Source organism: Haliotis rubra, unplaced genomic scaffold (assembly GCF_003918875.1).
Source record: "Haliotis rubra isolate DU_JTF1 unplaced genomic scaffold, ASM391887v1 Scf775, whole genome shotgun sequence".
NCBI classification, from domain to species: domain Eukaryota; kingdom Metazoa; phylum Mollusca; class Gastropoda; order Lepetellida; family Haliotidae; genus Haliotis; species Haliotis rubra.
The window spans coordinates 282,251-426,429 of NW_025767496.1; the positions used below are offsets into that span (position 1 = coordinate 282,251).

Genomic DNA, 144,179 nt, shown 5'->3' on the forward strand with positions numbered 1-144,179 from the left:
CTCGGCATTCTCCGGCTCCCGTCCGGCTCCATTACAAAATGGCTGCACCGGATGTAAACAAACCTAGGGTCCGTCGTCTGCTTCATGGTTATCTTAACATAGCATTGACTACCAGTACCATGCAACTATATCAATCATATTTTAGTATGTTTCCCCACTTGATGTGAAAGTGAAGTCACAATTTATTCAATAATAATATAATGTATTATATTATATGGCCAATAATATACCTGCAAATTGTAGTAATATAAATCATGTAATATCCGTTATTACATATTATCAATTTATTTACTACAATTAGGTGTTTATTCTGGGTAGCCCCAAGTGGTGTACCTACTGGGTGTATTGACGTTCTGTTGGAGCTAGCCTCATATTGACTAGTATGATCATCCAACAGGCAGTCATACCCCATTTCCCTTAGCCACATGTGTCGTACAGGCCAGGTGTCCTGTCGTGGCTATTGTGTATATCAATCAACCGGTTTTCTGTATCATATATTCCAAATGTGTTGGGTATAAATATTGCCCCACTTTGTGTATATATATGTATTTTATACTTCCCATTGGCCCTTAAAGTTAATGTGACTTTCACCTCACCTCAGGTGGGGTCCCTATGTAAATCCTCTGATAGGAGGGTGTGACGATTCTTTGGGTTATGTAATTAAAGGTATTTATGTAAATACTCTTTGGGATTGTGTGCGCATATATGCACATATACTTTTGTACCAATATTGTATTTATTTGTCCTTTAATAATATTGTTGCCCCTATTAAGTATTGTCGTCACATCCTACATATCAGTCGGATTATTATTTATTTTCATTATTGTATCTGTACAATGGCTCTTTCTGCCTGCACTGTCGAGGTGACAACAAGCCAGCTTGTTTTTTAGGTTTCACCTGGACTGTGCAGTCGGAACTTGCACCTCTGTAAACCAAGACCCTTTTATTTCAATACATATTATTACTGTCTTTTTGTGTTGTGTCATCTTTGACTGGAGCACTTCGCGCAATAGACACACTTGCCCATCCCTTTTACCGTGAGACGTAATTGTTACGCAACCACCGCAATTACCCAAGTCTTACATATCCATCTGAGAAAGGTTGTCGCTGCAATGTCGCCTGAGCCGAGAACAGGGGGACCAGATGGCGAGAGGTCTCCCTTAGAATGACAGCTGCCATGGAGATATGGCAGCCCAGTAGGTTGTTTCTTCAGAAACGTTTATTTACCGGACACTTTCATAAATATCAACAATTCTGAATTACAGGATGTTTGTTTATTATGTTCGAACAGTTACACATTTATGTACATTAAATGTTACGCTTGTAAAAACATAATTCATTTTACATTCTAATTCTCTCTAAATCTTAGTTCTGACTTCTAAAATCATGACGATTTCTAAAACTACCCATATACACACTTGCAGCATTCGGTCATGGGAATGTCTTTTCATGGAAGTGAAATTCCTTAATCCATCAACCTTTTCTAACCACTCTTGACTAGAAATTCATGACAATTTCTAGCCCAATCCCCAGCTATATACACATATATCATATATCGCTTGAGAATGTCTTTCCAAGGAAGTTATTTCCCTTGAACCGTCAGCCTGTTCGAACGGATACTCTGGGAGACCATGGCCCCACCCCCGCCCTAGTCCTGGCAGCGATCTGGAATACGTATTCTGTTCTGGGCTCCACGTTCTGTAGGACCAAGCCTGGGTTGCCTACCCGGAAGGTCTGGTCCGAGGAGGGGCTGTCGGCCAGGTACACCGTCACCACGTACTCAGCCAGCCGGCCGTTGAGGAGAGCGCGGCTGGGGGGGTCCCAGGACAGCTTTATGGCAGTAGCGTTAGCCGAACCCTCCACGTTCTGGGGGGCGCCCACCGGAACTGAAACATTCATGATTGTATGTACATACATACTATTGTATATATCAGAGGTTGTGGAGGGCATGGGAGGCACTGTGGTTATGAGACTGAAAATATGAGTGGTGTCCCCTCCCCGAGCATGGATCCGCTGGTCATTGTTTCTACATACCGGCAGTGTTTCTTCGTATTTTCAAACCATACGTGAGTTTGCTGTTTTCAGATCAACGAAAGTTTTCTGTATGGAAATGTCATCCTAGGCTAGAAATGAAGTTGGTAAAATATTAAAGTTATATCATTCATAAGGCCTCAGTTTTGTACCGGTGGGTCTCACTTCAGATCACACCTAGAAGACTCACCCTAAGATCCAAGCTTGTGGGCTGCCTGTGATGTTTCACAATAGGTCTAACCTGAAAATCTCACCTTGGGGTCTCACTTGAGATCTAACGTTAAGGGTATACTTGGAGTGAGGTCTTTACTTTAATATCCAATTTGATGTTCTCTCTTAAGATCTCACCATGTTTTTGGATCCTTTAAGGTTTCACTGTGACCTTACTTTGAGGTCTTCTAAAAGGTATTGATTTAAGTTCTCGCCTTTAGATTCACTTACGGTATCGATTTTACGGTATCGATTTTGAGATATTGCACCAGACGTCGTGCACCGTCGAGGACCTAACATAGAAATATAATCACGTGATATTACCTCCTTCAGGAATGTCAAGCGCTGCTCTGATTGGCTCGCTCATTCCAGCAGGGTTAATAGCTCTGACTTCAAACTCGTAGCGCAAGCCTCGATCTGAAAGAGACCACATAGAGTTCACTCGACTTGTATAGGTGCCCTGATTGTCATTCTTGCATCGAAATTTACAAAGGCCAAATTGTTGTCTGCAGTTACGTGTAATGATAGCTCGTCCTGTATCAGTTTGTTAAGCAGGTGCTTCCCATGGCAGGCGAGGCCTAGAAAAGAGAGCTATATAGAGAAAGGTCCGCTGATGATTGGTATATCCGGACTATAATCCCTGATCTGCAAAGGTCTGAGCGAAGACACAAATCTCGTCACTTATACACATGTACATGTTATCTTAATGAATTCTGGTCACTGTGCCATGGTTCCATGTACACGTTTGGATGCGTTTATTTAACGTAACAACGATCAAAATAATTGTATTTTGATATTATAATTTGGAGAATGCACCTCTATCCTTTTGTTTGTTTGCTAGTTATTTCTGCACTACTCTGCTACAGCTGAGTAGATGGTTCACACTCACACAAGGCCTCGGTCTCGAACACAAGCTGGTTTGCTGACAGTAGCCTCTTATATGTGTCCCCTGCGTCAGTGGACCACGCAACCTCGTAGCCGGTGATGTCGCCGTTAGGCTGTTGGGGTGCCATCCAGACGAGGCGGACGCGGTAGGGGGAGCGGGATACTGGGTTCACCGCCAGACGCTGGGGGCTGGACGGAACTGCTGCGAAAAAACATCAACAGATATGTCAATCTGGAAACTGCATACAAAGTTTAATGTGTATTGTATTCATGCAAACGTGTTGGACGTACTAGACTAGAGGACACATCTTTGTATGAAGATCTGAAACACGCCATGCCACGTATCGGCATCACACGTCATATAAAAACGATCTTAACCTAACAGGCTTCTTAACTCTTTGTTCACTAGCATTAAGAGCAAAATAATAAATTTCTTTATCTCAAATTTGAATACAAAAAGCGTTGCCAAATAATATATATGACTAGTCGAATGTGGGTGATATGTCAACTTGGAAGAGCGACCTGTTTGAAATGTGTATCCGACGTATAATGTACACGAGTTGAGGAAGTTGGATACCGATGTACCATGCCCAGGTTTCTGTGTATAATGTATACGCAACCCGTGAAGGTCCGGGTTAGAATATTGATCTTCAGTAACCCATGCTTGTCGTAAGAGGTGACTAACGGGATCGGGTGGTCAGGCTTGCTGACTCACATGTCATCGGTTCCCAAACAGATTGGTTGATCACTGGACATGATCATCGGTTCCCAATTGCGCAGATCGATGCTCATACTGTTGATCAGTGGATTGTGAGTATAGTTTAACGGTCCAGACACGGCGATTATTGTGAGACAGACCGCCTGAGATGTTGTGAGATATAGCTGGACTATTGCTGAGATTGCGGCGTTGAATGATATGCAAATAAAGTAAAACAACTGTTGCTTTGCACTGCCATTTAACTCACTATTTAATGTATACGAGTGTAATAGACAGAAATGTATACAACATGTACAATGCATACGAGTTGAGCTGGGTGTAATGCAATCAGGTATTGTTAAAGGAGATGGATACCGATTCACCATACCCAGGTTTCTTGTGTATTAACGGGATGTACACTGACGTGCATAATGCATTGTGCAATGCATACGAGTTAAAGAAGTTGGATACTTATTTACCATACCTACGTTTCTGGAATCTCCCCCTCTGGCTCCGATGCCAGGGGCTAGTCCTGTGATGACCCGCACACAGGTGCCCCCTGAGGAGACACTGCTTGTCCTGAGAGAACTGCACGGAGGGACCAGCTGCTCACCTGGGGGTAAACAACATAACGTACAACCCTGCACCTCTGCGTTGTACAGTTCACGCCATTGATTATTCGCTGATTCTTCCACTGCCCATGGGGATACAAGTTGTGGCTGAAAGATTCATAGCCCCATTATGAATGAATCCCATACCACAGAAATCGTTCGTTCTGACGCCTACTAACAAATGGGTTACCCCTGACAACATTTATCCTAATACACTCCAAAGAATATGTTGGTTCTGATGAGATAGTTCCTGATGCCTACACACAAGTTGGTTGGCTCTGATGAGATGGTCCGATACCTACCAACCAGTGAATTGGTTCTGACCAGATGGTCCAAATACCTACCAACGAGCGGATTGGCTCAACGAGATGTTTCCCGAACCCCACCAACCATCGGATTGGCTCTGAGGAGACGTCCCAATACCTACCAAAGAATGTTTTGGCTCTGACAAGATAGGTCCCGATACCTACCAACAAGTGGGTTGGCTCTGATAAGAGCCATCTCATCCCTGCACTGTGAGTCCATGGAGTAGCAGTCCTCCCTGCAGACATCCCGAGGGGTGGGGACGTTGCCGACCGCTGTACATGGGGGGAAGGCTGTGTAGCACACCGTCTGCAAGGCCAGGTTGGCACATCTTTGGCTCAGACGGTTACCAATGTATGTCACTGCAGCTGGAACCAAAAGTACACATAGGGCTAATGATACAACTAATTAACTATCGCTAAATACCTCCAGGAGGGTTATCTGGAAATAGTGTCTGACGTTAAACCTACTTCTGGCGATACACCCTACGGACAGCTTAGGTGGAATATGCTACAGGTTGTAGGGAATACAACTGGAATGCTGATCGACTGACTGAGGTTATAACATCAAGCGCTTTGAACAAACATCGTATGTAATGTTATGTGCTTGGAACATAGAGATGTTGCCAGGCGCTTGGAGCAAAAGTATTGTCAGGCGCTTCGAACGGACAAATACATTATAACACATGTCATATTTGTGATTACACATTCTCAGTACAAATTCAGATTCGAGTACTTTTGTCGGTTGGGTCCCACCCGGGATTTGAACCTAAACCCTAAAGGTCACGCAGCTAATCGCCAGTACACACAGTAAGCGATCTAACCCACTCAGCCACCGCGGCTTCCGTAAAGTGGTTTCCGGGCAACTCGGTTCCCACCGCCGAAGCTATGAATACAAACCGTTAACCTTTTAGAAAGTGGTCACATGTAACAAAAGTTTTATCTGGCATAAAACTTCACAGAATGGTCTTCAGTAACCCATGTTCGAGGCGACTAGCAGGGTCGGGTTGTCAGTCTTGCTGACTTGGTTAACACATGTCATCGTATAACAATCGATCGATGCTCATGATGTTCTTCACTGGATTGTCCAGTCCGGACTCGATCATTTACAGGCCGCCGCCATATAGCTGGAATATTGCTGAGTGCATAGGTAAACAACAAACAAACAAACAGATTCTAGAATCGTAGTTGGCCTTACAAGTTTAAAGACATCCATAATTCTCGCCTTTACGTCTATCACTTTTAAATGCCACTTTATGTTTATAATTTAGGAACCGTGCTTTCTGAAAAATAGGTGTATGTCAGAGACCAAGATCCAAATCTGCTGGAACCCATGCCATATCTGACCTTTGACCCTGTCTTCCTTCGTTGACTGCTCGAACCTGGATTTGACGAAGACGCTCTTATTACGCAAAAACCGTGAGCAGATGGTACCCAGATATATTTGGCAGAAGCCCGTGGACTGTGGCTGTTCTCTGAAAGAAGAAGAACACGGGACATAACTACGTATGTTCTTGTTCACTCGGTTTGACTGGTGTCGGCACGGTTTGACTGGTCTCGGCACGGCACGCCTGTGCGTTCTCAGACAACATTTGTTCGAACGAAGTCATAGTTGTTGGGCTAAATATTCAGTATAAAGGTTTTTGTTTTGTTATTTCTCCACATAAATAACATAAATAATCTAATCATGTGTTTATCCGAACAAGTTCTGGGATCAACAGACTTCCGAAACATGTCTTACAAAGTGAGGGGGGAAATTGATATACTCATTCTACTTTTTATGTGATTGAAACTGAAACAACTGCTGGCAAATTTGATTATGTCTATTTAACCATCAATCACACCTTTAGCAATCTGTGAGTCTTATATCTGTTGTGCCTACCCTAATATTGTTGGAATATTGCTAAAATGGAATGAAAATCAAACATAATACAAAATCAACTGAGATGCATAGATTCCTATCTGTTTATGTCAATGTTTCCTATCTGTTTATGTCAATGTTTCCTATCTGTTTATGTCGATGTTTCCTGCCTGTTTATGTCAATGTTTCCTGTCTGTTTATGTCAATGTTTATCTGTATATGTCAATGTTTCCTATCTGTGTATGTCAATGTTTGACACGTTTACATCGACGTCATGATCAATTTGGGAAACATTTACCTTTCTTCTGTCCTGCCACGAACTACATCTGGAAAAAGATGGTAGAACATATATTAGGAAATGACTTGAAGAGAGAGCAAGTACCCTAGATATAATATAATAAGTACAATAAAGAGTAATCATACTGTATTGGGTAAACATACCTGGTACAATTACACCTCGTGCGAATAGGATACACAAATTACCATATCACGAGGATCATGTGTTTGTGCATTAACCTGAAAATATGAAATACAATAAACTAACTATAAACAAACTTCCCTATGTCTAAGACACAAATTTAAACTCACTCTCTGTTGTCTCCGTTGTCATAGCTTCGCTTTGAAGTCCTTCGCCAGCTGGACCAAATCCTGACACCCTGATACGGTACTTCCGGTTCCTTTCCAAACCATTTATTGTCAACTGTTGACCTGATGGAAGGGCGTTGGTCTCAAATTTAAACTCCGACTTCCACTTTCCTTTATTTAACACTTCCACATACAGGTAGTAGCCGTGAATGTTGCCGGCGTTAGACCCAATGTCCGCTCGGGAAGGTCGCCACTTGACCGAAACGGAAGTGACGTTGATGGCGCTGACTTCATCCAATGCTGGAGGACTTGGAAGAGACACTGATCCCGATTGTTTCTGATTGACCATGTTCTCGTCGATCCTCGGTGTCTCCACCACTAACTGATCGCTCTTTAACCCTTCACCATTCTCAGAATATGCGCTGACAGTAACTCGATACCTGGACTTTGGTTTTAGAGAACTTATTATAAACAGCTGTCCCTCTGGAGGTATGTTGGTTTGGTAACGGGACTCTGGCACCCAGCTTGAGCCAGTCGAGCGCTCAATGTACACGTAATACCCTTTGATCTCCCCTTCTGGCATCACCTCATCTGGGGGCCACCATGTGACCAGGATAGACGTGGCATTCATAGCCGTCACGTCTTCTAGGTATGGAGCCCGGGAAGGAAGTCAGGGATGGGCGTGGTCACTACCTCCCCTGTAGTGGACCCTGTCATCGGTTCACTCTTAGGTCCCTCCCCTTCGTTGTTGTACCAAGCCACCTCGACACTGTACTTCGTTCCCGGGAGAGTTGTCCCATGACAATCTCATGGTTGGTGCCGGGTCGGACGTCCATGATGTAGCGTACAGTGGAGTCCCAGGGACCGGCTTTGACCTTCTCGATGTACACGAAGTAACCTGTAGGGTTCACATTACCGGCGAAGGGCGAAGGTCTCCATCGGATGAAGAGGGATGTTCCGTTGACGCCGGCGACTTCCACCAGAATAGGGGCCTGAGAGTCTGAAAAGGGACTCTAAATAATTCTCCAGAATTTTCATATAGCTAGAAGGATAGCCGCATTCTTAAGTGCATAGCTCGATTTGCAACGTATGTACAAGTCACTGAATTATGAGACTGGTTAATGGATCAGAGAAGATGTTCTTATTCTCACCTCCGTGGGTAGTATACAATCTACAATGCGCCGCATTGGCCCAACATTGGCTCAACTGTACCACTAGGTATGTATTTTCTTTTGTCGTGTCATATTCACAAATATAAAAGATACCCTGAAAAACATTCTGAGAGGATGTTGTGTTCGTAGTAAAACAGAAAAGGTTATCATGTGCTTACAATGTGGGATCTGGGTCACTGTGTAACATCGTCCGCGTGGCAAATGCTCATATTAGGAACCATAGTTCCCCTGCTCCTGACTTAATTCGTTACATGTCCCCGTGATGTTCGTTCAATATTTCCTGAACGGCGTAAAGTTACACTCTGTCACTCACCTCTGGACTTGGTGGAAATAAAGAGCGGGTCGGAGCTGGGCCCGTCCCCCTGATCGGTGATGCCAGACACCCTGACGCTGTACCGGGTGTCTGGTGTCAGCCCCTCCACCACCGCCTGACGGTCGTCGCGTTCCACACTCACTCGCCGACTTTCACGACGGCGCTGGTTGTCCACGGACACAACAAACCCCTGAATCAACTCCAGCAGAAGAGATTCTGAAGAAGGACTTTCCCACGTGACCTTGATTGCAGTCGAGTTCAAGGGAGACAAATCAGTTATAACAGGTGCCTCCAAAACTGCAAGAGTGTTCATTGTCGTGTGTCAATACTAACAGTTAAGTCGGACGTAAATGTTAAGACATTACCGGAAGAGGCTAATATCGTGTCATAACGGCGAACGGTTCAGAGGTAAGAAAGGTACTATCTTAATTCTTCTAGAAGACCACTGGCAGTGGGTAATTGATAATGCCATCCTATGCTTCATGAATGAAATCTATGGGCTCCTATGTTAACCAACTCGATCCCTTGTTGGAAATGGATAAACCATTTTTAACAAAGTCATAAAAGAACTAGGACCATTTTCTTTGTCTTTGTAAAATGTAACATCATTCGTAGGACTACGTCGTTTTTCCGAAATAGGTAATCGAGTGCACTAAGATCAACAGTCTAACTAGTAACAAGGCTTTAATATCGAATTATCCAAGTAATGTGTCAATGCTTACTGAAGCTAGGGAGTCTGACGCTCAGAGGATCGGTTAGCGGTCCTACACCGTATTTGGACCTCCGAGCGATCCTGACGATATAACCTCCCCCTGGAGTCAGCCCGCTAAGGACGTAGGAGTTAGCTGCCCCTGTAATGCGGATCTGCTCCTGGTAACCCTTGCCGTCGTCGATGGCCAACTCGTACCCTTCCGTCGGCTCGACGCTCACTGGGTTCTTCCAGTAGATCTTGACGCTAGACGGGCTGAGGATCTCACCCTCCAGGTTGCTCACACGGAGTTGGATCTCTGTAACAACCAACATAGATCTCAATAGAGGCCCAGTGCCCACACTGTTCACACCATTACGGTGAAGAAAGACGACTTACCAGTTGTGTTGACACTTGGGGCGATGTTCTAGCTTTACCCTAACGACCTTTAAATGAACTTCTATGACTTCCACATAAATATAATAAATAACTGAGCGCTCTCTATCAGGTTGCATCTGGAGAAAAAGCGCAAGAAATCTCTGTATCTCTGTTCTATATTCAGGTTTTATCAGCGTTGGTATGAGTAACTCCTCTCTTCTTGGGTGGCGCAGACAACCTGTTTACGCACTAAATGTAAAACCTGAAGGGTAAAGCTTGATTCTGACAGGAACTTCTACGACACAGCATGGAATGAAATAGTTCCATAGAAGGTAGAGATTAATATTTCATTAACAGATTTCATCAGATCTTTGTGCTCGCTACTGCAGCAGAGAGATCTTGGGATATCCCATAACAGAACGATCTTTCGCGGACATAGGCTGACCAATGAAATAATACACAAGTGGTCGAAACAGTCAGAAACCAGTGGTCGAAGCAAATCAGAAACCAGCTCTTGAGCTTTACGGCACCAATTTCAAGACTTTCGTTCCAGACTAGGCTTTGAAAACAAACTTTTGACAACTGAACAAAAGAAAATCTTATAGTCCTATAGACGGACAAAGTTGAATGACAAGACTCCCTGCGGGCGATGGAAGGTCTCTTCCGTTTCCAATGTTTATGCTGTTTGATGGACGATCGATTTGAGAGAAAGAATCGTACAGCCCGTAAGTGTCGTTGGGAATACCCCCTTGTTTATGTTCGCATCGTTAGAAAACATACACCGACAGCTACTTTCTCGATCTGTCGCTCCTTTCACGAAGCAATCTTTACTAAGTTTAACCTTTAACTCCCATTCTTTAATATCGCATTAAGGTTACCTCGGTGACTTACGATCACCTTAGTGCTTTGTTAACGGAGACCCTGGAAGGCGACTCTGTTTGGTCGGACAAAAGGTCCTGCCGTGACCCGTGATACAATGTTCTAAAATCTTTGTTGATTGGTAAGGAGAACGTAGATATGACTTCACTGAGATCGGGAGACATTAACAGAATATTAGTGTGATTAACTGCCTTCCCACCATCAGCTGAAGAGTCCTTGATGAACAACTCGATGTCGCTGGAGTCAATTCTCTGACCGTCGTTGTAAGCTGCCTGTATCCTAATGGTGTATGTAGCGAACTGACTCAGACCCCGGATGATAGCTGACGTCTGGTCACGTGGTACAGACATGTTGTTCCAGTACTGGACAGGTGCGGAAGGGTTGATGGTATAGAGGACCCGGTATTCCTTGAACAAAGGAGAATTACTGAGTGATTCCACAATGGGAACTTACGACAACGGCTGGAGGTTTGCGTACTGCGGTGAGTTACAAAACATTTGCCAACATCGGAAAGTTTACCTTTTGTGCGTCCAAGTAAGGTTTTGTGGCAGGTTCGAGGTGCCTGTAGTGCCTCTACACCATCGTCACAAGCTGGTTACAGTTTACCTGTGGTGTTTCAACCTCATCGACTACAACAGGTTCCAGCTTACGTCCAGTGTTTCTTGATCGTCGACTACAACAGGTTCCAGCTTACCTGCAGAGCTTCTAGATCGTCGACTATGGCAGGTTCCAGCTTACCTGCAGTGCTTCTAGATCGTCGACTATGGCAGGTTCCAGCTTACCTGTAGTGCTTTTAGATCGTCGACTACAACAGGTTGCAGCTTACCTGCAGTGCTTCTAGATCGTCGACTACAACAGGTTCCAGCCTACCTGTAGTGCTTCTAGATCGTCGACTACAACAGGTTCCAGCTCACCTGCAGAGCTTTTGGATCGTCGACTACAACAGGTTGCAGCTTACCTGTAGTGCTTCTAGATCGTCGACTATGGCAGGTTCCAGCTCACCTGCAGTGCTTTTGGATCGTCGACTACAACAGGTTGCAGCTTACCTGAAGTGCTTCTAAATAGTCGACCACAATGGGTTCCAGCTTACCTGCAGTACATCTAGATCGTCGACTATGGCAGGTTCCAGCTTACCTGTAGTGCTTCTAGATCGTCGACTATGGCAGGTTCCAGCTCACCTGCAGAGCTTCTGGATCGTCGACTACAACAGGTTGCAGCTTACCAGTGCTTCTAAACCTTGCAGAGCTTCAGACTGTGGCTGGGCCACAACAGGTTTCCAGCTTCGACTACAACAGGTTGCAATACTCCTGGATCGTTGACTACAACATGTTCCAGCTTACCTGCAGTGCTTCTAGATCGCCGACTATGGCAGGTTGGGTCCAGCTAACCAGACCTCCATCGCGCCTCACCAGCCTCGCCTTAACGTTCTGAGGAGCAGCACGTGAAACTAGAAATAGGAAATTGAACTGTCCCCGGTCCCCTATTTCATTCACTTAGAATGAATTTGGCAACCAAAAATACTTATGTAGAAAAACATGACGTCCGCCCGGAGAGCGGAAGGTCGCGGGTTCGATCCCCGACCGCGTCTTACCAAAAGACGTCATCCACTTGGTCCCTGCCTGGCGCTCTCGACATTTTGTCAACCAAGGACTGGTCGGTACGGAGTTATGTAGAAGGTTTACATGTTGTCACTGCGGCATGGTATCAAATCTTAAAACCATTCAGTTCTAGTCGACTACACATACATACTCTGCACGTCGTCATATCCGAACCTATTCTTACACGACGTTAAAGAACTCACCTCACCTCACTCGGTTCCCCTTCAGGTCCAAATCTTAAAAATCTTCAGTTTCGACTTAATACTCTTCACTTATCCTTACCTTTCTTCCGGGTGTAGAACTTCTCACTCTGAGGTCCTGCTCCTTGAAGTTTTAGCAGTCAGTCTGACCTGGAAGCAGGTTCCGGGCTTGAGGCCGCTGACCACAACCTCCTGAATATTGCCAGTTACGATGAAGTCACGAGCTGTGTTCTCGTGCCAGTCCCTGTTGCACTTCCTGAGAACAGGTCAGATATAACAGTGAGTAGTTCAGGGGTATAGGCATCGTGAAATCAATCTGTAGCTTTATAGGTATGTTGTATTAATTTCTATCCCTATGAATATCAGCGAGTAGTCAAAGAATTGACAGAATATAGCTCTTCTCTTTTCTTAGGAATATCAGTATCCAGAATACTAAACGGCAACGTACATATCTGTACAGTGAGTGAGTGAGTTTAGTTTTACGCCGCACTCAGCAATATTCCAGCTATATGGCAGCTGTCTTTTAATAATCGAGTCTGGACCAGACAATCCAGTGATCAACAGCCGGAGCATCGATCTGCGCAAATGGGAACCAATGACATGTGTCAACCAAGTCAGCGAGCCTGACCACCCAATACAGTTAGTCGCCTCTTACGACAAGCATGGATTACTGAAGGTTCTAACCCGGACCTTCACGGGTCGCATCATGTAAGTATATGCATTTCTGGTATATAAGCATGTCGTACGACAATACCTGACGTGAACGATGTAGACGGTGATTGGGGGGATACCCTCCTTGTTGGCGTCCACCCAGCTCAACGTCGCCTGATCCTGACCGACGTTGGTGACGTTAGGCTGTCCCGGTGCCGCGGGTACCGCTAGTAAACGGAAACCAGGAATAATCTGAAACTTTCTGTCTAGTTAGCACAACATATTTTCTTCATCACATCTAAATAGGGATTCTGCTCAGTCAGGTTAAATGGCAGTCAAAGCAAAGCAACATTTGTTTTACTTTATTATGCATATCAGTCCAACAGTTTACTCCAACAACACTAATCTCACAATACCTCACAATATCTCACAACAACTCACAATACCTCACCATGTCTCACAACATCTTATCCCCCGTCGTGATATTGCTGGAATATTGCTAAAAGCGGCGTTAAACTATACTCACTAACTCACTCACTCACTCACAACATCTCAATATAGTATCTCTATACCACAGAACCTCAACATGTACAGGTGTTTCTCATTCAATTCAATCTTTATTCCGGTACTCAAAAGGTCTCAGGCCTAGAGTACTCAATATATACTGGACAAAATAAGTTAGGGATATTGGTATTTTCATGATTGATATTTTATCGGTGTGTCAATGAATAAATAGATCATTATTCATTATTTCAAAATTTACATATATCCCTACCTATTTTTGTCCAGTATACATGTTCTTCATACACGTTCAAGGAACAATAGTATTTACGCTTTCTATGTACAAATGCACAGAAAATGTACATGGACTGGTTTTCAATTTCTTTCGTATTTGAACAGTTTTGAAAACAAAGCCTGTTTGGGTGGACATAATTATTTTCTCTTGCATATTTGCTTCGAAAATTACTGTAGTTAGGGTATAAACGAAGAAAATAATTATACTCATCTTCATTTGCACTTGAATTACATAACTGACAAGTTCTATGTTCTCTATTCATATTTACATAAGTACCTTTCTCAATTAAAGTTCATGCGGAATCGTGTTAAACTTACTCTTTACCTTTTTACATTTAAGCATGATAGATAGATTTCAGAATGGATATTATTTTTAAACATTAGGTAAGTGTCACATTTGCTTGAAATAGATGATGTTTCTTGCTAGTTTGTAAAATACATATCTTTTAGTCTTTGAGTAATGATTTGATGAATTCCGGATATATTCCAAATTCTGGGTTGTGCCAAATATCTCCAAATACAGTAGAAACAAATAGTTGTTTTATATCAGTCGCCCAGTTTTTTATGTCCATTTCTATCATATAATAGCATCACATTATAACATTTCTTTGTAATCGATAGGTTGGCACGTGTAATAACGTTATCCAATACCGAATTACCTTACAGTAAGAGTATGCATATATAGGAAACTAACCACATTCTCCACAGATCATGATATTTGGAGTGTTTTGTTTAACATCCAAAAAACCTTTTACAGGCATTCAAATGTACCATTTCTAATTTTCCAAGTTCCATATTTTTAATCACCAAATATCTGCGCGATATAAAATAATAGGATATATTTTTCCATCAAATATTTTTGAAAAATGAATTCATACTGAGATCACACAAAAGTATGTAGGAACTTGATAAGAAAACAATGTTATCAGCAAAAGAAATAGTTGGAAGATATCCGGATGTAATTGTACGCCGTGTGTATAATTATTCTCGATCTACGTGACCAATTCATTTATGAAAAAAGAAAATATAACGGGGCTCAATGCACAGCCTTGTCTGACTCCATCTTGTATCTCAAAAATTCCTGATACTATATCATTATTTCTGACACAAGCTTTAGATGTTTCCGATAATATCTCAAACGATATTAATTTCACAATATCTCACTATAAACTCATTATCTCGCTAAATGTTTCCACGACATCTCACAATATGTAACTATGCCTCACTATATAACAATATTGTGCAATATCTCAACTTATCTCACAAGGTTTTACAATGGTTCTCAATATCTCATACCGTCTTACTTTTACACACACACACACATAAGCAATATCAGTTTGACTCAACACGAAAGAGCAGAGTCCTCATCTTCATCATCTCACCCTCAGGGTCCTCCACAATCACCCGGGCTGTATATTCGATGTTGCCTAGCAGATTCTCTGCTGTACACACTATATTAGTGGACTCCTGAACGTTTGTCAACCGTATGACGTCACGCCCGTTGGCTGGACCCGCCCCGTTAATAGGACGGCCATTATTAATCCATCGTACCAGTGGTACAGGTGCACCACCCGCTGTGCACACCATAGTGACGTCATCACCAATGCGCACGCGTTTATTCTCTGCGGACTTCGTAAAGTGTGGTGGATACTGTCGTCCTGTGAAAGTATAAAACAAACTATCACTCATCTGTAAATAAATCATCCATTTAATAGCTATATACCTTCCATATTACAGTGTAAGCAGGTTGTTACGTCATGGAAATGGGATGTAACAAAATGGTTGATTGGTTACGATGGTTTTAGTAAATTTAAGATTATTTCAAGTACTTCAAAACTAGACTTCACAGAAGAAGCCAGCGTCAGTGCTATCAGTGCTGATAGACCAATGAATTGTTACAGGATTCGAACACATGAAAGCGAACCCTGGCACGGTTAAAGGAAGTTACTCTGGTAGGCTCGAGGGTCCGTGTATTTTGGTACACGAAACATAATGATTGTCCTTGGCAGCAGATGATGAAGCGCTGATAAAATGAATTGCCGTTGCAAGAAGCTAAGCGGCGACCAAAGGTCCTGAACGAGTTGATCAGAGTTACTGGTTGTTCTTCACCTTTCGAGAGGTCCAATGATCGGACAGTCTCTGGAAGCTGATTTTCTCGATATAAGAGACAGACACGGCCGATCCGAAGGTACGTTATGGCTTGTTTCTTATCCAACTGACAAGCTTGGAATACTTATCCGAAATCAACGAACCATGCCATTTTCAACAATAATACCACATGAAAAAAGATGAAACAGGTGACCTTACCCCTGACATAGAGACTGGCTTCTTGGGAATATGTGATGCCTGCCTGGTTCTCCACGGAGCACTGGTACACCCCCTCGTCCTCCATCTCTACTCCGGACACGTTCAGGGTGCTCCTCTGATCTGTAGACAGAACCTACCGTAGTGCATTTGGTACATTAAACAGCAACGTTCACCAATATGATCACAAGTGAAAAGTATCTTAGTATATCCATGCATACCATCCAAACCCTTTAAGTCCGAACGGTACTGCACCCAGCACATCTTTCAGATAACTATAATATATAGAACTTGTATTCGTACGTGTCTGTAGCATCCGGGTCTGGACTTGATGTCCATGTGCTAGTTACTGTGTTCAAAATATGACTCTTCATTGGATGTTCAAACAAAACTACGTGTACACATATTGGACAAGACCTTTATGTTGCAATAGCGACAGAGCCCATGACTGATGACGCGTTCACCGAAAAAGATAATCTGCCCTAACAATTCCCGACATTAATACTTCTTATCAAAAACACATTTTCTTCTGGAACAGAACAAATGGACCAGAAGCTCTGGGATGAACAGACTGTGAAGGGTGAGAGTTGATGGCATCTGAAAGTAACATATCAACAACGTGATTGGGGACAATACGTACACCCAATACCGCCATCCCATCTTCGACTACAAGATAACTGATGACCCATTTTGTTACATTACACCTACACACACCTCCAGGTAATACCGTGTACCGCCCGCCGGTGGAGATGGGGAATTTGTCCTTGTACCAGTGTATGGTGGCGTTTTTCGTTCCTAAAGCCTCACAATGGAACACAGTTGTCCGTCCTCGCTCTACCGCCCGCAGTCGAGGTTGCTCCGTGATGGCGGGTAAGTCGAACGGGACAGCTGTTGAAAGGTTAGAAAGTGAGATCAAGTTTTATGCAGCTTTCTAAAGTATTTCCCTTTCGAATAAACGTTTAATACACACGTTTGTAATAAATTAAAAGAAAAACAGAAAAACGTATCATTTCTGCAACACTTAAGACCTCTCCCGTGATATAGTGGATAGAGCGTTTGCCTGGAGAACGTAAGGTAGGTGGCTCGATACCTGTACCAGGTCATAGGAAAAGACTAAAAGGATGGACTTATAAAATAGAGGTTAAACATAGGACTGATCGGTTTGAGCTTTACTATACTCTACAGAATTTTGTGTCTGAAACGGTATTCATGTTCAAACGGCTGAATGGTAAACTATCTTAATGGGCTTAGACCATAGGTCAGAAATAGTATCGGCTCGATCAGAATCGGGAATACGTGAAAAGATTTTTGTTTGAAATAGAAAAAGGAATTTATAAGACTAAAGGAATGCTTAACCTATTTTTACAGGGGCCTAATTCGCTTTGTCGATTCCAACTCACTGGTATGATCGTAGACGGTGAGCCTGGCGAAATGGGACTGCGTTGGCCCGTCGACGTCATCCGCTATACAAGCAAATTGCCCGTCGTCCTCGCCTAGTATCACAGGGTCGATCTCCAGGACTGACTCATCCTTGTCTCCAGCCACGGTGAAGCGACGCCTACTGTATATCCTCCGTCCCTGCGTCTCCCAGTGTACAGACAGTGCAATAGAGCCCGTGGCGCTGTAGATTATGTTTTACAGGCATATTAGAATGTTCACTTTCATCAAATTTTGAATCTATAATGTACTTTCATAGACTGAAAAGCATACTGTGACTTCCTCGAAAGAACCCATCGCCTCTTCAAGTTATTCATTAAACGAAACACTAATACCTTAAGCTATCTATGCAAGATCGCTTGTACGTCTGATTAACGCTACAATCAACATGCGTTCAATCCACACGACAGTGTAGTGTAAATATCGAATCCGGACTGGACAACCCCCGGGATTGACATCACGAGCATTGGTCTTCTCAAGTGGATCATAATGACCAATTAAGCTTACAGTGCGATCCCGTTAATCGCCTACGTACGTTTCTTTGAGGGGTTCTCGCCTGGATCTTCACGTGGACAAGCAAAATTTAGGTGTATTGTATTTTACTTTAGTTCATGATGAATTGAACACAGCTGTACTATGTAGGTAGGATAACGCATCACGGATAGTTACGTCATGACGTACGTAACGTACGTACGTATGGATGAGATACACATTCAGCTTAATCGTGGCATTTTTTTACTCAAAAAATAAATGAAAACAAGGCATCGTCTTTAAATTCGAGTTCGACATAACGGCGTTCATCTGAACCTCTGAGTTGCCAATACACTAGTGTATTCTTGGCCTACTTTAACACTGTGCACTCACCCGCAGTAGAATCTAGCAACGGCTCCATCTTCAACGCTCTTGTCCTTCGGCGGTACCGTTATCCTCGTACCGGGCCGGCCTTTCGCTTTAGGCACTGTATAAGAGCAGTCATCTTTACATGCCTTTCTATAATTATTTAAATCTTAATCATTGTATGCATTTTCAATGCTTCGGGTGAATATATCGTTGGCAAAATCGGGTGAAAGTATGTTCATAGAGCCTCTATAAGAAATAGATTCCACATTTCGTGACCATTAAGTTGAACAGAACCCTACCTGACACAAAACAGTGACGTCATGATTGGTGAAGTACGTCGGTATAAAGATGTCAGAATAGCACGGAAATGTTGCCGAGGCTGGGGAGTGACGTGAAACGCAAATTTGAATCTACTTATCCAGGTAAGTGCCTAGGTATTTGATGACCACTTCAAGTGAGTGAGAACAGTTTTACGCCGCGTTTAGCTGTATTCCAGCAACAATACGGCGAGTACACCAGGAATGGGCTTCACGCCTCACATATTGCAGAAGAGTGGGGAATCGAACTTTTCGCCATTTCAGCAAATAGGCACTTCATCTTCCGGTCGTTGACAGAAGGTAAATGGTAGTCATAAATATCATACTTAAGAATAGAATGTACAGACAATTAGCTGATACTTAAAAAAACAACGGGTTTTAAAATCTACATGGTTGTATTTTGGTGAGCCTCCACAATGAATCACCTTCTCTGACCTTGACCTGAAAGGTGGATGAATCCCCAAGCGTGCTCTGACAGATGTATGTTCCGCTGTCTGTTGTGCGGCTGTTGATCACTTCTAGGAATGCATATAGTGTCAGGTGATCTGGGCCGCTTAGCCTGCCCTTGATGACGGTCTCCGACTCGTGGAGCTCCTCTCCATCTTTGAGCCACACGACGTCACTGGGCGCAGACGTTCTGCCTGTAGCGTTGCAGATGAGTCTGACGGCAGCACCCACAACGACAGACTGAGGCCCGCTTATTGTCACGCCTGCACACAAACAGACATTATTCGTAACAAGCCTCAATGTTGTATGTTTTTATTTTATTTGAAACCACAAAGAATACATTTACCCAGTGAACATAACCCGAAACGTCTACGCCGCAGTTAACGTGTACACACACGTCCTTTCATTTTGGTCAAACATCATGGTTTGGTTTTCTACATCAGCCTTTTGTTTGTTTATTTTTTTCTAAACACAATTGCAATTGTGTATTCTTTCAATGATAACTAAGACATATGTTAACACCCTAGTTTAGAGCTTACGGCATGAGGATGTCGTGATACACACATTGTTTGGTGCGTGTGTGTGATACACACATTGTTTGGTTCGTGTGTGTATTAGTGAGAGTACTTACCTGCCCTACCTTCCACGATGACTTTGAACGTTGCCTTGGATGCACCTGCCGTTCCTTGGGAGATGCAAGTGTAATTAGCAGACTTCTGAATCTTGTTCAGAGAAAAGTATGACTCTGTTTGACCTTTGATGTAAACGCCATCTTTCTGCCACACGTACATACTCGTCCTTGAACCCGGAGTCACACAGGTCAAGTTTACGTAGTCTCCCTTGACAACACGCACTTCTTTCACGTGGGGTGTGACATCATCTGATACATAAAGAAAGTTTGAAAACTCTGGAAGTATCTATGTTTATAGTAAACACATCTCTCTTATAATTATCAGTCTACGTATTTAACTGCTTCCATTCTGAATTAAAGAAAGCAAAATGATTTCGTGGCGCTTTAGGGAAGATCAGGTGTAAAATCGAACTATGTCATAAAATCATAAAATTAAATGTTTAATGATGTAAAGAGATAAACCATCAATGCATATTCTTTATACGCTTTACCTGTATGGGAGTTATTGCGCTCGCGATGTTAAATGTGGAATATTGATGAAGCCGAATCTTTGTTAAAAATGGCTCATCCAAATATTATTTCAGTTGTGGCTTACTGACAACAAATTCTCAGCACGTGAAACAACAGCACAGATTACGAACATACGACTCTGAACAAGGACAGATGACAAATACATGACACTCATGTATGCATGTTGCTTCCTTTCAACTTGTAAATGCCTTTCAAGGACTTCATGGACAGGTGACACACAGCGACTTTGGCTGGTATCCTACAGATGTTTGTTTGTTTGTTACACTCAGCAATATTCCAGTTGTATAGCTGCGGTCTGTGAATAATCGTGTCTGCACAAGACACTCCAGTGAACAACATCATTAGCATCGACCTACGTAATTGTTATACAATGACACATGTCAACCAAGTCAGCGAGCCATACCACCCAATCCAGTGAGTCACCTCTTACAAAAAGCATGAGTTGCTGGCTCGCTGACTTTATAGACATGTGTCATCGTTCAGGCATCAAGTGCCCCCCAGTTTCGCATCATCATACTATTTTGTATCATTTGTATACAATTACGTTGCAGAAAGAACACTACAATATGTGCAAGAGTTCCGGGTACCTCTGAAAACAAACACGTCCATACTCCGCAGCATGCCGCCGTTCGGAGTTCGACAGGCGTACACCCCCGTGTCCTTCTTCCGACTACGAATAATGGTAAGTCGGCTGGTCAGGAGATCGTGATCGCGGAGTCGAACTTTGTAGATGTGGATCTCAGGGTCAGATTCGGCATCTATTCGGGACCCGTCCTTAAACCACTCCAGATTGCTGACGTCAGCATATTCCCCAGTGGCATTACAGGTGAGTGACATCGTGTCCCCCTCTTCAACATATTCCGTCCCCCCGATAACAAGAGCTGCAATCAGAGGACGTACATTTAAACATATATCCCCATGTCTTCCATGACATCATTAAAAGCAAAGTCTTAAGCCGTCCATATATTTGTAAGCAAGAAAAATGTCACTCACCATGTTCCGCCTCCATGATAACCATAAAGGTCGCTTCCGACCTCCTGTTTGGGCTCTCCGCCCTGCACGTGTAGTTGACCGATTTCTGTACATTGGGTAGCGTGAGAATAGCTCCGAACACGGGAATGTCCTCGCCATCGGTTGACCATGAAAATATGGTGTTGTGTGGATCTTCTGTCACGCAGGTCAGATTTACGAACGACCCAGGAACAACTCTGATCGCCTTAACCTTTGCTTTCTTACTCGGCTCTGAAAAGTTTGCAGAAATGAATGAACAGGTACCGACAGGCGAGGACGATTATTGTTTGAATCTTTGAAAAATATGAGTGTAACTGAAACCTTATCTCATGTATCATGTTATGATGAAGATCGCGTGATGCTACTTCTGAAGATGATAGTCACATTGATAAAGGAAAAGCAAAATGGTCAACTTTTTTATGAGCTGGAACGGGATCTGCAATGAATTTCCACATTGAAAGTAACCATTTACACATGTGTAGATCCCGCAAGATATTCAAACAATCTTCCGATGGCGACCACTGTATCGAATCTCAATAAGCGACACCGGCATTTCGCGCGTTAGATACGTTTTGGAACCACTCGTTAAATGATTTCTGACACACTCGTGGAGTAATCTCTATAACCCAGGCTTGCACAATGACAGCGCCATCGATTATAAACGAGCGATAGCTGTGCAGCGCTGGTAGAGGAAAAGTGCTCGATGCCAACATAATGTGGACTGTTTCTCTTGAAACAGATAAGGGGAGACTGTACGTCAGTGTTTCAGTGACGTACGTGCACACATGTCGGCGTCTTTTTGGTTGTTGTTTTGTTTTGTTAGCTGTTTAGCGCCGCAATATTATTCCAGTAATATAAAGCCGATTTTATGACGTTTTGAATATTGTTGGTATTAATTTAAATGCACTTATTTCCAAGTATACAAAATCATTTGGTTATATTTACAGGTATGTCTAGTTTTGGAAGTTTTACAAATGAACAATATATTATATATATGTCAGCATGAATCAGGATTAAAGTCCGGAGAGACGTTTTCCATCACGTTGAAACACATCAGCATGAGCATCACGCTGACAAAATAAGTATCATATTCAAGACACAGTAGAAATCGGGTCATTTGGCGGATCCTCACATAGCTAATTTGGCACATTTTAAATAAAGGAAAGCATCTAGTCCTCTTGGTCTACTCCACAAAATGAACGTGGACATCTTTCAAACTGTTTTCGTTACGAATGATTGTTAAAGCAGGGAGATATTCCAATCCTACCTTTTCGAAAGCATCTAGACACACACAACACAACACAACACACACACAAACACACACACACACATCTACGCATGCGTGGGTGCACTTTGATGCACATAGACAATAATCCTGCACACGACCTTGACACCACATTTCACCTTTCCTCACCTCAGATCATGGGCCTATGGACAAGTACAGTGCATTCTGCCAGTTAGAACATATGAAACAAATAGAGACTGAGTGCATTAGTCTATTTTTGATAAATACGTAGCCAAGGTTATTTACCTTCGTAGCCTCCAACCCACACCGGAAACACTGCCTGTGTTCTGCCTACTGTATTATGGGCCACGCAAGTGTAGTTGGCAGACCTCTGCACTTTGCGCAGAATCAGTACGTTACTTCCGGCCTTTGAAGCGGCACCCCGCAAGGCCTTGTTGTTTAAGCGCCATGTTATCAGCGGCTGAGGTGGCCCCTCTCCCGTGCACGTCAAGTTCACACTCCCCCCTCGCCTGATCTTCACTGGCTTTGGTTGGGTGGTGATTCGTGGTACAGCTGAAACAAACGATCCAAGAGAAATATAATCCCGGTATTCTGACGTCTAGTCGAGTTGTAACCACTAGTGTTGGGAATTGGTTAAAATCTCATAATTGATGATTGGTTCATTACTACCGATCAATCATCGAAAATAATTGGTTAGCATCATTAAAAAAATTGTTAATGCACATAAAAATAAGGTAAAAAACAAGTAGTTCTTTGGGGTTTTTTGGCAAAATTTCACATCTTTAAAGGATTCCAAGAAATTTATGTTCCTAACATACTAGTCGTATGTTAGGAACATAAATTTCTTGGAATCTTTATGATAAATTCATGACTTGAAACGAGCTTGTAGTGCTTACGAAATGTAACAGACAAAACCAACCAAGTGAAAAATATTGTTAATGAAAACAAGTGTTCCGGAATTGTTTGTGTTCGATTATGAGAAATTGTGATCGATTGCTTGGTCGTTTTGTCACTACAACCAATCTTCGATTATTTCAATTAATCGGACCACCACTAGTAACCACGACATTCACATCTTGTTAGTGAATGAATGTTATTAAAAACCGCTGTCACCAGTCATGTCAATGGGTCCTGGGTACTTAGTCTGCCAGTATATCACATCAATCACATCAGGGGACACCAGAAATGAGCTTCAAACCATTTACACTGCGTGGAACAGAACCTGGGTTCCATGAAGAAGTATATATTTAAAAAACAAATTTGTCCAAGAATTTACAATCGTTATTTAATCGTAAATAATCTTAAAACAGTCGCCGAAAGAGTCGTAATGTCCAAAACACCTGTATCAAATGCATCACAATCGCATGAATATTTTTTGTTTGAGCCATTAGCAAACGTGCGTATGAAAGAAATACAGGGCATCTGGTAATATTCAAAGCACATACCGGCTATCTGTAAGGTGGCGTATTTGCTGATAGTGCTGCCGAAGGCGTTGGTGGCATTGCAGTAGTAGACGCCAGCGTCAGACACCTTTTCATTATGGAAGACACGAAGGAAGAAGAGTTTTCCTCCCAGGAGAACGACCTTGGTGGAGAGGGGATCTTCCCTAGTCGTCTGGACTTTCTTCCCGTCCTTGTACCACGTGATGATAGGGGCAGGATCGCCTTCAGCGTGACAGTCAAGTGTCGCTGGCTGCTTCGCGAAGGCGTAGACGTCCGTGGGGTGTGTGACAATTATGGGCTTGTTGGGATTACTTTCTCCTGCAGAAGAGTCCACCAGTCAAAACGTAACCACCACTACAAAGGGATCTTTAGTACAGGATTATCGTGGGATAGAAGGGAAGCACTATAACAATAACCTGACTACTCTCAGGGTTATGTTATGCTCATATGTCACCATTATGAAAGTTGAGGAATTGTAAGTGTTGTTTCTTTAGCAATGAACGGTTCTGGACAAAACAAGGCTATCAGTTGCGGATTCACCAGGGATATTTTAAATACATTCAGATTATATGCGGCATCACCACCATCCATCCCTAACTTTCACTCCATCCATTTGGTCAGGTTATTATCGATCTGCTGTCACGTGGGATTTTATCGAAAGAAAGAAATTGTTCCCGATAAAGCTTGAAGAAAATAACAATATTTCAGACTGTTGAAAAACTCCAATACCGAATATACAGTCTCTGCCTGTCTGTCGATCTGGCCGTTACATGTAATTATCAATCTACCGCTGTCACGTTTAATCATGAATATACCACTGATGTCTCGTATTATTATCTGTTTGCCAGAGATCCGGTGCATAATTATCAAGCTGTCATCTATACGTACCTCCAACGACGACCACCTGGAAGGCTACCTCGGCGTTTTCCCTCGCACCTACAGCGACACACGTGTAGTTCTTGTCGTGCCGGATGTTGGTCAGATAGAGAACACTGCTGTTGATATTCACCCCGCGATTGTCTTGGAAGATGACTTCTCCATCCACCAGCCACTTGAAGTAGAGCACCGGCACCCCACCAGTGCCACATGTAAGATTCAAACCCAGACCCGACCTCACCTCCACAAGGTTCGTGTCCGTCACAATGACCGGCTTGCCCTGAGCAACTGGACAACACACATAGTACACTTAGCCAAAGTATGTCGTGTTGTAATTGAACGTACTTTTTCAAGACACGGTAGGGTTGTAATGTTCTTAAATAGCGACATTTCTTGTTTGAATGTATTTTCTCGTGACATTTGGACACGTTCCTGACATATATGTTGGCGTATGTACCTGACATATGTGTTGGCGTATGTACCTGACATATGTGCAGGCGTATGTACCTGACATATGTGTTGGCGTATGTACCTGACATATGTGTCGGCGTATGTACCTGACACATGTGTTGGCGTATGTACCTGACATATGTGTTGCCGTATGTACCTGACATATGTGTTGGCGTATGTACCTGACATATGTGTTGGCGTATGTACCTGACATATGTGTCGCCGTATGTACCTGACATATGTGTTGCCGTATGTACCTGACATATGTGTTGCCGTATGTACCTGACATCTGGTTGCCGTATGTACCTGACATATGTGTTGCCGTATGTACCTGACATATGTGTTGCAGTATGTACCTGACATATGTGTCGCCGTATGTACCTGACATATGTGTCGCCGTATGTACCTGACATATGTGTTGCCGTATGTACCTGACATCTGGTTGCCGTATGTACCTGACATATGTGTTGCCGTATGTACCTGACATATGTGTTGCCGTATGTACCTGACATATGTGTTGCCGTATGTACCTGACATATGTGTTGCAGTATGTACCTGACATCTGGTTGCCGTGTGTACCTGACATATGTGTTGCCGTATGTACCTGACATATGTGTCGCCATTTGTACCTGACATATGTGTCGCCGTATGTACCTGACATATGTGTCGCCGTATGTACCTGACATATGTGTCGCCGTATGTACCTGACATATGTGTTGCCGTATGTACATACAGTTTACCACATTGCTATTGCATTTCACCGGACATTTACAGCCTAGCTGCAAATCCAACTAGGACCACACAATGGGATTACTGCCAGGTGTCCACGCCGCACTGTTATTATTTCAGTTGTCTGGCGTAGTCAGGTGAATACAGGAGGCAAGTCTCCCTGGTTGTCCATGTTGGTGACACTCACGAGGGTGTGCTGACACCGCACAATAGTCTTAATCAGGACAGATCTGGAATTACGACCAACGATCAGCAACTCCTTGCACGGCTCTTTGGACACAACCTGCTACTCTGCTACTTGTAACCTGAATTGCGGCGCCTTATATAGGCTGGCTTCCTGTGCACCCAACAGGGAAACAGCGACCATGTCATGACGCTAATATATACTCAAAGGCAAAAGTCACTGTGACTTGGATTGTTTTCATGTACAAACCGACGTGTACGTGTATGGATTCTAACGATGGTACCGCGAAGCGTGAAGTGGCACATCAATTTATCTTGACCAGGAATGACAAATAACGGAGACCTTACGAACATAACAACCCCGTTAGCGACCGTCCCCGTTGTAGCGCCTACCCTAGTTCTCCCCTCGCAAAAACATATGATTTCGAACAGCGCATCACACTGGACCAACAGAGCAAATATCACATGTCATCTCTGGCAACAGAGGTGTATCTGTGAGGACGTGTACAGACCAACGATGCCAACATAGCTGTTGCCACTGCACCAGGAGCCAAGCCACAGGGCCAGTCTTTTCAGAAGGGCTGCATTGAAGGTCTGTAGTGAAGAGTCAAGTTTCCGTTTTAACTGATGATTGCAGTCATGTGCGAGAAGTTCCATTATGTTGCTTTGGTCTGACCTCGGTCGAACTCCAAATCCTCCAATAACGTTGTAATCCAACTTATCTTCCTCAGATATGGTATACCACTCTCAGTGCATTTCCACAATATGTAGTGAGATGAAGGTGGCAGTCCTTCAGGCATCAATGAGCGCGGGAAACACACTCGATGCTGACTGGCAATTTCTCTGAGCCCCTCTGTTACATGACTCATATAACGTCCCTGCAGATCATACTTTTAGGGATCATTTCTATAGTATGCATCGCCATGACTTCAGGTAAAACTGACAGTCTACCAAACCACCCTGTTCTTTCCCCGTAAAGTTATTCCAGCCACGTGAGTGAGGATGGTGTTGCGCCGCTCTCAGCAATATTCCAGCAATATCACGGCGGGTGACACCAGAAACGGACTTCATACATTGTACCCATGTTGGGAATCGAACCCGGGTCTTCTACCCTTTTAAAAACAAGACTAACCCACCGCCCCTTCCAGCTACGACAACTGAATCGCTTTGTTTTTGTTATGCCAATATATATTTGCCTTTGATTATATATTTTTGCATTATCGCGCGTTCATCTTACCCCGACTCTTCCCTTCCATTATGAGGACAAATGTCGCGAGACTCTCCTCTTCTTCGGTGCGAGCCACACATGTGTAGTTGCGAGATTCTCGGATCTCCATCACCTGTAGAACGTGACTGCCACCATTGTCGATCTCCTCCCCGTCAGACATCCACGAGACCTGGGGCGACCCTACCCCTGCACACGTCAGATTCACATTGGAACCCGGGTTCAGACGCACATACTTCACTGACGGGCGGTTGATCTGTCTCCCAGGAGCTGGAGAAAAAATATAAAGGGGTCCAACTCAAATATAACTGGGCAAGTCAAGACTGCCTCAGCTATAAGTCTGAAATTAATTGTCCATCCTACCATCCAATCCAATCCATCCCATCCATCCACACACTGGGTCAGACGCTTGCCTCATCTCACAGCTGATATATGTGTAACCTCGTTCGCACGGACACTCAATATTCCAGAAGCACCGTCTTACCAACAATTACGTTAGCATATAGATATTAAGGGGGAATACAAATAGCAGACATTCTTTGCCCTTTTAAAGCTTTTATCCGAATGGCAACGACACCATTCGGATTAACAGGGCTTCTCTGATCTTTTGATACGATAAGGGAATGTGGAAAGGGAGGTAAATATGGAGATAAGCTCACCCCTTTTTGTGACTGCCAGGTTTGGGGAGAAAACATCGCCATGTTGGTTTGAACCGCGACACTGGTATTCGCCTTCATCGACCAGAGACAATTCATTGAAGTAGAGTCGTCCTGTAAACAGACATGTATCACAGATGTTTGACATTCCATTGGGGAAACAACAATCAGCTAGCACGGAAAGCACAGTCAACTTTTACCTTCAAATTGCCACATACCGTGAGTGAGTTGAACTGAGTTAAAGGCATCTTTGAATAGTGACCCAGTCATGTCACAGCGGATCAGTCTCATGTTGGCGTCCAGCAAGTCCTGGCGTCCAGGACGCCGACATCTACCACTTTGGTTGGATAAGTGAATGAGTTGGGTTTTAGCAATATTCCAGCAATAGCACAGCGTTGGACATCAGGAATGGGCTTAACACATTGTACCTATTAAATCGAAAATGGGCCTTCGGCGTGACGAGCAAACCTTTAACAACTGGGCTACCCCACCGCGCCACCACCCCACGAGCTCGTGTATGGCGCCAGCTAAATTAGCAACATGACTGGGGCGAACTGGGATTCGAAACAACAATCACAGGTTTCTGGCTAACAGAGGGATTCAACAGTGTTTAGCGAATAGCGGTGCCATAGATGACGGAGCCAACAGTGTCATCCCTTAGACTCTCTAGAAATCTATAATCGATGGTTCAAGTCCCGGTTCGTCCTGATTATAGTTCCTGGTTTGGCAACACCATTCCGTAGTCATTAGTTTCACCTAATTGCGAAGGCATACGAACTGCGTCAATTTATGTCTTTTCTTCTCATCTCGATAGACCCTGATGTATCAGTTTGCAAACTCACTCGCTCATTCACTTAAATCGCTTGAAGTGTGTACGATAACTTGATACACCCATATTGCCTGAGCCTAATGTATACAGTATATATATATATGTACAGACCTTGTTCTTGCAGTATCCTGGCGGAGTCCAGCACTGGATACGAGTCCTTGTACCACGTGATGTTCACATCCGGGTTTCCCTCAACAACACACTCCAGGAACTGTTGACCGCTGACGTTCATCTGGCGAGGACCATCCAAGATCTCGGGGAACCCTTCAGGTACGTCTACATGTGAAGAAAAATATATGAAACCTTCTCCCGTTTTGACTTCAGTATTGTTAGTATTGACGACAGCCTATGACTGCCACTATGCCACTATTCACATTGGTTCGATTATTTTGTCGGTGCCTGGGGGTATTTTCTTGCTAATGTCTCCTATATATTTCACTCATTCTATCGTTACTTCAAATAGTTTATCCTTGCTACAAATATTTTCCAGTTACTTCAAGTTTCTTTAAAAAAACTCGAAATTTAAGTTTTTTAATTAAACTTGAAACAACGAGAAAATACAACTGACTTACACCCAACAATCTACTTCGTGATATATATAAAACCATTAGTGATACCTTCTCTTGGAAGTACTTCCAAGGTAGCTTCCTGCGACACGCTCAGTCCCAGAATGTTGTTGGCGGCGATGCAAGTATATGTGCCGGAGTCTGCAGGTACCGCGCCGTCAACCCGTAGCATACTGTAACCGTCCTTCACCTTCATTTTAAAGCGGAAATCATCATAGTCAATACGGTTGCCTCCCTTTGTCCAGTACAGGAGCGGAATTGGTTTTCCATAGGCTTTACAGTGGAAAATGGCAATGCTTCCATTGGAGATGGTAAGAGGCTGAGGTGAAATGACAATCTCGGGCTGACCTGAAAGAAGGAGAGGATATTCGCATAGTTATTACGCTGACGGTAATGACATAATCAAAACGTACAGTACATATGAATCTTTCATACAGTCTATACAACGGCGACTCGAGCTGACTAAGGTAGTATTATCACTACATTCTTCGAGGCGTGTTGACGTAATATTTGACGTAACAAACATCAGTGTTACAGACACTTTCCAGACGACTGATGCTCTCCAGGCGATCCAGGCGACAATGATGTTACATGTTACGTCGCCTAATAGAGCAAGAACAATGTCCACATGCAATTTAGGTTACGGTATCAGAAATGGAATTTTGGCATTGCCCTCTTTTAAAATGGTCCAACCTCCCCTACCCCGCGTTTTAACATTGACGATTATTTTGACACACTGTTACAAATAATTTATTTCTCAAATTCACAAAGTTTCCCATCATTGAAATTTGAACATGTACCCTAGCGCTTATGTTAATCGACCAAGCAGATGATCAGAAAAAGTAACTTCAACGGAGATATGACCTGATCTCACTGTTCGATATCTCCAGTGGGAGTGTGCTGGTTTATTAACGCATCTCACGGTCTGTGTAATGCTTACGAATATGTTGCTGGGAAATGGCGTAGGCTCTCACCGACTGCTGGTATATAGGCTGGCTCACTGGACGGCCCTGACCCCTCCTGACCTTCAGCCTGAACCACGACCTTGTACCGATATCCCCCTTGTAACCATGGCATCAGATCTTTCCTGTCTGAGGCATTATGGGATACTGAATGTTTCGGGGCATCGATGGCCCTGTCTGAGGCATCAACGGGGGAGTATGTGACGGTGAAACCCGTGACTCCGGGGTAGGTGTCCTGTTCTTCCTCGGCTGCTTGCCATCGGATGAAGCCTGCTCCCCCATCCAGCCTCTGTGACGTAGTGATGACAGGCCGCGGCAGGGCTGGGAGATCGCAATAAAACATCCAGAATGGAGATCACAGTAAAACATCCAGAATGGAGATCACAATAAAACAACCAGAATAGAGATCACACAATTTGATATCATATTTAGATAATTAACAAGGTCACGCATTCTGATATCAAGATCACACTTTCAGATTTGATCATGCATTAGGACATAATGATCGTATCTTAATTCTACATTACGATATAACCAACAGACATTAAGACATCAAGATCACATTTTATGATCAATAGAGATTATTCTATAATTGTTAATCATACGAAATGCATTCAGCTAATCTCTTTAGGTCTGTATTTAACACATTTGTGCCATGAGACCTTCGTTTGGTTGGCAAAAACAATAATTATGACAGTGGTTTAACTGTTTTGATAGCATTTGACGGATGAAACCTAGGTGGAACAAATATTTTGGGTTTTTTCAGATGATGTCAAAGGCCTCTGGATCTTTCGACATCGGCTTCGAAATATAAGGATAGCGGATCCGTTAAGCAATTAATCAGATACCAAACGGTCTACTTCAGACGTTGAAGTTCTCATTTGATATTTTTTCAGAAGTATTGCTGCCGCGCCATTGCAGAGATTCGTTTTGGTTGTTAAATGCCACAATCAGCAATATTCCAGCCATATGGCGGTTATCTGCAATTCTATCGACCCTGTACCAGATATTCCAGTGATTTACTGCCTGAGCTTCTGAACCTCCGTGACAAATGTTTCTATAAACAATGAGTCTGAGAACTAACAGGTGAGGCATAACTGATGTCGCACGAAATATATAAATTGTACATACCAGGAAGGTCAACAATGACTTCATAGCTCTGTGTGATGGTTTGTTCTCCACTGGTGGCAACGCATTGGTAACTTCCAGAAGAGTGGACATTAGTTAATGCCAGAACGAACCGACCTTGGCGTTCCGTTGTTGTCGTCTTTTCATTCACCAGAATCCACTTGACAAAGGGCACCGGATCTCCGTTTGCCTCGCACGTGATGTTCACAGCGCCACTATACGGTACACGTGCAACTAACTCAGCGGGCTTGAAAGACGCCGGCTCGATTATCGAACGATCTGTCAGGAAAAATATTGAACGATAATCTGCCCACAGGAAATTGGGACTCTCAATAACCATTAATCTGCATGTGTTTGTGTTTATTTGTTTGTTTTGTAACGCCGCACTCCAGCTACATGGCGGTGGTTTGAAAATAATCGAGTCTGAACCAAAAAAAACCCACAAAAACTGCAAATTTCCTATAAACATCTTTAATCCAATATGGCCGCCGCATCACGTGACTTTTGACATATGACCAAGAACAGAAATTGTTCAGCAACCGTGGTCAACAACATGAACATCGATCTTCGCAATTGGGATACGATGACATGTGCCAACCAAGTCAGTGAGTCTAACCACGCATGTATTTGTGACAACAATCTCAAGAACGACATACCATTTGGAAGACGCCTTCAATCAGGCATTGAGTTTTACAGCGTTCCGTCATGCATATTACGAACCTGTACGAACACCGCCTTACCTATTACCTCGAGATTCGCGTCCACTGAGTACACAGAACCCATGTTATTGGACACCTCACAGATGTAGTCTCCACTGTCGTTCTTCGTTAATCTGTATATGGTTAGATATCCTGGAACAAAACGTTGTCAATTGACCCTATGTATACTCATGCTGGCTACTTTCCAATGTAATTACATAAAACATGTAATAGAACAAGAGGGCTGTGTAACCTGGTCGTGTCGGGAGTGCTGCATGGAGGTGCATCTATGAGGAATGTTTACGGTAGTGGGTTCAAATCCCAGATTTCACTGATCCTTGGTTTGTCCACTCCATTGACATGGATTTCGGAAATTGGTACATGCCAATCTCGGGCTGTGATATACTCTTCAAAGCTGCGTTTACACTTACCCAATCACTCAGCCAATTACTCACTCACTCACTCACCTGATGGGTCAATGACGTATCGAGGCATTTCGGATACTGGTAATCCATCTCTGTACCATGCGTATCTCATCTTCCCGCGACCTTGACCCCTGCAGTTAAAGGTCATGTTCTCGCCTTCCTCAAACTGTGATGACTCAGGCTGCAAGGCTATCTGCGGGTACCCTTTCTTTTTCGCTGACAGAAAAATTAAACGATAATTAATATACAAAACCAGACGTGTTTTAACGTAGTGCTGATCAAATTATTACACACCGATGGACATTTCCTGCTCGCCACTTTGTGTCTTCAATATGAATACAAAGTGAAAGAAACTGTAAACGAATGCAGAGGGAATCCACCAGGGGTTGGGCCCCGACGATGGAAAGACGTAGCCATGTTTAGAAGGTATTATTTCATTATTTGGTAACCTTACAAATTAAAGTGCCTTAATCATGTATAAATCCAAACCCTGTGTCGCATGCTCAGCTATCCTAGCGCTAGCAGTGGTAGGTTTGTTTCAGTTAGGGAAACAGTTTCATGTACGCGTAATAACGTATAGTTTTGTCCTGAACTTTTAGAGGTAAAGCAGGAGGACCCTTCTGTTTCCACAATCTTACGTAACGCCCCAAGGGGTAAAGCACTGCATTCAGAGCAGGTATTCTCTTGGGCCCAATTATTGAGTTTTGGACACCAATTCTGCAATTTGGGATCAATACCAATGAACGCTTTGAGTCCCTGCATGAAGCACCATGGACGACACTACGGTGATAAGGAGATATCTCAATAATAATGTCCCGTTGATACTTACCAGGATGGACTTTGAGGACAGCCCTTGCCTTAATGGATCTGCCGACTTTGTTGTTGACGAGACAGACATAGGGGCCTTTGTCTTCAGGGAGGACGCTGTGTATTCGCAGAGTTGACGACCCAGGGGACTCCGCAACCGAGAAACGCTTCTTCGCGAAATTCACCAAGCGCCCCGATCTTCGCCACGTGATCATGGGGGTAGGGTCAGCGATGGCCGCACATGTGATGAACACCGTACTGCCCGCGACTACCTTCTTGGTGCCTGGTTTACCTTTCATCTTTGGGTTAACTTTAATTAAAAAACAATAAATATCTGAAGCATCACCTGTGTATGATAAGTGAGTGAGAGAGTTTAGTTTTACGCCACACTCAGCTATATTCCAGCTATATGGCGGTGGTCTGTAAATAATCGAGTCTGGACCAGACAATCCAGTGATCAACAGCATGAGCATAAATCTGCGCAATTGGGAATCGATGACATGTGTCAATCGAGTCAGCGAGCCTGAACACCCGATCCCGTTAGTTGCCTCTTACGACAAGCATGGGTTACTGAAGATCAATATTCTAACCCGTACCGTCACGGGTCGTGTATGATAAGGGGTCAGATGTTTTAGAGTGATGATGACGAGGAACAAAACCTTATTATTATGCATTTGATAATATTCACTCGAGGAGTGGTGAGCAATCCATCTGGTCAGTCTCTACAGGTTAATTCCTTACTGAAATATTCAGAATGCTTTGCATGTTGATTGGTTAAGGTCGCACTAAGCAATCATCCAGCTATATGACGGCAGTCTAAAATAGTGAGTGAGTGAGTTTGGTTTTACGCCACTTTCAGCAATATTCCAGCAATATCACGGTGGGGGACACCAGAAATGGGTTTCACATATTGTACCCATGTGGGGAATCGAACCCGGGTCTTCGGCGTGACGGGCGAACGTTTTAACCACTAGGCTACCCCACCGCCCCAGTCTAAAATAAGGATGGACCAAATGATTGACATCATGAGCATCGACAGTATCAATATGAATACGATGAAATGGATTCAGCGAGCCTGACCACCGACACCGCATGGGGTGCGTCACTTGGGAGAAGAATGTGAAGCAGGACATACATTATAAACAGGTTGTCTGCTGCAAATCAGTTTCGGTGTACCTACCTGGAAGTTTTTCCCCGATGAAGATGGGAAGGCTGAAGTCTCCCACGCCGTAACGGGTGCGAAATTGTACCTGCACCTTGTAGCGTGCTCCATTCTCGAAGTCCAGCACCACTTCTGGATTTCCAAATACTGATTTACTTGCCATGGGCTCGACGGCTACGTTGTTGCTGTCGACTTGCACGTAAGACACGACGTAGCCAAGTACAGACTTGGTATCTGCTGCTAGCCAACGTACCTTGACTCCCCCTGTCACCTTGTTGACAGTCACATTGGCTGGCCTGCTGGAATTTGCTAAAATAATCAGAAAATTTCAAAGTTGTTTAATATATATAATAGTAGTGGAAGAGAAGTTTTGAAGTATACATTTCCTTAATGCAAGAGCTGTGCCTGGTTCACAGCAAATATTTATTGTCATCCATACACAGTATTCCATCTCAGGTAATAACATTTGTCAGTTTAAGGGTTAAGATTAGTTTGAACTATACCATAAGGAGGAGTCTTGACATGTGTGACGGCCGTGGCCTTTTCATTTCCCAGTTGACCTTGTGCCCGGAAGTAATAGAGCTCTCCAGGGTCAAGGTCCATGACCCGGAAGCCTCTGATCCCAGGGAATACGCTAAGCAGTAGCCATGGGTCGCTCTGGCTGGTTGTGAAGGACAGTCGGAAGTCCTGCAGTTCCTGATCCCCTAGAGTGTCCCATGAGACGTACACCTCAGTCTCGGAGATGGCGTCGGCGCTGATACTGAGCTGACCTGAACATAGAATGAGGGAGGAATTTAGAACAACTTTGAATATTGTTAAGCTAACATCGTGAACTCATACTCAAGACCTTTTTATCGTCGTGATCAGGATTTCTAACTGTGATATAGATATGCCTCTGTCACAGACAATACTCAATGTCTGTTTTTTTATTGACACCTATGTGTCTGCCTGCCTGTCTGCTAATGACAATATTCAATAGACAACTTCGATCACTGACCACATGCAATTTGAACTTAACACCTATCAGGCTATACACCATAAACAAAACGCATTGATTTATGGCCCGAGTTCGGTCTCTGTCACATTATGTAATTACACAGACAGGCAGGTGTCATACTTGTAGACATGACATGTTATGATGTCTGTTGATTGCAAAATGTTATACACAAAAAATGAGCATGTATTTACAAAACCCAACATCTCTATACATATACACACACAATGAGCCGTGAGGGCATCTGCAAATGAACCAGCCGTTACACTTGAGTGCACACCCAACCGCTCTGACTGGGTTCGGTATCCGGCTGCTTCGTTTCTAGGGAAGTGAACCCAAGTACAAAATAATGCACTTGATTTGCGATTGTACGCTTATAATTTTGTTTATATGTTTTTTCATAATCAGCAATGTATATTATATGTCATGAATAAGTGATGATTGTGTTTTGATTATGTTTGATTTTTTTGTTGCATGTGATCTTTAATCTTTATGAAGAATATAGTATTTTGTTACAAGGCATGAACACATTCTTAGGGAGGTTCCTGTGTTTTAAGTTTAGAATGAAATTTATTTCACTGGTGCAAGGTTGAGACGTGGTCGAAATCTATAATATGCAAGTGGAATACTTCATGGAGTATTGAAGTCAGAAAAGAGTGTGGAAGTCCAGCCGTGTGTTTCGTATCTCTAGGCGTCGTTTCCAATAACATATAGACGTTCGTCCTAAACCACTGACAAAATGTGAGTGAATTATCAATACTTGTCACATAAACGTACAACCCAATCTAGGGGTACATCTGCATAATCGGTACATATTATCACCACAATGATTCGAGGTTTACTGCCAGTACAAGCGAAACGTTTTCAATAGAAAGACATTGCTATACTGTCATAGCTTAGCTTTCAGAGCAAAGATATACAAATGCGACATATTTAGATCAAAATATTGCATACGCCCCTCGTAAATATAGCCTGTAAAATGGCACTGGAATAATATTTGCCAGAAACGACCGTTTCACTAGTTCTGTGGTAGCAGCCAGTAATCCAAACCCGTCCCAGTACGCAATGCCGAAGTCACATACACACAGACAATATCATCTTGATGCATACATGTGATGCGCACAGTAACATTCAAACCCACTGGATGCGTGCAGGTCAAACTACCCCCAGATGTAACACAACTGTGACGAGCACACGTTTTTTTTTAATGTCAGTGTGTACAAAACATGTGTATATTGACGGTGAAAGAGGAGACTGCCAAATGCGATTATGTTCTGGCTGTACTGGAAAATATGGTTACAAAATGACTGACATGTCGGAAACTCGGAAACCTGTGCGTGTGATTGCAAATACCGCTACGACGATGTCCAGAGTCAATAATTGAGCCCGATACCCATTATACATATAATTATCGACATGACGCGAACCGGAAACACGACAGTTGACAACCCGGAAGTGACGTTTGACAGCTATGTCCCGCGACGCCATTTTGGCGTATTTGAAGTTCAGAGGAAGACTGAACGTTCTTGGCAGTAAATCGGTATATATATCTAGCTGTAAAAACGATTAACAAGCAATTAATTGTACTTGTTTTGTTTTCTCTGCTTCCCAGCAGGAATAACTATGGCATGCTCAGAACTACAACGTGACTGTTTCAAATTGTGCCGTACCCTTGACATTCTGACCAGCCTTAATCAGAGGTCCCACATCTGGCAAAGTTAAACACATTTCCAAAGGTTATTATGCAATATACTATTCATTTATATCCTAGCTTTTGTATGCATTGTATGAAACGACATTGTGGATTTTGGTATTCACGTTACGCTCGGAATGTAAAATGTTTACTGTAATGCTGCATGGGTCTTACCTTGACAAGATCCTAATGAACAGCTTACAGCAATAAGTACCAGCCACACTGGCCACTGCATAATGAAGGTGAAGCCTCTGGTGTATTAGAAACAAATGCACTGAAACATCCAATCCTCGAAATGACGTCAGTTAGAATTCGACATCTTGCAGAGTATTTTGTCAGTATTGTGCACTGATGGAGACTTGACTAGATGTCATGCGAAATACCTCATCACCACCAGCCGTTCAGGGAAATAGAACTGACCAGTGTCAAACACTTCTGCAAAGACATACGTCCTACGCTTGACAATGTCAGGGTCAACTCTGTCTTTCTGCGGCAACCGTCAAGAGGTCTCGTTCGAGATTTCCTGTGCGCTCTCTCGGTAACTCGAGCATCGCCACTTGAACTAAGAGAGCAACACTGGGAAACGTGACCCTTCCGTCCGGTGCACCTACCGACAGAATGCCTGTCGTGGTCGTTATAAGATATATTTCTCTAAAATAACTTCACGATCGTCATAAGCATAGTTACAAACGGATTAAAAACAGTTGGCTGTAACCGTGAAATCATTACACTATATGTATGTCCTCACACAGTTGGGTATTCGGGGTTTGAGCTGGTCGTAATAGGAGGCTTAATGGATCGTGTGGTCAGACTTGGTGATTGGTTGGATGTCATCGTGACCCAGTGAGTCGGTGCTCACCATATCAATCACTGTATTGTCTCGACGATGTACAGGCTCTTTTCATGTAGTTGGAATACCATTAAGTGAGGGTATAAACAAAAGCGGACAACCAAAGTCTTGATGTAAAGAGGAAACTTGTGAGGAATATCAAACGACATAGAGACAGAATACGAAGACGGGTCCAGTGGTTCACACACAAGGTCTATAGTGATTTCTGCAGTGTGTCCTACATGAAATATCAGTAAGGTGATGTGTGTAATATCTTGAGTGTTCCGCGCACTTCGTCCTACATGAAATAGCGGAATAGTTAGTGAGTGTGAGTCAAGTGCTTAGGATTCCGAAGTGTGTGTCCCCCATAAGACAGCTGTATAGTGAGTGGGTGTCATGTGCTGAGATCTCAATGCAGTGTGCCCCACATAACATGTCGGTATTGTGAGTGTGCATCATGTGCTGAGAGCTCAATGCAGTGTGCCCCACATAACATGTCGGTATTGTGAGTGTGCATCATGTGCTGAGAGCTCAATGCAGTGTGCCCCACATAACATTGCGGTATAGTGAGTAGGTGTCCTGTGCTGAGAGCTCAATGCAGAGTGTCCCACATGACATAGCGGTATAGTGAGTGGGTGTCATGTGCTGAGAGCTTAATGCATTGTGCTACACATTACGTAACGGTAAAGTGAGTGGTTGTCATGTGCTGAGACCTCAATGCAGTGTGTCCCACATAACATAGAGGTATTGTGAGTGGGTGTCATGTGCTGAGAGCTCAAGGCAATGTGCCCCACATAACATAGCGGTATTGTGAGTGGGTGTCATGTGCTGAGAGCTCAATGCAGTGTGCCCCACATAACATTGCAGTTTTTTAAGTGGGTGTCATGTATTAAAAGTTTCGGGATATAAGTGTCAATTAAAGGCCCCCCGCCAACTGCGTCACGGCCACCCCAAGATCAGTCTACGACCTTGATACTGTCCAAATGCACGACGATCCCGATCTATCCATTCTTAGCCCAAAGTGACTGGTAATGAAACCAAATAATATAGACTTTGTTTCCGTTTGTTTCTATTTCATTAATTTCATTATTCTTTATTTCTTCCGTGAACATGCTCGGTAAAACATATTGAACACATTATGAGTAAACACTTTTCAGTTATCTCAGATGACCGGTGAGTGACGAAAATGACCCAGCCCACGCCTCGTTAATTCAGCGGCACGTCGGACCATGGCTCCTCTCATTATTTGTCTTGTGAAACACGTGACATAATCCACACATCATTCAAAATTGGATATTGGCCGTCTCTGCGAATTTGTTTATTCATTACATGTCTTTGTGAGAGCAGACATGATTTTAGATAAAGTTACCTGGAAGTGATTGACTGTTGAACAAATCACCCTCACACAACCCTGCGGATGCGCAGTCGAAACCCACGACCCCCCATCAGTAAAATTATTATAGCCTCATACCCCAAGCATCCCAGGATGACCTGATTGCAATGTTTTAAAGAATGAGGTTGTTTGCCATTATTCTGTCTAACTTACTCTCATTGTATGGAACACGATATCAAAACTTTACATGACATTTTTGTATGATGATTAACGGAGGGTCTGCTTTTCTTTGGTTTATTTGGACACATATCTGTGTGCTCGCAGTCACAATTTACAAAATGTATCATGAACGGCATCAGTGCGACATAAATGGCATCCGGTTGCAGCATCCCCGGCCGCAGGAGCATCCCTCCAGTCACACAGTGCTCCCCACGTTATCTATATGATTGGTCAGGAATGTAGGGGCTCGAATTACGCTTACAAAATGATCATGTGGTAATAGTCGTTAAGGATAATATACATGTTGCAAATATGCTTCCAGACATGCTGGACAGGCGTTGCAAGTTTAATGATGTAGAATATTGTGATGTGATTGTTGACAACTGTGTGGAGGAGATTCGATGAGGTGAAATGAGGTCGGTAATGTATGTGGTGGAAATAGTTATCTTAAGGTGGATGTAAATATTTCGTTTAGGGGGTTCGCATGTTCAGCCTATGTTAGTCCCATCTGTTCCACTTGATTTGGGAAGCCAGTGTTGGTAACTGGGTGTGAGAAGCCAGTGTGGATCAAGGGGTGTGAGAAGTCAGTGTGGATCAAGGGGTGTGAGAAGCCAGTGTTGATCACTGGGTGTGAGAAGCCAGTGTGGATCAAGGGGTGTGAGAAGCCAGTGTTGGTCACTGGGTGTGAGAAGCCAGTGTGGATCAAGGGGTGTGAGAAGTCAGTGTGGATCAAGGGGTGTGAGAAGCCAGTGTTTGTCACTAGGTGTGAGAAGCCAGTGTGGACCAAGGGGTGTGGGAAGCCAGTGTTGGTCACTGGATGTGAGAAGCTAGTGTGGATCAAGGGGTGTGAGAAGCCAGTGTGGATCAGTGGGTGTGAGAAGCCAGTGTGGATAAAATTATGTGAGAAGCCAGTGATGAGCAATTGGTGTGAGAAACCAGTGTGGAGCAATAAGTGTGAGAAGCTAGTGTGAATCACTGGGTGTGAGAAGCCAGTGTGGATCAATGGGTATGGGAAATCAGTGTGGATAAAAGGATGTGAGAAGCCAGTTTGGATCAATGGGTGTGAGAAGCCTTTGTGGATCAGTGGTCATTGGATATGGCAAGCTTGTGTCGGTCACTGGATATGGGAAGTCACTGTGGATCATTAAGTATAGAAAGTCGGCCTTTAGATCTGACAAGTCGACTATCGAGGATTCGAAAGTCACGTTTCAGTGAGTTTCAGGCTTACTAGTATGTATGTGGAGTCCATGGTGAATATTGGGGTTCTGAATTTTGGATGGATGCAAGATGAGGGGCAGGGAGAGTCAGATTTACCCATTTGGGGGTAGACAGACTTGAACCGCTGAGGAGCTTTTGGAAGTCGAATGACCCTACTGGCAAGTCGAAATGCCACTGTGTCTGTACTCCAGAACCTTGTACCTTGTTTACCACCATGAGGACCTCCAACAACAAAAGGTCATGTGAACACAACTGAACATTGTCAAGAAGTAAATCAAACACTTCAACACGTCAGAGTGAATTCCATTGACTCTAAATCATCACGAAATACGGTATGACACCGTAACAAGGTTTAAAATAAAGGTGAAAATATTTAATGCAACATACGCATTCAGATATTTTTTTTCAAATCGTTTTTATTCCACAATAGTGTTATGTTATCAAAGTTCCTAAATAATGAGGCTTGTTGTTCAGAGCGTTGCATGGTGACTGCGCTGACCTTTCAGGTTCTCAGGTTCTCAACACACCCTAATGGCCGCTGTCAGTCATTATCCTTTATTTAATGTAAATTACACTGATTTCCTACATTTTGATAGGAAGTTGCAAATTATGATTGACGTTGTTTGAAACACAAGCTATTCTATGTAGGCGGAGGTTTATTAGTTCTGTCTGACCGGTGTTGACGAGAGCCGGTGTTTCAGAGTTACATTTGCTGTGGAGAGATAACGTCTGGCAGAGCTGGAGAATATAACTAAAACAATGTTGAAAGTAGCTGTGTTCATTGGTTGTGTTGCCATGGTTCTCTCTGACAGCCAACAGGTAGGTGCTAGTTTAATGGATGATGCTTTACCTGAACGATCGTGGTTTAAACATATTTTATCCTATTCAAGAAGAAAGAAAAGGATTGGCAAACAAGCCTAAATGGCTTATATTAATGCCGCTCCATAATACACGTGAAGGTTCACATTTGTGCATAATACATATTTATAGTGGTTATAACAAGTTATCTCTGAATAATAACAATCATGGATATCAACAATTTATCTTGGTTTTGTTTCGTGGCCAGCTGATACAAATAAAAAAATAAGAAAGGCTACCAAACTTTATGAATCAAAACGTTTTGATGTAATAATGAATTGATAGACTGAACGTAGAATATCCATATTCGTCTGATGAGGCACTGAGTTATTGCTATTTAGCACATCCCGCAGGGTGAAACCTTTCACATAGAAATACGATTCGTATCGAATGGTATTATATTTAGGACACATGAAAAAATAGTGGAATACATCCTCATAATCTTGTGAGCAGGAACAAGAAGCATTATCAGAAATGAAACGATTATACTTATCACTGTTTAAGTCACTGCATCCCAATCTAAGGCGGCAGTGTATTATTTGACAAAATCGACTACCAAAATTTAGATCGAACATTGTGTTGGTATTAACTTGTGGTGTGATTGAATTCTTAAACTGTCCAACAGAGGAAGCGTTTGTAGCATTTGTAGGTAGGTCATTCCACAGTTTAATTGTATCGGGTAAAAACGATTTGGCATAATTAGTAGATTTGCATCTTATAATCTGATAATTTTCATTATTCATAAGATTGTAGTTACTGTTATCAGAAACATTCCCTGGAGCAAGATCACAAAGATAGTCAGGAACCATGTGGTTTACCATTTTGTAAAATAATGTTAATTTAGAAGTTTCTCTCCGTTTCGATAAGGAAGTCAGGTTTGTTTCATGATATAGTTTCGCATGGCTTGTACCTCTAACTGCACCGCATATTGTGCGTTAGGCATCCAAGTGAAGGTTTTCTAGTGACAAGGACTGTTCGTTTGTACAATTGTGTCAGAGATGACAGCAATAGTCAAATAGAGGTAAGATAAAGGATTTATACATTGTTTCGAGAGTTTTGCGTGATAGTCTATATTTAAAACTACGAAGGCAATTAATCATAGGGCTAATTTTTCTTATCATGTCATTAATGTGGGAATGCCAGAGGAGGTTTTCCTGAAAAATAATGCCTAGGTGTTTATGAGTCTGCACTTCATTTATAGGTGTACCATTCATCGAGAGGGGAGGTTTCGTAGAAGGTTTCGTTTTGTGTGAAAACTGGATAGTTTCAGTTTTGTTAGGATCAAATTTTAATTGCCAGGTTTCCGCCCATTTAGATATTCTGTCTAAATCTGAGTTAAGAATGAATGCACTCGTATGGGGATCGTCGATTATTACATAGAGGTGGTGGTAATGTCTGCAAAAGGCGTATATTACTTTCGATTCCATCAACTATGTCGTTTGTGTATATCAAGAATAAAGAGGTCAGGACTGATCCTTGGGGGCACTCGGCTATTATCGGTTTTAATTCTGATTTGTAACCTTGGATAACTACTCTTTGCATTCTATTTTGCAAATTACTTCCAAACCATTTCAGTAACTTCCCATCTATCCCACATGATTTTAGTTTATGGATAATCCCTTTGTGCCAAACTTTATCAAATGACTTGCTTATATCGCAGAATACAGCTCTTACTTCTTTTCCGTTGTCTATAGCTTTAGCAATAAAATTATACAAATGCGTGAGTTGGTAAGCTGTTGAATCTCCTGGCATGAATCCAGATTGTAAATTTGAGAGGCAATTGTTATCTCTCATGAAGTTAAAGACATATTTAAATATACATTTTCAAAGACCTTGGATAAACAAGATTTTTAAGGCAACAGGTCTATAGTTCGAACAGTCGTTTATATTACCTTTCTCTTGTGGATTGGTATAACTGATGATTCTTTCCATATGTCTGGGAAAACTGATGTTTGAAGTGACTTGTTAAAGAGTTTAGTTAATGCTAGTGACAAGGAAGGGGATACCAAACGTAGGAAGCGGTTTCCAATACCATCTGGTCCACTCGCTTCGGTAATGTTTAGCGATGATAGAACATCTTCAACATCCTGCTTTGTAAGATATAACTTCCTCATATATTTACTATTATTGTTTAAGGTCATATTTGGAAGATCCTTATTAGGGTCGGCGATTGTTGCCTAGTCCAATACAGTAATTATTTAAAACGTTTGCTAATGATTCTGGTTTCTTGATAGACTTCGTTATTGTGGGTAATAGGAGGAAAAGGAGGTACTTTCAGATTTTCTGTTCATATAGTTTTTTAACTAAACGCCACCATGGTTTAGTGCTATGATCATTGTTTGTTTGAGTGTCTAATTTTGTTGTAAAATCTTTCTTGGCTTTTCTAACTGCAGAAGTCACTTGATTTCTTGTGTGATCTAAAGTAGCCCAGTCATTTTCACCATTTTTGTGTTTCGCTATTTTATGTTGTCGATTTCGTTTCCGCATGAGTTTGCGAATGTTATTATTCATCCAGGAGTATCTTTACATCTTATTGCTTAACAATTTTTGTTTGGTATATTGGAATCGCAGATATGAGATAAGGTTTTAAATACACCACCAATGCTCACATTTATGTCAGGTGATGACAGTACGTTTTCCCAATCAGTATTATCAACGTGGAAGCAGAATATCGCCTTTGTTTACCAATGTGTAATCGTAAACTTTTCTCAGATATATTTTCGTTGACTTCATACATTCTTTTACTGTTACGGATACTGGACAATGATCGCTACAAAAAGGTTCTAAAACATTTGACTCTTTTACCATATCGAGACGAGAAACAAATATCAAATCAATAAGGGTTCTACTGTTTTGGGTGACTCTGGTTGGTGAGTTTATATGTTGATGCAAACCGTAAGCCACCATAAGATTGTTTATTTTAGCGTCTCATTTGTTGTAAATATCAATGTTAAAATCTCCAACAATGATTGTATCTAAATCCATATCCATTGCATCTCCAATCGATTGATCTAACAGGTTCCAATACTGCTCACTTTTGTCTGCTCGATAGAATACACCCACTAGATATTTCCTGCTATTGTAGCGGAGATCTATCTATAATGCTTCCAGACCAATCGTATCTAAGATTTCTACTCGTTTGGCGATGAATGTGTTCTTAACGTAGACAGCGACCCCACCACCCCATGTAAGTCTAATCTTTTCTAAAGGGACACTGAAAGCCTGGAATAAAAATATTACTATCTAAAATACCTTCATTGAGCCAGGTTTCTGTCAAACAGATAACGTCATATTCGTTTAGTTCTAGACCTATGAGTTCAATTTTATCTTTAACACTACATGCATTTAAATGGATAATTTTAAGATCAGTATAACACGTTGGTCCTGGGTTGGGATGGATATCACCACAAAGTAATAGCAATAAGGTTAGGAGTAGAGATATTCCAGCATCGTAAAGGCACGTCATCATTACTACAAACTTTCGAAAGTTTAATAAATTTGTTTTTTCAAAAGAACAAACCCACCTATTGCCTGCGTTGAGAAATGTTAACTGGCATTATCGGTCGTTATGAGATCAAATGAATGGCGACAATGGTGGGGATACAAACTAGAACTGGTATAAACTGACCACGAAACATGAATTAAGTCACGTCTGCAAAAATGGTAACGATCGTATACTTTCTACACGGCCGGTTGTCGTTAACCACGCATTTCACGTAGAAGGTATTTAGGGTTCCTTCTACCCTTCTACCATTTATCCAGCGTCTTCGTCAACTCACCACAAGAAATAAATGTTATTTGTTTTAAGAAAGGAAGCCAGCATGTACAAGTAACCTCAAAGTAGAAATCGGTAAATCGTTAAACAAGTAGCAGCCAAATTTCAAATAAAAAAAACCCTCAAAGCTGCCACAAACTTCTCACTATCTTATTTTCTTCTTACTATTATCAGGTTTTACTTCCGTCATACGTTTTGGGTAGATGATGAAAGACACTAAAATCCTTAACTTCTCAAAATAACGAGTATATAAACACAAACTGGATCGTTATATCATCGAAAGGGTGAAAGAATCACGAGCGGTCTTGTTAAGGTCTTGTTAAGATGGTTGTCTAGAATAGTTTGCATGAAAGTATACATCTTTGTTTAAAATATAATTTCTATAGGGTTTGCAAATGATATCATTTGTTACACTTGACAGGTGTGGGCGTAGCTTAACTGGCGATTTGCTAACTTGAAAAACAACACGAAGAACAATTATGTATATATGATGAGACGCAAAATCAAAACCTTTTTTTTTAATTCTTTCTAAACGATTTAATAAGGCAAAATAGTGCAGATTATTAAAACATCAAAATTGTTTCAATTCTACCTATCATTACTGAAACCGAAAACACGAAACGCATCTTATACACATTGAAGCAAAACATGCTAAAAGTCATGAACTAGCCTCGAGAATATTTCAAAATACATTCAAATCAAATAGGAATTAGACAAATTCAATAAATATAACATTTAGTGTTGTATCGTCTTCGCGTGCTCACAATTATCGGCCTTGGTAGAAGACGGGGTGGCTTGCAATCCAGTAATGTATGTTTTCGTTGCTTGCTGTCGAGGCGTGGAGTCAAACTGTCAGACTGAAATCAAAATTAAGATTCCATGAATTTCGAAAGATTTTCTGTCTGAGGGAAGCGGTATTACATATTGACATTGCATACTGATACTGATGCAATATTGTTATTGATCTATTATTTGCAAAAGGGACAATTTAGAATATTAAGGTGTCGATAGAAACTTATTATAACCCCTGAATATGTGAAACTAAAACTTTTTCGAATTGACCTTGCGTTCTTCAGATCTACCCTACACGATCTCTTAATCGAGACGAGAAGATTCATAGGAATATTAAACAGCGCACAAATATGAACTAGTGCTCGAAAGAAAGTATACAGTGTGTTTGACAAACTTGAAAACTAAACAAAAGCATATATAAATGAACATCTGTTTTAATTTCAATCGATTTTTTCAATTTTCAATGTAAACAATTTCATTTCATACAGGGTCGAAAGTACCGTTGAGTGATACTGAAAGACATCTGTTATCAAAGTCAGAACTTTTGCACAAATCAACAAGGCGGTATTGTTTTCAGCAAAATGTCATCAAATATGAATCAATAGTAAGTGCGACCACAACACGTCGACGCATTGATGACGTAAAACGACGAAGCACGTTAGGCGTGATCCGTTGCCATTCCTGGCATTGCTCCAGTTGTTGAGAGGTGGCAGGTGGCGCTGGTAGTCTTCTGGCTTGTCGATCCAGGTAGTCCCATAAGTGTTCTATCGGATTCTTGTTGGGAGAACATGTTGACCACGGCAAAACAACGATGCTAGAGTTGTGCAGAAATTCGTTAGTCACTATTGCTGTGTGAGGCCTTTCGTTATCGTGCTGGTAAGCAATGCCACCTGGTTGTTGCTGGATAAATGTCAGTATTGCTGTGTGAGGCCTTGCGTTATCGTGCTGGTAAGCAATGCCACCTGGTTGTTGCTGGATAAATGTCAGTATTGCTGTGTGAGGCCTTGCGTTATCGTGCTGGTAAGCAATGCCACCTGGTTGTTGCTGGATAAATGTCAGTATTGCTGTGTGAGGCCTTGCGTTATCGTGCTACTGGTAAGCAATGCCACCTGGTTGTTGCTGGATAAATGTCAGTATTGCTGTGTGAGGCCTTGCGTTATCGTGCTGGTAAGCAATGCCACCTGGTTGTTGCTGGATAAATGTCAGTATTGCTGTGTGAGGCCTTGCGTTATCGTGCTGGTAAGCAATGCCACCTGGTTGTTGCTGGATAAATGTCACTATTGCTGTGTGAGGCCTTGCGTTATCGTGCTGGTGGCAATCACCACCGTTGCTGGATAAGCAATGCCTTGGTAACCTGGTTGTTGCTGGATAAATGTCAGTATTGCTGTGTGATAGCCTTGCGTTATCGTGCTGGTAAGCAATGCCACCTGGTTGTTGCTGGATAAATGTCAGCATTGCTGTTGAGGCCTGGCGTTAGGCGATGCCACCTGGTTGTTGCTGAATAAATGTCACTGTTGTTAGACCTTGCGTTATCGTGCTGGTAAGCAATGCCACCTGGTTGTGCTGGATAAATGTCAGTATTGCTGGTAGTGAGAGGCCTTGCGTTATCGTGCCGGTAAGCAATGCCACCTGGTTGTTGCTGGATAAATGTCAGTATTGCTGTGCGGAGGCCTTGCGTTATCGTTGCTGGTAAGCAATGCCACCTGGTTGTTGCTGGATAAATATCGGTATTGCTGTGCGAAGGCCTTGCGTTATCGTGCTGGTAAGCAATGCCACCTGGTTGTTGCTGGATAAATGTCAGTATTGCTGTGTGAGGCCTTGCGTTATCGTGCTGGTAAGCAATGCCACCTGGTTGTTGCTGGATAAATGTCAGTATTGCTGTGTGAGGCCTTGCGTTATCGTGCTGGTAAGCAATGCCACCTGGTTGTTGCTGGATAAATGTCAGTATTGCTGTGTGAGGCCTTGCGTTATCGTGCTGGTAAGCAATGCCACCTGGTTGTTGCTGGATAAATGTCACTATTGCTGTGTGAGGCCTTGCGTTATCGTGCTGGTAAGCAATGCCACCTGGTTGTTGCTGGATAAATGTCAGTATTGCTGTGTGAGGCCTTGCGTTATCGTGCTGGTAAGCAATGACACCTGGTTTGCTGGATAAAATGTCAGTATTGCTGTGTGAGGCCTTGCGTTATCGTGCTGGTACTTTCAATGCCACCTGGTTGTTGCTGGATAAATGTCGAGTATTGCTGTGTGAGGCCTTGCGTTATCGTGCTGGTAAGCAATGCCACCTGGTTGTTGCTGGATAAATGTCAGTATTGCTGTGTGAGGCCTTGCGTTATCGTGCTGGTAAGCAATGCCACCTGGTTGTTGCTGGATAAATGTCAGTATTGCTGTGTAGAGGCCTTGCGCGTTATCGTGCTGGTAAGCAATGCCACCTGGTTGTTGCTGGATAAATGTCCACTATTAACGTGTGAGGCCTTGCGTTATCGTGCTGGTAAAGCAACGCCACCTGGTTGCTTGCTGGATAAAATCGTCAGTATTTGCTGTGGCGGAGGCCGCCGTTATCGTGCTGGTAAAGCATTACCACCTGGTTGCTGGCTGGATAAATGTATTATTGCTGTGGTGAGGCCTTGCGTTATCGTGCTGGTAAGCAATGCCACCTGGTTGTTGCTGTTCGGATAAATGTCAGTATTGCTTGTTAGGAGGCCTTGCGTTATCGTGCTGGTAAGCAATGCCACCTGGTTGTTGCTGGATAAATGTCAGTATTGCTGTGTGAGGCCTTGCGTTATCGTGCTGGTAAGCAATGCCCACCTGGTTGTTGCCTGGATAAATGTCACTATTGCTGTGTGAGGCCTTGCGTTATCGTGCTGGTAAGCAAATGCCACCTGGTTGTTGCTGGACGTATCGAGTATTGCATTGTGAGGCCTTGCGTTATCGTGCGCTGGTAAGCAATGCCACCTGGTTGTTGCTGGATAAATGTCAGTATTGCTGTGTGAGGGCCTTGCGTTATCGTGCGCTGGTAAGCAATGACACCTGGTTGTTGCTGGATAAATGTCAGTATTGCTGTGTGAGGCCTTGCGTTATCGTGCTGGTAAGCAATGCCACCTGGTTTGTTGCTGGATAAATGTCAGTATTGCTGTGTGAGGCCTTGCGTTATCGTGCTGGTAAGCAATGCCACCTGGTTGTTAACTGGATAAATGTCAGTATTGCTGTTATTGTGAGGCCTTGCGTTATCGTGCTGGTAAGCAATGCCACCTGGTTGTTGCTGGATAAATGTGCTATTGCTGTGTGAGGCCTTGCGTTATCGTGCGCTGGTAAGCAATGCCACCTGGTTGTTGCTGGATAAATGTCGTCAGTATTGCTGTGAGGCCTTGCGTTATCGTGCTGGTAAGCAATGCCACCTGGTTTGTTGCTGGATAAATGTCGAGTATTATTGCTGTGTGGAGGCCTTGCGTTATCGTGCTGTGGTAAGCAATGCCACCTGGTTGTTGCTGGATAAATGTCAGTATTGCTGTGTGAGGCCGTTATCATTATCGTGCTGGTAACAATGCCACTGGTTGCTGCTGGATAAATGTCACTATTGGTGTGTGAGGCCTTGCGTTATCGTGCTGGTAAGCAATGCCACCTGGTTGTTGCTGGATAAATGTCAGTATTGCTGTGTGAGGCCTTGCGTTATCGATGGTGGTAAAAGCAATGCCACCTGGTTGTTGCTGATAAATGTCAACATTGCTTATTATTCGCGCTGTGTGAGGCCTTGCGTTATCGTGCCGGGTAAGCAATGCCACCTGGTTGTTGCTGGATAAATGTCAGTATTGCTGTGTGAGGCCTTGCGTTATCGTGCTGGTAAGCAATGCCACCTGGTTGTTGCTGGATAAATGTCAGTATTGCTGTGTGAGGCCTTGCGTTATCGTGCTGGTAAGCAATGCCACCTGGTTGTTGCTGGATAAATGTCAGTATTGCTGTGTGAGGCCTTGCGTTATCGTGCTGGTAAGCAATGCCACCTGGTTGTTTGCTGGATAAATGTCAGTACTGTGCTGTGTGAGGCCTTGCGTTATCGTGCTGGTAAGCAATGTCACTGGTTGTTGCTGGATAAATGTCAGTATTGCTGTGTGAGGGCCTTGCGTTTATCGTGCTGGTAAGCAATGATAACCTGGTTGTTGCTGGATAAATGTCACTCGTTAACGTAGCGTGAGGCCTTGCGTTATCGTGCTGGTAAGCAATGCCACCTGGTTGTTGCTGGATAAATGTCAGTATTGCTGTGTGAGGCCTTGCGTTATCGTGCTGGTGCTACAATGCCACCTGGTTGTTGCTGGATAAATGTCACTATTGCTGTGTGAGGCCTTGCGTTATCGTGCTGGTAAGCAATGCCACCTGGTTGTTGCTGGATAAATGTCAGTATTGCTGTGTGAGGCCTTGCGTTATCGTGCTGGTAAGCAATGCCACCTGGTTGTTGCTGGATAAATGTCAGTATTGCTGTGTGAGGCCTTGCGTTATCGTGCTGGTAAGCAATGCCACCTGGTTGTTGCTGGATAAATGTCAGTATTGCTGTGTGAGGTCCCCGCGTTATCGTGCTGGTAAGCAATGCCACCTGGTTGTTGCTGGATAAATGTCAGTATTGCTGTGTGAGGCCTTGCGTTATCGTGCTGGTAAGCAATGACACCTGGTTGTTGCTGGATAAATGTCAGTATTGCTGTGTGAGGCCTTGCGTTATCGTGCTGGTAAGCAATGCCACCTGGTTGTTGCTGGATAAATGTCACACTATTGCTGTGTGTGTGAGGCCTTGCGTTATCGTGCTGGTAAGCAATGCCACCTGGTTGTTGCTGGATAAATGTCGAGTATTGCTGTGTGAGGCCTTGCGTTATCGTGCTGGTAAGCAATGCCACCTGGTTGTTGCTGGATAAATGTCACTATTTGTGCTGTGTGAGGCCTTGCGTTATCGTGCTGGTAAGCAATGCCACCTGGTTGTTGCTGGATAAATGTCAGTATGCTGTGTGAGGCCTTGCGTTATCGATGCTGGTAGGCGTACCACCTGGTTGTTGCTGGATAAATGTCGAGTATTGCTGTGTGAGGCCTTGCGTTATCGTGCTGGTAAGCAATGCCACCTGGTTGTTGCTGGATAAATGTCGAAGTATTGCTGTGTGGCGAGGCCTTGCGTTATCGTGCTGGTAAGCAATGCCACCTGGTTGTTGCTGGATAAATGTCAGTATTGCTGTGTGAGGCCTTGCGTTATCGTGCTGGTAAGCAATGACACCTGGTTGTTGCTGGATAAATGTCAGTATTGCTGTGTGAGGCCTTGCGTTATCGTGGTAAGCAATGACACCCTGGTTGTTGCTGGATAAATGTCACTATTGCTGTGTGAGCCTTACGCGTTATCACTGCTGGTAAGCAATGTCACCTGGTTGTTGCTGGATAAATGTCACTATTGCTGTGTGAGGCCTTGCGTTATCGTGCACAGTAAGCAATGCCACCTGGTTGTTGCTGGATAAATGTCACTATTGCTGTGTGAGGCCTTGCGTTATCGTGCTGGTAAACAATGCCACCTGGTTGTTGCTGGATAAATGTCACTATTGCTGTGTTGAGGCCTTGCGTTATCGTGCTGGTAAGCAATGCCACCTGGTTGTTGCTGGATAAATGTCGGTCAGTATTGCTGTGTGAGGCCTTGCGTTATCGTGCTGGTAAGCAATGCCACCTGGTTGTTGCTGGATAAATGTCAGTATTGCTGTGTGAGGCCTTGCGTTATCGTGCTGGTAAGCAATGCCACCTGGTTGTTGCTGGATAAATGTCACTATTGCTGTTGTAAACGAGGCCTTGCGTTATCGTTAACGGTAAGCAATGCCACCTGGTTGTTGCTGGATAAATGTCAGTATTGCTGTGTGAGGCCTTGCGTTATCGTGCTGGCACGGTAAGCAATGCCACCTGGTTGTTGCTGGATAAATGTCAGTATTGCTGTGTGAGGCCTTGCGTTATCGTGCGCTGGTAAGCAATGCCACCTGGTTGTTGCTGGATAAATGTCAGTATTGCTGTGTGAGGCCTTGCGTTATCGTGCTGGTAACGCAATGCCACCTGGTTGTTGCTGGATAAATATGCACTATTGCTGTGTGAGGCCTTGCGTTATCGTGCTGGTAAGCAATGCCACCTGGTTGTTGCTGGATAAATGTCACTATTGCTTAGCCGAGGCCTTGCGTTATCGTGCTGGTAAGCAATGCCACCTGGTTGTTGCTGGATAAATGTCTGAGTATTGCTGTGTGAGGCCTTGCGTTATCGTGCTGGTAAGCAATGCCACCTGGTTGTTGCTGGATAAATGTCACTATTGCTGTGTGAGGGCCTTGCGTTATCGTGCTGGTAAGCAATGCCACCTGGTTGTTGCTGGATAAATGTCAGTATTGCTGTGTGAGGCCTTGCGTTATCGTGCTGGTAAGCAATGCCACCTGAATTTGTTGCTGGATAAATATCAGTATTGCTGTGTGAAGAGGCCTTGCGTTATCATTGCTGGTAAGCAATGCCACCTGGTTGTTGCTGGATAAATGTCACTATTGCTGTGTGAGGGTAACGCGTTATCGTGCTGGTAAGCAATGCCACCTGGTTGTTTGCTGGATAAATGTCACTATTGCTGTGTGAAGAGGCCTTGCGTTATCGTGCTGGTAAGCAATGCCACCTGGTTGTTGCTGGATAAATGTCACTATTGCTGTAGTGTGAGGCCTTGCGTTATCGTGCTGGTAAGCAATGCCACCTGGTTGTTGCTGGATAAATGTCAGTATTGCTGTGTGAGGCCTTGCGTTATCGTGCTGGTAGCAATGCCACCTGGTTGTTGCTGGATAAATGTCAGTATTGCTGTGTGAGGCCTTGCGTTATCGTGCTGGTAAGCGAAAATGCCACCTGGTTGTTGCTGGATAAATGTCAGTATTGCTGTGTGAGGCCTTGCGTTATCGTGCTGGTAAAGCAATGCCACCTGGTTGTTGCTGGATAAATCATCGAGTATTGCTGTGTGAGGGCCTTGCGTTATCGTGCTGGTAAGCAATGCCACCTGGTTGTTGCTGGATAAATGTCAGTATTATGTGTGAGGCCTTGCGTTATCGTGCTGGTAAGCAATGCCACCTGGTTGTTGCTGGATAAATGTCAGTATTGCTGTGTGAGGCCTTGCGTTATCGTGCTGGTAAGCAAATGCCACCTGGTTGTTGCTGGATAAATATCCGGTATTGCTGTGTGCGAGGCCTTGCGTTATCGTGCCGAGTAAGCAATGCCACCTGGTTGTTGCTGGATAAAATGTCAGTATTGCTGTGTGAGGCCTTGCGTTATCGTGCTGTGTAAGCAATGCCACCTGGTTGTTGCTGGATAAATGTCAGTATTGCTGTGTGAGGCCTTGCGTTATCGTGCTGGTAAGCAATGCCACTGGTTGTTGCTGGATAAATGTCGAGGTATTGCTGTGTGAGGCCTTGCGTTATCGTTGGCACGGTAAGCAATGCCACCTGGTTGTTGCTGGATAAAATGTCAGTATTGCTGTGTGAGGCCTTGCGTTATCATTAGGCGCTGGTAAGCAATGACACCTGGTTGTTGCTGGATAAATGTCAGTATTAAGGTGAGGCCTTGCGTGCTGAGGCCTTGCGTTATCGATGCTGGTAAACGGCAACTTGCTGTGTGAGGCCTTGCGTTGTTGCTGGATAAATGTCTGCTGTATTGCTGTGTGAGGCCTTGCGTTATCGTGCTGGCCAAACCATGACCCTGGTTGTTGCTGGATAAATGTCAGTATTGCTGTGTGAGGCCTTGCGTTATCGTGCTGGTAAGCAATGACACCTGGTTGTTGCTGGATAAATGTCAGTATTGCTGTGTGAGGCCTTGCGTTATCGTGCTGGTAAGCAATGACACCTGGTTGTTGCTGGATAAATGTCAGTATTGTTGTGTGAGGCCTTGCGTTATAATAATAATAATAATAATAATAATAATGGATATTTTTAGCGCGCCATTTTCCACCCACTGATACATGCTCAAGGCGCTACATAAAAGCATACATACAATGCATACAGAGGATAAAATAGCAAAATAAGTATACATTGAAATTGATGACAGAAAGATTGATTTTAGGGATAGGTTTTGGAAAAAAAGAAAGTCTTCAACTTAATTTTGAAAGTTTCCAATGTGCATGACTGCTTTATGTGGAGGGAGAATTCCACAGAGTAGGACCAATACTGGAAAGATCTCTTGCCAAACGAAAAGAAAGGAGAACTTTCGGAGGGAGAGAAGACATTGGTCTTGAGATCTGAAGAGTTCTGGTAGAGAATTACACAGTGAGAAGTTCAGAGAGATATGAAAGAGCTTGATTATTATCATTTATACACAATGCAAAGAAGTTTGAAGTCAATCCGGAACTTGATTGGAAGCCAGTGTAATGATGAGGAGTACAGGGGTGATATGGTCTCGTTTGAGTGGTAAAGGATATAATACGTGCTGCTGTATTTTGGACTTTTGTAGTTTATTAGAGATGTCCGTTGGTGAGTCCGTATAGAAGGCTATTACAGTAGAATCCAATCTGGATGTTACAAGGCATCTCACAAGAGTGTGGGCACTTTCCATTTGTGATGCGCTTCCTAATCGTCCCAATGAGTCTGAGGTGGTAATAGCAGGTGCTGACACAACTTATCCACATGCGAATCTAGAGACAGGCCCGAATCAATATAAGCGCAAGATCTTTTATCAAAGCTGACGGTGTGATGTTAGCTGAACCAATCTTCACACTATCGATGTTCCAGGAATTTCCCCAAAGCTCTTTGGTTTCCCAACAAGGAGAACCTCATTTTGAGTGTCATTCAGTTTTAGTTTTCTGCTTGCGTCATCCCATGTCTTGAAGTTTCCAGAGTACAATTCTCAATCTCTTTCCAACGCTGATTGGGCATTATTTGAGTTCTGAACTTTGTCAGGAGTTGGTTGTCATCTGCATAGGGGAAAGAGTGTGTAAATTCAAAAAATTTGTCACTGATCAGAGAGAGTTGGTTGATGTAAATCAGGAAGAGCACTGGGCCTAGAACAGATCCCTGTGGAACTCCACGCTGACAGAGTAATCTTCTGTGAATGCTGCCCGACACTGTTGACTGACTGGTGTCTTAGCAGACAGGTATGAAGAGAACCAGGCCAGTGCTTGTCCGCCGATTCAGAGTGATGTTCAAGAGTTTGGAGAAGAATTTTGTGGTTCACAGTGTCAAATGCAGCACTCCAGATCTAAGAAGTGTCAGAATTGCCACGTCACCTCTATCAACTTAGGCATCTTAGGTCATTTACCACTCTTAGAAGGAGAGTTTCGGTAGAGAGTGGTGTGGACGGTAAATAGATTGGTACTAAATCTAAGATGCTGTTGCTTGACAAGTGAATCCATCAACCTCTTGTTGTAGGCTGCATCTCTCGATAAGTTTGGGTAGAAAAGTCAGATTAGAAACAGGGCGGTAGTTTTAAGGTCATTTTTGTCCAAGTTTTGCATTTTAACTAGTGTGGCATGATAACAGCATCTTTTAGCATGTGTGGAAAGATCCCAGATGACAGACTCTTGTTGATGATTTCCGTTAATGTCGGCAGAAACAGATTTAGGTGCTCAATCAGAAGATAAGTTGGTATAGAGCGTTGAGACAGGTGGTCTTGTTGGACGACATGACGAGAGATCTTACTTCCTGCTGGTAAGGCTTGGAACTGGAGGAGATAGTTTCCTGGAAATCAGGTATGGTAAAGAATGTCCTTTCAGTAAAATTCTGAAGCAACTTCCTGATGTCTTCATTCTTGTTCTTGGAAAATGAGTTAAAGAGATGAGCCAACTCAGATAGATTCTTTCCTTGAGGAAGTACAACAGTCTCCTTTTTGCCCATTAGCGAGCCCAGGAACTTGTGCAAGGTTTTTGGTTTGCAGGTAGAGTCTAAAATCTATTTGTTTGCAATAAAGACGTTTGGATTCCCGAATAACTTTACAGACCATATTCCTCGCAGCTTTATAAATTTGACGATCTACTTCTAAACGAGATTTCCGCCATTTTCTCTCAGCACGTCTTCGTACACACTTGGTGTGATGAACAGAGTCGTTGTACCAAGGACAATCGGAACGCTGAATGAAAGTTCTTTCCTTAATAGGAGCATGTTTGTCGAGTAAATCCCGAAGAACAGTGTTATACTGATGAGTCAAGCTTTCAACATTTGACTCAGGGTGTGCTATGAGGTCAGATATTAACAAGTCACCACAGAATTCGATCTTATCTATCTTTTTGAGATTGCGACAGGTCTTCGTGATCTTATTATTCCCAGATCTCTGCACATTGAGTGACATATTGATCATTGAGTGATCTGACACCAGTTTATCTTAAGCACTGCCACCTGGTTGTTGCTGGATAAATGTCAGTATTGTTGTGTGAGGCCTTGCGTTATCGTGTTGGTAAGCAATGCCACCTGGTTGTTGCTGGATAAATGTCAGTATTGCTGTGTGAGGCCTTGCGTTATCGTGTTGGTAAGCAATGCCACCTGGTTGTTGCTGGATAAATGTCAGTATTGCTGTGTGAGGCCTTGCGTTATCGTGCTGGTAAGCAATGCCACCTGGTTGTTGCTGGATAAATGTCAGTATTGCTGTGTGAGGCCTTGCGTTATCGTGTTGGTAAGCAATGCCACCTGGTTGTTGCTGGATAAATGTCAGTATTGCTGTGTGAGGCCTTGCGTTATCGTGTTGGTAAGCAATGCCACCTGGTTGTTGCTGGATAAATGGCATCGCAAATGGCAGCAAAACTTCATCCCTGTATCTTCGAGCATTCAGGTCGCCATGAATAATCAAAGGTCTTGTACTGAAAAACCGCACACCATCACGCTACCGGCTCCAGACGTATTGCACGTTTGTCTTACTCGTTGCATCAGTCTGATGACCGTTGCTCGGGTGCAGCCGAAGGTTCTGGCAATGAACGTGTGGTTAGCTCCTTGTTGGGCCATTCCGACAGCTCTCTCTTTCGATTTGCCTCAAACGTGGCATATCTTTTTATGTTCATTTTACAACTGTGTTGTTCAAGTGTCGCGTAGACTGTTTTATACCGTCCGTATGGCGTGTTACATCAGAATTTTGGCAACGTTCAGGCGATTCGTTAACTTGTTTCGCCGTTTGTTCTCGGAACGGATGGGTCTGTACGTGTGTGTCTGTGTGTGTCTGTGTGTGTCTGTGCTGAGTATGGTTTTATCACTTCATTTTTATTTTTGTGAATCTTTATGTAATATTTGGGGGTGTAGTTTCGTTTGAGCACTAGTCTATTTGAAAGATTAGGGGTGTGTGTGTGTGTGTGTTTAATGAACAATGAATGCTATTTGAGTATTATTGCTTTATAAGCATTCTGATGACAACTTCAACGGATTATAATCAATGCTTAAAAATTCTTTAATATCTTCATGGTAAGTGCGAAGTGGTGAACAACGGAAAGACTCTTACATGTGTACTCACAATATGAATCATACGTTGACGTGCTATGGTAGACTGTAGACAAGGTGTCCACTCAGCCAATCGTGTATTCTGTTCACAGCCGCTGTCTGGCGACGCCAGCATCAACGTACTGAGGACCATCAGACGTCTCAAGACAATACAGAGAAGAAGCATGGACCACCCGTCTCAAACACTCAAACAGAGGAAGGCCACGGACGGTGGGTGTAGGTGTAAGAGCGGGCTTGAGTATGGGTGTGGGTGTAAGAGCGGGCGTGAGTATGGGTGAAGGTGTGGGTGTAAGAGCGGGCGTGAGTATGGGTGTGGGTGTGGGTGTAAGAGCGGGCGTGAGTATGGGTATGGGTGTAGGTGTAAGAGCGGGCGTGAGTATGGGTATGGGTGTGGGTGTAAGAGTGGGCGTGAGTATGGGTGTGGGTGTGGGTGTAAGAGCGGGCGTGAGTATGGGTGTGGGTGTGGGTGTAAGAGCGGGCGTGAGTATGGGTATGGGTGTGGGTGTAACAGCGGGCGTGAGTATGGGTATGGGTATGGGTGTGGGTGCAAGATCGGGCGTGAGTATGGGTATGGGTATGGGTGTGGGTGTAAGAGCGGGCGTGAGTATGGGCATGGGTATGGGTGTGAGTGTAAGAGCGGGCGTGAGTATGGGTATGGGTATGGGTGTGGGTGTAAGAACGGGCGTGAGTATGGGTATGGGTGTGGGTGTAAGAGCGGGCGTGAGTATGGGTATGGGTGTGGGTGTAAGATCTGGCGTGAGTATGGGTATGGGTATGGGTATGGGTGTGGGTGTAAGAGCGGGCGTGTGTATGGTTATGGGTGTGGGTGTGGGTGTAAGAGCGGGCGTGAGTATGGGTGTGGGTGTGGGTGTAAGAGCGGGCGTGAGTATGGGTATGGGTGTGGGTGTAGAGCGGGCGTGAGTAAGGGTATGGGTGTAGGTGAGAGCCGGGGGTGGTATGGTTATGGGTGTGGGTGTGGGTGTAAGAGCGGGCGTGAGTATGGATGTGGGTGTAAGAGCGGGCGTGAGTATGGGTATGGGTATTGGTGTGGGTGTAAGAGCGGGCGTGAGTATGGGTATGGGTGTGGGTGTGGGTGTAAGAGCGGGCGTGAGTATGGATGTGGGTGTAAGAACGGGCGTGAGTATGGGTATGGGTGTTGGTGTAAGAGCGGGCGTGAGTGTGGGCGTTAGTATGAGTGTGAGCGTGAGAGTGAGAGTGTGTGTGAGTCTAATTGTGGGCGTGGGCGTGCGCGTGAGTGTAGGTGGGTGTAGGTGCGCTGGTGGGTGTTAGAGTGGGTGTGAGCCTAAATGTCAGTGTGTCGTGGGTGTTCGTGTGGGCTTGGGTGGTGTGAGTGTGGGTAGTGTTCTGGGTGGTGGTGGGTTGGAGAACAAAAATGGCAGTAATGTTCTAAACAAACCATGATAGTGTTGATAGTAGATTGACCTAAACTATAACACTGATCAGTCCAATACCATTAGTCCCCTACCACCAATCCCCTACCATCAGTCCCCCACCACCCGTCCCCTTTCAACTATCCCCCAACCATCAGTCCCCTACCATCAGTCCCCTACCACCAGTCCCCAACCATCAGTCCCCTTCAACTGTCCCCGACCATCAGACCCCTACCATCAGTCCCCCACCATCAGTCCGCTACCATCAGTCCCCCACCATCAGTCCGCTACCATCAGTCCTCCACCATCAGTCCCCTACCATCCGTCCCCTATCAAATGTCCCCCAGCATCTGTCCCCTACCATCATTCCCCTGCCATCGGTTCTCTATCACCAGTCCCCTACCATCAGTCCCCTACATCCGTCCCCTATCAACTGTCCCTTACCATCAGTCCGCTACCATCGGTACCTTACAATCAGTCCCCTACTATCAGTCCCCTACCATCTGTCCCCGTCAGTCCCCCACTGTCAGTCCCCACCACCAGTCCCCTACCACCAGTCCCTACCATCAGTCCTCTATCATCAGTCCCCCCTACCACCAGTCCCCTACCATCAGTCCTCTATCATCAGTCCCCTACATCCGTCCCCTATCAACTGTCCCCAACCATCAGTCCCCAACCATCAGTCCCCTACCATTTGTCCCCTACCACCAGTCCCCTACCATCAGTCCCCTACAACCAGTCCCCTACCACCAGTCCCCTGCCATCAGTCCCCTACCATCAGTCCCTCTAATCATCAGTCCCCTACCATCAGCCCCTACAATCAGTCCGCTACCATCGGTACCCTACCAACTGTCCCTACCAGCTGTCCCCTACCATCCGTCACATCAACTGTCCCCCACCATCAGGTCCCCACCATCTGTCACCTACCATCAGTCCCCACCATCAGTCCCTACCATCAGTCCGCTACCATCAGTCCCCCCACCATCAGTCCCCCACCATCAGTCCGCTACCATCTGTCACCTATAAGTTGTCCCCTCCTGTCAGCTGACGTATCTAAGACTGGTGTTTCGGGCCTCTTGACGTGCAACTCCTGTTCCTTCTCTACCATCCGTCCCCCACCATCAGTCCTCTATCATCAGTCCCCTACCATCAGCCCCCTACAATCAGTCCGCTACCATTGGTACCCTACCAACTGTCCCCTACCATCCGTCCCCATCAACTGTCCCCCACCATCAGTCCCCCACCATCTGTCACCTACCATCAGTCCCCACCATCAGTCCCTACCATCAGTCCCCTACCATCAGTCCCCACCATCAGTCCCCACCATCAGTCCCTACCATCAGTCCCCTACATCCGTCCCTATCAACTGTCCCTTACCATCAGTCCGCTACCATCGGTACCTCACAATCAGTCCCCTACTATCAGTCCCCTACCATCTGTCCCCCACCATCAGTCCCCCACCATCAGTCCCCTACCATCTGTCACCTATAAGTTGTCCCCTCCTGTCAGCTGACGTGTCTAAGACTGGTGTTTCGGGCCTCTTGACGTGCAACTCCTGTTCCTTCTCTACCATCCGTCCCCCACCATCAGTCCCCTACATCTGTCACCTATAAGTTGTCCCCTCCTGTCAGCTGACGTGTCTAAGACTGGTGTTTCAGGCCTCTTGACGTGCAACTCCTGTTCCTTCTCTACCATCCGTCCCCCACCATCAGTCCGCTACCATCTGTCCCCCCACCATCAGTCCCCTACCATCAGACCCCCACCATCTGTCCCCACCATCAGACCCCCCTACCATCAGTCCCCACCATCAGTCCGCTACAATCAGTCCGCTACCATCTGTCCCCCACCATCAGTCCGCTGCCATCTGTCCCCCACCATCCGTCCCCCCACCATCAGACCCCACCATCAGTCGCTACCATCTGTCCCCCACCATCAGACCCCCACCATCAGTCCCCCACCATCAGTCCGCTACCATCTGTCCCCACCATCAGACCCCCACCATCCGTCCCCCACCATCAGACCCCCACCATCAGTCCGCTACCATCTGTCCCCACCATCAGACCCCCACCATCAGTCCGCTACCATCTGTCCCCCACCATCAGGACCCCACCATCAGTCCCCACCATCAGTCCGCTACCATCAGTCCCCCACCATCAGTCCCCCACCATCAGTCAGCTACCATCTGTCCCCCACCATCAGTCCCTACCATCAGACCCCCACCATCTGTCTCCCTACATCAGTCCCCACCATCAGTCCCCTACCATCTGTCACCTATAATTTGTCCCTTCCTGTCAGCTGACGTGTCTAAGACTGGTGTTACAGGCATCTTGACGTGCAACTCCTGTTCCTTCTCCAGCGAAACCAACAACTGTGTGTACGTGGATGAAGTGTGTGCCCCCGGGGTGAGTACAAGGGGTGCGATATGCCACACCCTACTACCACGTTTAGGAACGGAGTAGTTGCTGTATTAACGCCGACCAGTACTTGTATTGTCAGGTCAACCTGCAGCCACCTCATTAGTCGCTGTACCTACCCTATGTTTTTCCGTGTAAACTGCTTAACTGAAAGTATACACCAGTGTCCGATGGTGACTCGAAATGGAAGAAACAAGGAGCACATACGAGTTGGTGATGTAATGATAAGATATCCTAGTTTGCGACTTAACCTTGCAGTGTTACTGTTTTCTGTCAAGTAACCCAGACCAAAAAACGGGGCGGTGGGGTACCCAAGTGGTTAAAGCTTTCGTTCGTCACACCGAAGAACCGGGTTCGCTTTCCCACATGGTGTGTGAGGCCCATATCTGGTGTCCACCGTCGTGATATTGCTGGAATATTGCTAAAAGCGGCGTAAAACCACACTCTTTCACGCAGACCAAAATCAAGTGCATGTGTTCTTCTACCCACTAACGCGAATTCTTTTCCCCACAGCAAATCTGCGCAGACATCTGGCGCATTGAGGGCAGAAACAGGAACTATAATGGTTGCATCAACCCTAAACTGTGTGCCATGATCAAAGAGGCCAAGGACACCTCGTACGTGATGGTGTCTTGCTGCCTTACCGATCTCTGTAACTGGTAAAGAAGACTGCCACACACTCCCTTGCACAGTAGAGTAATGGTCGGTGGTGTAGGCGAAATGTTTTACAGCACTGTCGATTATAGACGGTGTCTTCGATCCTTTTAAATGTTTTATGCGTCATGTGATGGTGAGCATTATACAAATACCAGTGTAGCTATAGACATACGTCAAGTAAACTTGGGATACCTGGCCATTTATGACGTTACTATTGGGATACCTGGTCACGTTGGGCGTTCCTATTGGGATACTTGGCCATGTATGATGTCACTATTGGGATACCTGATCACGATGGGCGTTCCTATTGGGTTACTAGTGTATGATGTCACTATTGGGTTACTTGGCCATGTATGATGTCACTATTGGGATACCTGGCCATGTATGATGTCACTATTGGGTTACCTAGCAACATATGACGTGACTATTGGGGTACCTGGTCATGTTTGACGTTGATGTTTCCAGTTATACATATTGCCCATATAACTATATATTTAATCTGCTACCAATATGTAATGATATTTTATCTCAGTCAACTGGTTAATCTAGAACAGCGCTGGCTGAAAAATATAACTGGAAGTATAAAGACGATTCATGTATTTCGTCACATTGAAATGTACATCCAGATGATCATATTCTAGCGAGATTATTGTTTTCTTGTTGAAATATTAAATTACTTCTCTTAATACGTGTTCTGTTGTGTCAACATCACTAGACAGACCGGTTCCCCTTTATGTATACACGAGATATCAACAGCCGCTATCTCTCTTCATTACATATGGAAACAAGGTAGATCGGAAACATTTTTCATGTTTCACATACAACTTTGTCAGTGTTGACAGACATTCAATTATCAACTGTCCCCCTGCTACCTTCATTCATGAAATTAAATAATTACAATAAAACAGACATCTACAATCGATACACCCACCTGTAGCCCTCGTGGAGTACACGATACCCTGACTTTCATACATCCACCTGTAGGCCTCGTGACATACACCCTACCCTGACTTGCATACATCCACATGTTCGCCACGTGGCATACACCCTACCCTGACTTGCATACACTCACCTGTTGACCTTGTGGCACACACCCTACCCTGACTTGCATACATCAACCTGTAGCCCTCGTGGTATACACGATACCCTGACTTGCATACACTCACCTGTTGACCTTGTGGCACACACCCTACCCTGACTTGCATACATCCACCTGTAGTCCTCGTGGTATACACGATACCCTGACTTGCATACACCCACCAGTAGACCTTGTGGCACACACCCTACCCCGACTTGCATACACCTACATTTTGTCCTATACTCCCAGTAGTGATCCGAAGCAGCCCTGTCGGTCAGGGCCACATCTAAGGGGGAAATGTAAATATCTACCAAAAGTTCTAAGGGTGTGTTTGCTGGTTAGATGACACTGTGTATTCAACTCAATGTAGAGTTGCCCTCATAGAACACATCTTAAAAGAACTTACATATACCTCACGACACTTCTGACGGTCTATACGCTGGTTAAAGACTACATATCCAGGTTATCCTGGTGAATACACCCTATCAGAAAATACCTTCAACAAGCCAAATGCCGGATAAACATACATGCGGCCTACTTATAGCTAGGTTTGGGAAAAACAAGCACTTACAAATCTATTCATATCTGAATTTGCATCACGATTAAGTATAATCATGAACAAGAATGGTATGTGCAAATTGTAATAGTGCTGAAATCTGTACCCATGCTTTATTCAGATCGAATGCCTGTTTGGAACCATATCTTCTAAATTTGATATTGATAAATGTCGTACTGTACGTTCCCGTTACCACTGTAGTCATACACAACTGAAGTTGGCAGATGTACTAAACCAGGAGATCTAAGACGCTTTCACCTGTGTAACCCAGGTTCTACTGCCAACCAATATCATTGTCTGTTAATCTGTAAATTGTAAAATAATCTTAGGCATGAATACATACAAAGAAAATATTAAACAAATCCTACATTAAATATCACGGCATTCCATTTACATCACGGAATTCCAGTTATATCACGGCATTCTGTAACAAAGTAAGAGACAACACCAGAAGTACAAGGAGATGGATGTTTTATTCAGAGGAGGACGTCAGTCGCATCATAAGCCCAGAGTGGCTATCAGGACCAGGTCTGCTCCACTGGGGAAGAATGTTCCTGCGTCCAAGCTGGCGGAGGTGTGCACTCGACAGCTGCTGAGACTGTGTCTGTCTGTCTGGGGTCTGTGCTGAGACTGTGTCTGAGGGGGAATGACCCTGCCTCCAAGCTGGAGGAGGAGTACACTCGTCTGTTCCTGAGACTGTCTCTCTCTGCGTCCCTGCTGAGACTGTGTCTGAGGGGGGGAATGTCCCTGCCTCCAAACTGGAGGAGGAGTACACTCGGCTGTTACTGTGACTGTCTCTCCCTGCGTCCCTGCTGAGACTGTGTCTGAGGGGGGAATGTCCCTGCCTCCAAACAGGAAGAGGAGTACACTCGGCTGTTGCTGAGACTGTCTCGGAGGCTGTGTCTGTCTATCTGGGGTCTGCTTAAAGTTCGGAGTCCTGGGTTTAGATATGCTTCATGTGCCCTTGACTGGTCAACAAGGGGTCAGGCATAAGTCATCGTTTCTCCCCAGTTATCTTGTGGTCACTCGGTGGGTACACAACTTGATTGTCGCCCTATCTCTGACCGCTGTTATCACTGCGTTCAAAGGGGGTCTTCTGCTTGTTCTGTGTTTTAAGAGGATACTCAAGAACCCTTTCAAGAGCCCATCCCCGGTCATGATGTGGTCACTCGGTGGGTAAACAACTTGTTTGCTTTCCTGTCCCTGACCGCTGCTATCACTGACCACATGGTCCGCTGAGCTGACTTTGTTACATTCGTTATATCACGGCATTCCAGTTATATCACAACATTCCAGTTATATATCACGGCATTCCAGTTATATATCACGGCATTCCAGTTATATATCACGGCATTCCAGTTATATCACAACATTCCAGTTATGTCACAACATTCCAGTTACTAGTATATATCACGACATTCCAGTTATATCACGGCATGTCAGTTATATATCACGGCATTCCAGTTATATACCACGACATTCCAGTTATATCACAACATTCCAGTTATATCACAACATTCCAGTTATATACCACGGCATTCCAGTTATATACCACGACATTCCAGTTATATCACAACATTCCAGTTATATCACAACATTCCAGTTATATATCACGGCATTCCAGTTATATATCACGACATTCCAGTTATACCACAACATTCCAGTTATGTCACAACATTCCAGTTACTAGTATATCACAACATTCCAGTTATGTCACAACATTCCAGTTACATCACGGCATTCCAGTTATATACCACGGCATTCCAGTTATATCACGGCATGTCAGTTATATATCACGGCATTCCAGTTATATCACGGCATGTCAGTTATATATCACGGCATTCCAGTTACATCACGGCATGTCAGTTATATATCACGGCATTCCAGTTATATCACGGCATGTCAGTTATATAACCGGGATTCCAGTTATTTCACGGCATGTCAGTTATATATCACGGCATTCCAGTTATATCACAACATTCCAGTTATGTCACAACTTTCCAGTTACTAGTATATCACGACATTCCAGTTATATCACGACATGTCCGTTATATATCACGGCATTCAAGTTATGTCACAACATTCAAGTTACATCACGGCATTCCAGTTATATCACAACATTCCCGTTACATCACGGCATTCCAGTTATATCACGGCATACCAGTTATATATCACGGCATTCCAGTTATATCACGGCATGTCAGTTATATATCACAACATTCCAGTTATATCACGGCATGTCAGTTATATATCACGGCATTCCAGTTATATATCACGGCATTCCAGTTATATCACGGCATGTCAACTATATATCACGGCATTCCAGTTATATCACGGCATACCAGTTTTATCACGGCACTCTAGATATATCACGGCATGTCAGTTATATATCACGGCATTCCAGTTATATCACAGCAATCGAGTTATACCACGGCATTCCAGTTATATCACGATATTTCAGTTATATATCACGGCATTCCAGTTATATCACGGCATACCAGTTATATATCACGGCATTCCAGCTATATCACGGCATTCCAGCTATATCACAACATTCCAGTTATATATCACGGCATACCAGTTATATCACAACATTCCAGATATATCACGGCATGTCAGTTATATATCACGCGTTCCAGTTATATCACGGCATTCCAGTTATATCACGGCATTCCAGATATATCACGGCATGTCAGTTATATATCACGGCATGTCAGTTATATATCACGGCATTCCAGTTATATCACTGCAATCGAGTTATACCACGGCATTCCAGTTATATCACGACATTCCAGTTATATCACGACATTTCAGTTACATCACGGCATTCCCAGTTATATCAGGGCACTCCATTTATACCACGGCATTCCAGTCACATCACGGCATTCCAGTTATTTCACGGCATTCCAGTTACATCACGGCATGTCAGTTATATCACGACATTCCAGTTTTATCAGGACATTCCAGTTATATCACGGCATTCCTGTTATATTACGCACGGCACTTCAGTTATATCACGGTATTCTAGTTATATCACGACATTCCAGTTATATCACAGCCTGTCAGCTTAATGAGGGAGAAAGGCTCAGGTCTCAACCGATTACCACTTGGGTGAAGCCTGCGGACACCGGCATGTCGCTGACAAATCAAGCCACATAATCCGGTCGAACCCGGATTCGAACAGGCCATAACAGGTGCCTCGTGTTCACAATAGACGCAACTCTGCAGATCAAATTGCATATCGGTTTTTATTATATAGGTAGTATTTTTCCTGTACCACGATTGGTCAAGAGACCGTCACATGATTGACTACAAAACACGATATTGACTTGAGTTTTCTGATAAATTACGATATTGACTTGGGTTACTCAAAATAGACAAGGAATCCCGTACGAAGGGGCTTCCCCCGCTTTTCAGCCAATCAGATCACTCGGATAGATGGCACAATGTGTGCATTAAAAGTTTATGTTAAAACCCGTTTCTCTTTCATTATATAATAAAACAATTATAGACTATTGTAGAGGTCGATATCGGTTTTTACTGACCTGAGAAAAACCGATATCGACCTCTACAAGAGTCTATAATTGTATAATGTCATGTCACGGTGTGCAGTCAGCTAGGATACAAGTCTGGTGTGATGCAGGTGTAAGATGTGGCGCAGGGAAACCAATGATCATTCTCCTGGTATCAAACCCACGTTAAACGGAACTTTGTCGGTCAAGCTGACTCTTACAGCAAACCGCTCTTAGTGAATATAACTCGGCGAAAAGAGTTTCGGGAATTTTAACATAAAAAGTATCTGTAATAATGTAATCCATGCTTGTCGTAAGAGGCGACTAACGGGATCGGGTGGTCAGGCTCGCTGACTTGGTTGACACATGTCATCACACCCACATTGCATAGGTCGGTGCTCATGATGTTGATCATTGGATTGTCTGGTCCAGACTCGATTATTTACAGACCGCCGCCGTATAGCTGGAATATTGCGGCGTAAAACTAAATTCACTCAAATGCATATTGGTGGTACATACTGAACATGTAAAAAATTGGCATGAAGAGTACATGGTATATGATCAACTGTTTCTCAGGTCTACGTGTTTAATCACTTTAGTAATGTGTTATAGCAGGTCGTAAAGGTCGCCTACATCGCCTACGTCCGACCTTTCCTCAGACTTTGTCCCGTTCCCTCATGTAGCATATGTCGGAATCTTACATAAGGTAGTATAACTGTTATTGTGAAAGATGTGTTAATATGGTATGTGTTTATCAGTCATGCTCACTCCTCATTAAACCTCATAACTGTTTACAAAACATTTGACGTCAGTTAGTCAACATACATACTGCGGAGATGAAATGTTGTTGCAGTATATAAATCACCTTTTCGGATTTATTGTTAACAGCAAAGAAGATTATTAAAATTTGGGTGAAAATCGTCTTTTGAAAACAGTATTCAACATTGTCGACATAGTGTTTCTTCAGCCCTATCAAATGAAGTGTATAGTATTTCCCTATTTGTGCGTCTAAATCAGCAACACACTACTTGGATTACTTGCCTATTTCTCCTCCCCTCGTTCCATATAAAATATACAGAATAACAAATGCAATTTGACGGCTCGAACTTGTCTCGTCAGATTCCAAGTTGTTACTAGACCTATAACCGCTTTAGCGTAGTTGCTTCCCTTTAGTGATCATGTGACCAATGAACCTCGATATCATTAGAGTCAATATGGCCGCATTTCCTTTTCAGCTCATAGGATTGTTACTCCCAAACATGTAATGAGAATAACAACAAGTGCAAGCACATTTCATTGAACGATGGCTCACCATGAACTTGTCGACAGTATTCCTGCGTTCGAAGAGGATTATCGGCATTCTGCAGTGCACAATATGGATCCTATTGACTTTATCAATGACGATGAACCACTGGATTCGTTATTTTTTCACCGGGTGGATTCTGACCAGATTATATATGAACCTCGACGCAGACGAGCCAAGTTGATAGACAAATACCTCATGGGAGACATGCTTGGGGAAGGGTCGTACGGGAAAGTAAAAGAAGTGCTTGACACACACACACTATGTAGGAGGGCTGTGAAAATCTTTAAGAAGAAGAAATTACGGAAAATCCCGAACGGGGAGCAGAATGTGCAGAGGTAAAGTATATTGACAGCTTCGGTGGCACGAGTTATTCAGTCAGATTCATAATTATAATAATTGTTGGTTTTTATCCGAGGTACTTGTAGCTGAAAATTGTTCAGTGACCCAAAGATGACAGTTCCATCGTAACATGGATCGTACATGTGTTGTTTCGTTGGTTATTTGTCTAGGGTTGTCTTTTATTGTAAACACTGCACACACCACATAATTGTGGCCTGTCACTAATAAGGTCTTGACCGAAACATCCTGTGTTTGACATTATAGGCATTAAATAATCATATAATCATAATTATCCCATTAGTCACCTGTAACAATAAGAGTGGATTGCCGAAGACCACATTTTAACATTTATTTTTGTTCAAGTGTTGTAATAGGTGACGCTTTTGAAGCCCTACCATGTAGAAAAACCCAACACTAACATAGCAAGTTCATATATTAACTGTAATAAAGATATAAAAAAAAAAAGAGGAAAGATATAGAAAATATCAAATACCTACAGTACAGGTAGTGAATTGTACAGTACTAAATGCTGCTGCTGCTCAACATATAAACATCAACGAGTGATCAATGCAGGGTGAATCAGTTTCCTTTACAGTGATGTGCCTGCTACATACTCATTTTTCTATCAGCGGGCTTAACAGTAGAAAACGCCAACCCTGTAGGAATTAACATAGAAGTCACTGAATTGCTGTTAGGTTGCTGATTCAGTAGCTGCCTATCTTCACTTTAATACTAAATAAACACAAATTTTATATCATTGGTCATAAAATCTCCCTCCTGGCATTGAAGCACATAGACATGTGATAATATTTTCTGAGAAAGGTTAAATTGATCCATCCATGCCTACATCATGTACATTTACTACATTAACCCTTTCCCAACAGGTTAAGATCTGAATGTATTGGTATCATGTTTTAGACACCCATTGTGAACAAGGATGTACCACATCCAACATCAGAACAGCTCAAGACATGAGAGACACATTATCTAAATCATCTTAGGGTCATCTTAATTAATTACTTACATATGGCTGGAACATTACTATTATTTATCGATAAGATGTTGAGTATGTACCTCTGAAACTTACAGCTTAATTAGGATTATATTGAACATAGAAAATATCTATAAGTATATGTCAGATCATGCAAATACAATGTATTTATTTAAGTCAGACAGCTGAAAGTAGCTTCTGTATGTGGCATGAAATAGAGAGAAAACAAGAATATTATACATAATTAAGTCTTGTTAATTTTCGTAGCACTTTGAGCAAGATATTCATTCTGGAATGGCGCTATATAAGTGGACTATTATTAGTATTAGAATTGTAGATTTGTGTTTTGAAGTTAGAAATATGTGTTTCAGAGAAATCATGCTTTTACGACGACTTCATCACAAAAAACATCATTGGTCTGGTGGATGTGTTACAGAATGAAGAAAAACAGAAACTGTATGTATATCATGTGTTTTGTATATATATACATATATTGTTGGCATTCATGTAATAATCATAACCATATGGCTTTACCTAAATAGGGATTCAGCTTATCTGAAAACTTTTGCTAGTTCTTATCATTCATAGTGAACACTATATTAACATCTAAGGATATGCATACTTGAGAGTTGTTGGTTTCTTTAAACTGTTGAGAACGCCTGACTGTCATTACCCAAAGAAGTATCATAAAATGTTGCTTCATGCTGAAAGTTTAGATATACTTAACTTATATTGTTTTGTTGTTTAGTTTGCATTTTGGTTATATTTGGGAAAATCATGTCTTTACTTATGTCATGTCTATAGTATATTAATGAACTGGATTGATGTGATAAACGGCATTAAATGTTCGACATATATATATGTAATGTTTTGGCTCAGAAATGTATGTATGCAAAACTAAAGGTAAATTGTCTCCCGAAGAACATTGTGTCTTCACGTAAATTCAACATAGTTATGTCCAGTAATTAAGCAGTTAGCAATGTACATTTACCATATTGTCATTATGCAGTGTTTGCCATGATGCAGAAAACCTACATATTTGATGCACAAATTATCTCAAATGCACAGTGAATTTAGAAGCTTGCGTGATTGTTGATGCAATGCTAGTGGGCCCTTCTAAACCTAAATGTTTGCCAGTTAACTGGTTCAGTGCTGATTCAATACCTGACCTGCCTTACCTTGTTTTATGTTGTTCTTATACAATCGCAGTTGATGTCTTGCTGAAAGTTCCTAACTGAAGTTGACTCCCCAAAACATGTCCGTGACTCCCTCTAATGACACCGGGGAGTCTTGATGACTCCTACATTTTTATGCCTTGGGCATACACTGATTATGTCCTGTGTTGTTGTCATGATGTGTACATCATGCCATTGATAGTACTGCCGCAAATGTTACCATGTGTTCCTTTCCTACATTTACTAGAAATAACTACACCAAAGGACACAACCTAAAAGAGACAGAAAATCATCTATCCCTTTGGTAGTGTGAGAAAACCTTCAATATGTGAGCAAGTTGGGACATTGTTGGGAAGGCTCATGATAGTCATGTTAACCTAAACATCAGCAACGAGCAGCAAGTTGGGACATTGTTGTGATACATAGTGTGAGAAAATCTTCAATATGTGAGTGAGTGAATTTAGTTTTAAGCCTCACTCAGCAATATTCCAGCTATATGGCGGCGATCTGTAAAGAATCAAGTCCGGACCAGACAATCCAATGATCAACAGCATGAGCATCGATCTGCGCAATTGGGAACCGATGACATGTGTCAACCAAGTGAGCGAGCTTGACCACCCCGATCCCGTTAATCGCCTCTTAAGACAAGCATGGGTTACTGAAGATCAATATTCTAACCCGGACCTTCATGGGTCCCTTCAATATGTGTAACATTAAGTATACAGGTGCAGACTAGTGTGCCAGAGTGAAGTGTAATCTATGCCTTAATCATGTTCATGAATCATGCACATCAACATGATCTACAGGTGGGATCATGCCAGCTTTTGAGAACAAGAAAAAGACAATTTGCATTGATGAAGAAATCCCATTGAAGACATACTCACCGGCATACAGAATAAACAACAAAAGCATGGTTAAAATTTACTAAAACTTAAAATACTAATGCATAAAATGTAGTATTTGTCCATATTTCACACAGAGAGCAGGTTGATTGGTGACTGTTCCACTACGACTGTCGTAACCCTGTGTTACAGTATTATATAAATCTAAATATGTTAGATAAATACTTACTTTACCTCATGGTGATGAGCAAGGTAATATGCACATTTCCATGAGGTAAGGTAAGTTAAAAATTGGGAGTTACAGCCACATTAGGGCTGTGATCACTTTGTGGAATAGAACCCAGGGCCTAGATCTTCGAAGCTCTCTTATCGCTAAGATAGTCGGAAGTTAATGTTAATGTATGGTGCTTGTGCAGTCTTCAGAAGAGTAGAGGACTAGGAGTGTCAAGAGAAACTAGGCAATTGTTCCAACACTCAATACAGTGCGCTGAACGTTGCACTTCAACAGAACCGAAGGTTGCACTACAACAGAACCGAAGGTTGCACTACAACAGAGCTGGAGGTTGCGCTACAATGGAGCTTGAGGTTGCACTACAATGGCTGAAGTAGCACTTACTACTATCTTAGCGCTAAGAGAGCTTCGAAAATCTAGGCCCTTGACCCGGTTGTATCAAACTTTAATAAGGCTTTAATCGTTAATTAAACTATGATTAGTTAATCACTGATTATCTTCAGTTGCATGAAATCCTTAACAAAGGAATCCCTTTATTAATCCATCATTAAGCTAATGAAGGTTTGGGGGTATCATTAACTCATCATTAGCTGTATCAACATGGCAGACGACATACTGTACCATCAACTTCGACATCGGAGAAAAGAGAAATATTTTCGTGAAGGGATTAATTAACCCCCACCGGGTGCCACAGGGACATATATGTCCTTCCTCTTTATATAACCCTCACTTTGAATTTCAATAACATTCTATATATATCACATATTTATATACAAATATACTTCACAGTTTTGAATTCTGCAGGAAATTCCCTGTTTCTTGATACCATCCACTGTTAAATCAGACAAAACTAAAATGCTTAAAATAACCTTTCAAAATAGACTTTGTCGTGTCGCCATTTTTGACACAATATGTAATCGCGATTCAGAGAGTTATTTGCTGTAAGTTTTGAAATGTGAAAATTTGACAATTACTGGGAATATAGAATTTCAAAATAGCATAGCAATGATCACTGATATCAGTTTTCATAAAATCACTAATGGGGCGGTGGGTAGCCTAGTGGGTAGCGTTGCTCACTCGCCACCGGAAGGCCGGTTCGATTCCCTAAATGGGTCAAATGTTTGAAGCCCATTTCTGGTGTCCCCCGCGTGATATTGCTGGAATATTGCTAAAAGCGGCGTAAAATCAAAATCACTCACTCACTAATGATAATTCTGAAACGTTGCCGATGAACCTAGAATCGGTTGGGATGTTTTCGAAAAATACACTTACACAAATGCCGAAGTGCGTTTTCCGCCATATTGGATTCTGTTTACAAAATCACGTTTCGCTAAGGCCGTTTTTGAGACGCCTATTACATCACGTATATTTCATATTCAGCTGCAAGAAATACACCACTGAATTCCCTATACATTTTGGAATCAAATTACAAATGGTCTTTGTCACCAATACCAACTGTCTAGATGAAATGAAACAAAAGATATTGGGGTGAAAACGAACATTGTACTCGAAAGATTGCACTTGTTTGAAATGTAAACAAAGAAAAAATCTGATTTTACACTGTGTAGCATTTTCTGGAATTGTCTGACACCGAGCCGTCCATTCTTTGCTTGCAATGGCTCAATATCTTTAGAATATGCATGGAAAGAGTATCGTGCCAAGAAACAGGAAATAAAAAACAGATACAATGCAATGACTTGATAATTCATAAGAATTTATCAAGGTTTCCGTGCAGCAGGACACCATGACTGATGCAAAATAACGCAAAACGACAACGGTAATTATCAGCATTTCTGGCTTCTTCTCTTATTTATCCAATGAAAACTATAAAAACATATAACAATACACAGAGAGTCAGAATAATTCTGATTACGTACATCACATATTTATGTACAAATGATCCCTGAATCAAGGGAAGAGTCCTCGCCAAATCCTGTGTACCCTTGTAACCATTTTGTAAGAAATCGGTCAGCGATAGTGATGTCATACGTCAACCTTGTTGCACATATTAGGCAATTTCTTTGAGGTGAAGGTCGGCTGAACAAGAGTAAACACAATCGCCCTATCCTTCCGATTACACTGTCAGTATTATGATGTGTATTTTGCGTATAGTTCAGATACTTTTCCATGAAACTGACTTCAGTATCTACATTTAGTTTTGTTCAATATCATATCATACGTGGATATAGGGTATACATTCTATATTTTTTGAAATTTTTCGATTGTTTGAATAATATTTACATAAGAAATTGACACATTTAGTGTAGTAGACCATATTCTGTCTGAAAACACTTTTTATTTGCATTTTGAAACATGTTATTCCATTTTGTATTGATTTCTTTGGACGTTCTATTGCTTACCCCAATGCTATTGAGCTCAGATATTATTTTGTCCCATATCTGCTTCTTTTTGTCATTGGGGCGGTGGAGTAGCCTAGTGGTTAAAGCGTTGACTCGTCATGCCGAAGACTCGGGTTCGATTCCCCACATGGGCACAATGTGTTAAGCCCATTTCTGGTGTCCCCCGCTGTGATATTGCTGGAATATTGCTAAAAGCGGCGTAAAACTAAACTCAGTCAGTCAGTCTTTTTGTCATTAGTAATGGAGTTAGTCAGTTTGCTGTTTAACACACTGATATGATCTTCAACTAGGCCTGTATTTCACAACTTTCAAAGTTTTTACTGCGATTTCTGACGGCAGCCATTATGCAGACTATAGATGAGTGCTTACCTGCAATGCATCATGGATAATAATTAGGGGATTCCCCTAAGTTAATCATGGTTTAATGACGGGACCTTTGTTAGAGGCATACTTAGTTGATGGGTGTTTAAATAAGAGTTTATACAACCGTATTTAAACACTTCATTAACTAATCAAACATTAAGAATTTAATCAATGATTAGTGTTTAATTGATGATTACATAATTACGTGTTGATACAACCGGGTCAATGCCTTGTTTAGAACATGCTTCACGGTGTGGATTTGATCCAATATGAATTATGGTATAATTTACACCTTTTTTGAAAGAAGATCATATCTTAACCATTATGTTATTACATTTTTAGTCTGCTGTTGTGTGTTTGATGTGCTGCATATTAATACCTGTGTATTACAACTATCTAGTTACAGAATACCATGTGGGACAGCTGCATTATATGTAATGTGTAGGTTACAGATACCTAATTATCCATTATGTAAGATGGAGTTTCAGTATATGCTGCCTGTTGCCCAGGTTACAGATACCTAATTATCCATTATGTAAGATGGAGTTTCAGTATATGCTGTCTGTTGCCCAGGTTACAGATACCTAATTATCCATTATGTAAGATGGAGCTTCAGTATATGCTGTCTGTTGCCCAGGTTACAGATACCTAATTATCCATTATGTGAGATGGAGTTTCAGTATATGCTGTGCCCAGGTTGCTAATTATCCAGGTAACAGATACAGATACCTAATTATCCATTATGTAAGATGGAGTTTCAGTATATGCTGTCTGTTGCCCAGGTTACAGATACCTAATTATCCATTATGTAAGATGGAGCTTCAGTATATGCTGTCTGTTGCCCAGGTTACAGATACCTAGTTGGGGAATAGCATGAAGGGGGGCTGCAAAAAATGCTTGTGGCCTTGGTCAAAATTCCTTGTTGTGGAATACTTTTGGGGAGAAACGCTATAGAAGGAGCTGCAGTAATGAAATTTGCATGTATGTGTGTTGCCACAACTAGTTATGGAATACTTCAAAGGGGTGTTGTAGCATACATAAAATATGTTGCCATGGTTACCAGTAACTAGTTATGGAATACATTTAATGGGAACTGAGTTTGAGACTGCACATTGCCTTAGTTACCGGTAACTTGTTTGGCTGTTACAATGATGTGTATTTGGTGAATCTAATCATAATCCTTCATGAATTCAGTTCATTATTCATGGTCCTTAGATTCAAATATTCATGATTTTGTTTTAGAAAGAATATATTATATAATTTAAAGTTATCTGTTATTTATCATAGCAAGATATGCAAAATGGAAAAACTACAAGCCATACAGTAGCAGAACTTACGTCACTTTGGGAAGGGTCATGATAGTCATGTTAACCAAAACATTAGCAACAAGCAGCAAGTTGTGACATTGTTGTGATACATAAACACTGTCAGCATGGTCAGACTGTGTGATACATACATAACATATTTGCCTCACTGTGTATCCCATGCATCGCTAGTATCTTGTTACAGAAAACTCTGAACTGGTTCCAATGAGCTGCAGTAGTAGGCGTTACCTTGGCTACGGCATTGTGGGTACTTGGTATGGAATACTGTGTGGAGGAGCTGCAGTATATATAAACTTTGTTACCTTGGTTACCGGTGCCTGGTTATGGAATACCATGTGGAGGAGCTGCAGTATATATACATGTTACCATGGTTACAGGTACCTGGTTATGGAATACTGTGTGGAGGAGCTGCAGTATATATAAACGTTGTTACCTTGGTTACAGGAACCTGGAGGAGCTTTGGAATACTGTGTGGAGGAGCTGCAGTATATATATAACATGTTGTTACCTTGGTTACCTCGGTTATGGAATATTGTACATGGAGGAGCTGCAGTATATATACAGGTTACCCGGTGTCCTGGAGGAGCTGCAGTATACATGTATATGGATGTTGTTACCTTATACACCTGGTTGTAGAATGTTACCTTGTATATATACATGTTGTTACTGGTTATGGAATACTGTATTGGGTGAGCTGTAGTATATATACATGTTGTTACCTTACGGTGTCTGGTTAGGGAATACTGTGTGGAGGAGCTGCAGCATACATGTATATACATGTTGTTACCTTGATTACAGGTAACCTGGTTATTGTGGAGGCAGTATATATACATGTTGTTACCTGGTTACAGGTACCTGGTTATGGAATACTGTGTGGAGGAGCTGCAGTATATATACACGTTGTTACCTTGGTTACAGGAACCTGGCTTGGAATACTGTGTGGAGGAGCAGTATATATAAACGTTGTTACCTTGGTTACCGGTGCCTGGTTATGGAATACTGTGTGGATGAGCTGCAGTATATATACATGTTGTTACCTTGGTTACCGGTGCCTGGTTATGGAATATTGTGTGGAGGAGCAGCAGTATATATACATGTTGTTACCTTGGTTACAGGAACCTGGCTTTGGAATACTGTGTGGAGGAGCAGCAGTATATATCAACGTTGTTACCTTGGTTACCGGTGCCTGGTTATGGAATACTGTGTGGATGAGCTGCAGTATATATACATGTTGTTACCTTGGTTACAGGTACCTGGTTATGGAATACTGTGTGGATGAGCTGCAGTATATATACATGTTGTTACCTTGGTTACAGGTACCTGGTTATGGAATACCTGGTTATGAAATATTACCTTGGTTACAGGACCTGAGAATAGCATATCGTATATGCATGTTGTTACCTTGGTTACAGGTACCTGGTTATGGAATACTGTGTGGATGAGCTGCAGTATATATACATGTTGTTACCTTGGTTACAGGTACCTGGTTATGAAATACTGTGTGGAGGAGCTGCAGTATATATACATGTTGTTACCTTGGTTACAGGTACCTGGTTATGGAATATTGTGTGGGTGAGCTGCAGGAAATGCTGGAGAAAGCCCCAAAGAAGAAGCTCCCTTTGTGGCAAGCACATAGGTGAGAAGTTTGCTTCCCATAGATTGTATCACCCGTATGGTTTCAAGGAAACAATTGTTGATACACACGATACAGTCTGCTGTCAGTAGGTGGCAGCTTTCACATGTTTAAGGAATGAGCTAGAAGTATCTATCTGGAATTCCACCACAGTTCCATTGTAAACAACATGCAATTTCATTTGCACAGATGCAGTATGTTACTTCATATAAACATTATCATTATAGTGTCTCATGTAATCCAGCTATTGTCAGTAATGTATACATAGCTAGATGTCTGCATTGTTAGGTGTGTAGGTGGTGTATTGCCATTTATTACCAATGACGGCAAACATATAAGGTATTGTTCATACGATGCGCAAGGGCAAAACATCACTTTACGAGGAAGTGTTCCATGTCAAACCGATTTTGAAGGGAATTACTTTTTTCATTCATGAAATTTTACTATGCTTTAGTAGATTCATTCACATATTGGCATTTTGGTCCAGATTCACTTGCAATATCATTACTTCCTTAAGTGGCATTTCTGTATCACAACAAGCCTCATGTCAACACACTGTACATCAACCTCTTCTATTGTATAAACTCAAATACCCACCATGTATATATTTCTCCTTGTGCATATGTTGTGTATCATTTGCTTGATAACAGTGTTAGGATCTACACCGAAATGTCGCATCCACTGCAATAAAGAATTTGTCTATCCATAAAAAGTGTTATTAAAACAAGGTTGTTTAACTGAGTATGTTTTTCAGTCATAATAATTAAGCCCAACTCCTGCTATTACACCCTACTGCTGCTAAATTAAACCCTACTGCTTCTTTGTTACAAATTACTGCTACTTTATTACACCCTGTTGCTACTTTTTTTACTCTCTTTTACTATATTATACACTACTGCTCCAGAATTACTCCCTTCTGCTTATGAACTGCCCCAATACCCCAATTGTTGCTTTATTACACCCTGCTGACTTTATTACCCCATAACGCGCTTTGCTTTGGGGGTATTAAAATGGACTCTGTCCGTCCGTCCGTGTGTGCGTCCATGCACATTTGTCTTTTCCGGAGCATAACTCTAAAACAGTTTAGTATTTCTTCACCAAACTTGGCTCATAGATCGATCTGGTGGTCTACTGGTGCCTTTTGGTAGTTTTGGATTTCTGAATAAAATATGTTTTTGCATTTCCATGGCAAAAGTTTGACTTAGACTGAAATTGGTGGTAGTACTCTTTTTCCAGAGCAGAACTCTAAAACCGTTCACTATTTCTTCACCAAACTTGGCACATAGATAGATCTGGTGGTGAACTGGTGCCTTTTGGTAGTTTTGGATTTCTGAATATAATATATTTTGCATTTCCATGGCATCAAGTTCGACTTAGACTGAAATTGGAGGTAGTGCTCTTTTTTGAGCAGAACTTTGAAACCTTTCAGTACTCTCCTTCCACTTAGCTATATACATGCCAGCACATTTGACATAGTCATAACTCGTAGACATATTCATTAAAAGTATTTTGCCATTGCAGTGGATATTGATGACTTTGTCTTCTTGTTCCACCTACTTTTACTTTGTTAAACCCCGTTGCTACTTTTTTTTTCATCCCTATTCCTACTTTATTACACACTACTGCTACTATATTACCCCTAACTGCTACTTTATTACCCCTAACTGCTGCTATATTACCCCTAACTGCTACTTTATTACACACTACTGCTACTATATTACCCCTGCTACTTTATTACACTTAACTGCTGCTTTATTAAATATTAGCCCTAACCGCTACTTTTTTACACACTACTGCTACTATATTACCCCTTACAGCTACTTTATTACCCCTTACTGCTACTTTATTACCCATAACTGCTACTTTATTACACACTACTGCTACTTTTATTACACACTACTGCTGCTATATTTACACACTAACTGCTATTTTATTACACACCTGCTACTTTATTACACACTACTGCTATTTTATTACACAGCCCTACACGCTTCATTATTACACACTACTGCTACTTTATTACAGACTACTGCTATTTTATTACACACTTACTGCTTCTTTATTACACACTACTGCTACTGTATTACTTACTTCTTCTTTATTACACACTACTGCTACTTTATAACACACCTACTGCTACTTTATTACATACCCTGCTACTGTATTACCCCTTACTGCTACTTTATTACACACACTGCTACTTTATTACACACACTAACTGCTACTTTTTACACACTACTGCTACTTTATTACCTTTACAGCTACTTGTATATTACCCCTTACTGCTACTTTATTGCCCACTACTGCTACTTTATTACACACTACTGCTTCTGTATTATTACCCCTAACTGCTGCTATATTATTACAAAACTGCTACTTTATTACACACTACTGCTACTTTATTACCCTGCTACTGCTATTACACTTTATTACACACTATTGCTCTGTATTTCCCTAACTGCTACTTTATTACACACTACTGCTACTTTATTACACACTACTGCTACTTTATTACACACTCACACCACTGCTACTTTCCTACACACTACTGCTTCTTTATTACCCTCACTGCTACTTTATTAAGACACTGCTACTTTATTACATACCACTGCTTGTGTATTACTTTCCCTTACTGCTACCTTTATTACTGGACTACTGCTACTTTATTACACACTGTGCTACTACTGTATTACACACTACTGCTACTTTATTACACACCACTCTCTACTTTATTACATACTCACTGTTTGAGTATTAGCCCTTACTGCTGCTTTATTACACACTACTGCTACTTTATTACACACTACTGCTACTTTATTACACTTTATTACCTCACTGCTGCTTTATTCCAATATTAGCCCCCACTGCTACTTTATTACACACCACTGCTACTTTATTACACATTTACTGCTACTTTATTACATACCACTGCTACTGTTATTACCCCTTACTGCTACTTTATTACACACTACTGCTGACATACCCCTTACTGCACACTTTATTACACACTACTGCTACTTTATTACACACCACTTTTTTATTACACACTACCTACTTTATTACATACCCACTGCTTATTACATGACAATCATTACTGCTCTTTATTACACACCACTGCTACTTTATTATTCTATTACACTGCTACTTTATTACACACCACTACCATATTATTACACACTGCTACTTTGTGTATTACACACTCACTGCTACTCTTTATTACACACTCACTGCTACTGTATTACACACATCTACTGCTACTTTATTATACACACTACTGCTACTTTATTACATACACTGCTACTGTATTACACACAATGCTTGACTGCTTACTTTATTACACACTACTGCTACTTTATTACACACTCACTGCTACTTTACTCACACACTCACTGCTACTGTAATTACACTTACTGCTACTTTATTACACACCACTGCTACAGTATTACACACTCACTGCTACTTTATTACACACTACTGCTACTTTATTACACTACTACTGAGTACACTACTGCTACTGTATTACACACTACTGCTACTATATTACACACTCACTGCTACTTTATTACACACTACTGCTACTTTATTACATACTGCTGCTGTGTATTAGCCACTACTGCTACTTTATTACACACTCACTGCTACTGTATTACACACTACTGCTACTGTATTACACACTACTGCTACTATATTACACACTACTGCTACTGTATTACACACTACTGCTACTATATTACACACTACTGCTACTATATTACACACTACTGCTACTGTATTACACACTACTGCTACTATATTACACACTACTGCTACTATATTACACACTACTGCTACTGTATTACACACTACTGCTACTATATTTACATTACACACTGTATTACACACTACTGCTACTATATTATTACACTACTGCTACTGTAGTATTACACACTACTGCTACTATATTACACACTCAACTGCTGCTACTGTATACACACTACTGCTACTATATTACACACTACTGCTACTGTATTACACACTACTGCTACTGTATTACACACTACTGCTACTGTATTACACACTACTGCTACTGTATTACACACTACTGCTACTATATTACACACTACTGCTACTGTATTACACACTACTGCTACTGTATTACACACTACTGCTACTGTATTACACACTACTGCTACTATATTACACACTACTGCTACTGTATTACACACTACTGCTACTGTATTACACACTACTGCTACTGTATTACACACTACTGCTACTGTATTACACACTACTGCTACTGTATTACACACTACTGCTACTGTATTACACACTACTGCTGCTTATTACACACACCGCTACTGTATTACACACTACTGCTACTATATTACACACACTACTGCTACTGTATTACACACTACTGCTACTATATTACACACTACACTGCTACTTTATTACACACTACTGCTACTGTATTACACACTACTGCTACATTATTACACACACACTGCTACACTGCTGCTGTATTATTACACTACTGCTACTGTATTACACACTACTGCTACATTATTACACACACTACACTGCTACTGTATTACACACTACTGCTACTGTATTACACACTACTGCTACTTTATTACACACTGCTGCTACTGTATTACACACTACTGCTATATTACTATTACACACTACTGCTACTGTATTACACACTACTGCTACTGTATTACACACTACTGCTACATTATCACACACTACTACTACTGCTACATTATCACACACTACTACACTGCTACTGTATTACACAATACTGCTACTGTATTACGCACTACTGCTACTTTATTACACACTGCTGCTACTGTATTACACACTAATGCTACTTTATTACACACAAACTCTTCTGTGTTATGGCCCACTGTAAATGTATCCCATCCAACTGTTGCAGGTACTTCTACCAATTGATGGAGGGCCTAGAGTACCTGCACAGTCAGGGAATCATACACAAGGACATCAAGCCCGGGAACCTGCTGCTCACCACCGATGAAACTCTGAAGATCACAGACCTGGGTGTGGCAGAGGTGGGATACCTTACCAATCTGCTGAAAAGCAATCAGAAACATACACTATTACAGCAATTGTTCGCACTTTGTTAAACAACTGAGTTTGAAGTAATGATTTGAATAGTGCTCAGTTCATGTGTCCATCTTCGTTCTGGTGGTAAATTATTCCTCAAATGTGGCTCCTATGTCTGGAAGGCCCAATCTTCTTCATGTTTGAAGATGTTTTGACCCCTTAATCATAGCGATCGTATTGGTTCATAGACCTGCACAAGATTAGCATGATGAGCTGGTATTAGTCCATTCAGAGCCTTGAATACAAGAGCTGCAGAACCTTGAACTGGAAACATTGTTTCATGGGCAGCCAATCAACACTTGGGTTTTTATGGTCGAACTGCTTGTTTCTTGTGATAAGTTTGGTGGCACAATATTTATCTTCTTGAGTTTGGTGATAGGATACTCGCTCAGACAGTAAAACCAAGCATTGCAGTAGTCCATAACAGAAATTACATAGTCCAGTACTAAGGTTGCAAATGAATTCCTGTCTTGATAAATTTGTTAAGCTGATGTTGCATAGATGGCACTATGCATTCTAGCACACTGAGTTGACTCTGTGTTTAAGATAGGTATCAGTGATGATAATGCCTGTATCCTCTGCAACAAAGAAATAGAAACTTTAGAACATTTATTTTATTTCTGTGAAAAACAAAACACCTTCTCACAACATTTGTTGAGTGGTATCGATACAAAACTAGCTGTAATATAAGTATAAATGTTAAACATTTCCTGCTAGAGACCCGAGGCACCTGTCCTTATTAACCATCTGTTTATCATTATCAAGAAATATATTAACAAAACAAGATATGACTTCACGGAATTAAATATCAACCAACTTATATATTTTCATAAAAAATACCATTTCAAACTAGAAGAACATATTTTCGGAGAAAAGGATGAAAATTTCAGATGAAATGGAATTCTTTTGTTCCCTTGTGAGTAAAAAAAAAACCTTTCTGCACCCTGTGTCTATACTGCTATCCTTCTCTTTCAAACTCCTCCCGTTCTGAAAAATTACAAAATATTCACCTTTGATTTTACGATTGTACGCTTATAATTTTGTTTTTATAGTTTTTTCATAACCAGCAATGTATATTATATGTCATGAATGAATAAAAGTACTATTATGCTCAAAAAAAATTTAAAAAAAAAGACATGTGCTTCCAAATTGAAAGCAGAATAGAAAATTATACCAAGATATCTTGGCTTTGTCACACTCCCCTTTTTGACAATTGAAGCTACTTATATATGACCGAACTATAAGTCGGGCCTTCCTTTCAACCTCTAAATTCTTGCCAAAACCATGTAACTTCCCGCAAGGGTAACGGGGATATTGTTGATGTTCAGAGCTTTTTGAACGATGCCCGACATCAAACGATTAAGCCTCGTTATGTTATTCATAAGCTTCAAAACGGAGGTATTTTTCGGGTTGTTGTGTCATGTTACCGAGTTTAAAAGCCACTGATATCGGGGAAATAGGCAACCATACATATTATTTAAGAAATCTTTATAATAATTTTCTGATTACGTTAAAAATGAAAATATAAAAGAAAAGTCACGGGCATGTTATGACATGTCACAAAATGAACAAAATTCGCCATAGTTTTGCTTCTTTTTGGTTTATCTGGACATTATAAATGTAAACTTGCATTTTCATCATTAACAGTACTTTTTCAAAACCACCACACAAACTGCCACAGAATACAAATAAGTTTTACTTTTACGCGGAAACAAGTCGTGGTTTCAAGTTAAGTGTCACGCGGGGCCCAACTTTATCGCTTTCGATAACAAAGTACCGGTAGGGTACATAGCTGTGATCAAAATATCTGATTAAATTTAATTTATTGTTTATACTATGAAATATATTTTACAAAAAGACAAACAACAAAGTTTTATATTTTATGTTTTATTTGTCCCACGATGTCATTTACCTTTGGAAACGCTTGTCAGTAATGTGATATATGCTTCCTGCTTCCGGTGTAAACTTTGCCAGTTGAGTTCTCGTGAGAGGGCTGGCAGATTCACACACCTGACCTCGGAATTGTTTGGGTAGATTAATGAACTCAAGTATAAGTCGGGTCTGATTTTTAACTACATTTCTGGTATCAAATTTCCGAATTTATAGTCGGTCATATACGGTATATATCTTGCCATCTTCTTTGATAATAAACTCAGCAGCTCAGTCTTGTCATAGCTGAGTTTGAGGAAGTTCTCACTCATCCACTTCTAGATGTGACACAGGCTGCTGTTACAGTGTAAAACACTAGTTTCAACAGACATCTTCTAATTGAGTGGTTTAAAGGAGATATGCATAAGGCTGTTATCTGAGTAAAAGTGGAAGCAACCGATTATGAGAGTATTACATCTGCTGTTTTGGTTCATGCTGAGATTGGTTACAGCATTTGATTGACATGACTGAAACTTGTTGCACAAAGCTCAGAACTTGGAGGAATCAGCTTGAATTTGTTTGGCAATATAGCGGATATATTTCAAGCTACTTTACTCTGATTATTCATATAGCAATGTTTTCAAGCCCACATGGTAAATTAATGAAACATAGAATTCATGGATGGAAGAAAGTGATCCGCGAAAAGCACAAGTATTGTGTAAGATGCATTGTTGCCTAAGATTTGAGACTGATGCTATAAAGTGTTCATAATTAAAGCATGAATGTCCATTGTTAAAAGTTACAGGTTTTAGGAGTCCCATGAATCAAGTAGAATGATCCACAAAGGAAACTCTTAAATGGCAGGTTTCAGAATCTTGACCCTTTAAAAGATTATGTACACAAATTGTGAAGTAGCACTGAGATGCATATTTGCAGTTATGATCACCACATTTCAAGGAATGATGAAAAAACAGCCTCAATAACACAATCAGCAGAAAAGATAAGAAAACGAGAACTTACATTAAAAATATTGTGTGTGACCACCATGGGTTGTTGAGTATCGACATGCAACGACGTTGTACCAAGTGCAGTGGACTGTCGAAGTCTATGTTAGTTTAGGGTATGGGAGTCATCTTAGTGCTCAGATCACAATGCTGTTCGGCTGATCATCACGCTGATGACCCGGGTTCGATTCCCCACATGGGTACAATGTGTGAAGCCCATTTCCGTGTCACCTTACTGCATTATTGCTGGAATGTTGCTAAAAATGGCATAAAATCTTACTCACTCACTTTTGTACACCAATGCCCTTGTCTTTAGATGATAGGGTCACAAGCCGAGGTCATCTCTTTGAAGCATGTTATATACAAGGGTAAGTGTCAGTATCCTGGACTAAGGTACGCCATTTGGCAGTGTCCACTCATCACCCCAACAGTTGCTGCCAGATTACGGATCGGAAACATATTTTGTGATGTAAATATTTCATTTTCCATTGCAGAAAATAGATGTATTTTCCAAAGATGATACTTTGCAAGACAAGTCAAGGTTCGCCAGCATTCCAACCCCCAGAGATAGCTAATGGTGATGATTCCTTCGCTGGCTTCAAGGTGGACGTGTGGTCGTCAGGGGTAACATTGTAAGTTGCATGGTATTATACCAGAGCCATAATGATGTACACTGTTTGGATTCTGGGTAAAATAGGTCCCTAGCAACCATTGCTCATGTTGCTGGTCCTAATGGATCAGAGGATCAAACTTGGTGAATTAACTTGTCGCTACTATAGGCACATTATAGTTTACAAAGATATCCATCAGTGACCACAAGAACAATTACTGGATTGCTTTGTCCAGACTATTATATAGGTCACTGCCATATAACTGGAATATTGCTGAGTGAGGCATTCAACAAAAGTCTGTAACTGATGACTTAGAACAAAAGATTCCTTCTTAGATGATTTATGATATACCTGCTGAAATATTGTCTTGAAATTAATTTGAGAATGAGATGAGGTTCATACTTGTAGTAATAGAACTTTATAGTTTTGTTTAAAAGTGAGTGAGTGAGTTTAGTTTTTCGCAGCACTCAACGATATTCCAGCTATATGGCTGCAGTCTATAAATAATCAAGTCTGGACCAGACAATCCAGAGATCAACAGCATGAGCATCGATCTACGCAATTGGGATACAATGACGTGTTTGTTCAAAAGAAAAAGTACCAGAAAATACCAACTTACATCTAACAGCAAGCAAAGCTCTGTTCAACATCATGGTTTATTGAGCAGCAGATTTAACTAGTATATATCAGTAACAATATGTCATTCAAACATGACTGTGGTTGAGAGTTCTACTGGTGTCAAACGAGGCATCAATAACTGCATCAAAGGCTGACACGACCCAGCACATGTGGAAAGGCTCCATCGGATCTACAGCATTTGTCTTGTCTGTCTTTTGTTGATATTTTCTCCATGTACCAATCAGTTAAGTAGTGTTTTATCACGGTTTTAAATGGTTCTCCTGTGGAAGTACTCTAGTCTGCTCAAATAAGCAGAGCTATTTGCTGTTTGATTGGATCGATTTCAGTGAGTGAGTTTAGTTTTATGCCGCACTCAACAATATTCCAGCTATATGGCGACAGTCAGTAAATAATCAAGTCTTTGATCCAGTGATCAAAAGCATGAGCACCGATCTATGCAATTGGGAGACGATGACATGTACCAACCAAGTCAGCGAGCCTGACCACCCGTTCCCATATTTCAAAGCTTACAGTAAACAATAATGCCTTGCTTTTTGCAGGAAAGGAGTTAATTGTATGTTTCCTGGTAGCGGAGCTAGCCGTTTATAACATAATGTTTCCATTCTTTTGTGTTCATCCAGAAGATGTACACTTTCTCGTTGTTTGTTCTTCCAGGTACAACATAACAACAGGATTATATCCATTTGAAGGTGACAATATCTATAAACTGTTTGAGAATATTGGTAAAGGCCAGTACACAGTTCCTGACACCGTAGATGATAGTTTAAAGGATCTTCTTAATGGTAGGTGTTTGTTTATATGTTGTAACAAATGTGTTTTTCTTTTATTATATTATGAGTCAGATTTGTCTGCTCTAAATTTTCAAAACTTTAAAAATCAAGCTCTGTCATCTTAGGGTGCGAATTCTGCATGCAGAGTTGCTTCCCTTTAGTTTGATATGCCACAATGTTGTTTTGAAATCCAGTTTGTCCCAAGTTATGTTTTTTCATGGTTTCACCAAAATGGTAAATGTCTGCGACCTGCATCACTTTAGGCTTTCCTACCACAAAAAGCTGATATGCTATGATGTAATAGGAATGCTGTTAAAAAACGTCATCAAATCCAACTACTCAACCCACTCAGCGATAAACCTTAATCCTAACTTAACCAGTAGTTACTATTCCATGGTTACATCGAGGACAAGTGCTTTGTATCATAATGGTTACAACATATACAATATGGCACCTGACTGTCACCATCCATGAACAATGCTGATTTTACCTCATGCTGTTAATCACTCCATTCTCTCAGGTGCCAACTTATGGCTGGAGTGTGTATGGCATGAAGAAATTTCATTCAGTCACAGCCATTCATTAAAATTAAATGAATAAGTTTTGTTGTAAGACAGTGTAGAGCAGTTTTTCATCACCCTGATGTTGTATTCAGTTCATTCAGAATCACATGTGATAGGTATTGCACGTCAGTGTGAGATTGTGCTATTTGAAGTCTCATGTATTCGTTTAATTCTGTTGCAGGAATGCTGGCGTACAAAGCCAGTGATCGCTTCAGTATAGCACAGATAAGACAACACCAGTAAGTTGTGAACTGCCAGACCTGAACTGAACACAAACATCTTCATGTGTGAATGTTCTTTCAAAGTACCATGTCAACTACACTTTATAGATTTAACCCTGTTTCAACTTTGCATTCACTCAGGGTGGTGTGCTAGCCTAGTGGTTAAGGTGTTTGCTCATCACTGAAGACCCGGGTTCAATTCCCCACATGGGTCCAATGTGAGAAGCACATTTCTGGTGTCTCCTGCAATGATATTGCTGCAAAATTGCTAAAAGCGGTGTATAACAACACTCACTCACTCATTCAACCCCACTCACTCATTCAACCTCACTCACGCACTCACTCACTCACTCACTCACTCACTCACTACATGCAATATTATCTCCTCCTAAAGTTTATGGCTTGTATTTTTGTGTTTCCCGTAGAAGTATTAAAAAAGCTGGAGAAAAGGTTTATAAAAGGGTTTTCAAAATGACCAGCTCCTTGAGCATGTACAAGTTGCATGGATATGTGCACTATATAAATATCCTATAGTAATAATTATCAATGCAAATTTGATGCTTGTTGGCAGTGATGGTATTTGCTGACAGAATTCTGTTTTACTATGTACGCCCGTCATCAATGATGTGTGGTCTATTTCCAGGTGGTTCAAGCGGAAACATGCCAAGGTTGAGGATCGTGTGTTTTTATCTGCATCTTCGGATGGCGACTTAATGAGGAGTATGACTGTGGTGCCATATTTAGAGGATCTCCACTTTGGTACACCAAGTGAGGAAGAAGAAGATGAAGAACTGGAGAGTGCGGTGGCAGGCAATCATCAAGGTCAAGGTCAGTGTTCAACTTTAAATAGTTGATTAATCCTCTAATTGCTGGTGTTGAACCCATTCAACTGAAGAGTGCCATAAGTATAACTTGCAATAACTATTTGCTAAATAGGATGTACCTAACATCCAAGGCATGCGTAAATGTTCATCTTTCTAAGTATGTGAATTTTAAAAGTATATGTTCCTCAAACAGAACATTCTGCATGTTAAAAACGTATTGGCGTACAACCTCCCACACCCGCCATTGTTGACCTCAGACACTTCATGTTTAGTAGTGAGTCTGTTGTTTTCTTCATGATGAAATCATTTTTTGATAATTTGATCTCTACCTTTTCTGCTCTTGTGAAAGAAAACACTGAAGTTCCTAATTTTCTAAAAATTAGCATCTTTCAGTTGAAATAGTTATAAATAATCTGAATTGTTACATCAAGGACCATGTCAACAGTGGTAAACAAACAACTACACTTGCATCGTGATTCCGGAAAACTATTGTGACCCTTTTATGTTTCTAACTTAATTTGCTAGAATTTATTACATAAATTTAACGTCTTTGTAACAAATTTCTCAAATTAATCAAGTTTGTAAATGATTTCATTTGATAAACCTTCAGACACTGGCAAAGTTGGCAGCCATAGATGACACATGAGGGCATGGCCTAACTCCCGATTGTTTTAATTGAAGAACAGGTTTGACAGGATGTGACATGCATCCTTGTCTTTCATGCTTGATTTGGGCACTGAGACATGTCAGCTGTGGAAACCAGTACTATATCTGCGACATAGTTTGTTATAGCATCAGGATATGTTGTTAGTGGTCCTTGGCACCACATTTCAGAGCAGAGTTGTGTCCCTTGTTATGAGGATCACGATGAGGGTCCTGTCAGCACCACATACGGACAACACCTGTCAAGTGGATAATGTCGGTCATCTGCATCACTTTAGGATTTGTGGCGGTGGGGTAGCCTAGTGGTTAAAGCATTTGCTCGTCCTGCCAAAGACCCGGGTTCGATTACCCACATGGGTACAATGTGTGAAGCCCATTTCTGATTTGACCTGCTGTGATATTTCTGGAATAATGCTAAAAGCGGCGTAAAACTATTCTCACTCACCTCAGGATTTCTTCAAGTACAAAACAGACAGGTAGTGATATCTTTATTCATAGTTATGTTTAACTCCCTCAGTAAGGTTGTGTCTTGTCTTCTGTATTCAGGGGCACTGAATGACAAGCAGGAGGTGACAACAAGACAGACAGAGAACTCCAAGTCCAACTGTAAGCCAAAGAAAAGAAAGGGGAAGAGCTCTAGTAAATTTGCATTTGGATCCTGCAAACAGTCGTGACATCAGCTGTCTAACCTGGTTGTTCATGTTAACTGCTTCTGTGACTTTGTTTAGCATCGCTCAGCTCCAACTGCTGATCAAGACATCAATGCTAGCAGTGTAAACTGAATCTACATTCAGTCCGAAGATCCGCCTTTGACATCAGTGCCAGCAGGATAAATCAAGCACAGTTCCAAACACTCAAACATCAATACTAGCTGGACAGACTGAATTGATGTTCAGTCCTAACACCTATCTGTTAGCAGCAGTTGTAGCAGTGTACACTGAATTGTCATTCAGTCCTAAGACCTAGCTTTGGCTCACATGCTATCAGAATAGAATTACAACAGTCCTAATATTACTTTTAACATCATTGCTAGAAGGATAGCCAGTGTCTAGCTTTAGATTCAATGCCTGGTGATAAAAACCTGATGAGACATTGGCACCAGCAAGATAGACCGAATTTGCTGAAACAGCTGGAGGGCTTTACATTATGTCATTGCTAGCATTATTGTAGGAAGAAATACCTAGGGCACTGCAAATTAAAATCTTAAATATATACTTGTATCAAATCAAAAGATTTGACCACTAGTACGTTTTAGTCAGCATATGTCAAAGTTGGCATTTTTGTTCAAGAGATGTTGCCTCGTGGACCCAGTATGTGTGTGTGCAAGAGAGAGAGAGATAAGTGGAGAGAAAGAAAGTGAACATATCAGTATGATTTTATGATATGTGATAGATAAAACTGAGGCTGAATCTGTCTCTGAACCCACCATGTTATTGTGGAGATGATTGTACTGTGATGATCAGTGCTTGTAGGTCAGTGACTGGACTGAATGTGATAACATGCCTCCTGGTATATACAAGAGCATGCTGAGGGTAAGGTTGGTCAGTACCTCTCCATGATACTGTCAGCTATTTGTGACTACTGGTGATGCCACCATGGGCAGAGTGTGTCGGACTGATCATGTGGAATGTAAGGTTCCCTCTGATGATGGAGATATACTAAATTCACCAAATTGTTATGTGATGTCTCTCTTCATATTATGAAAGTAACCGTCAACCAGACCAAAGGAGGTAACTGATGTTAACTGATATTTGTTGCTCTGTTAGATATCCAATCGTCATGTTTAGGACGGAAAGGATTGGAGCAGAATATTTTGGTCATTGAGTTGTCAAAGAGAGAGGTCAAAGGCAGGATGCCAGCAGAGCAGTATGTCAGAACGACATGTTCAGACGAGTGTCATCGTTCGGGGTACAGCCACTGGACCTGTGATGAAGAGCTAATGGCAAGCTTGACTGAAGCTCAGAATCAGAATCAGAATCAAAACAAAAGTCTGAAACACTTTGACGAAGGGAACACTGAAGTTTGTTGTCAATATGTTCTCCTATGTTAATGTTAAGGACATAAGATTGGGAAATTTTATTTATGGACCAGTCTGTTTTATGAATGAAATTATATCATAAATATATTTAAAACAAGTTATTCTGTGTTTTGGTTTTTGGTGTAAAGGTGTGCCTGGAGAAGGAGGACTATAAAATCTGAAAATGGATGTTTAGAAAGTCGTACATATTCTGCAAAATATATACAATATACACACATCAAACAACCTAATTGTGACAGAAAACATCCTTAAAAAATAATATGCTTCATGTAGCTTCAGCCGTAGGTTAGATGGTGTTGTTCAAGTCAGCATGAACCTCATGAAGCAGCCATGTTTTGTCATGACCCAAGGCAGTTGACCCTGGCCCAGTCTAAAGCTTTGCTGATTGACTGAAATATTGGTGGTTTGTTTGTTAGTTTTGTTTGTTTTAATGCCATTAATTAATTCTCACCAATATGCCATCCACAGCAATCTGGAATAATAACGTTTTGACCAATGCGGATGAGCATTGATCTACATCACTGGGATGGAATATCACTCATCAATCAAGTCCCCTGGTCTGATTACAAAAAACATGCCACAAGTTGCCTGGTGTGACAAGTATGGTTTGGTAAGCCAGGTTCCAAACCTAGGTGAAAAATAGCTGGTAAAGATTGCAGTTCATCAGCAGTCCCTTGTGCATTGTTGTTTGTTTTAAATATATGGGGGTGCTCATGGATGGCCCAGTCGCAATGCGGCGCCACAATTTGCTGTGCAGTGTTATGTCCCTTGGGCACCCTGGTGGGTTTCTTCTTTCTCCATGGTAATAACCGGGTTCTTCATTGAACGTAATTGGTTCTGCGATGAGTATGAGCTTGTGATGACGCGACTGTCATGCATCGCTATTTTTAAAACAAGTTAAAACTGTGTACAGGTGTGTTAGAGATCCTGGCTGGACCAGCTTCTTGCTGGCACTTCTGAGAGGCCAGACTGGAACTTGGTGATGGTTTATGAAGCTCCCCGTACAGGTCTTTGTTAATACCGACTTCTACGTGCTGGATCTTGTGTAGCGCACAGAGTCTATATATATATATATCGTCAGTGTTGGAGGCCACCCCAGTGTAGGTTCCTAACATTTGGGTGACACAGCCAGGTGTCTTACTGTGGTAGTCATTCTGGACTGCTTCCAGTGAATTGATTTCATTGAGGCAGTAGGGATCCCACACAGTGGACGCATATTCCAGGGCTGGTCTGACAATGGTTGTGTAAGTTTTGATTTTTGTTTCAGGTTTATTACAGGGTTTGCCAACATTCGTAAGTTTCCTTGAAGAAAAAAGCTCACAGACGAAAAAGCCAGTGTCTCTCGCCTGGCAAGTTAGTTAGATTCTGTAAGGGCAGGGTTAAGTAATGGGTTTGTAGACGATAACAGAACAGCCAGGTGAGGGCTAGGACTAACAACTAGTCTCTGAAATGAACATATTTTACTGAAAAGTTCATAGTAAAAAAATATAAAATATAATGAAAAGGAGTCCTGAGACTTTCTTTCATTTTCAGCTGAAGCTGAGGAAATCAAGACTTGCCACATTTTCTAGACTTGTGTGGGCTTTCTTGGATATATTTGCTTCAGGGTCTGTACGACGACAGACTAGCGAGGGGCTAGGGGAGGTACCAATTAGTGGCTTGTAAACAACAGGGCATAGAGGAACGGGGCTAGAGGAATGATGCCATTCCTCTTCACTAATACTACTTGGATATGACTCCAAACGCATAATTCAGTGTGATGGATGTAATGCCCTTATCTCGACTGAACATGCGTGAATACCCAGTTCGCAAATTCTATTTAAATGTGCATTTAGTACATTTGCTGGAGATGTAATTTCACATTTCATGAAGTTGATATGTTTGTTTGCTCTTATTAAGTGTATTTTGTACAATGTGATATATTATCAAGGCCATACAAGACCGCCAAACTTTCATGACAGAGCCTCGCTTTTTTGAGATTTCCGCTGATTTCCGTTTGTCAGAGCACGCTGTACGACAGAGCACGCTGCATGACGGTTTGCAAGGATTAGAAGGAGCGTAGTGCTGCAATATGCAAGTGATTAGATGTATCAAACAATGCTGATTAATGCTTTATATATCCAGTTGATTGAGTTGGTGTCAAAATTCTGGACTGGTTATTGTACTATAAGTTGCTCAACAGGACGGAACCCAGTCAGCAGGAAAAGACTTACAAAAAGTGTAGCTACTCAGATAACCAGACCTGTCACTGGAATGTCAGATAAACCAGACATGTCAGATAACCACTGGAGGTCAGATAACCAGACACGTCACTGGGAGGTTAGATAACCAGACAATGTCACTGGGAGGTCAGATTTTATAACCAGTCAGATAACCAGACTGGAGGTAGATCAGATAACGTCACCGGAGGTGAGATAACCAGACACGTCACTGGGAGGTCAGATAACCAGACACGTCACTGGGGAGGTTAGCTAACCAGACACGTCACACAGGGAGGTCAGATAACCAGACATGTCACTAGGAGGTCAGATAACCAGACACGTCCACTGGGAGGTCAGATAACACAGACACTGTCATTAGGAGGTCAGGATAACTAGACACGTCACTGGGAGGTCAGATAACTAGACATGTCACTGGGAGGTCAGATAACCAGACATGTCACTGGAAGGTCAGATAACCAGACATGTCACTAGGAGGTCAGATAACCAGACATGTCACTGGGAGGTCAGATAACCAGACACGTCACTGGGAGGTCAGATAACCAGACATGTCACTGGGAGGTCAGATAACCAGACACTGTCACTACTCCAATGGAGGTCAGATAACCAGACATGTCACTGGAGGTCAGATAACCAGACACGTCACTGGAAGGTCAGATAACCAGACATGTCACTGGGAGGTCAGATAACCAGACACGTCACTGGAATGTCAGATAACCAGACACGTCACTGGGAGGTTAGATAACCAGACATGTCACTGGGAGGTCAGATAACCAGACACGTCACTTGGAGGTCAGATAACCAGACATGTCACTGGAGGTCAGATAACCAGACACATCACTGGAGGTCAGATAACTAGACATGTCACTGGGAGGTCAGATAACCAGACACGTCACTGATAGTCAGATAACCAGACACGTCACTGGAGGTTAGATAACCAGACACGTCACTGGGAGGTCAGATAACCAGACACGTCACTGGAGGTCAGATAACCAGGGAGGTTAGGATAACCAGACATGTCACTGGGAGGTCAGATAACCAGACATGTCACTGGGAGGTCAGACCAACCCAGACACGTCACTGGAAGGTCAGATAACCAGCGCACATCACTTGGAGGTCAGATAACCAGACACGTCACTTGGAGTTCAGATAACCAGACATGTCACTGGGAGGCTGATCAGATAACCAGACACGTCACTAGAAGGTCAGATAACCAGACATGTCACTTGGAGGTCAGGAACCAACGTCAGACATGTCATTGGGAGAGGTCAGATAACCAGACACGTCACTGGAAGGTCAGATAACTAGACATGTCATGTCAAATTGGAGGTCAGATAACCAGACACGTCACTGGAAGGTCGGATAACCAGACATGTCACTGGGAGGTCAGATAACCAGACACACGTCACTGGAAGGTCAGATAACCAGACACGTCACTGGGAGGTCGGATAACCAGACACGTCACTGGGAGGTTAGATAACCAGACACGTCACTTGGAGGTCAGATATAACGAGACATGTCACTGGGAGGTCAGATAACCAGACACGTCACTGGAGAGGTCGGATAACCAGACATGGTGTCACTGAGAGGTCAGATAACTCAGACATGTCACTCGAAGGTCAGATAACCAGACATGTCACTAAAAGGTCAGACAATCAAACATGTCACTGGGAGGCTGCTGAAACCAGACATTAATCGGTCAATTGTCACTTGACCTTGAAGGCCAAGGTAAAATATATGTTTCCTTTAACGTGGACGATGTCCTTCTGTTCTTGTTTTTGTTGTTTTGTTTTTGTTTTGTTTTGTTTGTTTTCGGGTTTGGTTGGGGTTTTGCTCGGGGATGGGGGGTGGGGGGTGTTTGAGTGAATAGAACTTTTTCCAAGCTTGAACATCATTCCAAAGCTTGGTGACAGATGGCGCCGTCAGAGCAGAGATCCACGCAGTGCAGAACACGTGATCGATTACATGGCCCATTGTAATCCCCATAGAAATAAATTATTGATTTTTACCAAACAGGAATCCATTTACAACTGGAAAATGCTCTGATGTCATCAAATGGCCATGCAGTTAATAAAGAAAGTGTCGTGTGTCTCTCCGACCCTCCGGTCAAATCATGCGTACATGCAAGGACCGCAACGTGGCAAAACATTCAAGAACGTAATCTGGACCTTCAACAAACGGTGTGGACCGCGAGAGGTTTCGATAGTTAAAGATAATGATATCAAGGAGGAAATAAGACACACATGAGGAGGTCACATTGATTATTGTGAACATGAAGGAGCCACCAATGGAACTCTTCACAGTGAAGACAGCACAGGACAGGCTGATGCGCATGTCACGCTATGCAGGCAGCACCAGCGCGACAAGCATGTTCAGAGATAAAGAAGGAGCAGAGGTGAGTAGTTAAAATAGTCAACAAACACGTGAGAGTAGGAGAGTAATCCGTCTCCACAGCACGACCAACGACCATGAACTCCATCCATCTGACGCCATAATCGAACGAACGAAGATGGAAGAAGGAAGACGGAGTGGATGGACCGGTGGCACAAATATCGCCAAAATAAAAATACGAACGACGACGACGGAACCAACACCGGCCGAACAGGTGGCCGGCCGGCACAGCCAACGGAGGAGTGGCCATGGAGGTCAGTGGAGGACCGGCCCATGGCCCAGCCAACGACCACCGGCCGACCCAGCCAACGGCCACACAAGGACAGAGGTGGAGGACACACAGAGGTGGAGGTCAAAAAATAAAAGGAATGGCCACAGGAGGAAGGAAAATGGAAAAGGAGGACCAACGGAAGCCACCCACAGTGGAGGACCAGGAACAGTGGCCGTGGACAAATGGAAGAGGAAGGGACACAGAGGGGTGGCCAGTGGAAGGAGGGTGGAATGGATGAAGGAAACGGAATGGAGGAATGAAGGAAGTGGAGTGGACGGAGGTGGAGGCATTCAGTGGAATAATGGAGAATGAAATGGATGGAATGGAAGAAGGAAATGGAATGGATGACGAAGGGATGGAGGAAGAAGAATGGAGTAGAAGAAGGAAATGGAATGGACATGGAAGATGAGAAGACGTGAATGGAAGAATGGAATAATGGAATGAAGGACGAAGGACAGATCTCAAAGGATGAATAGAAAGAGAAGAATGGAAAACAAGGGACTGACCATGAAGAAGAATGGAATGGATGCCCAGGAATGAAAGAAAGGAAAGAAATGGAAAAGAATGGATTTAGAGCCAGGGAGGGAATGAATGGAGGATGGAATGGAGAATGGACAGGAATAAAGGATAATGGATAAAGGAGGAAAGAAATGAATGGATTGATAATGGTGGAGGAAGGAAGAATATGGATGGAATGAATGGAATGAATTGACAGCATGGACTGGAAGGAATATGGATGGAGGACATAATGGAATGAAGGACATGAATGGACATGGAAGGAATGGACGAAGATGGGACATGGAATGAAGAAATGGATAATGGACTAGAAAGAAGAGGAATGGAATGGAGGACGGAAGGAAGATGGAAGAAATAGATTACAAATGGAATAATGGACTGGAAGGAATGGACCGAAGGGATGGAAACACAAATGAAACTTGAGATAATGGAATCTTATCTGAAGGAATGGACACAAATGGATTTCTTGTCGGCCAAATAAAGTGATAAAGTTTCGCAGATGTATTCTGGTTACTTGTTCTGGTCTCAAGGAAACGCGGCAATGAAGGCTTTAATCACCTGACAAACATGATAGGTGCAGGTATGTTGCTCGATGTAGAGCATACTATGATCCCGAGGTATGCCCTCCCAATCCCACATCTATAACATGACATTTAGATGTTCGTGTTTTATCTGGATATCAGATATAAATACTGGTATGTATGCATGTTGTATGTATGTATGTATATATGTATGTATGCATGCATGCATATGTATGTATGAATGTATGTATGTTGTATGCATGCGTGTGTGTGTGTGCGTGCGTGCGTGCGTGTGTGTGTGTGTGTGTGTGTGTGTGTGTGTGTGTGTGTGTTGTCACCTAAGAGATCATATCATTTGTTTATTTATGTGGGTTAAAAACATAATAATGGCACTTGATTTATTTGCTTTATGCAGAATATTTAGTTAGTTGTTCAGTGGTAATACTCAAATTCGTTCCGAAATGGCAAACACGCAGTGCAAACATGTAAGTATTAGAAACAATAACAGCTTGTAAAATATGCAGGATTTCTGTCTTCCATTTAACAACATTATGGCCATACATTTGGAGGCATTAATACCATATGGCGTGTTGCCAGTTGTAGTGACGACCTCATTTCCCCTCCTGGGGTGATTTGCTCCTTGTACATGTCGTAATGCTGCGCCAGATGCGACCCACGGCAGTCAAGGGGCAGCTACCGGTATTACTCTACATCCCCACGGTAGGGGACCCAACACACAGCTGTGGAGTCTTACGGCACACGCACCAGTAATGTCCTGCGCCAACCAGATCCCCACGGAGCTCCTCACTGTGAAGTCCCTTTCTTATTCTCGAAATGCTCTCTCTTGTGCAGCCATACTACTTCTTGGTTGATTTTATCACGTTTTCAATATAATATATCTTAATTTAGCGATATTGTATCCAAAAGAGAACGACACTTGCTCCTAGCTTCTTTATAGTTTATTTTTTTACATAAGGTTATGTTACATTTGAGAGGAATTTAGATCGGGTAATCATAGCATAGTAAATGAAAATTGAAATATTTTGGAGAAGAATTGGATTTTACTACTTAACAGTGAGGAGAATTTTATCACATTTGGATGGACATAGTAATATCTTTTAATATATTTGGTTCGCAACCGGTCATAAAACGGACATATTAGGAGGAAATGTAATTCATCTTCGTTTAAATTACAAAGAGTACGTAATTTATTTTCTCTTTTTACATTCATATATCTGCCTCTTTCAATCAACAAATCATGAAAAGAACATCTGAATCGGGCCAGTGCTATTCTAAACCTTTTAACATTGGCACAGGATAGATATGACTCAAGGACTATGGCATTTTTAAACAATGAATAATACATGCATTTATTTGATAAGGATGTCCTTTCACACCATGTTTGAATATACATATCTTTCAGTCTTGTCGTCTAAGGATTGTATGAATAATGTAGGTGATTCGACATATTGTGTATTCCATGTAATTCCAAAACCAATAGAATATAGAAAGTTGTTTACTTTAGTTGCCCAGCTTTTTTGTCCACTCTTTTCATATAACAACATCATATTATAACACTTCTTGGGTAAGCGATTTGAAGGCATAATCAACAGTTTTAGCCAGTAGTTAATAACTTTAATGCTTGTACAAATGTGCATTGGATACCTCCCGCATTCACCATAAATCACTGTGTTAATAGTGTTAATTTTAACTCCGAGAAATTTTTGCATGCATATAAATGGATTTTTTCAATTTTGTTATTCCCCAAATTTCGGCCCCATATGATAAAATTGGACTGACTTTGGCACCAAACATTTTAAAGAATGAAGAGTAGTTAATATTACCAATTTACACTGAACTGTTTCATAATTCCAATTAATGTTTTTTGTCCCTGTAACACTGCATATTTTACATGCATCGTCCATGACAGGCCACTCGTGAAATATAGTCCCAAATATGTATAAAAGCCAATAAACTCCAGCTTCGTACCTTTATATAACCAGTTTTTCCATTTTAGACAATTTGCCTCCATTTTTGAATGCAACAATTTTCAGGGTTTTTCGCAGTAACTTTCAAGTTCATTAATTTGATTCTGTAAGCCATTAATCGTGCTTGAGAACAAAACAATGTCATCTGCAAATAGCAATAGGAAAAATATGAACTATTTCAGGGGTGGAGTTGAATCCCGTGTACACAGTTAGTTTCTGACTTGACGTGCTAACTCATTTATGAAAAAGGAAAAGAGAAAGATACAGCCTTGTCTTACTCCAAGTTGCAAGTCAAATGTTTCTGAGAAATTGCATTACTTTCAATACAGGCCTTTAACATTTTCATACATATTGCATAAAGTTTACTCTTTTTACCACCGAGGACGTGAGTATTAAATAGAAGCCAAAGTTTATTTCTTGTAGTACTGAATCAAATGCTTTTGAAAATAATGCTTAGAATTTTTCCCCTTCAGAGTTTAAATACCTTTGAATAATACATTGTAGTATAAACGTATTATCTACTGTCGTATATCCCTGTCTGAAGCCAGCTTGCGATTCGCTGATCTTATCCATTGAGTCTCCCCAGTTTACAAGTCTTTTATTTATTATAGAAGTGAACGTTTTACTAAATATGCTCTGTAGTGTTATGCCTCTGTAGTTATTTGGATTACTTATGTTACCTTGTTTATGGATAGGGACCATTATGACAACTGCCAAACATTTGGGGAACGTACCATTTTCTAATATCAAATTAAAGAGCAATTCTAAGTATGGAACGATAAGATCTGAGTATTTAAAATATTCAGATATTGTTTTATCAATTCCTGGTGATTTATTTCATTTCAATTGGTTAAAGCTATCTAAGATTTCATCTTTATTGTAATTGGGGAATCAAGTATTACCTCGGTAAGTTCTGAATTCGGATCTTGTGGAGCTGATGGGTTTTCATTCTCGAAATTATCACATGTTACATCGTCATTTTCATTGTGTAAAGAGTTAAAGAGTGTCCGAAAGTGTTCTAGCCAGTCGTTCATTTCGATATTGTTTTGGGCTTCATGTCTAGTATTCAGGTGTTTGAGTTCATACCAGAATTTTGTTAATCAGATATACTGTTTTCTATTTCTCTCTGCTTCTCTTTATAATGATTAATGCGTTTTTTCTTACAAATTGAGTTATATTTATGAATATGAATATGAATATATATAACGTCACTTCAGTTTTCAGTTACATTTTTTTGGCCCCTCTGTTTATTTCATTGAATTTATAAGACACTACGTCTACTACATTAGAAATCAAACATCAATCTGATGTCAAAATACGCCAAGGTTAGTACAAAAAACATCATTTTTCCGAAAGGAAGCTTATATAAATCCTGTAGTCAAAATATAAAATAAGAAAATGACGCTGAGGAAAACAACGACGATTGAACGCTCATGCCTAGAAAAGGTTGGGCCTAATAATTATTAGAAAACTCGGAAATAACCAAATACTGAAGCGAAATGATACAAGACCAGTCGCATAAAAAAATCAGTCTATGATGGGTCACTGTCACGGTGCGATGGCCTGACGTTACATGGTTGTATCATAGAATGACAAGTATGACGAGATAGTTGACGGTCCGGCGGTCTGTAGGGAAGCCTATTGTACAGTACTCTGTAAAGATATTTGGCAAGGACCTATTTTGTTGGTAAGTGATAACCATAAGGTGATTCCATTGACTTTCGTGAAGATTTTGATGGCATCAATAGTGACGCACTTCGGTTGAAACTATATCATTTGGCACCGGAGTCAGCTGTGCATGCATTCAACTTTGTTGAAAGATATGTAAGTTATTAATGATATTGAATTACGTAGAGGAAGAATGTCCCGTATTGTAATACTATACCTACACCCCTTTTCTATGCTGTTTGACTATCCAATATGCTTGGGTTTATCCAACACGTACAAAATATATTAGTAAACAATTATCATAAAATGAATAATGTAACAACAATAGAATAGCAGTAGAAGGATTTTCCCACGGGAGGATGGGGTGGGTCTAGTCTGTCTCACAGTAATAATGTGTCCATTTATATAGCGCCAAACTCCACACTAGGTACGTCATAGCGCTAACAATCGAGGCACAGCACATTACTACCCCGGAAAACCCAAGCTGCCTGTTAGGCGCTAGAAGGTTACAGTCATATGACTTTTTCCACCGGGTACCCATTTTCCTGCTGGGTGAACAGAGACAATTTTGAACAAACTCACTTGCCTAAGGTGAGACCACATGTGTGACATGTGCTTCGTTGTGGGGGCAGGACTGAAGTCCTAGAAACTCTCAGGAGTCAAGCTGCCAAATACGGTCACCCATCCAAGGACTCTCCGAGCTCGACGCTGCTTAACTTCACCGATTTGTGACCTGAGCTTTGAGCACAGGACCACGCGCCGCCACAAATCGACAGATCTAAAATAAGAGTGATGTGTGCCACCAATTGTTGGATTTGCAATCATTGGAAGCTTCAGCGGATAAGTGATTCAGGCGACCCTGGCGCTGGGGCTCACAATTAGGTACCTCAGACTTCAATTAAGTGATCGCCATCGTCCAATTTACCAGAAATTGTAGAAACTTTATTAAGCCTTTTAATCCCAAATGTAGCCTATGCGGAGGAAACTGAACACGTTCATACATATATTTATATTAATAACACAGGAATAACCAGTAGCATTTTATGCATAATGATATGTGAATGTTCGACGTTGCTCTGTGATAAGTCAGTTGCCGCTTTGGCCTCCCATGTGTATTAGATTAGTGGCCAAACTGAATTGTCATAACATCCCTTTACCTTCAGAGAAAATGTTCCTGCATTATAGAAAATTCACAAAAGTTGTAAAGTTATCAGAATTGTAAATTAATTTTGTAGCACCGAACACTTTACATCTGTCATTACCAACTGACACTGAAGTTCATAAAGACACATGTATGTACATTTTGCCAATAATAGAGAAAATGTATCACATGCGTTTTTGATTGTGTCAAACATTTCTGAATACACCCTGAACAATATCTAAGCGACAATACGGGGGAAATAGAGAATCTCACCCAAGTGTCTACTGATATCAATTATGTATCAACACTCGTTGATAAAGTTACAAATATCCGAGGCTTGCCGAGGATATTTTTACCTTTATCAACGAGTGTTATTATCAAAATCATTCTTCATTAGCTTTCAATGAAAAATGTACATCTCTCAACACTGTACTATTATATGTCCCTTATCTCATCCCCTTACACATCTGTCCCTTATCTCACCCCCTTACATATCTGACCCTTATCCTATCCCCTTAGATATCTGACCCCATTTCTTATCCCCTTACACATCTGTCCATTATTTCACCCCCTTACACATCTGTCCATTATCTCACCCCCTTACACATCTGTCCATTATCTCACCCCCTTACACATTTGTCCCTTATCTCATCCCCTTACATATCTGACCCCATTTCTTATCCCCTTACACATCTGTCCATTATTTCACCCCCTTAAACATCTGTCCATTATTTCACCCCCTTACACATCTGTCCATTATCTCATCCCCTTACACATCTGTCCATTATCTCACCCCCTTACACATCTGTTCATTATCTCACCCCCTTACACATTTGTCCCTTATCTCATCCCCTTACATATCTGACCCCATTTCTCATCCCCTTAGATATCTGTCTCTTATCTCATCCCCTTATATATCTGTCTCTTATTTCATCCCCTTACATATCTGACCCTTATCCTATCCCCTTAGATATCTGACCCCATTTCTTATCCCCTTACACATCTGTCCATTATCTCACCCCCTTACACATCTGTCCATTATCTCACCCCCTTACACATTTGTCCCTTTTATCTCATCCCCCTTACATATCTGACCCCATTTTCATCCCCTTAGATATCTGTCTCTTATCTCATCCCCTTATATATCTGTCTCTTTATCTCATCCCCTTACATATCTGACCCTTATCCTATCCCCTTAGATATCTGACCCCATTTCTTATCCCCTTACACATCTGTCCATTATCTCACCCCCTTACACATTTGTCCCTTATCTCATCCCCTTACATATCTGACCCCATTTCTCATCCCCTTAGATATCTGTCTCTTATCTCATCCCCTTATATATCTGTCTCTTATCTCATCCCCTTACATATCTGACCCTTATCCTATCCCCTTAGATATCTGACCCCATTTCTTATCCCTTACACATCTGTCCCTTATCTCATCCCCTTACACATTTGTCCCTTATCTCATCCCCTTACATATCTGACCCCATTTCTCATCCCCTTAGATATCTGTCTCTTATCTCATCCCCTTATATATCTGTCTCTTATCTCATCCCCTTACATATCTGACCCCATTTCTTATCCCCTTACACATCTGTCCCTTATCTCACCCCCTTACACATTTGTCCCTTATCTCATCCCCTTACATATCTGACCCCATTTCTCATCCCCTTATGTATCTGTCTCTTATCTCATCGCCTCACACATCTGACCCTTATCTCATCCCCTCACACATCTGACCCTTATCTCATCGCCTTATGCATTTGTCCCTTATCTCACCCCTTACACATCTGTCCCTTATCTCACCCTTTACACACCTGTCCCTTATCTCATCCCCTTACACATCTGCCCCCTTATCTCACCCCTTATGCATTTGTCCCTTATCTCACCCCCTTATCCAACGGCCCCTCATCTCACCCCCTTATACATTTGTCCCTTATCTCACCCCCTTATCCAATGGCCCCTTATATCATCCCCTTATACACCTGCTCCATATCTCAACCCCTTATACATCAGCTCATTACCCTCATTCCCTATGGCATCAACCCAGTCGGTCGCTAGTACATGTCCATTATATTTTACATATATAATGACTTTTAAATGCTGTTTTTATTTCCATATTATCGACTTCGCAAACTTATGCTATCAGTACGTGACATATGTGTACAACCGTGTTACAGCCTTTGTACTTAGTTATTGTTGGAGTTGGATGCGCACTAGCATATTGAATAGTACAATTGTCAGAACATCACCCTTTTAAGGCACCTGCTGTTACGACGAACGATTTCCTGACTGCAAGAGTGTATGCGTCGCTCTGCCTTGCCACACTTTATAGTAGTTACAGAGTTTCTGGGCATTGACTGATGTTAACAAGCGCTGGTGAGTCCATCCTTCGCCTTATCCGTATATCTCTTAATCCTATATGTTCTTTTAACAGGATGCCAATGAAGGATATAGTTTCAAGTAAACCACAAGTTGTATTTTATATAATTAACTTACACAAGAAGTAGAGTGAGTATAGTTTTACGTAGCTTATAACAATATTCCAGCCACATAACGGCGGGGTTCACAGGAAATGGTCTTACATGTGCAAAATCAGCAAAACTAGTTTCGTTTTAGAAAGTACGACATGTTTACAGTGTCCCTAGCATTAAGCATACTATTACAGTGCATATATTTCTTCATACATTTTCATATATTTTCACAAAAGTGTCCACGCCAACCTTAAACTAATCCATCAAAGATGAAGTTAGTGAGGCGTGTCTGCACTCGGGTACATCTCTTGATTTAATGCAGATAAGTATTCCCGACTCAGGTGCATGTATTACCAGCAGCTAAGTCGAATCAAAAATCAACTTTTGTTGAACAAGCTCGAGATTATCATCATACCATCCCCTTTCTCCTGTCGTAAATGCCATGGGTAATCGCAGGTAGATATTTTGTTATCAGCTGGCGCTAGTTGACTTTGACTACACCATAAAGTGAGTGAGTGAGTATGGTTTTACGCCACTATTAGCAATAATTCAGCAATATCACGGCGGGTAACACTAGATATGGGCTTCACACATTGTACCCATGTGGGGAATCAAACCCGGGTCTTCGGCGTGACGAGCCAATGCTTTAACCACTAGGCTACCCCACCGCCCCTGCTACACCATAAATAAAATCAAACCTTGTTAGGCAAGTCAATACATTGATTACACAACAGTCTCGTTTCCTGCTTACTGGGTTTCGTCTTATTACGCAACTTCGTACAAAAAACAGTCCAGAATTTTGAGACCAATTCATTCAACTGGATACATAAATATTAATCAGTATTATATGATACATCTGAGGACTAGTATATTGCAACACTACGCTCTTTCTTATCCTTGCAAACACGTCGTGCAGCGTGCTCTGTCGTACAGCGTGCTCTGACAAACGGAAATCTGGAAATCGTGGAAATCTCAAAACGAGGCTCTGCCGCTAGAAAAGTTTGGCGGTCTGGTACGGACTTGATATTATATCAATCACATTGTGCAGTACACAACTGCATTGAATAAGCGCAAAGAACACATAATGTCGTAACCGGGTTTTGGGTGTTAGTAAACCCTACTACCAGTTACCTATTAAGATGGCCGTTCCGCATTGTCAGGGGTGATGTAAGCTCCAGTTACATACTCGCTTGGTCCGTCCGGGGCTTCTACGTTTAGGAGTGAGAGGTCTGACGACCGTGACTCCTAACTACAACATTACATTCATGTACTGGCACTCTGGCATACAAGGAATAACTCAACACTAGGTTCTATACTCACATAGGTTTACTCGATCACTCTCGTCATTACAAGGTGACGTGGTCAGGACAGGCAAGCTCTTCACCAGATATGGAACTGATCGATCGCGATGCGAACGTTCTGCTGACTTTGTAACCCGCACCACTTTCTAGTGCTGACGGTTTCTTTTTAAAGTGTTCGAGCCTGCTCCACCCTTGTCACATGACCAGATACAATCCCTCTGATTCGTTTAAAGTTACATCATTCCATGGTCTCATGTCGTACCTCGTGATCAGAGGATTACTGTAAACTAATGGATGACTCACCGTTGATTGCTACGTTTTTCTGTCCTGTCACTAACAGTTATCCTGTTCTCTATTCCTTGATTTATTGCCACTAAGTAACATTATTGATTTTATGAATAAATACTCGTAATTCTTAATAATAGATTTGTAATACGTTTCTTGAGTCACGTATGCATTTTCGCCATATAACATCCTCCGCCTGTGGACAAGAGCTGCCCAGAGCTCGGAAGAAGTAAACACGAGAACATGGAGGCGATGTATAGAAATACAACAAAATCTACCCAAGAAGCAAAACAGGAGCTCGGAACTCGAATGGGATATGTTGAGCATTTTGAAAGACGTCTTGTGTAAAACGTGAAAGTGGCAAACATGCCCAAGGGACACTAACTTACGTTCGAAACAGGGGAATAAAATGGCTCCTATGTTACTTCGTAATACCACAAAGCATGTACACAACACAACAAAATCATAGTCTGTTAAAGGTCATAAAACTGTTAAAGATATAAAGATGATTAAATGTCACTTCGTATGAACACATATGGTCTGATCATTCACAAAAGTTCTCATGTCATCGGTCCCCAAACGAATTCACTGGCACTGTCTTGGACAGGAAAAGCCACAGCATGAGCTGTCCGGCATTGGTACCGAACTCCACAACGAAATGTCAGTGACTAAACTCACAATGAAGAGTCAGTGACGTAACACACAATGAAGATTCAATGACGTAACACACAGCCTTGCAAGATCCCACAGTACGATTTTGCGATGGAGCCACGTGGCAGGATGAAAAAATGTCCGCTCATTGTTATGGGCAAACATGTTGGTGCCCGAAAATCAGCATACCATGTCTAATTATGGTGCCATAGGTAGGTGGCGGAACAACTTCACGAGCGATGTTAAAGGCGATTGTATGAACCATACTATCTTGTGGCGTATGGGGGCTGCAACAATTGTGCCCGGAGTATAGTGGTTGTCACCAAATGAAGTGTGGAGTCAGATGATTGATGGTGGCGGGAATCCGACGACAGTGGAGGAAGTGCTTGACTTCCGTCCGAACAGAACGTGAGCCGGAAATGGAGCTGCAACACTTGAAAAACAGTGTTAAGCCACAACGAACATGTTTGTAACCGGCAGTGAATGGAAACAGTATAGTGAGACATATGTCATTATGAAGTACCTCAATCTTTTCTGGACACACTGCGATGGAGGTAAGTATCAAAATACTATAAGCTTATTCAGACAAAGTACGATATTGACGTACAAATGCGAATTGTAGGACGCCTCATCCAGTTCTTACTTGTCATATTCATAATATGGAAATGACATAAAGAGATACAAGATCGAAATCATAAAATGCATGGACGTAATCTATACCCGTCGATATGACTATGAACAATTAAGGTACAACAGTCAAGAAATGCTTTGTGGTGTAAAGACGAGAACGAACAACATAGATAAATGTGTGAGGGAATACATTGAAACACCGAAACAATTTGATATTATCAAGTAATATAAGGAGAAGCAACTGGAGAATAATGTATAGTATGTAACTACCGGCTATCCATAATATGTGAGATACGCAGTCCGAATACAATTAGTATCTCTGTGGCAATGTATATATATTACAATATTGTTGTAAGAATGAGTATTACTATATAACTGAATATGCCTCTGGTGACTCGATAGTGATATTAGAGACAAAAACATGATGGCATATGAAAGCAGAACACAAAATATTAATACAACTTCCGAACATGGAGTATTTATCGGATACCATCACCTATGAAATCCTAAGCCATTGTATAATCTCTAGTGCTCAATGTACCGTACTGACAAGTGTTAGTTGCTTGTTGTACTTGATCACAGTATGAAATATAACGTATAGCAATATCAACTAGGACAAAGAAAATGTCACATTTGTCTACACATGCCAGATGGCAAAAACTGGGAGGTTAAGGTAGCTTTAATATGATGGACAGGATGCTGTCTCAGATATGGATTATGTCACAGGTAACGAGAAAGCTGCCCCACACTGTTGGAGGCCTATTAATTATATTGTCTAGTGGGAAGAAAAGCTTTTAACCCGCTGATATAAATCTTCACAGAAATATATAGACTGTGATGTGTGGGAATTTGCAGAGAAGAAAAATCAAAATGTAAGTATTAGGAAAGGAATTACGGTTGAATATGAAAATCAGTGAGAGGATTTCCGGCTGATAATGTCAAGTCTCGGGAAATTAGAATAGTGAGACCATCATCTCAATTATAAAAGATTATAAGCTCTTTCATACACTGGGAAATAAGATGTAAATCAACGTAAAATTTCTTTGTCTTTTTTCAGATGGTCACGTTATTATCAAATCATAAATGTATAATTTTAAAAACATAATTTTCGAAGGTAAGTTATAAAAATTTGGAAAAATTTCAAAAAAAATCCGATATGAGTAAAAAGATAATTGGTTATAATTTTGAAGTTGTGTTTTCAGACAATTATGAATGCTCATGTCTATATCGAATTCATCAAGTTTCAACGCAAAATGGCAAGGAATTTTAAATATACAAATCTGACAAGCTGGACGCTTCTCAATAGGACCATTGAAAGTTAATATAATAATTTTATGCCATTGAAAAGAATAAGGCCTGGTTCGATTTCGAGAGCCATCGAACGAAGCCCGTTAAATTTAAATTTAACATGTCACAAGTATTTAATTCGTCTGTGTTGAAAATCTCGAGTAGAACATTCAACCTGTGTGACTTGTTTGATTAATAAGTAAGCCGAATGAACTTATTCGATATACATGTACATCGAGGAGAGTGAAATGAGTTTGAATAGGAACAATATGCGAAATTAAAATTGACTCTCCAGTCCGAGAACAATGAACAGCACGTTAACTATAATTATAACTTGGATCTAATGAGCAACGTGAAACAGCGGATATTGCACATTAAGACGTTTCTGAATCATGTTAAAGCTTTCTTTACTTCCTTAACTGGGAGCAAAGATGGACTCAAATGATGATGACTTAACTGTTTAATTACCAAATACATTTAAACAATTTCTTGTCGAATAGTTCTTAGGAATGTAAGGCAATCTAACAAAATTGTCATAGAAATGCTTTTCCCCACATCTTGTATGTGTCCAGCAATTTCCTTATTAATGTGTCTATGGTTTGTTACAAAACTTTTACGAGCGGATGAAATACGAGCATTTGTTTTAGACATGTACATGTCTGTCGACATCTGACAAACTTAAAAAAACCCACGAGAAATATTAGTTACATACTACTATAATTGTCTCATATACTGCACCAGTCGTTCTGAATATTCAACTCTAGCAGTGCCAAAAAGTGAACGACCCATTGATGAAATGACAGAATTCCTCATTTTGTACGAGAATCCGTATATAGAAAATTAATGTACAGAATTAATATTCCAGTGTCATTAGCTACCACTGTTCAGTACGCGGGGAACTTTTCTTCCGCCTGTTTTATGAATCCATCTATTACATCGACTGAATAAACATGGTAATGAGGTAATGAGGACGTACCAAACGTTTTGGTAATGTGTCCTATCGCGCATTCTGGATAAATCTGTCATTTTGTATTGGAATACATGCACTCATTTGTTTTGAAAAATGTCAAAATTGAATAATTTCGTATACACAAAATAAATTTTATTCTGAATGCAAACAATCGCCATACTGATCGAAGGAGTCTCCCGAATGCTAAAATATAAAGAATGGGATTATGAACATAAATATAAACGTGAAAATAAGTAATATATATATATCATCAACATTTTGTACGAAAGGTTTCCATGCATTCTGAAACCGAGCAATGATGAATATCGTTCATCTCGAGACTTTTCCTGTAAATAGAAATTGCCTGTATCTGAAAAATATGATACCAATTGTCACAAGTAGGTAATGGTAATGTCACACAAGTAACCGTGCGAATAAGCAACATACATCAATAGTAGTAGTAAATACTGCATCAACATGTTTCACCAAAACATTTCTCTTCATGGAACGTATATTTGTATCCGTACAGTATAACCACTGAACACTGAATTCTCTTGACTTCCTTTCGAGTCATGTAACTGTAATTCATTGTTCATCGTCGTATTTCATTGAATATCATCGTGTTTCACCGTATGTCTTCGAACAGAATGAAATTTCACTGTATTTCATTGAACATCATTGTATTTGTAAGTATATCGTATCATCATGTGACACACTATCGTCAGATCTCTTTGGATCGTAGTTCATTTCTTTTTCTCGTATATACACGCATAACGAAACGCTTTGTAATGGTCCGCGAAATATGTACAACGTCTCTTATGGACAACGCGACCTGTAACCTTCCCGTAGAAGTAGTAGGAATATGTACAACCTGACCTAAACATTGTGGTCAGTAACCCGGGAATGAATTCATCAAGTAATAGTATGCAACGTGACCCAAACCTTATCAGCGTTTGGTCACCAACCCGTGAATAGGAATGTATTCTTCATTTATTATCAACCAACACGTGACTGTATGCAGTCGAAGTATTCTGAATATATTCAACAAGACATTTGACAAGAACAACACACATTTCAACATATATGCACGATTCTACATCTTTGTAACCTTGTGACAATTGAATCAAGTAACATCATAAAGAATGACCTATAGCATGTATCGATATGGGCTGTGCTCCATGCATATAGCATCAACTAGTTATTTTCTTGAAATAATACACATGCAAAAATCAATATTAGAGTGGCCATCTCCAACACGATATCCGCAGTGCCTAAACTGAAAAGGAAACTAAGTATAACAATTTGTCTGAAACAATATAATCCTAACGCTTTAATTTCTTGTTAAACGACTTCAGTATCATGTAATCATAGATCTCCTTCAGGGAATTGGTATTCATGATCAACTGTAACCTCATGTACAGTTCAGGTCTCCTAATGAATCCTGTAGAATTTCTTTCCACTGAATATTCTACGCGCGCGAATGCATTTTGCTATACAAAGTATTCCTGTAAGTCCAAGGTAACATGTTATGCCTGTTCGTGAGCAGTGGGGCTCATCAAATCCGTATCCTTATCATATTTGAGTAGTTTATGGATGTGATTGGACCGACCGACAACTGGAAATGGGTTAGTTGGCCTATGTTTGTGGCTGACAACCATTTTATGCCGTTTAGCGTGGCCAGGAACTTTCATTCCTGTACGCTTGTCACAACGTCGTCGTTTGCACGTACGATGTGGCAATTGATTGGAGATGTCATATTGCCGATAAGCTTCGGAGTAATCTCCTGTGGGGACAGAGCTTACGCTAAGTGAGCTATCATCATACAAATCTGATGCTATATCTGTTGCCATTGGAATCGATATCTTGTCGTAGTTATCCGACTGGGGGAGACCATTGTCTGAATTTGCTGTGCACTGAAAGCATGACAGAATATCTACGGTATGCACATGTTTTCCTGGTCGATATTGAACTGTGAAACCTAGGCAATGTTCTATTTTGCATTGGGAAGGAACTGTGGCGTCTTGCCGCGAGCTATCAAGTATTTGCTCTGACACCGTAGGTTTTGATTGTTTACCAGCAACAGGTGGTAGCAATGTACCATTTGCCCTCATTGGAACAACTGTTGAACCATTTTGAATAGCCAAAGTACAAGATTGAAAATTCATGACAGCCTCTTGACGTATCAAGAAATCTAAGCCTAAAATCATGGGAGACTCAAAATTTGCAACAACTAGAAAACATTGTTCTGTTTGAAAATAACCAATAGTGATGGGAAGTACAACTTGTCCTAATACTGGCACTATATTTTGACTTATCCCTTGAATAGATGGCACATCTGACTTTTGAATAGGGATTTCGTTCCATAGGCCTGAATCATTGAAAACTTCCAGGCTTAAAACACTAGAACCAGCGCCTGAATCCACGATTGATGAAACTAACTTTTCTCCCAAAACAACATGAATTCTAAGCCTATTGTCACTTTTAGATGTAGATTTAGGCTGATTGTAACACGGAGAATTACAAACTTGTGATTTCAAATAAGTATGGTCGAACGTTTGTTCAGCACAATGGGAATATTTCCTGCGTGGTCTTGACTGTAATTGCTATCTGCTAGTTGGGTTACCTGACTGGTACCTAGCCCTGCATACTCGTTGAAAATGTCCTATCTTGTGCCAAAAATGGCACTGTATCTTCCGTGCGGGACAGAAATCAGAATGAGAAAAATCATACTCACCACCGCATCTGTAACACTGACGTGCCCTTGACATGGTCCTTCCTGGAGTGTAGTCTGGCCTAGTAGACTGGGGTGGACGTCGCTGCTGGTTCTGTTGGTCCGGATACGACTGTTGCTGAAACTGAGGTTGTGGCGGCTGCCACGGACGAGTTGTTCGCCTAGAAGTGCGTATAGGGAATTGAGAACGTTGATTCTGTCGGGACTCATAAGTATTGATCTGTGACGATACAGGAACGAGTTGAGCTGAAAGTTCTGCAATCTGTCTTCTCAGCGTATCTATTGCAAGCATAACGTCCGTACTGTCTTCAGACTGGGGAATGACCGATCTAGCCAGTCGCGCAAATGAGACCGCCTCATTAAGCACAGTTGGTTGTTTCATTAAAACATGTCGCCTAGTATTGTCATCCAGTCCCCTAACGAAGGCGTCCATTACATCTGTGTCTGATTTTCCTAACAAGCTAGCCGTTTCGGTCAAGTCTGCCAAATAAGTATCTATAGCTTCCTTAGGGGAAAGCTTTCGACTCACAAAAGATTCTAAAAGGGCCCAACGGTCAGTCGGATGGACATACTTGTCCTTGAACAATTTCTCAATCTCATCAAAATGGGGAATTTCTTCTTGTGGCGATGCTATCAGATCTCTGTACCATAGATATGCCGCGTCCTTTAAAAACAGGGGAAAAACCTCAATTTTCTGCGTCTTAGTCCACCTTTTGAAGTTACTAAAATGAGTGAAACGGTCAAGCCACTCAGCAGCATGAGACGTGTCCCTACCTGTGAAATGTTCTGGCATTAAAGTGGAGTCACCCATATTGAAGTCAGGGGCAGAATAAGAACTATTGACAGATGATGACAAATCTAAAGAGGACAGATCAGGGAGACAGGCCTGGTGCTGAAGTTCGTTACTGAAAAGTGACATGTCTAAATCCTCCAGAGAAAGAGATAGGAAGATGTCTCGAGGAGCAGATAGAGGGTGAAACGGTGGTTGTGTTATGCCAAGTCGGACTGGATTATTAAAAATGTTAGAAGTGATGGGACGAGATTGGACGGGACTGTCATAGGACGTAGATGAATCTGAATCATTTCCACGAGGCATTACAAAAATTCCAAATATCCTGAGGGAAAACTGGAGACAACATATCCCAGCCGCGAAAAGGGAACCTACCGTCAAACGTCAACGCAAAGGAATAAAAGGGTAGGAACGACCATAAGAAAAACAACGAAAGGGATCGTCTTAAACATTTTGTTCAAGAAGAACCCGCAATCTCCACCATGTCGTAACCGGGTTTTGGGTGTTAGTAAACCCTACTACCAGTTACCTATTAAGATGGCCGTTCCGCATTGTCAGGGGTGATGTAAGCTCCAGTTACATACTCGTTTGGTCCGTCCGGGGCTTCTACGTTTAGGAGTGAGAGGTCTGACGACCGTGACTCCTAACAACAACATTACATTAATGTACTGGCACTCTGGCATACAAGGAATAACTCAACACTAGGTTCTATACTCACATAGGTTTACTCGATCTCTCTCGTCATTACAAGGTGACGTGGTCAGGACAGGATAGGGCAAGCTCTTCACCAGATATGGAACTGATCGATCGCGATGCGAACGTTCTGCTGACTTTGTAACCCGCACCACTTTCTAGTGCTGACGGTTTCTTTTTAAGGTGTTCGAACCTGCTCCACCCTTGTCACATGACCAGATACAATCCCTCTGATTCGTTTAAAGTTACATCATTCCATGGTCTCATATGCATTTTCGCCTTATAACAATAGCAGGTGTAACCAGTGAGCCAGATGAATTGTGATTCATTTTACGACCTCATAAAAACAGGGTCAGTCTGTGACGCCTTAGTTAACGACATGCTGCCTACTCCTTGCCAAAAAATATAGAAATACGGTGTAATTAAAGTTTAAAATTAAAAATTACTTGTAAATACTATTTCCTTATGAAACAAGGAAATGGAATTCAATGTAGCCATAGTTGTTTGTGGTAGTGTCTTTTCACTTTCACACAAGATAATTCGGATCGGCTGAAAGGTCAGTCTGAATAGGTTAATGAGACTCATGTTTCGGTTTGAATTACCTTCTTACCACCTACCTACTGTTGTAAACTTTGTCAGCATAGGGTAGATGATGCATCTGGAAACTTGAACTTTAGAGAAACTGTAAACGAGTGGAGCTGTAAGGTATAAAATCCTGGGTTGTTCCATCTCAGGCACACTTGCTTGAATAAACACAAGGAACTCACAGCTCCCTGCTTTCTTGTTTTAAGGTAAGAAACATTTAAACTTTATTCTTGTTTATGTCTAACTTGTTATTGCTTCGTAATTATCGTCTAGAAAATTTTAGAGTTAAGTTTGAAGCATTCCTAACGAATATTGAAGCGCTTTTCGAAATACCTAACATTGTAAATACTAGATCAAATAACCGATTAATTCTTAGGCACTATCCAGTGAGGTCTATGCATAGCACGAATATTTCTTTTCAGTGTTTCGACACCCATGTGTATATGCCCAGTCTTTGTCTAGTCTTATTCATTTCGCATGTTAGATGCTGGTTAGATTCTCGTTCTGTAGCCTAGATTCCAGTAGCTTAGTCACAAATGATGAATTAGTATGTAGGTCACTTATTCCGTATTTTACATAGTCCGCCGATCAAATAATATTCGAGTAGATTTATCTCAGATACGCGCTCACTGAGTAGATTACAACAACCAACATTTGTATTTTGATATTTTCACCAGCATGAATAAGTATTTGAATAATGATATAAAACCTTCCGTTCCGCGTGCAGTTCTATACCGTACAGAACAGTTTATAAATACGAATTGCATTACCGTAATCATTTGAAAAAGGTATTGTGATCTTTTCATATTACCCGAAATTATACATTCAAACCCGCATAGTTTAAGTATGCAATTACAGTCTTCATTCCGTTCTTATTTAGCTCCGCAATTTCAAGAAATACACGTCGTCAATGACAACAGCGCCGCCTTAGTTATTGTCTTGTGTTGTAAAGCACAATAAAGCTACCTTCTGACATCTTTTGTTAAAGTATCCGTTCGCTCGTCACGCTGAAGATCCGGGTTCGGTTCCCCACATGGGTGCAATGTGTGAAGCCCATTTTTGTATCTCCCCCGCCGTGATATTGCTGAAATATTGCTGAAAGCGGCGTAAAACTACACTCACTCACCCACTCTTTGGTTTAATTCAAGGCCTTTGGACGCAAATGAAGAGAAACAGTTCTCACCGGCGACAGTTGAACATTATTTTTGTAATTTAATGATAAATGGATAACAAAACTTTTGAATATAGAATACAAACAAGGTCTTCTGCTACTTAAAAAAAACATATACAGACATCTGTCACTCTCAAAATGATACTTTATGGTCCTTAATAAATCTTCCTAAAAGTTACAGGTGATGACACATGAAACATAAAGTGACACATCACGTGATCCTAGGCTGACAGAGAGCATGACCTTCAGTTCTACTCTGACTGAGATTTTCATCCTATGATTCAATGAGAAAAAGAAAGTAAGCATCCATTACCTATCAAACCTACTACTGACATTGTTCTCCTTTATTCTCTTGGCCTTAGCATGTAGAAAAGTGGATGTGCATGTACAATAAGTGCACTCAAATATTTTAGCTCCCTGTAGAATGCAATACAGATAACTGGTCGTACCTAAACCTATTTTAAGATGGATGTAAGGAGCAGAAGGACCTATTTATATGTTTGAAAAGGAAATGTGATAAAATGATTTACATATAGACTCAATGCTTACAGTCCCGTAGAGTCAGGATGTGACATGTACTGATGTAACATACCGCTGTTAAACAGTTTTAACGCAGTTAGTAGTATATACAATGGGGGTTCTGGACCAGTTCCAACAAAAGCCTCTGCAAAGCCTTATTTCCCAAAAAAGGCTTTGGTCGGGCCCTTAGCTCTTGCTATCATTACCCCTACCATAAAAAAGTTTGGGACGCTAGCGGGGTGCGAACGCACCTCACAAACGTGCTACTGAGCTACCGGGGGCATGGCTGGAGTGTGTTGGTATCCTGGGGCACTATGCCGTGTTGACTGGAGGTAACACTGTGCCGTACGGTACGATCAATAATTCCGCTCTTACAAACCCCCTACCTGGCCCATCCCTCAAGTAGTACAAGTTAGGCTCGTCGGCTTTCATGTCAACTTTATCTATGTTGTAAGTTTTGACTGACCATATAGGATTGGTGGCTCGCTTTACGGCTATCACCCTCGTGTTCCCCAGGCTGGTATAGATACCTTACTAGGGCCCTATCTGGTATCTGTTTCTCCTTCCCATGCAATGGAGCAGCCGACTCTGCCACTATTGATTTTAGTTTGATAGCGTCTGCCGGTTTCTTGCCGGTGAGACGGGTGACTTCATGGTTGATTGCCGACACCACCTTAGGGAGCCGTGATACCCATTCAGTTGATCGTTTTCCCGGGGTTGCAATCTCCCTCGCATACTGATGCCCAAATAAGCGCTCAGCCAAAGTCCTATTGAATCTCTCAACTATGGCTTGGCTGCGATGGGCTCCAGCCGTGCCACGCCTGACCTTTGTATCGTGTTTGGCTAGCAGTTGTGACACGGCGCCCATGAACTCCCGCCCGAGGTCAACTTGCAGCTCTGTTGGCCACGTCAGCGGACTGCGTTTGTATATGCGTTCGAATCCTCTGGCTACCTGGGCAGAATCTTTCGTGGTCAAGGGCTCGGTTTCCTTGTAGCGACTGGCTACGTCTACTACGGTTAAGGCATACTTGTACCTCTTGTCGTTGGGTAGGAACAGTAGGTCTGCCTGGTGAACGCTATTAGGTATGTTAATACCGAACCTCCTTCTAGGCACGTAGCGTGGTGCCGGTAAATAGATCTGCCACAGGGCTTGTTTTTCAAGCCACGCTTTGGCTTCCTCCGGGGGTACTCGCGCCATTTTAGCCAGCTTATCTACAGCGTAGCTCCTTTCCAGTACCCACGTGGGCTATAGTAAATAGCCTCAAACTTTCTCTGGTTCCGTTCTTGGTTCAATTTTCTCATGCCCGTACGCGTACGTGTTTATCCCATCAATAGCTATCCAACGTTTAGTGTCCATAGGTGACAGGGACGTCTTGTTTATTGTCAGTCCGTATATCCTATGTCCATCACTTCTAAGTGTGTTCATTTTATGTCTAAAGGTACGGGTCTTGAACAGGGCTTCCTTGAATCTGGCGTGTTTGATGTGTTGTTTAACCACATACTTCTTAACACCCTTAGCCTTCCGGATCTCACCATTGTCAGCTTTCAGTATGGAGTACATCTTAGGCCTCAAACCTATGTACTCGGCTATGGGTGTGCCGGCACACTCGTCCTTCATCTTACCTAGGACCTTTTTATTTACCGTACTGTGTATGGTATGGTCCTTGGGGTAGTCGCTGGTGTCGTACAAATCGAGGTGTTTTTTCATGTCCTCGTACACGTCCTCGGTTCGAATCAGGGAATCCGTGTCAGTGTACAGCACTTCACACCTGTCGTTGTACTGTTTCTTAAGCTCGTTGTAGTAAAAGTCGTACATCAGGTGTTTGGATAAATCGAGGATGCTCATCCCCACGTAAACAGGCCGGTTGAATTTTATGTGGCTTTTCTTCATGTGTAGGGCAACTAGGTCATCGGTGAATATCTTGCTACGGTTGAATGCCGGACTGGCTATCAGTCTCCTGAGCTTGTCTTCCTCATTCGACCGAACCAGCTTCATGGTCACGCGTTTCCTCAGGTTCTCCATAGTCTTACCAAACACCGAGTTGTTCATGAGCTTATAGAGGTTTTTCTCAAAGTCACTGGTGGCAAGCTTTCGGAGGTCTGTGTTCATTCTGATGTAGGGTTCCATCCATGGGCTCTGGTTGAACACGAGCACCCCGTGTATTTTGGTCAGCCTCATACCCAACGACATGTACAGCTGTAGGTTGCGATAGTGAACGATGTACTTGGTCTTATTCATTAAGTTAGGCACAAGTTTTTCAACGTCTGCCACCCGCCCACCTAACAAGTTATGTTGGTACTCAGACATCCAGTCTGGGTTAACCCTCATACGTTCGGGGGCCAGGGGGTAGCTGTTGTGTGATGTGTGTAATGCCTTGGGGTATTCTAAGTCCACTTCGAGGATATAGCCTTTGTTCGAATCTGGTGCGATGCTCATAACATCAATGGGTGACGCCCATTCGAATCCCCCTGTGGGTAGATACTGGCTCATGGCCCAGCCGTACAGGTTGTTGGCGTCTAGGTAGAGAATGTGATTGGTTGGCTTGCTCGGGTCGTAGCTCTTCACGTATTGATTATTTGCTCTCGCCAGATCGTTTTGTTGCCATGGAGATCCCACCTCGCAAGCCTTTCTCAATGAATAGGTTCATGTCATAATCTGTAAGCAATTCCAACTTAACTCCGGTCTTTTTAAGCAAGGCATCCCACGACAGACCTGGGCTGGTGTAATACCATGCAGGGTCGAGTTTATACTGCTTGAAACATGTCCGCCTAAACGTCTCAAACACGTCGGCTAACAGCAGTACATCTGTCCTCAAGTACAGGTCGTGGTAGTCACCCAGATTCTCACAACCCAGTTTATCCCATACGTTAATCGCGTGCGAGTAATCGTCTTGGGATATTTCCGAGTCTGTCAGATTGCTGTAAAATTCTCTAATGGGGGGTAGTCTGGTCTGGGCGAACTTGGCCCAACTACCCATGTACTCATAGGGGTACACACCCTTCCTCATAAGCAGGGGTCTAGTCTCGGTGTCTGTGTATCGATCGGTGATAGGGAAGGTATCATTGGCCTTGACCAGACTGTCGAGTGACGACAGTAGGAATTGAATCGAGTCGATGAACCTTAGGCCATTTAAGCTGAATGAGATGTATGTCTCCATGTTGTTGGGGATGCACGTTATATTACCATCGATTTTCGCGATGGCCTGCATGATTAAGTGAGAGTCGTACCCTCTCAAGTTGTGAAAGACAACGGGAATGTTTATTGTCTTAGGGATAATTCTAAGCTTGAGGTTACACGCTGTCAGCGGCGCCTCTATACTTACCGGTTACGTGGCAGTGATCTCTCACCGAATCACCGTTAAGTGGTGAGTCACACACGTGACAGTTAGTGATACAGGCGTGAGCTAGCCTGTCGGCTTGGGTCATACGCATGGGAGCGACTCTATACAGGGCATTCCTAATAATTTTTTCTTCCTCCTGCAAACACTTAAGAAACCTTTCAGCCGCGTCGGGACCCCTATACACTACCGGAGCTTTCGTTTCCCCATCACATCGGACGACCACGTATCCAAACCCACAGGCTTCATGCTCTTGTGTTTTGAGTGTGGTTGGGGTACCCCCAACAACCCCGCCTGGCGGCAGCCTCAACAGGTTTAACCAAGGCTTCAAAGTCGGCGTATATGATATAGGGCACAGACATTTGGTTCTTGTGGTTACCGAATTTTAGGATATTGTCACCTTCCTTAGGCATGTCGACTCGTATAGCCGTCTGCCCCACACCTTGGCAATCCTCCCGGTGGGATTCTAATAAATCAGCTCGTGTGAAGCCATGTAGGCACCGTTCGCAGAAGTGGGTCTTTTCTCTGTGTGCTGATTGGTCATACAACAGCCTGCTAAAGTGTTTTATCCATGTGTAGTGGTACTTGGCACCTCGCTGGATCATGAATATATTGATAACGCGTTTCCCCCCCTGTCCCCCCAACGGGCTGACTCTGTGCACTATTGTTGTGTTACCTTCGTGCCCAAAGACATTCAAGCTAGATATTCTGTTTTTCTATTTTAGTTATCTGGGATATGGGGGTGGGTTCATCTATACCATCCCAGTTGAGCCCATCGTCTTGGGGATAGCTAGAAAGCCTGTCTGAATGAGTGTCAGCTGGAAACAAGGCTGACCTGATAGCTACCCTCAGGCAATCGTCTCCTCTATTCTTGACATTGACCATGGCATGTTTTTTCCTATAGTAGGGGGGCAAGTCTAGGTATGACCCGCCTCTGAATGGCACGTAGTTAGCTATGTCTAGATAGACATTATCGATTTTATCTACAGTCCACCCAGACCCCAAGTGTGTGTAGCGTTCTAGGTATTCTCGTATCTGCTGAAAACTGGTATCGATTGTTGCGTCTATGGTCTCTATATGGGTCACGACCTCTTGCCTACCTCGGAAGTAAGGCTGAACATACTCAGTGACCCCAGTGGGGGTTCCCCCCACGCCCCCTACCTGCTTATCGAGCGACATTTTAACTGTGATCTGAAATTTGATACTTCCTAGACTGTTTAGTTCCTGGTTTATTTTATCAGCTATCAGAGGCTTCATATCTATAATATCTATGTTCCTATCAACATGCATGCGCCAGCCTCTTAAATAATTACCTACAGCGCGCTCAGTGCGCACGAACTGTAGGTCAATAGCTCTATTCTGCCGTAATAGTTCTACAAGCTGTGGTTACCTCATACGGGAATATCCCCCTAACCCCAAATCACGTGCCTGAACTTTCAGTTGTTTTACAGTCTGAGGTTTTGCTACGGGGGCATGTGATAACAATGCGATTAACCCGGCTCTCCCCAGGGTTGAATAACCTGTGAGCCCAAGCTGTTTTGCTTGAGCTTTTAATTGTTTTACTGTAGGAGGGGTTTGTATGGCTGGCTTCCTCATACGAGAATACCCAATCACACCTCTCTGCCTGGCGACCCGCTTAAGTTCACCAACAGTAGTCATAGTTTTATATACCGTATACCGGGAAATTTTCGAGGTATCTAATTTTCGAGGTTTTCGAGGTTAGAAACGCAACCTCGAAAATATTATATCCACGAATTTTTCCGAACTTCGTACCTTTGGGCTAGATTTCCTATCGATAAGCATTTCAACTGCTGGCAAACAATGACTTCCTGACATGCGCATTAACTCTGTAATGCCTGTCAACAACCACGCTATTAGACTCATTTTGTCTCTTCAAAATGTAACGACATCGACTGAAACAAACTTTTATTCGTGCGATGGCACGTTTGAGTCAAGCTACTTACATGTATAAACTATCGTAAACAAAAGAGTTCAACTTCTCAGCTTTCTAACAACAACATAGTTTCAGCAGAGACCCATGCATACATGCTTATAATTAGTTGTTAAGAAAACAATATCGTCTGAGAAAAAATGGCGTCATGTTTGAACTCTGCCGACAGAGTGTTTCGTGGGCCATTTATCATAACAAAGGATCAAACGTTTGTTTTCATTACTATTATTGCTGTCATGGACTGGTATACCGGTTGTTATAACAGTCAGACAGCAGTTATCACTGGCTACTGGGAGTTTTGCCGATAGCTCAGTGAGTATTGGTCCGTTAAGTGATGTTTCTGGCCACTTTCTTCTAACCTCGAAATTAACATTGTCTAAAATATTTACATATTTTAGGTCCCCAAACCTCGAAATTTAAATCACCTCGAAAGCTCTGGGGGTCTCAAACCTCGAAATTTTAATACCTTGAAAATTTCCCGGTATACGAGGCGTATTTAGCGTGCTCGGATTGTGCTGTTTGTAATTTCTCAATAGCGAGATCGTACGCTTCCTTTCTTCCTGTATTTCAGCCGCTGCGGTGACTCTCGTAGTTTCTCGGAGAAGAGGAAATTACTATCGGAAAATGCTAGGAAAATTACTAACGCCCCACCAACCATCATGGCGATCGTAGCCATCCTATATTTACTTCATAATATTTTCAGGTAGTATCCCTTGTTTTACTAGGATGTCTTTTGTAGCCATCGCCATACCAAGGTTCATTATAAGCATACCCATATCCTGCAGGTTGAAATCTAGCTTGATAGTCGGTTGTTTAAGCACCATTTTAGTCAACCGAGCGTATCCTACGGCTAGACTGGCGACCACTGTGGCGTGGTATGCGTCGTTGACGAACGTTTTCCCCTCAGACATTATGTATATGATATAAAAATATTAAATTATAACATGATATGTGGGTTGACCTCTAATTGTGGGGTCTCCCCGGAATCCCTGTGAGGGGTTCCCTCCCCGGAATCCTTAGGATCCCTGTGGCGTGTATATAACCACGAGATAACCACGGCAGCAGTTAAGCCTACAGCCAACAAGAGTCGGGTTGGGTGAGTCACCGTGATAATTTTATGTTGGTTACACCACCGTCTTTTACCGGCAGCTACTCTCTTAGGATTCTTCTGCCTGGTTACTGTAGGGGTCACCTCCCTGGGGGTTTCCCCGTCTCCTCTGAAGGGGTCTGGGGTGGGGTCTCCCCCCTTGAGGTTTCCTCCAGTTGTGTCTCCTCCTGTGCAGCATCCATCTATACTATTATTATTATTTTTCCTCTCAAATTGACAATGCTTTGCTGTGATAATCGCCGCCGTCACCGGGGCTAACAACATACCGTATTTGTGGTACAGCTGGCAGCTGATAGAGCTCAAGGCGTGTTCAATAAAAGGGTCTTTCTCGAGGTCTTCCCACAGGTAAAGTCGGCGTTCCTGGGGAATGGGAAGGAAGTATGACGCAATACCAGTGTATATCTGGGTCATAGCCGATCCTATTGTCTTTGTCATCTCTGCTCCGAGACGGGTCTCGTATCTAGCGTACAGTTTATCGATTTCTTCAGCTGGCATTTTGTGAATTTTATCTGGAGTGTACTCCCCAAAGTAATGTTTGGCTTTGCCACCAACAGCCAACGCCACCAGTTTCTCTCGCTTATCATCATCCACCTGTGGTGATTGGGGTACCAACAATTGTTCGAGCAGTTCATCACACTCCATCTTATAATGTAACAAGTAAGATTTAGTTTTAACTATATAATATACGATATAGGTGAAACAGAGAGAAATGAAGGTTAAGTTGCACACGACGAACACTTCAAATATCATAGCTATAACTAAACACTAAGCATTTATACTAAGCATTGCTAAGCTTTGCTAAGCATTTACTAAGCATTGCTAAGCATTTACTAAGCTTTGCTAAGCATTGCTAAGCTAAAACACCCTATAGGCCACGGGTTGGTCGGTCTTGAGCACTAGCTTAGCGTGTTTAGTTTCAGCGAGCTGTTTCTTCACACGTTCCCTATCATGTTTGCTCATCACATCGTTCTCTCTCAAACACTCCTCGAACGAATCCCTGTCCTTGCAGTGAAATAAGGCCACCCATCGCGTCTGCTCCCTGAGGTCTTTCAATACCGAGTTGAATTTCTGCGTTAGCACCCAGACGCTGTGATTTGCATGCCGACCTGAGAAGGCCAGGTACGATAGCATGTCTCTCTTTTTTGTTATCTCGCGATTAGCGCTGCAGTCGTCCAGTATGAACAGCATCGACTCCCCTTTAAATTTAATATGGTAAGCTTTCAACCAGTCCTGCAGACGTGTCCCCGGGTCGACTCTGTGTACGTCCGGGTCCGTCATCACCCAAGGTCTGTCCGTGTACGTTTTATTCATGCTCAGAGTAGGGCAAATGATAACGATGTTATCAAACACATCCCTGTAGTACCCCTCCAACATATCCAACACGAAAACGGTCTTCCCACAGCCCGTCTTCCCGCACACTATGGCGCAGTGTGGGTCGCGTGGTAAATCAATAGATGGCTTGCACGAATCTCCCATTGTCTATATTAAGTTGCGCGTCCATAATAACGTACAGATATAATTTCAACTTGCCCGCGGGTTGAGCCTTCTTGGTAATCTGGATTGTTATCCCCTCGCTGCCGTTGTCGATGCGGCGACCACTACCGCAGTGCAGTTTATCGTCATCCGTGGATCGCATGTCCAACCACAGCGCATACTTGGTGGTCAGGTACTCACCGATCTTCACGGAGGATAGCCCCAAGTCTTTGGTTATGTATGGGTGTTGTTTGATGGCCGGTAGCTTATTTATCTCATCCCACTGCTGGTATGCCCTCATACCATGACTGAACAGCTGGTTGGGCACGCCCTCTATGGTCACTTCCACCTTTTCAATCTCGGGGTTGAAAAACTTCTCGCTGTCCCTCCGGAACGGCTCGTAATCCTCCACTGGGACGACCAGGATACCTTTCATCGATCGCGCCGGCACGTTCAGGTTGATATTCCACACAGTGTCGCTCTTATCTCGCACGACTGATCTATGCCTCAGTATGCGATCGTACAGGATGGCCATCTTCCCAGAGTACTGGCTTCGAACCTGCCTGGCCAGCTCCGGGCTAGTGACCATGTCGAACTCCAGAGAGATGTTGTCTATGGCGTAACTGGCCTCATCACCGTTCAGCGTACGCACTACTTTGCTGTAGTCGTTAAACGTTAGCTCGTATTCAAGCCTATCACCCAGCGCGGCCTGGTAAAACGGGCGCGTGTCCCGTGAGCAACTTCGAAGTCGAGCGTACCGCAGAACCGGTTCCGATGCAGCTTGAGCGATGGCCTTTTCACCGTCCGATAGCTTGTCTAGCTGTTCTTGCGTGAAGCCATACCCAATTCGCAACCGGGTCGATTTGCTGATACCCTGGTACACGTCATTGACGCGTTCTCCCTCACTTTTCCAGAGGTCCCCGTAGCAGTGAAACACGTCGCTGTCGTCGATGCTCAGCACCTCGTTACCGCTGATCTTGATGGTGGTTTTCTTGATAATGGCTCGACCTACGTCCGCACTAGCTCACGTTTGTCGTTGGTGGAGGCCAACGTGAGGTTGAACGCCAGTCGAACCGTGCCTGGTACAATGAGGTCATTCTCGCCAAGGTTTGGAAATCTAACCAGCAGCGTTTGGTTCTGGTCTATCTTGCTGGGATTGTTGGTGATGGTCACCGACTGGCGCACGGCTCTGACGCCTAGAGGCTCTCTTGATCTTCTGAAAGGATCTAGTTTTCTACCGTACATTGTTATATAAATGAAATATATAAGTTTTAATACTAAATAATGGCAGAGTACATACCTATGGATGATATGTGGGATGATAGTGCCCAGGCATTCGAGGATGACACCACATTCACTAACCCCTTAAGTACTGAACTTGTACAGCCTGCTGTCGACGATTATTACGACGCAGTTGAAAATAGAGACAACATCAAGCCGTTGGGAAGGGACTATGCCAAGTTTACCGTCGATAAGAAGGGCACGCTGCGATTGAAGGCTCACCCGGGGGTCGATATCATAAAAAAAGACGGGAAGCCGTATGCTTTGTCAACACTCACCAGTCGCCCTGGTGGGGGTCAGCTGATCCGTGATGAACTAGGCTTCATAGATTACAGCGCGCTACGCCAAAGCTTCGGTCGTCCAAGATCTGCAAGCAGCCAGACCCAGAGGCGATGAAGGTGATATACCCCAACGTGCTAAAGAAACGTCGGACAGTATCGAGAAAATATTAACCACGTACCATGACAACCCCTTGCCGGGTCTCGAATTTCCCCTGAGGGAACTGCGAGGCCTAGACGAAGCCTTGAAACATGTACGCGGAGAACTCGTGAACAACATGGGGAAACTTAATGAAATCGATGAGCACATCGCTCGCGAGAAAATAAAACTCACCGAGGCGGATGGTGATATGAAACGTCGTATCGAGGAGAGAATAAAAAACTTGGAAGACAAGAGACGGACTCGGTTGGAATCCGCTTCCTCTAACCGGGAAGCCCTCCGATCACAGATCAGTAGAGTACGGAAAACCATCGATCGAGTCCTAAATGAGGACACCACGCTAGCTAACAGGATTCGGATCCTCTTCCGAGAGCAAGGCATCACCATCGCCAGCATTCTGACTGCATTGGGCTTCATCATATCAACCCTGGTCGTGGCATTAACGCCTGCCGGCGGCGGGGGTACCCCCACGCCTGCTGGTAAACCAAGTGGTGGGGGCTACAAAGCCTGGATAAAAAAACTCGGGGAGGCCCTGGCTAAACTGGCTGGTAAGGCTGCCGAAGCCCTGCCCGGCATCCTGGGTAGCATCGTCTCGTGGCTGCTGGGCGCTCTGGCTAAAGCTGCCACGCGGCTCAGTCAAAACCTATGGGCAGCCATTGTCGCCATGGTGGGTTTGGTGTACGTAGCGGCTAAGAAATTTTTAACCAAATAAGGCCCAAAGCTACCCCACCAACCACCAGGGCTGTTTTACGGTCGATGTGCTGCTGCTGTGGGGGTGAACCCACAGGGGGTGTGTGTTGAACCCTAGGCTCCGGGGGTGGCGCCACTATACCCGTTTCGCCGGTCGTGGGTGGTGGGACGTGGGGGACGTTGACATCGAGGTTGACGCCCAACTTTTGGTCCGCCGTGGCTACAACTATTTCGTTGTTGTAGCCCACCACTTTTTTTACTCTCAGTTGCTTATCACTCGGAGCCATGTACAACCCCACGTCGAACACGTAGTCGACTTTCGACCTGGCATATTCCAACACGTCTTGGTAGCGTTTGATGGCACTCGGGAGATCAACTGGAGCATTGATAGCATCCTCTACGTTGACAACGAACTGTTTCTGAGCGTCGTAAGCAGTCCCCTTACCGATAATACTGGAACGCGTTTGCGTCTGCGCACCCAACAGCGCCCAAACGTACGTTCGAATCGAGTCGTTCAATCTGGTGACCCCGGCACGAGTGAACCCTTTCGACGTGTCCTGCATGAACATTTTCCAACTGTCTATGGTTGACTGCTCCACTTTCTGGACGGTGAAAGCAACACCACCTTTAAAGTTCATACGGTCATCCCTCCATTCATTACTCGGCAAAGCAAAGTCCTGGCGTAGTACATCTCGTTTCAGTAAATCATCACTGACTTCTTTCACGGGTCGTCCCCCCATCATATGGAATACCCAACCCGTGGTTCGGCCCCGGCAAACGCCAATCCGTCTTCGGGTTTAGTTCGAATTCGTTGCAAATACGTTCGTAGGCCCGTCTATCGTACTGGTTGTTTACTGCGTTCCACGCCTTGTCCTGTGGGAGCGGGGCGCTGATCTCTTTAAGGATACGCCTGAGTCAGTCTGTGGAAGTACACGTGGAATATGAACACAGACTGACTCAGCGGTCCACGCCGAGTGTCGGCCAATGCCACACCACACCCCGTTGTAGCGCACCACACGGCAAAGTTGAGTTGATTCTGCCAGAACTGCATCGGGTTGTTGAACCAAGCGTGGACTGCCTTGACGTTAGTCACCGGAAAGCTTATACAGGCCGAACACATCTAAAAGCTGGGAGTCGAAATACATCCCATCAGCGACCACGATCTTCATGGGTGAGAAATCTACGTCCAGTTTAGGGTAAAACACTCCAGGGGAATACATTTTAAAACTATTATATAATGAGCATATATACTCTAACATGTACATAACACTTCCAGAAATAACGAGCGGCGAGGCCGTTCAGCTGACGCACGCGATCGATAACACGTCGGGTCAACTCGAAGTCGCACTCTGCCATATCACCTACCTACCGCAATGGACTAACATCAACGCCAGCAACAATAAGCTGTTCGTCAGTGGAGCTCGCAGCCAGACAACTGACGGCTACTACAGCGTGTGCTCGCTAAGCGACGAGGTCTTCAAACCCCTGGGAGCCGAACTCAAGATGAACGACTCAAACGGTACAGTGGTGTTAATCAACAACGGAAGAAACTCCTTGAGGCTCGGCCGGCCATTGGCGGTGACACTCTCGGTATACCGCCTGACGAGATAAAACCAACAACAACCATCACAGGCACGAAGTTACCCGACCTAGTACCGTACCTGAGAGCTGTACATTCATCTCGGTCAGGTGAGCACAACGTACAACATTCAAGGGGGTCACCCTTCCACTATACTGAGAGCAGTGCCGGTTAAAACGGAGAAATACAACGACGGTAGAACCGAGTCGTTTTCACCGCGGCAGTATAAGAGGTTGGCTCAGGGCAACATACCTGAGCTGATAATATCGGTGTTAGATATAAATCATAATCCCGTCAATATAGGATACCTCAGCTTAACGCTTCACATAAAATGACCAGCGCACAAGGGCCCGGGGTGAAAAAATGCGTCAATGTGGGATCTCCGACCTCGAAGGGACACACGAGGATTCGGACGCTCCTGGAGTAGATGGTAAATTGTACGCCTGACAACTGAAAAACAACATTTACAAACGCGCGTTGAAGTCCCTCCGGTGGAGCCCTAGGTGATATAGTAGATACCACAAGAGCGACAGTCAACACTCGGTACACCCTAGTCACCACCGGGGATGATAAATGGATAATATACCCATCGTTCGGGGGCAAACTGTTCGACTTAGACGATGTTGAGAGCACTACCGTCGCCCGAAACAAGCCCTATACGCTCGTCTTCACCGAAGATGACAAGTGGGTGTTGTTACCCGATAAAGACGACTGGTTTCTCAATATTAGGCTCGGCTCCCCCTACGTGTTCACGGATAACAAAGACAACCACCTAAACAAAGTCGTTAACAACGGAACCCTGCTCGTGGCTTACGTCCCGACTCAGAGACGTAGCGTAGCCATCAGCCCAGTCGCCAGTATGGCAGCCCACATGCTATCGAGTAAACCGGGCATGCAAAACGTGACATTGCAGTTGGTGTCTGAATTTGAAGGCGTGGTCAGGATACTGGAGAGTCTACCGGCGAACTCAACACTGATCATCAAAGTCTACCTAGGGGAACCATCGGGGAATGATGTCGAGATCGTGAAGGGGGTCAAACTCGGGTCGGTGAAACGACACCAGTATCACGTTTGCACAGTTTACGTGCGGATGGGTGTCGGCTCCAACACCAGTCTGCAGGGTGTCACCGTGATCGTGGAAAACACGATATCACTAACCAAGATCTTCCTACCTGACAACATACACTTCATGGGGGTGAACTTCACCCCTGAACTATTATCAGAAAACCAGTTGGAAACTATATCGTAGTAGTATTATAGCAATGGCCAGTCATCGCCCCAACACTACACTTAACGACCTAGGGGACACGGAGGGATTCGATCAGCCTGGTGAGGAAGACACCTTGTACGTCCTACACTTGAAAGACGGTGTATACATACGGCAGTCCCTGGCAGACGCCCTTAGAGAGCCCAAATGGTTGATCAACATAATCCTCACCTCACCTTACGTCTCTGTAGATGAAGAGGGGTATGCCACCGAAATTAAGAACACCGGCTTCAGATTCATGTCTTTCATACCGAGTCATAGAAGGGTGCTAGTTGCCCCAATAAACTACTACCTGGGCAACCTGTTAATAGCACCCATAGAGGCAGAGTTGAAGTCCGATTACGCATTATCTGTGACCTCAGGCTCCACACTCATCATAGAAGTCCTGCTAAGTGGTATTGTTGGCGCCCCAAGCCTGCGCCTTTTACCTGGGGTGACAGTATATTGGGATGACACCGTAGCATTCCCCATACGTTGCCGTATAGTCATACGATCGGGGCCCCAAGGGAGATTACTGGCTCCCTTGATAGACCCACCGGGGGTTGGTATAGCCCAAAAGTCCCCTATTATCGTTTCCAGTATCTTCATACACCAGACTCTAAACCTTATAAGCCTAAAGTACATTAACCAACAATTAACAAGATCCCAATTAAAAAATATCTGGTAAGATATATTATATACACACAGGATGGGGCTGTACCCAGTCGTAGAGGAAGTAGCGAAAACCCTGGAAACCGTAGACGTGTTCCGTTTGAGCCAGTTATGTGATGTGAAACGCCAACTAGAACAAGACCGCGACACGCGTAAAGCACTATGTAAGAAGTACCATAGAGCTTTCAATATCGTGGACGGGGCTGACACTGCCCTTATGGTAACCAGCATGGGACTGGGAGCGGCAGGTGTTGGGTTGTTAGCTACCATCGTGGCTACCCCCGTGGTGCTAGGCATTGAAATAACAGCTGGGGTGGCAGGGGTGTTAGGGTTGGCGCTTAAGTTTGCATCCCGCAGACTGCATCGTAAGGCATTGAAACACGATGAGATCAGGGTTCTGGCCGAAGCAAAGCTGAACACAGTAAGTGAGCATATTTCCACTGCACACACTGACAGTAAGATCTCAGAGGAGGAGTTTAGTTCAATCCTCTCTGAAATCACAAAATATAACAAAATGAAACAAGAGATTCGATCCAAGTCTCGTAAGTCTACTATCAGCGAGGACGAGAAAAAAAAGTAGATAGAACAAGGGGTGAAAAAAGCCCGGCAAGCCTTTATTACAAACACCAAAGAGATCATAGGCTATTCACATTAAACTGTTTCATCGAGGTAAACGTGACATAGTGCCACGCGGAGTAATCTCAGGATAGACCCGTTAAACCGACATACTTTAACCATGCCCCCTGTAGCTCAGTCGGTTAAGCGGCGCAGCTAGAAGGTGTAACATTGGGCGTTCGTATCCCGCTAGCGTCTCAAACTTTTTTATAGTAGGGGTAATGATAGCAAGAGCTAAGGGCCCGACCAAAGCCTTATTTGGGAAATAAGGCTTTGCAGAGGCTTTTGTTGGAACTGGTCCAGAACCCCCATTGTATATACTACTCAGTTCCTATTCAAATACATGTTTCTTTCATATGTGTACACAAATGGACAAAATGGCACCAAACAAAACTCGCGCAAATACTGTATATGATGTTTGAATGTGTTTGTTTATTATCTCACAGACAAATGTCATTCACAAAGGAACTGGCTCCTTCGATCTCATGAGGATTGGGAGAGAGTTCCACACAATCATGTTACTCAACACAGCAATATTGCACCATCTGGAGACAGATTTAATATTGAATATACACACCCATGTTACTCAACACGGCAATAGTGGACCATCTGGAGACAGATGTAATATACATCACCATGTTACTCAACACAGCAATAGTGCACCATCTGGAGACAGATGTAATAGTGAATATACACCACCATGTTACTCAACACAGCAATAGTGCACCATCTGGAGACAGATGTAATATTGAATATACACCACCATGTTACTCAACACAGCAATAGTGCACCATCTGGAGACAGATGTAATAGTGAATATACACCACCATGTTACTCAACACAGCAATAGTGCACCATCTAGAGACAGATGTAATATTTAATTTACATCACCATGTTACTCAACACGGCAATACTGCACCATCTGGAGACAGATGTAATATTGAATATACACCACCATGTTACTCAACACAGCAATAGTGCACCATCTGAAGACAGATGTAATATTGAATATACATCACCATGTTACTCAACACAGCAATAGTGCACCATCTGGAGACAGATGTAATAGTGAATATACACCACCATGTTACTCAACACAGCAATAGTGCACCATCTAGAGACAGATGTAATATTTGAATATACATCACCATGTTACTCAACACAGCAATAGTGCACCATCTGGAGACAGATGTAATATTGAATATACACCACCATGTTACTCAACACAGCAATAGGTGCACCATCTAGAGACAGATGTAATAGTGAATATACACCCCCATGTTACTCAACAAAGCAATAGTGCACCATCTGGAGACAGATGTAATAGTGAATATACACCACCATGTTACTCAACCCAGCAATAGTGCACCATCTGGAGACAGATGTTATAGTGAATATACACAACCATGTTACTCAACACGGCAATAGTGCACCATCTGGAGACAGATGTAATATTGAATATACACCACCATGTTACTCAACAAAGCAATAGTGCACCATCTGGAGACAGATGTAATAGTGAATATACACCCCCATGTTACTCAACACAGCAATAGTGCACCATCTAGAGACAGATGTAATATTGAATATACACCCCCATGTTACTCAACAAAGCAATAGTGCACCATCTGGAGACAGATGTAATAGTGAATATACACCCCCATGTTACTCAACACAGCAATAGTGCACCATCTAGAGACAGATGTAATATTTAATTTACATCACCATGTTACTCAACACGGCAATACTGCACCATCTGGAGACAGATGAAATATTGAATATACACCACCATGTTACTCAACACAGCAATAGTGCACCATCTGAAGACAGATGTAATATTTAATTAACATCACCATGTTACTCAACACAGCAATAGTGCACCATCTGGGGACAGATGTAATAGTGAATATACACCACCATGTTACTCAACACAGCAATAGTGCACCATCTAGAGACAGATGTAATATTTAATTTACATCACCATGTTACTCAACACAGCAATAGTGCACCATCTGGAGACAGATGTAATATTGAATATACACCACCATGTTACTCAACACAGCAATAGTGCACCATCTAGAGACAGATGTAATAGTGAATATACACCCCCATGTTACTCAACAAAGCAATAGTGCACCATCTGGAGACAGATGTAATAGTGAATATACACCACCATGTTACTCAACCCAGCAATAGTGCACCATCTGGAGACAGATGTTATAGTGAATATACACAATCATGTTACTCAACACGGCAATAGTGCACCATCTGGAGACAGATGTAATATTGAATATACACCACCATGTTACTCAACACAGCAATAGTGCACCATCTGGAGACAGATGTAATATTGAATATACACCACCATGTTACTCAACACAGCAATAGTGCACCATCTAGAGACAGATGTAATATTGAATATACACCACCATGTTACTCAACAAAGCAATAGTGCACCATCTGGAGACAGATGTAATAGTGAATATACACCCCATGTTACTCAACAAAGCAATAGTGCACCATCTAGAGACAGATGTAATAGTGAATATACATCACCATGTTACTCAACACAGCAATAGTGCACCATCTGGAGACAGATGTTATAGTGAATATACACAATCATGTTTAACACAGCAAAACATCACAGAGGTAATAATGAATTACATGTCACTCAACACAGCAATAGTGCACCATCTGGAGACAGATGTAATATTGAATATACACCACCATGTTACTCAACACAGCAATAGTGCACCATCTGGAGATATATGTAATATTGAATATACACCACCATGTTACTCAACACAGCAATAGTGCACCATCTAGAGACAGATTTAATATTGAATATACACCACCATGTTACTCAACACGGCAATAGTGCACCATCTGCAGACAGATGAAATATTGAATATACATCACCATGTTACTCAACACAGCAATAGTGCACCATCTAGAGACAGATGTAATATTGAATATACACCCCCATGTTACTCAACAAAGCAATAGTGCACCATCTGGAGACAGATGTAATAGTGAATATACACCCCCATGTTACTCAACACAGCAATAGTGCACCATCTAGAGACAGATGTAATATTTAATTTACATCACCATGTTACTCAACACGGCAATACTGCACCATCTGGAGACAGATGAAATATTGAATATACACCACCATGTTACTCAACACAGCAATAGTGCACCATCTGAAGACAGATGTAATATTTAATTAACATCACCATGTTACTCAACACAGCAATAGTGCACCATCTGGGGACAGATGTAATAGTGAATATACACCACCATGTTACTCAACACAGCAATAGTGCACCATCTAGAGACAGATGTAATATTTAATTTACATCACCATGTTACTCAACACAGCAATAGTGCACCATCTGGAGACAGATGTAATATTGAATATACACCACCATGTTACTCAACACAGCAATAGTGCACCATCTAGAGACAGATGTAATAGTGAATATACACCCCCATGTTACTCAACAAAGCAATAGTGCACCATCTGGAGACAGATGTAATAGTGAATATACACCACCATGTTACTCAACCCAGCAATAGTGCACCATATCGAGACAGATGTTATAGTGAATATACACAATCATGTTACTCAACACGGCAATAGTGCACCATCTGGAGACAGATGTAATATTGAATATACACCACCATGTTACTCAACAAAGCAATAGTGCACCATCTGGAGACAGATGTAATAGTGAATATACACCCCCATGTTACTCAACACAGCAATAGTGCACCATCTAGAGACAGATGTAATATTGAATATACACCCCCATGTTACTCAACAAAGCAATAGTGCACCATCTGGAGACAGATGTAATAGTGAATATACACCCCCATGTTACTCAACACAGCAATAGTGCACCATCTAGAGACAGATGTAATATTTAATTTACATCACCATGTTACTCAACACAGCAATAGTGCACCATCTGGAGACAGATGTTATAGTGAATATACACAATCATGTTTCTCAACACAGCAAAAGTGCACCATCTGGAGACAGAGGTAATAATGAATATACACCCCCATGTTACTCAACACAGCAATAGTGCACCATCTGGAGACAGATGTAATATTTAATTTACATCACCATGTTACTCAACACAGCAATAGTGCACCATCTGGAGACAGATGTAATAGTGAATATACACCACCATGTTACTCAACACAGCAATAGTGCACCATCTAGAGACAGATTTAATATTGAATATACACCACCATGTTACTCAACACGGCAATAGTGCACCATCTGCAGACAGATGAAATATTGAATATACATCACCATGTTACTCAACACAGCAATAGTGCACCATCTGGAGACAGATGTAATATTGAATATACACAATCATGTTACTCAACACGGCAATAGTGCACCATCTGGAGACAGATGTAATATTGAATATACATCACCATGTTACTCAACACAGCAATAGTGCACCATCTAGAGACAGATGTAATATTGAATATACACCACCATGTTACTCAACACAGCAATAGTGCACCATCTGGAGACAGATGTAATAGTGAATATACACCACCATGTTACTCAACACGGCAATGGTCCACCATCTGGAGACAGATTTTATATTGAATATACACCACCATGTTACTCAACACAGCAATAGGGCACCATCTGGAGAGAGATTTAAGGATAAATATACACGATACACGAGTGGTGGATAACGAGCAGTTTCAACGTCTGTGTGTGGAAGTGTACGGAAGTTTGAGTTATTTTCCTTTATCCTGCGGTTCCGGTCGGGGACTGCAGATTTGTACATTCATCTCACACTATTGTCATATAAGTGGTTTAAATTATCAAATTAATTAGTTGCACTGTGATTTATTAAAGAAGGTATTCATTTATTTATTTGCCTCAATTCACCCGTGTTTGGACAGCATAACTAATTATCTATCAACATGTTCATGAATGCCAATGAACACATTACAGGACTAAACTGAAAGTTTTTCCAAAATTACTCGTGAATACACCCATTGCATAGGACAAAAATGGCATATCCCTTGAGACAGGTGATAAATAGAGAATGTATTCCACTACAATAGCCCGATTACGTCCCGGCAAGAGTAAACTTTTAAGACATATCATTGGTCTGGTACAACTTTTATTTAATCCATGTAACGTAGCTGTACGTAATTTTTATTATTCGAACAGTGACATAGTTGCGCGTTTGGTGATAACAGCGAAAACATACACTTAAAATCATAGTTCAGAAAATGCTAGCTAGAAAATGTAAACATAGAACTGGAAGGATACAGATTGAGTGAAGTTATACTTATTTATAGAACACAGAGGACAGCGAATATAAAAAACCGGTTACTTAAAAATTATCCCAGCTTTTAAAAATGTATTGAAAGACAATATTGTTTCGCTATTTCTCCACGCGTCGAGTCCAGTTGCATGAATGGACAATATTTAAATACGGCCTGTTCCTGCAGTTCTTATGTGTAAATATATCCCATGCAAGAAGCATTATGTATTTGCACAACATAAACTCATGGCAAATAGAACAACAGATGCTTGAAATATATACTTAAATCTATACACTCCTCTGACATTGACATCGGAGAGATATTAAAACGAGGGAGCCTTGGGAAAAGGAGAAATTGAAAGAAATTGTGGTACAATCCTTTCTGAATTTACAGAAATGTACAAGCTTTGTAAATATCATCTTTTCAAAATTTGTAAATTTTTGTAAATAATCTATTTAGTTCTTGTGTTGTATCTTGAGTATACATTGATCCATGTCTCTTTAACTTCTTGCAGATCACTGATGGGTCCGGGGGGGATATTCAGACGTTTCCTTCTGACAATAGTGACGTCATCATTTTGTCTGTTCACATTATACGGACTGTTTTTCTGGGATATTCTTCCGTCGAGGCAGGTGAAAGTGATAGATAACAGCATCAATTGCAGCAAGATATTCGAAGGTGACAAAGACGCAATAGCAAGAGGGAAACGTGTAACGCAAAATAATGACATCAAGCAATATTATCCACTTCTCAACACAAACTGCACAGAATTCCTGTCCAAGAGATTGTATATACAAGAGGTTTCAAAGGCCGAGGAGGAATTCCCCATAGCATTTACAGTTCTTTTGTATAAAAGCTTCGAACAGTTTGAACGCCTACTACGCTCGATCTACCGTCCACACAACGTGTATTGTATTCACGTTGACGCCAAGTCGTCGTCGGAGGTCCGAAACTCAGTGACCTCACTTACAACGTGTCTTCCCAACGTCTTCCTGTCGTCCCGGTCGGTGGTGGTAAAGTGGGGAAGTTTCACCGTGCTGGAACCAGAACTGGTGTGTATGCAGGATCTGCTAAAACACAAGTGGCGTTATCTGATTAATCTCACAGGACAGGAGTTTCCCCTCAAGACCAACATGGAGCTCGTCCAGATTCTCAAAGCGTACGATGGCGCCAATGACATTGAAGGAACCGTAGAAAGGTGAGGAAATGTTTACATGTTCCACTGTTGGGTACAGTACCTCTTCTTGTACTCATTTATACAATTCCAATAAACTACATCTATACCGAACACGCTTTTAACGAACTGACGGATATATCGAACTGATTTGTTTCTGTCCCTGAATCCGTGGTGTATATTTTGTCGAAATGCGCCGTTGAGCATCTGTGATGGAAACTAGGCGCTATACAAGCCAATTATTATTATTATTATTAAATGCCAGCTAAAATTACTAGTTCCTTTCAGTTCGTTATAATCAGAATTAACTGTAGTTCTTTATGTCTATGGGGGCGGTTGGTAGCTTAGTGGTTCAGGCGTTCGCTCGTCACGCCGAAGGCCCGGGTTCTATTCCCCACATGGGCACAATGTGTGAAGCCTATTCCTGGTGTCCCCCGCCTTGATGTTGCTGGAATATTACTAAAAGCAGCGTAAAACCACTCACTCACTTACCCATTCTTTACGTCCATGGAAATACTTTCGTCGCTTTATGTACGTAGCCGACCCTGTATGGCGGGCTTGCAGAAACCTTGTCCAGGTTGGATAACTTTTGATGAACACGCTTTTTTCAGGATGGGAATCGGATCCGGTTCTTCATTATATAGGGGATGAATGTGGATACCTGTTTCTATCACTGCTGTATCGCGTGATGATCATAACACACTGAAATAAGTATCTCAACATCCATAATTTAACCCCCCATATTGCCATTTATATTTATATCATTATGGTGTTTGATCGATTAACTGGACCCTACGGATGCACCATGCAATGATTTAAGATATGCACGTGCTAGGATGAAGGTGGACTACACGTGTAATACGTGTTACATGTCAAGATTTAGTAAACTGTTCTCAAAGCTCGAGATCCTGGAAAACCAATTGGTTTCGTTGTTGATATACAAATCAGTTCTCCTCAGTTGAGCACTGCTCAAAGGTGACATGTAAGTGAGGGCTATTGCAAGAGATGTTGGTTGTCCTCCATCGACGTTCAGCCGACTGGCCAGAAAACATCAGCAAACTACTATTGACGTTGAGCATCGCAAACGTTCAGGTTATTCACGGGAGGATATAGTCCTTCTCAGAATCACAAGACTTTATCCGTTCATGTCAAGTGGCATGTTAAAAAACAGAGTGGCTGCCACATGGCTGTTTGCCCAACAGAACGGTCCGAGATCGCCTTACATCGACCGGATATGGAACCTATCGTTTACCCAGACCCAACGGCCATTGCTATACATTGAGCACACAGCAGCAAGACAAGTCAGGCTCGACGTCACTGGAATTTTAACGTCATGGGAAGGATCCACTTGTCAGTTTGTTTTGTTTTTGACTGATGGCCGAACTTGTAATCGTCGTGGCAGAAATACTACATGTGCACAACGCAATATCCAGGAGCAAGTACCGTTTGGCGGGGGGTTCATTGATGGTGCGTGGGTGCCTCTCATGTGAGTCTAACTTTGACCTTGTGACGGTCAGACAAAATCTGAATGGCCAACGGTACATCGCTGACATCTCAGACAGGGTTGTTGTACCACATTCCGATTACCATCCTCTGAACACAAGGCCAGTCTTCATGGATGACAATGCTAGGCCACATCGTGACTTCTTTCGTCAGGAGGCGGTAACAGTTCTACCTTGGCCTTCCAGGAGACTAGATCTCAATCCCACAGAGCAGGTTTGGGACATTATGGAGCGCACAAAAACGCAAGAGATCCTCCAGTACGAAGTCATGAGGTATTGGAACAAATACTCCATCAAGAATGGACCGCAATGCCTCAACGCCAAATTCAACATCTGAGACAGTCATTGAAGAGGAGGGATGTTGTTGCCGTTGGCAGAGAGTACAGCAAATCTTGACATTGTGCTCGATTATTGATATCTATGTGATTTCTTTATTTGATTTCTGCTTGCATGCCAGAATCCTAAAAATGTCCGCACTTGACCTAACGTCATTGTGCATAGTTATCAGCACTGAAATAATAGTAAAATCTTTTGTCATACTTGTTCCTCTGAATCAACTTTCTTGGCGTTGGGGGCGATTTGGGTTAGTGGTTATCCTAGTGGTTAGCCGAGTGGTTAAAGCGTTCGCTCGTTACACTCAAGATTTCGATTCCCCTCATTGATACAACATTGAGACTATTTCAGGTGTTCTCTGCCGTGTTACTGCTGAACTGTTGGAATATAGCGGAATCAAAACAACACTCACCCTCTTTCCCCATTAATATGTTGCTGTTCATCAAAAGACTCTCAGTAACATGACAAAATAGGACACAGTTTATTGGATAAATAGAACCTACAGAAGAATATTTAAAATTGCGAAACGAAAATTCAGGTTCGTTGCTATATTAGAAGCAATCAGAACGAAGCTATCATGGCAAGTAGAAATGAAACAACGTGTGACGTCTTGTCTTACTGTCCTGATATAGATGTTTACTATGTTATGCTTTGCGTAATCATTTGCTCTTATCAACAGAGTACCGGATCGAAATTCTCGATGGGGCACCGCTGGAGTTCCTCCCCACAACATCCGTCCAGTAAAGGGCGCCGTCCACGTGGTCGTTAACCGTCAGTATGTGGAGTACATTGTTTACGACCCAGTAGCTAATGATCTGCTCATGTGGTTGAAACGAACCAAATTTCCGGATGAGACGTTCTTTGCAACATTAAATCATAATCCGCACCTCAAAATACCAGGAACCTATCAAGGTACGTTTCCCACACGGCAAATGTGTCACCGTTTCAACACCCACATTTTTATCCAGACTAAATATATTTTGCCGAACGATTATATTTGTTCAGCTTGAAAATGAAATATTACCATCAAACATTGTTTTATATCCCAGGCGTAGGAAGAAAATGAATAATGTTCCACTATAATGATATAGATCCTAAACATTCGTAGAAACTATGTAAGAAACATGCAACATAATTTATGCTCTCGCTGAATGTCAAGAACATCAAAAGCATCATAATGGTCACGGTAAAGAGAAAAAAAAATGGTATTGTGTAAGCATAGCTTTCGTCCGTGGGAGCCGGGCCAGTTTACACCTGTCAGAGGAGTACACAAAGTCCGCAGTCTAGACTACCAGTTGTCCGACTTCCATTCTTTTGGAAGTCGCGGTGACTGAGCGGGTTAGGCGGCTGACTTTGTGTGCTGGCGATTAGGTGCGTGACTCTGAGGGTGTGGGTTCGAATCCCGCATGAGACTCAACCTAAAAAAGTACTAGAAGTTGTACTTTAATAGGAAAGTGTAATCACAAATATAACATATGTTATATAAAGAGACTTGTATGTTTATAATTTGGAACTCAGCCGTGTCATGATAACCTCTCCTCATATTTCCAGTCCTCGTTCTCACGCAATCTCATCCAGTCCTCGTACTCGTTCTTGGTACCTCTACTGGACCTTCTTCTAAAGACCTCCCATCCTACCCTTTAACTTGATATTGTTTTCTATCCTTCTAATCTGGACCTCCTTCTGAAAATTTGCATTCTACCTTTAACTCGACCTTGCTTAGTCTCCTACTAACCTGTCACGGCATGGATGAAATATTGCCGATGTAACTTAAAACTCTTAACTCACTCACTGACTCCTACTAACCTGGACCTCCTTCTGAAGATCTCGCATCCTTTAACTCGACCTGGCTTCTCTCCTCCTTATTTGTACCTCGCTTCTTACCCTTTAACTAGACCATCCTACCTGGTACCCGTTCTTCGTAATAGTCCTTGTACCAGTTCTTAGGACCTCTCCTGCCCTGCTACTCGTTACTGGCATAAAAGGCCTCATTCTTGGGACCCCTACTCTTACTCTGATTCTTTGTTCTAAGGGCTCCTTGTTCTAAGGGCCCCCTTGTTATATCCTGGTCCTTGTTCTTAGGGCCTGTCCTCTGTCCCAGATCCTCATATCTAATCCCACCTAGTTTGTATCCATGAGATCTCTAATCTTAACCTGGTCCTTTATTCTTTGGACCGCCCTGGTTCATCTTAGAAACTGCTGATTCAGGGTTTTCCCATTTTGTCTTATCCCCAGTTCTAACACTGACCATTCTCAATCCTTCCATGTTATATACCTTGTACATTGTGTCATCTCCTTTGTCAGGTGAGCCGGAAACAGATCCAGTCAATAAACCCTTCTTGGCCCGATACAAGGTGTGGCAGGGAGGGAAGTTATTTGGTGGAGATTGCCAGGGTAAATATGTCCGACATATTTGTATCTTCGGGGTGGGAGATCTGGCCAAGTTCCCAGAGAGGAAAGAATTGTTTGCCAACAAGTTTCATCTGGACTTCCAGCCAGCGGCCCTCCAGTGCATGGATGAGTGGTACTTGAGCCGGACTCTACGTGAGCGTAGAGGAGAATCTACGTTTGATGACTCGTATTACAAAACACTAGGGTTCGTTAAAAACAAGATCCCACTCACGTAACACTGGCTAGACTCCCGGTGTCACTACAGCCTTTTACATTCCAACATGGTGCTGATTGGGGTACTTCATATGTATCTCGTGGTCATTGCTTTTGAATTTGAATGGATATCCGTGAATCTGACCAACGTAATTCCAGTATCACGGAGCAAATATGTGTTGATGAGGTTTTAATGAAATTTTACTGTTGCGATGTCGAAATGGAGACGTTTAGAACGGCGTCATATTAATGTAAGAAGACGACCCAACTTGACGAAGGTGTAAGACTCTTTGTAGTTATGTGAACCATGAGTGTAAGGTGGTTGCAAACCAAGGCTTAAGTTTATGTTGCACCTGGGACTCGAACTGGAACAAGGCATGATGAAGGGACGAAACTCTGCACCACAGATTGCAATCCTTCGTCTCCACTGTACCTCCGATAGACAGCTCCGGATGTCTAACAACTATCTGTTCCTATTCAACAGGCTTCCTCTTAAACATGACAGAATTAATATGTATAGTATAATATTACTTCATAATTTGTATATGTTGGGTATAACAAGTCTTTGAATTTGAAAAACTCCAGCCCGAAACTGTAGGTAAGCGTGGAATTTCAGGATAGGATGTGTTTTACTCAGTAAAACAGGGTGAGTCATGGTATTGTTGTCCAGAATGGGTGCCATTCTAACTGTATTTTAGCATCAATAGTATTTCACGATTTTGTTGGTTTCAAATATTTGGATACCCATCGCGGTAGAGGTATAGTTTATGATTGAACATGTTTCAAACAGTGAACTACCATCATTCATCATTACTTTGTTTCCGAATTGGGTCTACCTGAAGAGTAGAATTGCATCAATCATAGTATTCAGGAGTTGGGCGTCCTTCAAACAGCGGCATAATTTCAAATAATGTGTTTCTGTGGCTGGGGCGAGTAGGGATCACTCTAATCCTCTTTTAATGGTAACTTTTGGGGACTGTCAACTGAGCAATCAGAATTGGGCCTTTTCAGTGAGTGAGTAGGTTATTCACAAGGACGTTGTCGGTCAAGTACATACTTTCGTGTCTTCCGTGTGTGTGGTGTGTGTGTGTGCGTGCGTGCGTGCGTGTGTGTTTTTATAGAATTTATGAACTGACTCTTTCCAGGAACATCCAGCTTTTTCCAAGCTCAAGGTGTTGCTTAGAGTAAAAGGTCACTCATTGTCATCTTATCCAGAAACTGAAGATGTTATCTCTTTGGAATAAATTATCTTGTTTGTCAAATGATTTCTCAGTGTTGTTTGTAAATAGCTCACACAGCACGACGCAAATTTACAATGATTCAGCCACACTGACGGCGACCTTTGCATCATGTGGTGTAATGCAGCGACAACAGCATGAGGTTACACCGCAAACACGTGGTAATTATGTACTGTGTTTCCTGGTATGGTATAAGTGGATCCATATGGAGAGTTACATGTCAGGCTGACCTATTGAACAATACTCTATATGACACACACACCGAAGAACAGACGCGACCTCTGCTCAAGTTTACTTGTCTTATTTACTTGTCTAATCCGCCTTCTGAAAGGGATTTGAGGTGTGGACAAGAATACAAGGTGAATTTTGTTCCGGCCTCAAGAGTGAGTTATGTTTTATGCCGCCTCGAGCAATATTACAACAATATCACGACAGGGGGCACCAGAAATGGGTTTCACCCATTG

General features: G+C 42.4%; 7 protein-coding genes and 1 pseudogene across 7 annotated transcripts; 5 read left to right on the forward strand and 3 right to left on the reverse strand.

The window, feature by feature from the left end:
* Positions 1-1,259: 1,259 nt before the first annotated feature.
* On the reverse strand, positions 1,260-7,813 carry LOC124260780 (receptor-type tyrosine-protein phosphatase S-like). The gene is made up of 8 exons (XM_046695099.1): positions 7,186-7,813; positions 6,896-6,923; positions 6,084-6,211; positions 4,905-5,105; positions 4,308-4,436; positions 3,131-3,328; positions 2,566-2,658; positions 1,260-1,886 (listed from the first exon to the last, which is right to left on the reverse strand). Exons 1-8 carry the CDS (start codon positions 7,811-7,813, stop codon positions 1,600-1,602), a joined length of 1,692 nt encoding a protein of 563 aa, XP_046551055.1. The 3' UTR covers positions 1,260-1,599.
* An 82-nt stretch (positions 7,814-7,895) lies between these two features.
* On the reverse strand, positions 7,896-12,055 carry LOC124260781 (receptor-type tyrosine-protein phosphatase S-like). Its single transcript, XM_046695100.1, has 5 exons — positions 11,953-12,055; positions 10,812-11,019; positions 9,390-9,674; positions 8,668-8,964; positions 7,896-8,182 (listed from the first exon to the last, which is right to left on the reverse strand). The coding sequence occupies exons 2-5, from the start codon at positions 10,960-10,962 to the stop codon at positions 7,896-7,898; spliced, it is 1,020 nt and encodes a 339-aa protein (XP_046551056.1). The 5' UTR covers positions 10,963-11,019; positions 11,953-12,055.
* Positions 11,970-37,910, reverse strand: LOC124260779 (hemicentin-1-like). Its single transcript, XM_046695098.1, has 27 exons — positions 37,620-37,910; positions 35,262-35,528; positions 34,777-35,067; positions 33,619-33,906; positions 32,832-33,005; positions 32,407-32,517; positions 31,670-31,945; positions 30,551-30,859; positions 29,628-29,924; positions 29,122-29,286; positions 28,185-28,295; positions 27,538-27,795; positions 24,951-25,226; positions 24,066-24,380; positions 22,906-23,172; positions 21,357-21,605; positions 20,951-21,244; positions 19,833-20,081; positions 19,180-19,464; positions 18,462-18,555; positions 17,561-17,781; positions 16,875-17,048; positions 16,164-16,283; positions 15,239-15,514; positions 13,165-13,288; positions 12,493-12,666; positions 11,970-12,059 (listed from the first exon to the last, which is right to left on the reverse strand). Exons 1-26 carry the CDS (start codon positions 37,678-37,680, stop codon positions 12,516-12,518), a joined length of 5,703 nt encoding a protein of 1,900 aa, XP_046551054.1. The 5' UTR covers positions 37,681-37,910; the 3' UTR covers positions 11,970-12,059; positions 12,493-12,515.
* Positions 27,182-27,307, forward strand: LOC124260786 (annotated as a pseudogene).
* A 3,789-nt stretch (positions 37,911-41,699) lies between the features above and the next one.
* LOC124260783 lies at positions 41,700-63,040 on the forward strand. Its single transcript, XM_046695102.1, has 4 exons — positions 41,700-41,863; positions 57,985-58,102; positions 61,606-61,685; positions 62,211-63,040. Exons 1-4 carry the CDS (start codon positions 41,804-41,806, stop codon positions 62,358-62,360), a joined length of 408 nt encoding a protein of 135 aa, XP_046551058.1. The 5' UTR covers positions 41,700-41,803; the 3' UTR covers positions 62,361-63,040.
* A 5,661-nt stretch (positions 63,041-68,701) lies between these two features.
* LOC124260778 (serine/threonine-protein kinase STK11-like) lies at positions 68,702-92,475 on the forward strand. The gene is given in 11 exon segments (XM_046695097.1): positions 68,702-69,141; positions 70,508-70,538; positions 70,540-70,592; positions 77,980-78,069; positions 82,985-83,117; positions 86,540-86,569; positions 86,571-86,677; positions 87,950-88,077; positions 88,810-88,867; positions 89,493-89,677; positions 90,883-92,475. Coding segments are annotated over 11 exon segments (1,281 nt in total). The 5' UTR covers positions 68,702-68,803; the 3' UTR covers positions 91,011-92,475.
* A 44,908-nt stretch (positions 92,476-137,383) lies between these two features.
* LOC124260774 (beta-1,3-galactosyl-O-glycosyl-glycoprotein beta-1,6-N-acetylglucosaminyltransferase 3-like) lies at positions 137,384-138,066 on the forward strand. The gene has a single exon (XM_046695092.1). The coding sequence runs from the start codon at positions 137,386-137,388 to the stop codon at positions 138,064-138,066; it is 681 nt and encodes a 226-aa protein (XP_046551048.1). The 5' UTR covers positions 137,384-137,385.
* A 1,586-nt stretch (positions 138,067-139,652) lies between these two features.
* LOC124260775 (N-acetyllactosaminide beta-1,6-N-acetylglucosaminyl-transferase-like) lies at positions 139,653-142,643 on the forward strand. The gene is made up of 3 exons (XM_046695093.1): positions 139,653-139,813; positions 140,553-140,785; positions 142,178-142,643. Exons 1-3 carry the CDS (start codon positions 139,653-139,655, stop codon positions 142,498-142,500), a joined length of 717 nt encoding a protein of 238 aa, XP_046551049.1. The 3' UTR covers positions 142,501-142,643.
* The last annotated feature ends 1,536 nt before the right edge of the window (positions 142,644-144,179 follow it).

Excerpts from the sequence above, each read along its gene's own strand:
- LOC124260780 (XM_046695099.1), bottom strand. The coding sequence starts at position 7,813 with ATGAATGCCACGTCTATCCTGGTCACATGGTGGCCCCCAGATGAGGTG. Across the intron at positions 6,212-6,895 it reads CGTGGCAGGACAGAAGAAAG|AGAACAGCCACAGTCCACGG; the intron begins GTAAATGTTTCC and ends TTCTTCTTTCAG. Across the intron at positions 2,659-3,130 it reads GTTCGAGACCGAGGCCTTGT|ATCGAGGCTTGCGCTACGAG; the intron begins GTGAGTGTGAAC and ends GGTCTCTTTCAG.
- LOC124260781 (XM_046695100.1), bottom strand. The coding sequence starts at position 10,962 with ATGTCTGTACCACGTGACCAGACGTCAGCTATCATCCGGGGTCTGAGT. Across the intron at positions 8,965-9,389 it reads CGTCAGACTCCCTAGCTTCA|TTTTGGAGGCACCTGTTATA; the intron begins GTAAGCATTGAC and ends ACACTCTTGCAG. Across the intron at positions 8,183-8,667 it reads TATTTCCACCAAGTCCAGAG|ACTCTCAGGCCCCTATTCTG; the intron begins GTGAGTGACAGA and ends GTCCCTTTTCAG.
- LOC124260779 (XM_046695098.1), bottom strand. The coding sequence starts at position 37,680 with ATGCAGTGGCCAGTGTGGCTGGTACTTATTGCTGTAAGCTGTTCATTA. Across the intron at positions 19,465-19,832 it reads CATCGTGGAAGGTAGGGCAG|GCGTGACAATAAGCGGGCCT; the intron begins GTAAGTACTCTC and ends GTTTGTGTGCAG. Across the intron at positions 13,289-15,238 it reads GATTGTGGAGGACCCTGAGG|CGGTACCCGCGGCACCGGGA; the intron begins GTGAGATGATGA and ends TCCGTTTACTAG.
- LOC124260783 (XM_046695102.1), top strand. The coding sequence starts at position 41,804 with ATGTTGAAAGTAGCTGTGTTCATTGGTTGTGTTGCCATGGTTCTCTCT. Across the intron at positions 41,864-57,984 it reads TTCTCTCTGACAGCCAACAG|CCGCTGTCTGGCGACGCCAG; the intron begins GTAGGTGCTAGT and ends TTCTGTTCACAG. Across the intron at positions 58,103-61,605 it reads ACAGAGGAAGGCCACGGACG|GCATCTTGACGTGCAACTCC; the intron begins GTGGGTGTAGGT and ends CTGGTGTTACAG.
- LOC124260774 (XM_046695092.1), top strand. The coding sequence starts at position 137,386 with ATGGGTCCGGGGGGGATATTCAGACGTTTCCTTCTGACAATAGTGACG.
- LOC124260775 (XM_046695093.1), top strand. The coding sequence starts at position 139,653 with ATGGATGACAATGCTAGGCCACATCGTGACTTCTTTCGTCAGGAGGCG. Across the intron at positions 139,814-140,552 it reads CTCCAGTACGAAGTCATGAG|AGTACCGGATCGAAATTCTC; the intron begins GTATTGGAACAA and ends TCTTATCAACAG. Across the intron at positions 140,786-142,177 it reads AATACCAGGAACCTATCAAG|GTGAGCCGGAAACAGATCCA; the intron begins GTACGTTTCCCA and ends CTCCTTTGTCAG.